Source organism: Dendropsophus ebraccatus, chromosome 1, assembly GCF_027789765.1.
Source record: "Dendropsophus ebraccatus isolate aDenEbr1 chromosome 1, aDenEbr1.pat, whole genome shotgun sequence".
NCBI lineage: Eukaryota > Metazoa > Chordata > Amphibia > Anura > Hylidae > Dendropsophus > Dendropsophus ebraccatus.
The window spans coordinates 182358744-182492932 of NC_091454.1; the positions used below are offsets into that span (position 1 = coordinate 182358744).

Consider the following 134189-nt stretch of genomic DNA (forward strand, 5'->3'; position numbering starts at 1 on the left):
TTGTTTGTTCCGCATATAGGTAGCGTTAAACAACGCCCATTTATGTGGAATGGACATTGTTTATACAGTGTGTGAACATAGCCTAGGGCTATGATCACACACTGTACTTTTTAGGAACAGAAGACCCATTGTTTTCAACTAAAACAATGGCCGTTCTTTTAATAATGAGTCAATGGAGTCAATTTCACACAATGTATTGAACAACAGCCGATGTTTGGCTACGACGGTCGAAATAATGTTCATGTCATTCATTTCCAGCTGTTGACTTCTAAGCAATTTTCCTTTTAAAACATCAGTCTTTGTTTCTACTTACTTTGTTTAAAGCCACCAATAAGTGAGGCTGCCTTTTTCTGGGCAACAAGTAAATTTTTAGATAAGTGGCAATAAAAAGCAGGGATAGAACTCTCCTTATGGATATCCTACATTGCCCATCTAAATAAATAAAATGTATTATACAGGATCAGCTTATAGGACATGGGGACCAGCTTTTGTCCCAAAATGATAAAGAAACTAAGGAAAGCCAGGATTTATGTTCCCTCGATATCCACCTGGGTGTTATGCAGGTGCAGCATCATGCCTAGCTGTATTTAATTTGTATGACTGATTTATATACTGGTGTGTGAGTACACAGAATCTCTCAGTAGTCTGGGTTGTGGTGGATAATTTGTTGTCTTTGTTATACTAGTATAATTCCAATACAGACTGAGCCCTATCTCCACTATTGGCATGTAGTACCTTTAATCCATTGCTGAGATGTTTATGAACAGGAAATATATTGTATTAATTGAATAGACCTGTCCACACTGGTATATGTTGGTTTTACTGTATAGTTAAAGGGAATCTGTCACTAGGTTTATGCTGCCTTAAATGAGGGTAGAATAAACTAGTGATATAAATTCTGAACAGATCGGTGTATTACATCATTCTGTTCAGCCGTTCTCCTAATATGCAGAAGAAAAGGATTCTTGCTACAACCCTCCCCCTGCCCTCCAGCTGCTGATTGACAGGTGACTGCCTATACACAACATAGGTAGATAACTGCCAATCAGCAGCGGGTGGGCGGAGTTTTCTGCTTCTCATGAATATCCAGGACTACTGGGCTCATGCACATAATGGAGAGGACTACTTATTGTCCATGTTATTCGGGAGGATATCTCTGAACCAGCTGCACCAAACAATGTAAGTGATACATCATTCTATTCAGCTTCTCTGTCACTAGTTTATGCTACCCTTAGATAGGACACCATAAACCTAGAGTCAGAGTCTCTTTAATATTTTATATATTTTGTATGTTAATAGGATTGCTATGTTGTGCAAAGTTTTAATGTATATCTAATAGGAGGTAAATGGTTAAATGTGTTCTGAAATGATATATTTTTTTGACAGTAGACAGTGTCGGTAATCTGGATCAGTCCCATTGAATTGGGGATACCTGGAAGAGGTCAATGTTTTTGATTGTTATTGAATTGCACTAAACATAATATTTGATTAATATATATACAGTAGGTTTATTACAACTGAAAATCCTCTTCTCCATATGAGACCACCATGGCAGTCAGCTGTTATTGTCACAGGAAGGAGTAGATGCTTCAATAGACAACTAATAACAACAACTATACTATGTAAAGGTGTTGTAACTATATTATGTAAAGGTTGGTGAGACCAAATCTGCCAGTGTGTGAATCTTTGTCAAGACTGTATCAATAAACAATATGACATCGTTGTAGAACTAAAACTAGTTTTTATTTCCATTTACATGTAGCCACGGGTCAAGGTCTAAACAGTATACTGTACAAACAGTCCACCCATTGGATATTCTGTACCATGGCCCTAAGATTTCAGAATAAACAGCATAAACCCCCTCCCTGAACACCATAAAAACTGGTACCAATTGCAGTCACAGAATTAAGCACCATATTCACACATATTACAATATTCCCTTTAATTCAAGAAAACCGATCTGCAAAATGAGATTCTGAAACATTGAGGTCTCTTATTGACATTCAGCGAATGAAAAAGTCTTTAAAAGCAATGAAAGTAGAAGTGCAAATGTCACCACCTTTCCAGAGGAGAGAACTGAAGAGCGCCAGCACCAGCGATAAAGGATAGCACCTTGATTCTGTAGTCACATTCCCTAATGCCCCCAGTGTGCCTTGTTTCCATATCAAAGTGGCTCTCTAGGAGTATAGCAGTAGCTGTTATATATTGAGAACTAATCTATACAATGATATAGGTTCAGTATTTTCACCACTGAAATCTAATCACCCGGAGCTAAACTTAGGGTTAGGTGGCGTGGAAGGAGCTTTTGTGTTTGGGGGATCGGGTGAGATTGCTGTCAAATTATTGAAGATGTATATGCACCTTGAGTTTTATTAACATATAACCAGAAAACACTAAAACTTCTTGGGAACCACAATTCATTTTCATATGGCCGATACAGTAATCTATGACCACAGCCAATAGGAATAATTTATCATTATGGGAATCACAATTAAGAAAATATCACATCACAATTCCCCCATGATGGCCTGATGAAGAAGTCCTGGAACATCAAGATTTCTTTTATTTTATGTGTCACTTGTGTGTGGTTCATGTTCATATTTACATTGGACATATGTCCCCCAGATTTTCCCGCCAAATGTATATACATATCCATAGCTGGACCCCAATAAAAGAAAAGGAGATGAATTCCCGAGGCTGATGTAGAAGCCGAGTAACATCTCACTAATAATTTTCTAGCCTTGGATGGTGCAGTCCTGTTTTGGCATTGTCATAAAACAGTAGAATCCCTATTGCACCAAGTCTGCTGTGAATACCGTATCACCGCCCAACACATCTGCAGATAGAAGCACCTTGTGCTGTGAAGCTTGCATATTCAATTAAAAAAAGGAATCTGCCAAATGCAGAGCTCAAATACAGGGTGATCCATGAGGTCCCCTATCAGTTTACTGGGATTCTGTAAATGGAAAAGCACTACACGGAGCCCTCAGTGAATGATAAGATGCTACCAGAATTGTATAAGGGATGTGGCTTGGTACTGCATGATTTTCAGTGTGTAGTGATATACAGTATTAGTACCTAGTGACTGTTTCTAAATGCAACCATTAGATTGGTCACAGATGGTTTTTTGACATTGGTTCTTTCTTTGGATTTTGTTGTTGATACATGGTGAATATTTAACAGTGACTTCTATGGATCGGATAATGAAGGTATAGGAAAGAATGCTGTAAAGTAATATGCTTCGTATTGGGGATGCAACTGATTGGCTCCAAATGATTATTCTGCAGCAGGACAGTAACCCCAAATATACAGCCAATGTCTTTAAGAACTATCTCCAGAACAAGCAACCACTGGTACCGTTAGTCCCTAATGGTTGTGTCTTTTAAAATGTTCCCGATGCCTCGGTTAGGATAAAAAAATAATCTCTTAATCTGCAGCAGCCGAGTCAATGAAACGTGGCTTAGGGCACAAAAGCTCAAGGCCATGCCTCATTGACTCCGCTGCTGCAGATAAAAAGATTTTATCTTCCCTAACCAAGGCACTGAGCGCATTTTGAAAGACACAACCGGGAAGGACTTACTGTCATGAAACAGGCAATACCAGCGGTTTGGGGGTGGGTAAGTGGTTCACACTGTGGATTTGTTTTTAAATGGCTACTTTTAACGTACAGAAAAACATGGCCAATCACTTTTTTGTGTACACTAAATAGAAGTCAACGGAGAGACGGATCCAAATGAAGGCACGAAATTCCATCCATTTTTGCATCAATTGGGTCCACACTGCAATTATGCAGTCCATTTAAACTTATCTGTTTTATGGAGGAAAAAACTGATGCAAAATGGATGCAATTGTGTGCATCTGTTTGGATCCATTTTTCCATTGACTTAAATTATAAAAAGAACTTCACACATAAATTCTGCCGTGTGAACAACAGAGCACCTATTCCTCAGTGGGAACATACCCCTATGTTTGAAAACATTCTTACTTTACAGCACCTTTTTACACATGTGCCTAAAACGTTTGCGCAGTACAGTACAGTGTTTACAGTAGAGAATAGAAAACTTAACTATGTAAATGGATTTCCAGTTTGGAGTCAGAATATAGTAAGTTGGAAACTTGACATCTTGTACCAAACTTTATAATAATGGCCACTTGTTAGACACCCAAAGTTGCCAAAGTAGCTAAAATCGGAAACCCAGCTATGATATAGAGTTACTACAATAAGGGAAATAGCTTTTCATTGTCTAACTAACCACCCAGCAAGGGGCTTCAGTCATATATGGAACATTGTGGCAAAGCCGTACATGACATCCATGTGATTGTCAACACATTTATCTGCAGCTCAAGATAACCTTTACCTACACAAGTTATAAACACTAACTAATTCATATGAAGCTAGATTTGACCTCCTCAATGAATGCATAGAGCCTTCTACAGTATATACACAGTGACATTTGGGGTAGACTTTTTATTTGCCATAAGAAGTTTTTCCATACATAACAGATCACTGCATTTATTGGTGTCATAGGTTGAGAAGGACTAAACAAGTACAATTCCTATAGCCACGCTAAAAGAAAAAATAGGACTGGTATGACTTTCAGGTCATACAGGGTTGACTACCTAGTGTCGTATTACTTTTATCCTCAGGTTTTCTTAGCTCCTGGCTCTAATATATACTGGACTTCTCCACTGGGAAAGCACTTAAAAGGCACAGAGAGGATTAAAATATCTTTACTCTCAAGCATATAATATTTCCAAGTGAATACACATTTTATGCACTGGTTACACTGCCACCCACCAGTACAAATTACTGTCCTTTTACCAACAATACCTCTCATTATTGGGTGACAGTGGTAAAGTTTTTCCCAGCAGGGAGAAAAGTCACCAAGGTAAGATGACCATCTTCCACCATATTCCATGGCCTGTCTTAAAGGGGTATTCTGAATTAAAATTACTTATCCACAATCCACAGGATAAGTGTTTGACCCCAGGGGTTCCAACCTTTAAAGGGGTTGGCCACTTTATAGTAAAATTGCTCAGTGTACAGTATTAGTAAGTGTACTCACTGTATATACTGACAGCAGCTCCCTGTGCACCTCATAGAGCAAAAATCAGACTCCCTTCCTCCAGGCTGTGTTGCTGTGTGCTGATTCTGTCCATAAGATGGCTGACATGGAGAAGCATGTGACTATGCCCCGCCTCCAGTGTCCTCCATAGGCATATAAAGGCTCAGTGTTGGAGACTTTGGGGAGGGGCATGGTCACATGCTCCGCCATGTTGGCCATCTTATGGAAAGACTCACCACAGAGCAGGACACCACAGCCTGGAGGAGGGGAATCTGATTTTAGCTCTATGAGGTACACAGGGAGCTGCTGTCAGTATATACAGTGAGTACAGTTACTAATACTGTACACTGAACTATTTTACTATAAATCAGCCAACCCCTTTAATGACCTTTTAATGGCCCATTCATATCAAGTATTTGGGATATATCAGGATACCGGTTAAGGTATGCAAAGGTGTACCTGCAGCAGGCCAATTGAATTTTAACAGAACAAATATAAAATGCTAGTTACCCCAATGTATTTTTTTAGCAGGACCCAAATGCCTGGTAGATTATACTTTTTAGTCCTAGATAAAAAAAAAAAAAAGTTTACGTTAAAGAAACAGACTTAATGTAATAATTGGTAGACTACATTTGGTCTGTTAATAGGCAATAGGCTCTCAGCAGTATATGTTAGCATCCTGTTATGTTGGTATCCAGCTGTGGAATAGGTGGTGTGAATTGGGCCTTGATATTGAGTTATTGGCTCTTCTTCCTGGAGTTAGATTGTAAAAATGTTACAACTATATGGGGACATCAATATATATATACTTTATTATGTGGCCTATAAATGCTTTACCATCTAAACAATGCCTTGAAATGATCAAAATCGTAATGATACTGTATCTACAGCACATTTTGCATTTAAAACCAAAAAAATCTTGGGTGCATTCTTGTTTCTAATCTATCTTCCCAATAAAATGCCTTGATCAGCCCATGCTAGATGCTACATGTTCCATAATAAACAGCCCCAATATCATCTTTTTAAAATGTTCACATTTTTGTACTGCCACCTTGTGACTTACTGTAAACCGTGTCTGTGGTTCTGCAAGCTGACATGTATGTAGCTTAAACAAAAGGTTGGATGGATCAAGAATAAGAAATGACAATTCAGTGTTAGACCTGGGCCCACCAGAGGAAATGATTCCGGGGATCCCACCCTCCATCTATACAGACTATGTACATGCCCACTGAATGGTAATCTATGTTGTTACATTACACATGCAAGACATAAAGTCAATAGGAACTAACAGCTTATTTATAAATCAAGTAGATCCTATATCAAATAGACCATAGTAGCAAGTGAATGGCTCCAATTTTTTGGCCAGTTGCAAGACCTTTAAGGTGATACCGTACTATCATTTAAAAAAAAATTCTGACATGTCATGATGTGTCAGGGTCTGGGTGCTGAGACTCAAAAAGGGAGAAGTGCTCAGCTAGGGGCTTCTCTCCCTATCTCTCTCCTTGGTCCTATAGACTTTCAAATAAACTATTCCATTTCACGTAAGCAATTGGCGTCTTAACACCAAAATCTTGGCATCAAAAATTTCGACATGTCTCTATGATGTGTTAAAGTTTTTTTTATAGTAACATCTTAAGGCTTTGTTGTCCTAGGAGTCTATTTTCGTGTCAGATGTTAGGCCCACCAGTGGATTGTCTAGGCCAGTTGGACATAGTTACACATTGACTTCATCTGTTTTCTCTATGATGCTGTCAGTTCAGGTCATTAGAACTGTGGTCAGGCTTGGGATTGCAGTGGCCATTTTATGTATACTATTAGTCTAGTATATGCCATACAATTCTGTGTACCATATTTGTTGTGCCAGTTGAATTACGTGTTGATCTTGCTTGCTATATACAAACACGTGTGTTAGAATTGGCTGTGTAAGCCTATATTCTTTTTAGGCCCTAAACGCTGCAAGGGCATGCGGTATATGTCTTCTCCAATGAGTACCAACCCTGCGAGGAACATACTTTCAAAGACCAAGACAGCTCATTGGGTCACTAATAGTAGATTACACTTGACTCTCTTTATAGGAAACATTTTAAAAGTTTGGAGGTTCTTTTCTATCTTAACACAGACATCTACTTATTCTATATATATACAGTATATAAACACTTTCTACGACTTACTGGGAACAGTAGAAAGAGAACCGACTGGAATAGTAAAAGGCTCACACACCTGCAGTCATGTCACACAAACATTAAACTGCAGCCAAGCATTCTGGGTAGTTACATGCACATTGCAGACTGAGAATATCCCATGCAGATATTTGCAAAAAATAGGAATTCCTAACCATATTGATGATAGCACAGTCAAAGCAAGCTAACAATAACCCCTCGATGCCCACACGTAAGCATTGCCACATGAGTAACCACTTTGTCACCAAATCAATCAGTTCCTTTTAACCCGTTTTGCTACCTAATGAGATGCAGCACCGTAAGTTACAAAAAAAAAAAAATCTTCAGAGTAAAACATACATAGTCATGGGATCTTCAGCCTTGTCCCCTGTCATAGTCAAATAGACAGATCTGAAAGAGAATGCTCTTTTTTGTCTTTGCACTGAAAAACCTAACCTGTCACAATGTTTTCTGCCCAGAACGGCGTGCAGTCGATCCTGCCGCAGGAAGTAGGGGTAACTATGGAAACAAACACGCTGGGTCAGTTCTGTGCACCAGGCCTATTGGATCAGAATGGGGCTTGTGCATAAAACGGACCCAACATGGTCGTATCTATAGTTACTTAAACTTCTGGCTGCAGTAGAAACTGCATCCCGATTTAAATGGGTTTTCCGATGAGGAGCCCTATTTCAAATGTCAATAAATAAAGTTTCTGGTCTTTCATGATTTCCTTCTACCTCTGACACATACAAACTGAGTGCTCTGTTGTCTTTACAACCCTAACTTCTTGTCCAGTGTAAATCCTATAATTGACTTATAGTTCCTGCTGGACACTCTATCCAGGGATTCAGCCAAGTTTATCTTCTTCCCATTATATGGGAGTAGATATAGTTAAGAAAGTGTATTGATGAGAAAACTGAATTGGCTGAATTCCCAGCTAGAGTGTACAACAGGAGCAGGAAGTTCAATACAGGATGTGCACTAAACAGGAAGTTGGGCAATGACTATAGCAAAAGCAGATAAAGTGCATCAGGTGTAGGGAGAAAGCATGAAAGTAATAAAATACCCCTTTTACCAATATATGTTCATTTATTAGACAGCTGAAAATAGGTTTGATCTTTGGAAATCCCCTTTAAGATGAGATATCAATTATTATAGATAAGTCTTCCAAATGGTCATCCAATAGTTGGTTGATGCCTCTAACAATGTAAAAGGCACTTTATTTTAAATAGATTATTTGGGGGAGGAACAGACTTAATAGTGGATTAACTAAAACATGTCCTCTTCACATCCTGGGGCCTAATAGTTTTAATGGACTTTAATGGAGACACTCTGATTGACCATACATCATTGTTCTTCCTGCTTCATCTAAAGAAAAATATACATTTTGTCACTTTGCCCCTTCTGAAGAAGCCACCACTCTCATCTCAGCAGTTAAGTGCACCATCAAGTCATTTTCTCTGCTTGATGTTCAGAATTGTTGTCTGCACTTATCTGAGATGTGTCTAGAATTTTCTTAGGCTTTCTTCAGACACACTTTTTGCAACACATATTTTGGGTTGAAAATATGCCACAATAACTGCAATTTTTTTCTGTCTTCCATTATGACGATTTTGTGTTTTTGCTCCCGAAATTTGATTTGGTAAATTATATTTCAATATTGACTGCCAGCTAACATCTAGACATATTGTTTTTGGGTGGTTTTGTGCGGTGGACACTGTCACCTAGGCGGGGCTTTACAGCAATTGGGCCCCCTGTCCCCACTGTCCACCGAGGAAATGAACCAATTTTAGAGCAGAAAGAAGACACCGACAAGTGTTATACAGGTGTCAAATGTATATTTTAATATATAAAATGTGCAGCATCTAAGCTGTGGGTGGTGTGGAGAATCGGAGTGTGGAATAAGAGGGGTGACAATATCACTTTAATAAAATTGTATAAAGCTATATAACTTTACAAAAAAATATTTTTTACATACATATCCATCTCTGTTTAGCGGCAGCAGTAAGGGGCTACTCCCCCTCCGGAACCCCCCACCACCCCCCCACCCCCCCCACCCCCCCCCCCCCCGCTGCCACCAACGCTTGTGTCAGCTCTAAGCACTGTGCTTTACAGAACAGGGTTCTGTTTTTCCTGTTTCTGTTTCGGACATCTACCAACCCCTTATACTCTTTATAAGAATATACAGGACACAGAAAAACCACAGGTACTGTCCGTCTGCTGAGCTGAAGTCCTTCCTGTTGTGTGTTCCAAAATGCGCCCAGTACCTTGGTTTTTCCTGAAAAAACAATCTTAATTAATCCACAGCAGTCAGTAGTTGAGTCAATAACACATGGCCTAGAGCATCTATGCCCTAGGTCTTTTCTGCCTCTTTTTCCCTCTTTTCCACCCTCCTCATCGTCTGTAAAGTCCCCAGCAAGTAGTTCTCCTTGTCATCATCTGCTCACGCATGCGCTGTAGTGTCCGGGGGCGTTACAGATGACGAGAAGGGCGGAGAAGAAGAAAGAAGAGGCGTATTAGGCCTGGGGTACAAATGCCCTAGGCCACCCCTCATTGACTCAGCTGCTGTGGATTAAAGATCGTTTCATTGCCAAACCAAGGCATCAGGCACATTTTGGAACGCACGACCGGGGAGGACCTCAGCTCAGCAGACAGACGATACCTGCGGTTTGGGGGTGGTGGGTATCTGAACACAGAATCGCTTTAAGGTCATGCAAACGATGGTGGCAGCAGAGGGCCCTTACTGCTGCCACTAAAGAGAAGCGGATATGTATGTAAAAAAATATAATTTTATTTTTAACTAAAGTTATATTATAATTTTTTTAAAAAAATCACTTAGTCTCTGGAGTATGCCTTAACTCCATTTATTAAGTCTGCATCCACCATTAAACTAATTGAGATCTCATACTGCAGATTCATGATTTTCCTTTCAGCAATATCCCCCCTTTATCTCAGTGCCAAAGACAAAGAAGAGCAAGCAATATTCCAAGACAGTTACATGCAGGATGATTTTCTTCCGGAAAGCCTCACACACGCTTACAGAACAAAACCAGAAAAGCCCACATTTCAAATTCTACAAAGGCAAAAAAAAAAGTATTAAAAAATGAGGTAGAAGTTTGTGTACAAAGTTTGGAAGTGCATCACGCTGGACTAGATAATAAAATACAGGGAAATTTACCTCAGAACAACATCAGGTACAAGGAGCCAAATAAGGAGGAACGTTTGCGGCTTGTTACTTTACCGTTGGGGTTGGTAATAAATATGGAATTGCCTGACATTTTAGAACATGTGGTTATTATATTCTTAGGTTCATAGAAAAAACAATATATATTCTTATATATGTGCTGTATATTATGCATGCTAGAATAATGCACCATGTTATAAAAAAAAATACAAAGTTGAAGGGTTGAAATTTTTTTTAATAGTATGTTTAAGCTAAATACGTTGGTATTTTACTCTACTTCACATAACAGGGCAATACGCAAATGTAGCAGTGGGTCTAATTATTTGATACTTAAAGGGATTTTTTTTTCTGATTTCATATATTGATGTCCTATCCTCAGTATTAGGTTCCCACACCCAGCATCCCACTGATCCGATGTTTTGTAGGGGCTGCCATGCCCAGATCTACACTATGAACAGGCCTTGAAGCAGATGGTTCAGTTTATAGCATGGTCGCCGTACCAGGTTACTGCAGTTCAATTACTATTGAAGTGAATGGAGCTGAGCTGCAGTATCCCAGCACGGCTACTACACAATGAATGACATTGGGGCTGAATGATGAGGTTGTAAGGTGTCAGTGCTCCACCAGTCAGATATTGATGGCCTTTCCCAAGGATAACCCATCAATCACTAAGTCCTGAAAAATCCCTTTAAAATATGCCATTGGGTACCCATGCTGGGAATGCTTGGGTATTCTTTGGAGTTCCTACACTTAATTTAGCCTGAATATAACTAAATGTCAATGTAAAAGCTATGTCTAATGTAAGCAGATTAGAGGGTTTCTATAGTTTTTTTTTTATGATTTGGTGTTGTTTACCCATGTCCATATAGGCTGCGTTATGGATGTGATAGCTGAAAGTATTACTGTCATTAAAAAAAAAAATTTATATATATATATATATATATATATATATATATATATATATATATATATACATATATATATATATATATATATATATATATATATATATATATAAAGTCTATGGAGGGTATGATGGTATTATATCCACATAGCAGGCTACAGTGTATAACAGCCCCTCTTGTGGCCAAAGATCAGCTTTTATTGACCAAATTGTAGGACAATGTATACAACCTAGAACATGTCTAGTCCTCCTTCAGTACACAATATTCTGTCCCCACAGATATATTATCTACTTTAATGTGCTTTTCTGAGTGAAACGCCACTTTTTGGAAACATCTAGCTATGCTAGATGCTAGTCCTACAGGACTCTCCATCCACATGCTGTTTACCACATATTCCTCCTTAGATGGCTCCAGTCATTAGACTTCTGCAATATTGTCACTAGAATGCATATATTACATTACACCCCTAAATTGTAATTCATAGGGAGCGTGTGTCTGCAGCACTTGCATTAGCGCCTTAAATATCACAGATCGTATTTGAAAACATTCATCCCGGTTGAGGTAGGTGTGGAGATTGACCTCTGTAAAGACTCCTCAATACAGGTTGTATCGACTTGTCAGCAGATAAAACAAATACTTAATGAAAAATATAAAATTCCGACCAGGCTACAGGAGCAGCAGGCTTCCCCGGGATAGCCCGGAGCGCCTAAACAATCATCTGGCATAAAAATAATAATAATAATAACAGCAGGTTAGAAAATGCAGTGGGTAGTGATGTCAATGGAGTAAATTTCCCTCTAAAATGTATCAGTCCTGCATCCAAAGGGCTTAAAAGCAGGCAAATTCCATGTGTTGTGAGTGAAAAAAAGATGGCTGCCCACAGTCTCTGGAGAGTAACAGTCTATAAGTGCCAAAGTTCTCACATAATAATAAAAAAGTACAAAACTCTATCAAAAGGGTACAGGAGAATCACAGGGTTTGGAAAATGGAGACCTGAGATGTATAGAAAGCTCCGAACAAACACAGCTGAAGGGAGCAGCAAGGATTCTGGTTCAGTTCAGTTATAAAGGAAGTTGGAGGCTCAGTCATTGGCTGCGGGTGGATGGTTTATTGCCTGAGATCCGGGGGGGTCTTCTTCCGCAAAACTGATTTCATCAGGAATGATGGCAGACACAAGAGTAACATCCAAAGAATGTGAAGGGGCCGACTGATACGGAGAAAAGAGAAACATAGGTTGATTTAATTCTTATATCAACATGAAACTAACCGTTGTAGCATATCAATAGATAGGACCTAGCTTAACGTGTATCAAAAGATTTACTAAATGAAGATCTCCATCGGATAGGCATTGCCACGTACACTGTAATGGTGCCGTCCATTCCTCATATTGCTACTAGGTTCTCGAGATCTTCTCGGGTTTGTATATATCCAAATGTCTAGTTTGGTACATTAGAAGCGGGCCCAGTGCCCCCAGTGCACTGACATCCACTACCCTGGGTGACGTATCACCTTCAGAAGGAAGTCTATTCTTGGCCTGGCGCATCACCAAGGAGATATTAGGGCACTAGGCCCACCTCCATTGCACCAAACTAGAATGACAGTCCAGTCTTAGGCCATGTTCACACAACATAAGTTTTGTATTAATCACGGTTGTTATTTGCAACAACGGCCGTGATTAATACAAAATTTGCGTGCACTGCATTCAGAGGAAATCCCAGCCGGAGTATATAGTATAGTATACATACTATATCCATACACATAGTATACACTCCGGCCGGGATGCCTTGAGGCCACACAGAAAACTGACATGTCAGTTTTGTGCGGTCACTATTCATTGAATAGCAGCCACACAAGCCTGACAGGTCACACAATGGAGAGTGTTGATTGGATTTTTCACCCATTTTCAGTCTAAGTTCTATTTATGAATTAGTATTCGACAGGCAAGTATTTTTTAGATTTAAAAAAAAAAATCTGCATAATCTGGGATTTGCACCCAATTTATCAGTGTCATCTCGGCCAATCAGTGGCTGCAGTGATGTCCCAGCTGCAGCAGACTGGACATTGCTGCAGCAGTTGATAGGCTGAGATGAAAATACACAACTGTCATCTCAGCCAATCAGCGGCTGAAGCAGTGTCCTGGCTCAGCCACTGATTGCAAGAAGATGAGGAGAAGACCGGCGGGGACGGGGGCGCAAGGTAACCATCCCCCGGATGCTCAGTTTTCTGGACAGTTTCAACACTCCCCCCAAGCACTGCACCAATAATGCCATGCATCCTCTCTTAACCAGACCCTAAGCAGCATCTGGCAAGATGCTGCATACTGTAAGGTGAAGAACTTAAGGCAAAATGACAGGTGTTCTGCCTTTTTTGTTTGTTTGTTTTTTCCTTTTGTTTTTCAGATAGCAGTATCCAGAGGATTGCGTTGGATTCAATGGATTACCTTGACGACCAGCATTGTTTTTTTTTTTATATAACAGGCTTATTAGTGGAAGCTGTCTGTTAGATGGCATCCATTACTAAGTCGGGGCTTAGTGTTAGCCCATGTAAAATGGCTAATACTAACCCCCCCATTATTACCTAAGTTCCCATTGCACCAGGGGTACTGGGAAGAGACAGGTACCAGTAGTCCTGGAGCGTCAAAACTGGTGCTCCTGGAAGGCTGGTATTACTAGGCTGGGGAGGGCCAAAATAAATAGCCCTTCCCACCCTGGTACTACTAGGCTGCTGCTGTTTTTTTTTTTTTTTAAATAAATTATTTATTACATATTTTTCCAGGATTTCAAGGCAGTGTGAAGTCAGCCTAATTGTATATATGTTGCACTCCCAGTACGTTTTGTGCAGGTTTTTATATATGAGGTATATACATAATATATACATACTTACCGGCTTGTTTGAGGTGTTTCCTATAGCACCAAACTATATTTCTGGCCTGACTATATATACGTGTCTCACCTCTGATCGATGATGTGGTGAGTGAGGAAATAGATGCTCCATTTCATTGAGGTCGCCGACCTTTCCCTTCAGTTCTGAAACATTATTGTCCATCAGTGTAGCACCATTTTGAGCACTTCGGTGGGAAATTCTGCCATTAACGCCACCAGCAACTTGTGGAGCTGTTATCTGGTCCTGAGATGCCTTGCACTTCATTAGCCTAAGAGGAGTCAGGGGGAAATATCTGTATTTACTAGATTTCGAAGATGTAAAAAACTTCACTATACCACACAAGTATATAACCGATGAAAGTCACAGGCCCAAACTTTCTGTCATGGGTTCTGTCAATTTGATGTTGTTATTGGGAAATTGAGCGTGTTAAAATCCTCATGTGCTCATATGCTATTCTCCTTAAAGTGTCACTGTTTTTATAACTTTCAAAACCTAAATCAACAGGTGATGTGATATAACGCATGTCTGCAATTTCTATTCATTATTTTTTTTTTAGTTCTCATACTTTACAACAGGGGTGGGGAACCTTTTCCATGTCGAGGGCCTGTCGGGCATTAATAAAATCATTTGAGGGCCGCATACTGTGTGCGGCAGTTAGTAGCGTGGGTTGGCAGCACCCAGGGCAAGGCAAAGTATTGTTCCCCTAGTGCCCCTGCTATTGTAGTTAACCCCCAGTGATGCCCCTTGTAGTCTAGTTAACCCCCAAGTCATGTGCCTGGTAGCCTAGTTAACCCCCCCCCCCAGTGATGCCTCTGGTAGGCCTAGTTAACCCCATCAGTCATGTCCCTGGTAGCCTAGTTAACCCCCATCAGTCATGTCCCAGGTGGCCTAGTTAACCCCCATCAGGCATGTCCCTGGTGGCCTAGTTAACCCCCATCAGGCATGTCCCTGGTGGCCTAGTTAACCCCCATCAGGCATGTCCCTGGTGGCCTATTTAACCCTCCATCAGGCATATCCCTGGTGGCCTAGTTAACCCCCATCAGGCATGTCCCTGGTGGCCTACTTAACCCCCATCAGGCATGTCCCTGGTGGCCTAGTTAACCCCCATCAGGCATGTCCCTGGTGGCCTAGTTAACCCCCATCAGGCATGTCCCTGGTGGCCTAGTTAACCCCCATCAGGCATATCCCTGGTGGCCTAGTTAACCTCCATCAGGCATGTCCCTGGTGGCCTAGTTAACCCCCATCAGGCATGTCCCTGGTGGCCTAGTTAACCCCCATCAGGCATGTCCCTGGTGGCCTAGTTAACCCCCATAAGGCATGTCCCGGGTGGCCTAGTTAACCCCAATCAGGCATGTCCCTGGTGGCCTAGTTAACCCCCATCAGGCATGTCCCTGGTGGCCTAGTTAACCCCCAAATAAAAAAAAATAAACATCCCACTCACCTTACCTCCGCTCCCACGCTGCCCATGTCCTCTTCTGTCCCAGGTCCTCTGTGCCGGTCTTCTCCTGCAGGCGGCGCGCGATGAAATGACGTCATCGCGCGCGGCCCGCAGGAGACTGAAGACACGCGCCGCTCTGCTGGGGAAGAAGCCGGCATAGACAGCATCCTGTGTCCGGCAGCTGTCACAGACACCGGAGGATGCTGTGTATGCCGGCTCCTTCCTCCTCCGGATGCGGCCCGCGGGCCGGAGGTTCCCCACCCCTGCTTTACAACAAAGCTATACTTACTTGTATCTAGGTCCAGTCTTTTGAAGGCAGCTTTTTAGTTTTTAGCAGGTTGAAAAAAAAGAGACTAAACACAGGAAGTCCCAGCCAGTACAGAGAGTCACGGCTCATGTGACTGTCAATCACATGACTGCCTTCTCTGTGAGCACTCAGATGGCCTGGAAAATATGGGACTTCCTTTGTTTAGACTACACAGGAAGTGCCGTGTTTTCCATGCTAACTAAAAAATAATGAATATAAATGGCAAACTTGTTTTATATCACATCTACAGGTGATTTAGGTTTTGAAAGTTATAATGAGAGTGGCACTTTGAAATTTATTGGCCACACATCTCCCTGGGAAAACAGTGGATGTGCGGGCGATAAAGATAAAGGAAAACTTGCTAATTTTCAGATACCTATTACACAAGGAGTGCATCAATACTGCCTGCGCTGCTTGTGACCTGGCATCTTCACCTTTCTTATCCTGGCCATCATGTATCTTCAGGCTGCCACCGCCTCCTCCAGTATGTTTGACAACCGGAAGAGGCGGGTGGCGGCCTGAAGACACAGCTAGAGAGCAGGACGGAAGCTGACCGTGTCACAGACAGATACAGTCAGCCTGGCCCTGGAATATAGACGGTGTAGGCTTCTGGAAACTGGCAGCATAGATAGAAGCATACCTGTGCTATCAGTTTCCCTTTGTAAACGGCCACACGATACAGCCACTCAATTAATTTTTCCGTGTAAAGATACTGCAAAGGAGCGCCACTCTGGCTGATCATTGCTTGTTTGTGTCCTTGCACGGCCCCATATCGGGCTGTATAAAAGGAACCTTAAGGGGTACTCAGGCCTCGGGGCTTTTTTATATGGCCGGGGAGGAGGTGGCTGAGGGCAATGACGTCCACTCACCTCCCTGGTTACAAAAAAAGCCCCCAGGTCGGAGTACCCCTTTACTCTACTGTCTACTTAGAACTCCTACTTCAAATCCTATTAACATATATGTCACAGAACTCTCCTTCTTTTTGATCACATGCTGTTCGTAGGGAAGTCACCTGACAGGCTTACTTTAATTTGCTTTTGCTAATCTAATATTCATTAAGCAAATCCCCAAAAAAGGGGATTTTTTCCCAAAAAGAAAACTTATCACCTATGTACAGGATAGAAGATATGTAACTGATCCTTTGGGTCCAACACCTGGGACCCCGATGATCCCAAGAAGGGGTGCATGTGTCCTTTCCTCTGAATAGAGCTGTGAAAGCATGCACATTGATGCTCTATTCAAAGTCTATAGGAGTGCCAAAGACGGCTAAGTCCATCACTCAGCTATCTGTGGCAGCCCCATAGAGTTTAAACGGAACAATAGCGTGCCCGTTTGACTGTTAATCCACTGCTCAAACACTTTACAGTATGGGAAAACCCTTTAAGACCCTAAGGGAGATTTACTAATGTGTTTGTGCCACAGAAAATGACATGGCTTAAAATATAACAAGATTTGTTATAGAGAAGTATAATCCAAATGATAGCTGGTATTAAAGGAGAGCTTCAGGCATAATATAAAGATTCACAGAGGGCATGGGGTGGGGGAACAGAAAGAAATGATAAAGATTATTATTATAATCAACCCCTTATGCCGCTGCAGCACAGAGTTAGCGCTAACAGACCCCCACTGGCCTCCTGTAGCTCCCACTTCTGCATTGCCACAGCCCGGCTCAGAAATGCCTGCTCAACTAGTCAGTGACTAAGGCAGGACACCTATGCAGTCATTTACTGGCTGAGTGGGTATTTCCTGCTGGGTCGTGACAACAAAGGAAGCTGTGAGACTGGAGCCTGAGATTTAGCTGGTTGTGCTGCGCTGCAGGGGCACTGATACAGGTAAGTATAGATTCTCTATTATGTTCCCCCACCCTCCTGCGCACCGTGGATTTATACTTTTCAACAGAGTTCTCCTTTAAAGTTAGATAAGTCTAAATATGCGCCAAATGTATCACTATCCTTACACTGTGTAAGGGCCGTATTACACGGAACGGTTATCGTTTGAAAATTCGTTAGATCATTCGTATTTAAACGATAATAATTTTGTGTAATAGCTGGCAACAATTAAACAACCAACAAGAAATATTTGATCGTTTGATAGAATCTGGACCTATTTTCATCGTTGAGCATCATTTGGTCGTTCCCTGGTCTATCAGCCAGGAAAGGACGAGCGCAAGAACGACCATAAGTAATGATTATCGTCCTATGAAATAGGATGAACGATTTAAGATAGTTCGTCATAGCAGATCGTTTATCGTTAATTGCCGAAAAATCATCCAGTTTAATACCACCCTAAGTATCAAGCAGTATTAGTAAATCTGCCCCATTATATGTTACATTGTCCCACTTTCTCTCGTTTTCCGTTTTCCCTTTTCTTATCATATTGTAAACATTAGTTTTGGTCTTACCTTCCTCGATATCCAAACATGAGGAACAGGACACAGAAAATGATGCAGGTCACGCCAATGTGTATTCCAATGATGATTCCAGTCGTTGATGACTTTGTTCTTTGTTCGTCACCTACACAATTGCAGGATGGATTTAGCACTGTGTACAGAAATAAGGGATTATATAGAAAGCCTTACAAAGCCTATGGGAACGTATCTTTCTCTTTGGATATCTGTGGATACTAGAACTGGGCATGAAATAGTGGAGTGTAAATTTAGGCTATGTTCACACTACGGATGAGACCGGCTGTTTCGTGTCTCAGCCCGGATCATCACAGCCGGTACTTAAGTACCGGCTGGATGATCTTTTCTCTGTGGAGCTCTGATGCGGGCGCATCAGCTCGTGCCCGCATCAGAGCTTCCCATAGCACAGAGTGAAGCAAGCGGCCGGAGCCGCTCGCTTCACTGTGTAAACTGACAGGTCCTTCTGCAGACGGAATTCATTGAATTCCGTCCGCAAATAATGGACCTGTCAGTTGTTTGCGGCGCCGCATGGGAACCGGGTGGAGCGTATACGATGTGTGTACGCTCCTGCCGGGATCCCATAGCAAACAATGCTATGTTCCACCCCGCAAATCTACGGCTGTAGTTCTGCAGCGAGAACTACAGCCATAGATTTACGTAGTGTGAACATAGCCTTAAGGCGTATGATAAATATTATGGATCTACACTGACTATACCGGTGGGTCCCCCATCCTGGTCTGATACGCAAGTGTGTCTTGTATCAGAATGTGGGATTCTACTTATTTGCTAGGAGAAATTTCTAACATTACATGGCAGTAAACTCAAGTTCAAAAAATTCAATTGACTTAGAAAAAGTAAGAAGGCTGAGTATCACCATTGACTTTGAGAGCAGAGATTCTAATGGTCTTTACAAGAGGGGAATTTATCTACACAAGCTCCTATCTAGTTTATTAAGAGGCGTTAACAAAGTATATATTAAAAAGTGTGTAATTACCACTGTTGGTCAAACAACTAAGGGCCATATTACGTGGCTTGACATTTCCAATCAGCAATCTACCTCTTCGCGCTCCCCGATGTCCCCCCGGCTTTTTACGACTCACCGCAGCCGACACTGAGGCTTCTACATTCATCTGTGCAGTAAAATGCTGCTGAGCCAATCACTGGCCGATACAGGACAGTGATGCGGCCAATGATTGGCTGAGCAGCCCGTCACTTCAGACACAGCATCAGAAGCTTCAGCAGTGGCTGCGGTAAGCGAGGAACAGGCAGGAACCATGGTAAGTAATAAGTTTATTATTTTCTATATACTTTTATCAGCTGCAGACTACACACCTCCTATTACACAGAGCAATGCGCGGTTGGTGGCCGATGATTTTTAAACTATCTGTAATACAACGATGAGCCGATGATCCACTTGTTGGCTGATGGTTGTCTTTATTACACAGGGTGATATGTGCCATGTTCTGCCTGACTGGGCAGATAATGGCCGTGTATAACATGACCCTGAGATTCTTTTTTTTTCGAGCATGTATACCCGAGGATTCACAGATACCTGGTGGAGACTCTTAATAAATTAGGAGCGGACTACTGCACTGCAAACTAGCTAATTTTGGTAAATCTGCCCTTGTTTTCTTGAAAATATAGATTAATATCAGGTCATTGGGATAAAGAAGGGGGTCTAGTTCTAATAATAGAAAAAATTATATATCCAGCACATCATTAAAATGTATCTCCTCTTTGTTAAAGGGGTTATCCAGCGTTACAAAAACATGGCCAGTTTCCTACAGAGACAGCCCCACTTTCGTCACCAGATTGGGCAGGGTTTTGCTGCTCAGTTGCATTAAAGTGAATGGAGCTTAATTGCAAACCGCACCTGAACTGGAGACAAGAGTCATGTTGTCTCTGAAAGAAAGTGGCCATGTTTTTGTAGCACTGGATAACCCCTTTAAATCCAATATGTTAAATACACATTCTCAACTCTGTGCCTGTAGAATTCAGACGTGTTTCGAGAGAGAAGCTCCTGATCACATCAGCAATCAGCTTTCTGTTCGAAACGTCTGTAGCTACAGGTACCAAGGTGATGCTATGCTTTTAACATGCTAAATTAAATAAATTAGAGATTTTAATGACATGCTGGATATACCCTCTTTTTTCAGACTATTCTTACACCACCAGATATCCATGAATCCGGAAAAAAGAATAATGTGGCTGTTTTGGCTCACGGTCTAGCTCCACTTAGAACTGGATAAATATCTCATGAACTGCATCCTCTCATCCTTTACAAGGCAATTGACCCTACTCCCCATAGGTAAAGAGAAAGAAGCCTTTCACCTAATATGAGGTGGTAAAGTGTCAAAAACCAACGCTAGGAGAGCATCTTCAAAGGGACTCTTTCCACTGTGTAGGTCACTGAATAGAAGAGTAGTTTTTGATATGTTATTTATGCACCTACTGTAATATGTTGACGCTACATACCAGCACGGGCAGACGCTTCTTTCAGTGACACAAACCGAACTGTAGAATTTCCATCTCCATGCTGATTGAAGGCCAGCAACTTCACCTCGTATACTACTAAGGGATCTAGATATAAAAATGTTACATTAGAATCCATACAATACACTGACACTAGGGATGGTCCGAACCTGCCGAGGTTCGGGTTTGTACGAACCCGGACTCTCTGCAATGATTCCAGCTGTCTTAAACCTCCGTGGAGAGGGTGGATAAAGCGGGAGGACCGCCTGGAAAACTGGGATACAGCCTATGGCTGTGGCTGTATCCCGGTTTTCCAGGCGGTCCTCCCGCTGTATCCACCCTCTCCATGGAGGTTTAAGACAGCAGGAATCATTACCGAGAGTCCGGGTTCGTACGAACCCGAACCTCGGCAGGTTCGGACCATCTCTAACTGTCACCCATGTTCATCTATCTTGTTCAAATCATCACCATTGTGTCTATTCTTATACTAAAGTTTCACACCAAGCACACAACCCCCATTGAGCCCCCCCTTTATTTAAGACTTAATAAATGTCTTGAAACATGTGCCCCAAAATTTACTAAGGGGCGCACAGGCGTAGGACCTGTTTTTGCCCCATGCAGGTGCAGAAATCTACACCTGTGCCAGAGCAGGTGTAGATTTCTGCCATGGTTTACGCCTGTTTGCAGACATATTCAAAAATAGTGCGGAGACAACATCACATTTCTCAACATCAGCGAACTAGACAGACCTTCTACCGAGTAAGAACAACCAAGTCAAGGGGGGTCTACAGTCAAGGAAACCCCCCTCCAACAAGCCACAGTCAAAAATGACAGGACTTGGGAAATACCCAAGCAAAGCATCCATCCACAGACAACTGTTCCGGTGTATTTGCCCCTCATCAGTGTGGAGTAAGTTTCTGACTATTGGGAGCAAATCCTAGTAAATGCATTTAAGGGAATGATGGTTGACCTCAGGGAGTTTGCAGACATAAACCATAATAAATCAGGCACGGAGTGATTCCACTTTTCATTCCTCACAGATTCTTTGAAAAATGAAAGGTGGAAGCTGATTGGTTGCTAGGGACAACTAAAGGTGTGTTTACACAGGCAGATTTATCTGACAGATTTTTAAAGTCAAAGCCAGGCACAGACCATAAACAGGGAATGGGTCATAAAGGAAAGACTAAAATTTCTCCTCTTTTCAAATCCATTCCTGGCTTTGGCTTCCAAAATCTGTCAGATAAATCTCTCTGTGTAAATGCACCATAAGACAATTCTACTTTACACCAGTTTGATAAATCTCCCTCAAAGACTTTTATTTCTAATATATTTTCATTTTACAGAATTTGAGAAATGTTTTGTTTTTGAGGCCTCATTTATTTTCTACATATATTACGCTTGTCCTAGGGGAACAGTCCATGGTGATGAATGGCAGCTGTTAAATCACTGCCATATTAAATTTCGCAGTCATTTTGCCGCAGTGGCATTTACAAGATGGTGTTATTGCTGTAAATGTCACTCTAATTTTGACGGTGTTAATGGAGAGGAGGTGCGGGTTCCATGTTTGATTACCATTATTATGTGTCAGTGTATAATTCTATCACCCATCACTATAATTATAGGACACAATGGTGATGCACAAGGTTACTCTCTGTGCTACGTGTCACATAATAATATATAATATACTACCAGTCCAGGACCAATAAAAATATTACCTTGGTATAAGAAGTACATGTGACTGTGTGCTATGTCTTACAGTACTTACCAAGCCGGCAGATGTTGTAAGCTGTAACATTGCTTGGTAGCAGCATAGGCCCAGTATAGCGTGGCAGGGGTACTTTACGGTAATAGAGCTTAAAACCTTCATTTTGGCCAAGTTTGATTGAGGGCTCCCAGGCGGCCTGGATGGCTGTACTGTTTAGGACCTTGATATAGAGAGAAGGGACAGCTGGTACTGGAAAGAGAAGACCACTGGTTAGTAACTTCAGTCAATGTCTATTGTACTGAATGAACTGAATGCAAAAGTAATAATATAAGGTAAGTTATAAAAGTTTTTAAGGTTTTTTTTAAAACTTATGTTAGGATTAGTATTGGAAACCGCCTGATAGAGAGCATACATTACTAAACCAAGGCTTAGAATTAAATGGGTTGACCAGCGAAAATCTTTTTCTTTTAGATCAACTGGTGTCAGAAAGTTATATAGATTTGTGATTTACTTCTATTAAAATATCTCAAGTCTTCCCATACTTATTAGTTACTATATGTCCTGCAGGAAATGTTTTATTTTCAGTCTGACACAGTGCTCTCTGCTGACATCTCTGGCCGAGACAGGAACTGTCCAGAGCAGGAGAGGTTTTCTATAGGAATCCGTAAATAAAACCTCTGCTGCTCAGGACAGTTCCTGTCTTGGCCAGAGATGTCAGCAGAGAGCACTGTGCCAGAAAACATTTCCTGCAGGACATATAGTAGCTGATAATAATGGGAAGACTTGAGATTTTTTAATAGAAGTGAATTACAAATCTATATAACTTTCTGACACCAGTTGATCTAAAAGAAAAAGATTTTGTAGAACAGCTAATACCCAGCATCAGGGGTACTAAAAGAAGCCAGGTACCATCAGGCCCAAACTGACAAAAAAGACACTACTCTTCAGCATATACTGTACATCTGATATCCATGCCTTGGAGACTACTATTAAAGCTGAGAAAAATCTTTCAGTGTCTGACTACATAGTGAGGTATAATACTAAAAATGGTGGACTTTCTCAGACTTCTTCACCTTATCCAGTCCATTATACTTCTCTCTGACCCATAAGTAAAGAAACACATTAAGGGTCTGTTCACACGTACAGACTCGCAGCTGAAATCTCCCTGCGAGTTTTGCAGCAGGATCAGCTACGAGTCAAGGTCCTGGCAGGTCCCAGTACTACATACTCGCAGCGCTCTTTCAGACCGCTGCAAGTATGTAATGCAGCCGCTCCCTTAACCCCTTCTGCTGCTGCCCAGCTACTGCTCCGCTGTCTGTATATACATTACCTCTCTCCAGCACGGGTCCCTCTGTCCTGCTCTCCCGCCCGGCCAATCAGTGTGTTGTCCAGACGCAGCCACTGATTGGCTGGGCGGGAGAGCAGGACAGAAGGACCCGTGCTGGAGAGAGGTAATGTATATACAGACAGCAGAGCGGGAGCAGAAGGGGTTAAGGGGGCGGCTGCATTACATACTCGCAGCGGTCTTTCAGACCGCAGCAAGTATGTAGTACTGGGACCTGCCAGGAACTTGACTTGTAGCTGATCCCGCTGCAAATCTCGCAGTGAGATTTCAGCTGCGAGTCTGTACGTGTAAACAGACCCTTAAGGGGTATTCCAGCCAATATATCAACAGGTGTCAGAAAGTTATACGGATTTGTAAATGACTTCTATTTAAAAAATCTCTGCGGGAAGTGGTGTTTTCTTTGCAGTCTGACACAGTGCTCTCTGCTGCCACCTTTGTCCATGTCAGGAACTGTCCAGAGCAGAAAAAGGTTTTCTATGGGGATTTGCCATAAGTAGCATCAGAGAGCACTGTGTCAGACTGAGAAGAAAACACCACTTCCCACAGGACATCCAGCAGCTGATAAGTACTGAAATACTTCAGATTTCAAAATAGAAGTTAATTACAAATCTTTATAACTTTCTGACACCAGTTAATTTGAAAGAATTTTTTTTTGCTGGAGTACCCCTTTAACGCCATATATTACTAATTTATATGGAATAACAATTGTTCAAGCATTGGGATTTGTAAATTAAAACAATGTAAACTTAATAAAGCATATGTTTCTTAAACATAAAGGAATATTGCAATGTTATACTTGCAGCTTGTGATGAGTGAACTTGTCGAACGTTCAGTTTTGTCCAAATCCAAGCGCGGAGGCTGAAGAAGTTGGATGCAGCCCTAGGAAGTCTTAGAAAACATGGATACGGCCATAGGCTGTATCCATGTTTTCGTGGCAGCCCTGGGGCTGCATCCAACTTCTCCAGCCACCGGGAGTCGCATGCTAAGGTATGGACAAATCTGATAGATTTGGCAAATAAATCCTAAACATCTGATAGATGTGCACCCCACCGCTGGTCACCACCTGCAGCTTAGTGGAGGTGTTGAAGAATTCTGATGTTGATCCAAAATTATGGATAGCCGAGGGAAAGTTGGGAGAGCTAAGGGTTGTAACATGTTTCTTTGTGTTTGCAAAATAAGTGGTGCAAACTGCTACTATGTGGTCATCTAACCCAACTGGTTGTGCACCAGTGCTGGCCCTGAACAGGACTGTAAACCACTGGTAATGATACTAAATCAGTGAGATGTTTAACCAATGCCGCCTCATTCACACCCACATCCCCTACCTTCTCCCAGAGTGCTTTGCACCACACTGGCAGATGCTTTGCTTGCTCCTCTAGAAGTATATGCTTTTATGTAAAAGACATAGCTGGTTGATGGTTCTAGATCTGTCACCGTTTGTTGAAATGTATCCTTGCTGACAGCTTCTTGGTACTCCATTTGGACAGGGTCTAAGTGTAAAGCAGAAATATTCCAATCATTCATATAGCACATTCCACTGTACAAAAAATTTAGGAAACACAAATAGAAAGGTCTAATATATTATTACCTATGAGTAGGTATAGATTGTAAAAAAATCCATTATGTAAAGGCCTTCTTTTTGTACTAAGTTTACTAAGACTAAGTGTACTAATACACAGGCCGATGGGGGCCCGATGAATACTGTAGATCTTGTATATCTTGTAGATCGGCGCTCATTTACTGGGCCTATTACACGGCCTTATAATCGCTTAGCAAGGGCTGCACAGACATCATTACCGATGTCCTTGCAGCCCTTGCTAAAACAGTATACATTACCTATCCACGCTCCAATGGTGGTCTTGGTCAGTGGTTGGTTGACCAGCCTGTCAGCTCAGACAGGCCGCTCTGAAGGTGCAGCAGGCGGAACCTGGGAAGAAGCAGACCACAGAAGGAGTCGTGGACGTGGATAGGTAATGTTTACTGTTTGCAGAATGGTCAGCCACTGGCCGCGCATCACTATTACACATAGCGATGTGCGGTCGGAGGCCTGATGATTTTAGGTTTGGGCCTAAAGCATCGATTAGCCGATGATCGTTTCATCGGCTAATCGTTGTCTCTATTACACTGAGCTATAGTCGGACAAATCAGGCCGATTCGGCTGATTATCGTTCATTGTAATAGGGCCCTAACACTATGATGCAAAGTTTTCTGCAACTTTATTACATGTCCTGATCCAACACTATTCACTAACATTATATGTAACACTGCAGTGTAAGGCTATGTTCCCACTACAGGAGCGGGCCGGTATTTAACAGAAGAAAGTGGCCATTTATTGATATTGACAGCTGCAAATAATGTTCATGATCTTTATTAGCGGTCGTTATTATCAATGGACAGCCATCTTTTCCAGCTAAAATCCTAGTCATAGGAAGTCATAGTGTACCTTTTTTTAATATATGCCACCACAGATTGTAATGGCAGACTGTGCTATTCATTAGAATAAAAGGAATACTGGCCTCCTAATAAAAATGTTATTAATCACCCCCTACTCCAATTTCAAATAAAATATATATTATAGATAGAGAAAGAGAGTAAAACATTATATATATATATATATATATATATATATATATATATATTGGATATCCCTGTAATTGTACTGACCCTGAGAAAAAAGTGGGATATTTCTCAAGACCTCAAACTCGTACACCGGGCTTAACTAAGGCCCTCTGCACCTTGCCACACCCCATCAGGCGAACAGGGCATATGTTACTAAAAAGTCGCACAAAAACTACTACTTTTTAATGGTGTACCCTAGGGATGGTAAGCCTCTCCTAAAATGTTTTATTGCATAATGAATGAGGTGAAAACTAACTTCGCAAATTATGCAGAATTTTTTTTTTTTTTCGGTTTCTCAATACTGTTCTCAATTCTCCATGTTATGGAAAAATCAAGGTTGTTAATACAAAGCCCAGATGGCCATATGGATCTGTACATGAGAAAATAAATACTATATCTCCTAGAAGGAGGAGGAGGAGGAGGAAAAAAAAACTTAGCTACAAAATTAAACATTTTTATGGTCACTAGGGGGTTAAGGCTGAATTGATACATTCCCATCAGAAACCCAGTCATTAATAATACAAAACACTATTATTCCCTGTAATGTGGGTGTCTTTATGTTCTCTGTACACATAGAAATTATGATGAATATCAGGATACACTTGGTGTATATAGTGTCCCGAAGAGAAAAAGCACTGGTGTTGTCTTTGTATTGTTCATATTTGAATGGGACATGAGAAAAAAAGAAGCATAAAAGGCAATGGAATTCATTATAGTAATAGCCAACCAAAGTCCTGATGGTGCTGACAGTTCAGTAGAATACAAAACAATACAACTGAGTGTTCCACCAAATTACAGCTGCGGTACAGTTATAGAATTTGGGGCCATCTGTAAATAATGTGTTAAATTCGTCCTCAATTTTATGGAATGTGTTTAATGCAAATTACCCTAATGGTTTTGGTGATTACTCCAATTACATGTAAATCAGAGGCATAAATATGTATTAGAGAGGGATGAGGGATCTGCTCGTCTGATCTGGCTGGAGTGGCAGGTTAAGCTCTGGGCCACTGACAACTTACTGTACGCTGTAAGGCGACTAACTGCAGATTTCATGTACTAAATCCTAATCTGGGAATGTGCTTGATTTTTCTAGGACCTTCCTTACTGTAGCTTTTTGCTTTGCAATTACGTTTTGTGTAAGTGAAAAAAAAAACTATATTTTAAGTTAAAGTGGAAACATATTACATAGAGAAAACATTCAAAGAGTGTGTATTATACAGGGCTGTGACGGGTACCTTCGGTTTTGCGGATGTGGACCACGTATCCAATAATCTCTTGTGTGTTCTCTAGTGGCTCTTTCCATGATACCAGGATGGAGGTCGATGATGCAGTGGTGGCAGTGATGTCTTGGGGTGCACCTGGAAGTCCTTCTGCCCATATTACAGATAGACGAGCGCTAGCCTGGCTGGAACCCGCACTGTTTTGTGCTATGCATTGGTAAATTGCCTCATCCTCCTGACTGATGCCAGAAATGGTCAGAGAACTAAGAAAAGAAGAGGAGATTTGGTGAAGCCAAGACAGGGAATAATGAATAAATAATTATTTAAAATGTGACATGGCGGAGAAGGCATCTATGGGCAAGGGCAGGGTCATGGATACATATGGGTAATGGCACGGTTATGGATGCATATGGGTAAGGGCATGGTCATGGATGGATATGGGTAATTGCACGGTCATGGATGCATATGGGTAAGGGCACGGTCATGGAAACACATGGGTAAGGACATGGTCATGGATGCATATGGGTAATGGCACGGTCATGGATTCATATAGGTAAGGGCACAGTCATGGATGCATATGGGTAAGGGCACGGTCATGGATGCATATGGGGAAGGGCATGGTTATGGATACATATAGGTAAGGGCACGGTCATGGATACATATGGGTAAAGGCTCGGTCATGTATACATATGGGTAAGGGCATGGTTATGGATACATATGGGTAAGGGCATGGCCAAGGGTGCATTAGGGTAAGGCCACAAAGACAGAAATGATGGCCTTTCTGTGCCATCCTTTTTGCTGCTACTATAATACGCTGTACATTTGCAACAAATATATGAACATAAGCAAAAGATACTCATAAAGCTAAAGGTCTAATGCGCCACCTACTGTATATTAGAGTTATTTGGTTTACAAAAATGATGGCTTAGGGTGATCTTATAAAATATATGAATGTTGTAGGATTATAGATTGGACTTGATGAACCTGTGTCTTCTTTTAACCTTAACAACAGCTCTGCACAACCTCCGAGTTGATTGCCGCTGTAACATGGCACCCATGATGGAATATCGAAGCATTTTTCACTGGATGCCAATGCCATGTTACAAAGGTATACTTCCTTAAAAGTAGTGCCTCTGTGACAGAATTCTCACATAGTAGAGGGCCTTCTGTATACATGGTATGAATTAAATGGGGACTCCCTATAACCCACATATTCAGCTCATACCATGTGCATATCTAACTCTGTATGTGGCCTACCAAGGTTCGTTCTGAACAGTTATGGCCTGTAACCATACCCTTACAGTTCACAAAAAAAAACCACTTTTGTTTATTTAAGTTAATCGTTTTGAAGACAATGAATAGAATAGTGATGTCCATAGGAATACATTACATTGTTATTCAGCACTTGTAAACATTGATGTAATGCTTTAAATAATATGTTATCCAGAGTAACAACACATTAGACCAGGGATGGGGAACCTTTGGCTCTCCAGCTGTTTCAAAAATACAATTCCCATCATATCAGGACAGCCAAAGCTTTAGCTGCCCAGGCATGATGGGAGTTGTAGTTTTGCAACAGCTTGAGAGCCGAAGGTTCCCTACCCCTGCATTAGACACACACAGATCATCAAGTTGCATTAAGAATGTATTCACATGAGAAACCCGGAATACATCGGCAGAAAGATATACCACCATATACCGTCAAGAGCCTGTTGACTTTACTGGACTAAAATGCAATCTTCTGCCGATCATATACTAATTTTTCTAGGACACATAAGTACAGTAGATAACACTGTAAAATTATATGTTCGGAACAGACTGCAGTCACTATTAAAGCCAATGGGCCCAGCACAGGTACAGGGCAACATACCTTTCTGCCAATATGTTGACACCATACACCAGCAACATACTGCAGTTCTCTAATGTGACCATAGACTATAGTAGTAGCTGCCTAAGAATAGACACAGCCAATACTGAGACGTACAGTATAGTAAAACGGATTACAAATGACAGCCGCTGATCATGTTGTCAATTAATAATGTCATTTTATACAGCACATTAAGGTCCTTTGTGCACCCAGACACTGCATCTGCTTGTTCTCCTCTTTGTATCAGCATTACAATGATCTGTCTGGATTTATCCTATGTATTAGGTAATGGTTTTGCTTGATTAAATTGTAAAAGTATGGTAGCCTTTCATTAATCTTGGTTAACCTTTTCCGTGTGTGATAGGAAAAGCTCCAGACCTCTCACTTCTTGGGTCACTAAGCAGAAACACAATGGAAACATGACATCTCTTTTCTGTTTTTTCTTTACCGCGCTTGTCCTTAGTAAACTTTACTTGGGGCGGCATTTGTTTTAACCGACTCAGCGCCAACAGTTTGTTCATCATCGGCAATAGACTTTTGAAATTATTCAGTCAAGGGGTTAAGTATCTAAAAGTTGAAGTCAGGGACCCTTCAGGCTGGAGGCCCCTTTCTATTGAAATGAAAGACTTTAATTACCATGGTGAGGGTGGGGGGATCAATACCGCTCAGTGCCCTGGTTACTTGTTGCCATAGCGATGTCTCTTGGATACTCATGCGCCCCCCCTACCCTTTCCATCGTCCAGGATTACAACCACCTCCCAGGCTGGGTATGACCCCTTGAAACTGGAGCAGCTTACAGCGTCAAGAAGCAAGATGACGAACCTAAGTGGGGTCACAGTGTTCAAAGATAGTAATTCCCTGCGGATCATAAGATTATGAATATCCTATAATAGTAATTCTGGATCACTATTATGACTGTATCAGCTATCATGATACAACTGTTTAGAAACTATGAATTTTTCAGTGTTCAGTCACTGTGCACACGTACCTTAGTAAATCCGGTAGTGGGTGCAGAATCTAAACCTGCTCCCCCTGCCCACACCTCATTCCCACCCATCTGGCAAGTGGGGCTTACACCTGCCGTACGCCACAGAAAGGCAAAAATCTGCTCGTTCTTTGAGGGGTACACATTGAAAAATGTGTCCTTCAATCCATGAACATATGCTGACACAAAACTTATTCCTTATTCTCACGTCACCTATAATGCAGACCGTACTACAGATAGAAGGACCTATACATGGATAGATATTGATTCGTCGTAGAATTGCCTAACCGTACTAGGACCTGCCCGTTTTTTTGCGGATCTATAACGCCTTTAGAATGGTCCATAATTATGGGCCGCATTACAGACATGTAAAGGAGGTCTAAGACTGTAATGTAGTCATTCGGTAGCTGCAGCTACTATAATATTATATAACTCTGCCTGGTGGGCTAAGCAACTAAATGGAAAAAAGTACTGTAATAATTCCACATATACTTAGGTTCACTTATGACTGTAAGTAGGGGTGTAATATAAGACCTGTACACTTCCATGCAGTAGCAGACATATCACTTGTGGAGCTGGTTCAGCTGCACAGGGGCCCAGGCCAACAGAGGCGCCCCCCAGGCACAGATTCTGAGCCTAGCAGGCCCGTCCACTGCCCTGGGCCCCGCCGCATATGTGATATTTATCATCCTGCCACTCACAGACCACCAGTGGCGAGATGCCAGCAGCCGCGGCCTGCCCCGCGCATTGCCTACCCTACATACCGCACCCCTCTATTGGATACGTGAGCCACAGCCGACCGCAGTGGCATCGTGCTCCTGGACGTGCACACCAGTGACGGCACCTGGAGGCATTGAGCATCCTGATGACCTGGAGGACCACAGGCTGGGACAGGTGGGGTATTGTGTGTGGGGATGGGGGGCAGCCAGGATGGGTAGTGTGTGTAGGGATGGGAGGCAGCCAGGATGGGTAATGTGTGTGGGGATGGGGGGCAGCTATGATGGGTAGTCTGTGAAGATGGGGGGGGGCAGGTGGGGTATTGTGTAGGAGGGTGGGGGGCTGTCAGGATGGGTAGTGTGTGCGGATGGGGGTCAGCCAGGATTGGGTATTGTGTGAGGATGAGGGGCAGCGAAGATGCATAGTGTGTTTGTGGGGCAGCCAGGATGGGTAGTGTGTGTGGGTATGGGGGGCAGCCAGGATGCGTAGTTTGTGGGGATGGGGGGCCGCCAGGATGGGTATTGTGTGGCATGGGGGCAGCCAGGATGGGTAGTGTGTGGGATGGGGGGGGCCGCCAGGATGGGTATTGTGTGGGAATGGGGGGCCGCCAGGATGGGTAGTGTGTGGGGATGGGGGGCAGCCAGGAATGTGGTGGCATAGTTTATTTATGGGGGGGCCCAGGCAAATTTTTTTGCACAGGGGCCCTATGCAGTCTGTGTCCACCCCTGCTTCCATGGATCCCTCCAAATGATTCTTTTTTTCATAACAAAGCCACAAAGGTTTTCAGATTGTGTCATTGAATACATGGAATATTATAGAGCTATTCCCTTCTAGAAGCATTGCCTCAGGGGGAGAATAAGTCTGATATGGCACCATATGGTGGCACACAGAGTGCCTCACACATGGCTTTGCTCTGTGCATGTGACCTTTCTCCCAAATTAACAAAAACTATATGTGATATTCAAATGAGACACCTTAGGATTCCCCTTACACGCACAATATTTGTCTGGTGTTTTTCAGGCCACAATGTTTTTTTCATACGTTCGGGGGGGCATTTTTTTCTAGTGTTTGTGACTGGTTTAGGCACTTTTGTGTGCTGAACTTTTTTTCCTCTGCCATCACATGACCTAGTTGCTGTCAAAATGGCAGAAAAAAAGGCCATACACACAGCAATGGCGTTTTTGAGACAACCAGAACAATCCCATTGAAGTCTATAGGAGAAAAACTGCAGTTTGCCAAAAAAAAAGCCACACCCTCAGCATGCTGCGTTTTGGGAAAACTGCCACAGAGTCTCAAAAACGCCAGAGACGAGAGAAAAACGCCACCCCAAAAAAAGCCATGCGTGTAAGGCAGATCATAAACTTCGACTGACTTACAGCTAACATCTGGCTGCTGGTGTTTTTGCAAAAATAAAAAAAATGCCATGGCGTTAATGGGCGTTTTTCCAAGATTTTAAGGCATTGTGAAGCCAGGGTTAGGGCTTCCTTTTATGCTGCAATACCAGATGCAACTAAGAAAAAGTAGAAAAAGTAGAGTATAGCTCTGTTTCTGTAGAAAATTCTACATCCCTTTATAAACTGTCCTGACAGTCCTCTTATACATTACAGTGTACTTACCATACTTCTCTTTGTTAGTTCCACCTATAAATATTACAATATTACAATAACTCTAAAATCAATATTAGTATAATATTATTGGGATAGTTGGCTTGTTTGAAAGGATTAGTGATAAGCCAATAAACAGACATACAAACGTTCGTTGGCTGATTCAATAATTTGTGTGGCCAATATCAGCCGCATTATCACTCTGTTTAAAGAGTTCATGTACGGCTAATAGGGATAAGTGTTCCTCTTGAAGTAACAGCAAACATGCACCGATCACTGAGCCCTTACTAACTTTAGTTAGCTAGCCAGTGTAAAAAAGACCTTAAAGAGATACTCCCTCGAAAAAAAATTGCCGATGTCAGAAAGATATATAGATTTGTCATTTATTTCTATTTAAAATTTTAAGTCTTCCAGTACTTATCAGCTGATGTATGTCGTGCCGAAAGTGGTGTATTCTTTCTAGTTTGTCACAGTGCTCTCTGCTGTCACCCCTGTCCATGTCAGGAACGGTCCAGAGCAGTAGCAAATCCTCATAGAAATCCTTTCCTGCTCTGGACAGTTCCTGTCATGGACAGAGGTGGCAGCAGAGAGCACTGTATCAGACTGGATAGAATACACCACTTCCTGCAGCACATACAGAAGCTGGAAGACATTAGATTCCTAAATAGAAGTAAATTACAAATCTATATATCTTTCTGACACCAGTTGTTTGAAAAAAAAATCGCCAGAATTCCCAATTAAGACTGAGACCTAGCCCAATGCCTGTTGACTCACCTACTTGAAGGGGATGCCTTCCTTAGTCTTCTTACCTGTTATTGTTTTTCAGCTTGATATGCCCTCTGGGCTCCAACTCCCGCCCATTCTTCAACCATGTGATCTGCGGTGGTGGCTCCCCTTGGGCCAAGCATGTGAAAATCGCTGTAGTGCCAACAGGACGGGAAATGGACTGTGGATGTTGGACAAACTCGGCAGGAGCTGCAGAGGACAATACAGAATAAGGATTGTTTATAAGAATAATAGTGTGTTCAAGTGGTGAGACACAATAAAAAACAATTACCATTCAATAGTTCATGAAAAAAAAAGTTTTGTTCAAAGCTAAACTGAATTGTTGTATTTCTTGTGTCCAGTATGTGCATCCATCGCCATAATTTTTCAGTTTACATAAACTTATCATGTACCAAACTAGTCCAGAGCTGCAATCATAATTCTACTGGTTGGTACTGGAAAAGCTACTTCAACACACACCAGCTTACCCGAGCATCTACGATACAGTGTAAGGCTATGTTCACACTACGTAAAAGTACGGCCGATGGCAACAACGGGCGTACTTTCTACAGGTGAACAATACCTATTGTTCTATAGGATCCCGGCCGGAGCGTACACACATCGAATGCACTCCGACCGGGATCCTGCACGGGGCCGCAAATAACTGACATGTCAGTTTTCTGTGGCTGCAGTTCAATGAATTGCCGCCGTAGGAAACCCTGTCAGTTCACACAGTGAAGCGAGCGGCCCCAGCCATTATTTTTCAGTTTACATAAACTTATCATGTACCAAACTAGTCCAGAGCTGCAATCATAATTCTACTGGTTGGTACTGGAAAAGCTACTTCAACACACACCAGCTTACCCGAGCATCTACGATACAGTGTAAGGCTATGTTCACACTACGTAAAAGTACGGCCGATGGCAACAACGGGCGTACTTTCTACAGGTGAACAATACCTATTGTTCTATAGGATCCCGGCCGGAGCGTACACACATCGAATGCACTCCGACCGGGATCCTGCACGGGGCCGCAAATAACTGACATGTCAGTTTTCTGTGGCTGCAGTTCAATGAATTGCCGCCGTAGGAAACCCTGTCAGTTCACACAGTGAAGCGAGCGGCCCCAGCCGCTCGCTTCACTGTGTGCTATGGGAGGTTCTGATGCGGGCACATGCTGATGCGCCCGCATCAGAACCCTGCGGCTGAAAGATCATCCGGACGGTACTTAAAGAGGTTGTCCAACATTTTTTTCTTATTGGAAATGTGAATAATTTGTAATCTGTCCCTTTCTCTTAGTGGTTTTCTTTCATTTTTTTTCTCCTCTGTGTCCCGGGGCCGCCGCCTCTGTTGCTGCTTTTTGGATTTGTGTTTGTTTACATAAAGAACTTCCAGGTCACAGGGGTCAGCAGTGACATCACAGCTCTGCAAGCCTGTAGCTCCACCCCCTCCTCTCTGAATCTAGCTCCACCCACCCAACCCATAGGCCCCGTTCCCACAGAGCAAAAGTAGCGGAATTCCACAATGGAATTGTCCGCCGCGGAATGCCGTTAGCCTCCCGCTCATAATGGGGGTCTATGGGAGGCGCGCGCTCCTGCTCTGTACGCGCTGAAGAGTGAACATGTTCATTCTTCAGCGCGTACAGAGCAGGAGCGCGCGCCTCCCATAGACTCCCATTATGAGCGGGAGGTTAACGGCATTCCGCGGCGGACAATTCCGTTGCGGAATTCCGCTACTTTTGCTCAGTGGGAATGGGGCCATAGGCAGGTAATGTCTGTATTACTACAAGTGTCCTGAGCATGGTGGCTCAGTGTCTGCCAATTACTTATGTTATCAAATCAACTAGTTTTTTCACAGTTTTATCTGTTGTAGGACTACAAACCCCAGCACACATGTACATGATAGGAGTTGTAGTCCTGGATTACATATACACTACAGTAGCCATCCTACTGGTGGGCAGGGTCTCAATGAGGCAGGATTATGTTACCTCAGCATAGATAGATAGATAGATAGATAGATAGATAGATAGATAGATAGATAGATAGATAGAATGGTGACTGCCATGAGGTGAAGTCTCCTCTCTCCTCTCCATATGACACACAGCAGCAGCGCTGCCCTAACACTGTACATCATTACACTACAATAGTAACAATATAGGGGAAGATTTAGCAAAGTCTGTGCAGAGGAACAGTTACCCATAGCGACCAATCAGATCGCTTCTTTCATTTTTAAAAAGACCTTGGAAAATGAAACCTGGAATCTGACTGGTTGTTATGGGCAACTGCTTCCCTGTTCCTCTGCACAAGTTTTGATAAATCACCCCCTCATACTTCCTTTATTTACTGTTTATAGCTCCAACCTATGCTGCAGTGCTGTACAGACATTGTAGTCTGACATGCTGTCCTTACTGTTGCAGTTTCTTCTGGGCTCATATTTTAGTTACATGTTAGGGGTGTGGCTAAAGAAATATTTGCATAACCCCGCCCACCTGATGACTCACTGTTCCCTCACTGGCAGGAACAGGAAACAGAAAGGGAACAGAATTTCACAGGAAGTAATGAAAACACAGGCAGAGTGGTCATGTGACTGAGCCTGAGAACACAGTAAGCGCTCTAAATAAAAAATAGAAGTGTATGTAGAATATGCAACACTCACAGAGGTCAATGCAATGCTAGTTTATTGAAATATCCCGGACAACCCCTTTAAGTACCAGCCGGGATGATCCGTGCCTAAGGCTATTTTCACACGTCGTATCGGACCGGCAGTTCCGGCTGGTCTCTGCCAAGATCATCCTGGCAGGTACTGCAGTACCGGCCGGATGATCTTTATGGCCGCAGTGTTCTGATGCAGGCGCATCAGCGCGCGCCCGCATCAGAACTCCCCATAACGCACAATGAAGCAAGCGGCCGGAGCCACTCGCTTCATTGTGTGAACTGACAGGGTTCACTGAATTGCGGCCGCAGCAAACTGACATGTCAGTTCTTTGTGGCCCGGCATGGGATCCCGGCCGGAGCGTATACGATTTGTATACGCTCCGGCCGGGAGTCCCATAGAACAAGAGGCAATGTTCCACACTGCATTAAGTACGGCTTTTACGTAGTGTGACCATAGCCTAACAGTTAGACTGTCTTACAGGTGTGAGTCATTTTTAGCATTTCTCTATATACAATCTGTAAAATAGTGTGAACAAACACTTAAATAAATAATCCTGTCAAGTGTCAACTATCATGTTTAAATAAATCTTTGGCAAAAAAAAAAAAAAGTTGAACTGTGTGTATTTACATTTATAGGGGTTTTAGAAAATCTCCAGGTAAGCTGTCTGCAAGTTAAAGTAACAAATCATTTACTCACCTTTCAATCTATTGCTGCTTCTACATCGGTTCCATCTCCTCTGCCAGTCTTCATTTACTGTACTGCAGTGATGACATGTTTTCACAGCCGTACTGATAGCTGCGGTCACACTTCAGTACAGTACATAATCACTTCAGCACTGTAAACAAGCACCATAAGAAGACTACAGAACTGCCGGTACAGGGGATGGCGGTGACTTTAGATAGATGATTATAAAATTGTATAACCTGGAGTTACTGATTTCTCAGATCAGAAAGGCTTAGCTTAAAGTGAATGCCAACAATCTAACAACATGTTTTGAACCACATTACAAATTTTTATAACTTCCATTATAGCTTCCATTACCTTTCTTAAACCATCCCCTATCTTTTCTTCAACAAAAAAAAAGGTTAAACTCATAGGGCGACATGTATCATCCGGCGTACGGATGATTTTCGGCGGAAAGTGCCTATTTGCGTATTTTTTATTCGCAAATGGCCGATTTGCGAATAAAATATTCGCAAATCGGCACTTTCCGCCGAGTACGCCAGGGGGCGGGGAGGGGGTGTGAAGGGGGCGGAACGGAGGGCGCGGACTCAGAGTCCGCGCGATTCACCATCCGTTCTGCCAAAAGATAAGCCAAAAACCTACTTCAGTCCTCAGCTGGCGTAGGTTTTCGGCGGTGCGCACCAGAGCGCATGGGATTTATGTAGAGGCAGTCCGCCTCTACATAAATTCCCGTAGCGCCGGAGATGCGGGGACATTTATAAGTCCGGCGTAAAAAATGTGTTCAATGTATAAAATAGTGTTCAATGTATAAATAGTCATTCCTAGTGACTAAAGTAACTAGAATTTTATTATTTAAAGGGAATCTCTCAGCTGTATATCATACTTAGAGATGCTGACATAGGCAGATAGCTGATAGGAATAGTAAGTGACTGCAAAGCTTTAAAATCATGTTTTCCTGCTAAGCTGAAGTGTCATAGAGGCTGTGAAGAGCTGCAGAAGGCACGCCTCCTCCCTTCACCATTTACAACTGCTCTGTATGATTGATATACAAGCCTTACACACAGAGCCTTAAGCCCCTATTACACGGGGCGATCAGTGGGAGCAAGCGAGCTCCCCGGATGATCTTTAGGTCATCCGGGGAGCCCATAGGATATAGCGGTGGTCTGCTGCCGCTGCTTCTGTTGCGTGGAGAGATGGCAGCAGAACATTGCTGTCATGCTTGTTAGTCTTTAAACACGTTGAAAGACGTTGAAAGACAACGATCAGCTGACATTGTGCATGTCGGCTAATCGTTGCCTATTATTCCAAGAAGCGATTATCGTCCATATACGGCCGATAATTGCTTTGTGTAATAGGGCTTTTATACATCAATCATACAGGAAATCAAGGAGTGGGGGAGGGAGGAGGTGTACATGCTGCAGCTCAGCCCGGCCTCTATGACTCTTGAACCTAGAAGTTAAACAGGATTATACAACTGCAAACAACCATCCGCTAAGAAGTATCATTTGCTTTATCCCCCTATCAGTTATTTACCCAGGTCTGCAGCACTGAGTGTAATATAGAGCTGACGGATTCCCTACAAATCTATGACTAGTCTGGGAAAATACAGTACCCCATCCATTGTAAAGACGTGTTATGAAATTGTACAAAATATTCAAGTATAGACTTTCTATTTAACACCACTTTACACATGGTAACCGAATGAACTTTAACAGTTTGTATGAATAATTTCACAGTATAAGTATGAAAACAATCATTGATAAATGTGAGAAAATATTCATTACAAGTGAAAATTAATCTCCGGATAGAAACAATAATAATTTGTGTAATGTGAATAAATGGTAACAAGGAGATTAGTGTCGTATTGTCCTGTATTAATAGTCATATATGTCAATAATAACATGTTGTACTGTGGGAAACTAGGGGCTTAGCTGTGGGGAAGGGGACTAGTGGAGCGAGTACCCAACAAGCCAATCTGCCATGGCCACAGCATTTACATAGAAGGCTAGAGCAGTCAACTGAATCTTTGCCCCAAGTATATGAAAATCTATCTATACTCCCATCTTTATGTAGTCTGCAGTATGTATATGAGCTTTTAGGGTGCAAATGCGATGGAATTGGTCTTTATCTATTCCAAGTGCCTCATTGAACCTTATCTCCATTTGCTATACGGTTGAATACAGTCCATTGTTCCCTGTGAGCAGCTGTTTCTCCACACTGAGAGTGTTCTTCATTTAGATTGTTAAAAAGAAGTTCAGGAAAAAAAATGACTATCCCATGATTTCTATTTCACATCTCATATCTCCAGCTCTGGGAACCTGCGGGAACATTTACATACATGCGTGTGAGCAGCTCTATACCCCTTTAATTTTAATGGTGATAGCCCCCATAACAATAGCGTGGAAGCATAAACTAGCGCGGAGAGGAAGATTGATAGCACACAGGGTGTGCTGCAGAGCAATGCAGGGCTTTGTCAGTACAAGAGCAAACAATAAAAGGAGTAGGCACAAGATAGAATGAAACATAAAGAAGTTTGTGGTTACGCTGCCTTACCCTACCCATTATGGCAGAGACAATACTAGCGCACTCAGCATATCAACATGCTCCACTCTTTACGGGAAAATTTGAAATGGGAATTTTTATTTGCTAAATGCAGGCATCACAGAAAGATGCTGAGTAGGGAAGTGGGAGGATACCGGGACTGAATGCACAGATTACTCCCTTTGTCCATGCCCTGTTCCTTTCTTTCTACGAGGAATAGCGCTGCTGGGAAAATTCTGAGACTTCCATAGAAGGACTTAATAGGGTCAATATATTAACACAGTCACTGCTGATGCAATCCCGTCTGGACTTCAATCTGTTGCGTACATTACTTAGCAGCATTACTAATTTAATGGAAGGGGAAAAGAGCAGTGAAACATACAAATGCAATCACTCTACCATGATCGACCTCCCCCTACCAAGACAAAGACAATGCAGAATTAGGGTCTTTATCTTACTTGGGTCATTTAAGAATCTTTAAAACATTTCGTTTTAAAAATAAAAACACAAATACATGTTTGAATGTGTAACCCAGAGGAATACATAGCGATATTGTCTTTTTTAATTACATGCACATAAATGGAGGATCAAATAGGTATAGCTAAACGATGGGGTTCTGGTAAAAAAAAAAATAGAATACAGACAAAATTTTGCAATCTCAGAGATCTCTGATCTTTATGTAAGTGACTGTACAAAAATTTTTTGTCCCTGTTACGCATTTTTCCTATGGGTGTGTTGGTCCTCCTCCATGCATTCCTATATTGGTGACCACATACTGTATACAGAACATGAAATACAAAACAGGGTAAATTTCTTAACTGCTTTGTTCTAGTTTTCTGGCAACACTTGACCACTTACAACAGTTGTTGAAGTTATATGCCAAGTTTATTGAAGGGGTATTCCAAGACTTTTTAGTTGTATTTTTTTCTATATTCACGGTGGGTGCTGAGCTGCAGTAGGGTCAATACCCAATGTACAGAACATTGGATATTGGTGGTCCCAGGTTTCAGCACTCTACCTACCAATCATATATTGATGCCCTATTTTCAGGATGGACCATCATTAAAAAATCTTGAAAAACCATGTTAAGAAACAGGATAACAAATCTGTCCCAATGTCTGAGGTCATTCTATCATTGTATCTAGTAGACAGTATTTCCATACTGGTGCACATTAGATTGTGATAGTGCTGCTTTTTTCTCATAGCTAGCTCAGGCCTCAGCTAAGACCTGGAAGATTATAGGTAAAGTATAGAGGAGGACTTGCAAAATCAGCACATTCAGGGAAATTCGACTTTGTACTCCATAAAGCTAACCAAAATATTGTTTTTCTTTTGGCCATGAATAAATTTGCCTGGTTTCTGTCCAAACTATTACCTGCACTTCAACCTACACCTAAAAAATGGTAGTTGCCCAAATTCAATACAGGTTACACCCAGGTGAGCTTAGATTAGCCCATAGCAAAGTATAATGCTCCACATATAATACAAATTTGGTAAGAGATTTGGTCTTATTATTGTAATAAAATAATTATGATCAGCTTGCCCCTCTTTTATCCCACCTACGCCATCTTATGGCTTTGGCTCTTGGATGGGAATGCTAGTTGATAGAACTTTATGCAAGCCAGCAATACATATTGAGTTGTTTAGCACCTTTAACCAGGGATATGGTTAGAGGATTGCCAGTGGTGCAGCAACATCCAGGTCCCAGTGTGTGAGGAGGACCATAGACCCCTATTTAAACCCCTAAACCTTTTTACAGATTTTGCATTAGGGTCCAAGAACTTCATATTATATCTTTGCCCTTGATAGATCTTCTTTGAAATCCAAGCCTATATGCATATTAACTTGTGACTGGGTTACCAACTGTAAAAGACATGTCAGTTGTCCAATCATATGAAGGTTTAGATTAGTACAGGTACCTGCTTACTTACCCTGTACAACAAGCCTTCCCTGTGCAGTCCGGCGCACCCTGGTTCCTGGTTTGTTGGCAGCACATACATAAATTCCAGAGTGATGCACAGTTAAGTCTGATATCATCAAATTCCCAGTCCCTAAAACTTGAATTCCTTCCACACCAATAGGACGGCCATCTGAAAGACATCCAAGTACATCAAATGTAACCTTTCTTGCATATAAATGTCCTTGCAGTGGCAATAGGGGGCAGTGTTGTCACCCCAAAACTCTGTTCGTCAGTTCAAGAGACTCCACGGTGTAAAATTGTGGACATTTGGTAGTTCAATCAATAAATCAATCAATAAAATTTCAATACAAGACACCAGCTAGGTGGCACCAATATAGAATCTGTATATCACATAGTATGGTAAGAGGGTGGTATGAGGCCGGTTTCACAATTGCATATTACATAGGCACCTTTAAGACACTAGTTTGGACACAAGTCCCAGCCTGACCACATTTCTGATTACTTGAATTGACTGCTGTCAATTTTGGTATTCAGACCCCCAGTCAGTTCTGGACTTGCCTCTGTAATATGGACTCAAAAAAATTACATATGAAATATGCTCTTGTGAAACTGGCCTAGGAAAGTGAAGCGCCCAGGGAACATGCTGATGTAATTATTACACACTTGCAGACTAAGAAGGACTCTGATGAATTGAAGCAGCAGCCCCATGAGATATCAAGTCTTGATATCAAGATTACACAATTCTTGGCAAACGTCTAGACATTGACTTGTCCAGAGTAAATACATCTTGATTGTGGGAAAAAAAAACCTTCACATGCTTACAAGGGTTTCCCATAATTCTCACACAATATGGCAAATCCTGTGAACATGCAGTAAATGTTTGAGTGGAAAATCTAAAAATTTTATTCTGCCAGGAGGTACACTTCGGGAGGTACCCCTTTAGGACTGGGTAGTAACAGTACTTTCATTTTAGAGGGGGGGGGGGGGTCTGCTCATTGGCATACAGTTAAGTCTTGGATGAAAGGTGGTGCAGAAGCCACAATCAGATCCTGGCAGTTAACCCTATAGATGCTGCAGTCAGTGTGATCGCATCATCTATTGGGAAGAACAGAAGAAGAATTCCCCCTCTGTTCACCGTTGGGAGACCCCCAGTGTCATAGCTGTTGAGGCTGATCAGGCTTAGCCCTAAGTCAGAGTCTGATCAGCTATGCCTATCACAGACACAATACATTGCAAACTTTCTCCATGTACTGAACCCTGGGAGACATCCAGGTGGGTTATGAAGTGGATGAACATATAAGTTGATATTACATGTATACTCATCTCCTCTCACAAGGAATAACAGATCCTATTATTATACTTTACTTACTAAAACCGTAGCTACAATAACCCTTTGACAGCACATTTAAGCTTGTTAGTCATACCTAGCCGACTCCAGGACACAATAGGCCGAGGATTTCCCGTAGCCATACACTCAAGGATTGCTGTCTGGTGGATAGTCTTTGTGAGGTTCTCTGGACCAACTAAAATCATTGGATCCTTATATCCAGTGTAGTGAGGCCCTATAGTAAACAAAAGCACAACGACATATATCACATTGTCTTATATCAATACATCACTAGCACTAGGGATGTACCAGGGCATTACCTGTTACAGTTAACACAGCTTCAGGACTGTATTTAACACCAGCTGTATTGGAAGCCACACAGCGGAATGTGCCTGCATCATCGGCCTGGAGTGCAGTTATCTGTAGGACACCAGTGGGAAGTAAGGTATATCTATATAGAATAAGAAAAGAATACAAGATGTATAATGAAGATCTATGTCTATATGTGGATACAGGCTTTGCCTACAATAATTTTTATAAATGCCCAATAGATGCCCAATGAAATAAATAAAGATTTTAGGCAGATTTTGCATTATCATTACTAAGAACAATCCATGTATTAATCATTGGACAATTAGAAAACCAGACTTTGAATCTCACAATTTGCACAGTTCACTGTAACAGCGACACAAAGTTGTACCAAAGTTGTAGTTACACCTACAGTCTAAAAGTCAACACAGACGAAGTGAGCCCTTCCGTTCTGTTGGTAACTACCAGTATGTACCTGGGGTTGTCTGTATCAATAACTTCACCACTTCGTTCCCATACAATATCTGGCTCTGGTAGACCATGAATCTGGCACTGAAACCTGGCCACACCGCCCTCTTCTAGGGTTGCATCAAGAGGGAAAATGTGAAAGTCTGATATGGCTGTGGAAGAAAGGAAATATGTTTGAACTTCCTTATTTTCTTTTTTAGAGAAAAAAAAACTGCGTGAAAAAGACTTTACATAATTGTGATATCATAATGCTTGGTTTAATTTAAGTTTGTGTTACATTGAGGCAAGAAAAAGAAAATAATGAAAAATAGAATTATCATATAAAACCATTTGAAGTCTAACGATAATAGTAATAATAATTATAAAGAAAGCATACTTACCCATCCCCATGTCCGTAGAGCTGCCTTACTGATAGCTGATAGCTGCCGTCCTCCTGCAGCTCCTGCTTCTGAAACGTCACATACCCAGCTGAATACCCAATAATTACAGCAGCTGTCCAACAGCAGTCAGGGCGGCGTAATGGGGGGTACAGGAATGGGCAAGTATAATTTCTTTATTGTGTTCCTGCACCCTTCTGCCTGCCTGTGATTTTAATGTTTGGTGGGACTTCCTCTTTAAGTTTAGTACCTTTAAAGGGGTACTCCAGCACTAGAACTTTTATAAAATATAATAAACATCATATTCTTACCTTTCCTTGCTCCCCCAGTGTCCTTCTGCAGTGTCTCCAGTTCCCCTGCTGACCGCAGCTGCCACCACCGTACTTGTCTCGGCAGTGAAAGCCCGCTCGGCCAATCACTGGCTGAGATAAGACAGGGCTGCATCCAGTGATTGGCTGAGCAGGCCATCACTGCCAAGACAAGTTTGTCTCCGCAGTTGTGGCGGCAGTGGGTAGTGGAGGATGAGGAGACACCAACGGAGGACAATGGAGGAGTGTGGAAAGATATTTATTATGTTTTATATAATATCAGCACAATATCAATAGTTTGTAAGTGCCGGAGTACCTCTTTTAAATTGATCCTCCAACTGAAGGCAGCTGGTAACTGGCCAGGAGGGAAATCATGTGTACTGAATAAAATCTGTAGGGGAGAGAAATGTGATATCAATTTAAGATTATGCCTGTGAGTGTATTAGAGATGGAAAGGGTGTGTGCCACCAATTTATTGCTAAGAATCTTGGGGAGGATAGTTATTTGGATCACAGATTATTTCCTTACTGTTCTTTTATGAATCCTAGAAAATATTTTTGGATAATTGCACAAATACAAAGAAATAGAATTCATAGAAGTGATCACCCCTAGTTAAGACATATGAACCCTTCTCCAATCAGAACCATGATTCTGTGAAATCAAACTTTGTGCAGCCGAAGGCAAATGTAATCATTTTCATCCTTGGATGGTTTGACTTAAAGTTCTTAAGACATTTCAAAATGAGCGAAAACAGTCCACAAATTCGAAAGAGATATATGAGGGTTTTATTAAACAAAATTATATTGGCAGCGTACATAATAAATTTGAAGGAAAAAGAACCAAAAGGGCCATATGGGCCATGAATACCCATCCTAGCAAAGTACCATGTGCTAGCCATTTTCCAGGCTCCCAGCAGTTCCTATTTGTTATGAAAGTCATGATTATTATTTACACCGCAATATTCCTTCTACTTTTTTTTGCAAAATGTCTTCTCTGGTGTCTTCAGCCTGACGTCCTTTACATCCTGTAACAAACTTCTGTATACAGGGCACTCTAGCCAGGAATTCAGCCAACTATTTTTCCTCCCGCTACACTTTCTTGACTATAACTCCACCCACATAGTGGGAGGGAGAGAGATTGGAGTTCCTAGCTAGAGTGTCTTTTACACAGGAACAGAATGTTTGTGACAGGATGTACACCAGACAGGACATCATAGAAGAAAAGCAGGACATTTAATGTAGAAGAAAAGCAGGAAAGACCACAAAAATGCAATGAAATAATCCTATCTACCAATATATGGTAATTTTTGAGACAGTTGAAAACAGGTTTTTATTATTGGACCAACCCCTTTAAGTGATGTTATGACACAAGCTATTCCGAAGAAGCAGCAGCAGAATATTGGTATTACACTCAATATTCACAACAGAAATCAGGTAATTGTTATATGTGACTTGCCTGGTTGCTCACCAATTAGGGTATGTCCCACAACTTAAAATTAGGGCGAAATGGCGCCTGTAATTTGCCCTTTTACATAGTTTTACATAGTGTGAACATACCCTTACCTTAAAAGGTCTTCTTAATGTGTTAAAATAGCTTGAAAGTATGCGAAATACTGTTGAGGATCATTTCAATATCTCTAGTCCAAAGAAAATATTGCGTTGGCCAGTGTTTCCGATAAACTGTAAATAGAACCTTCCTCGAAAAGTAACTGGTTGCCATGGAAACCACTGTTATTTTTACTCTCCTGTAGAATTCACTCGTCAGACTTCAAAGATTTCCCAAACTTACAATACAGACAAATCTTTTGTTATGTCTGAAAAATCCAGTTTTTCATCTAGATATGAGGAAGAACCAATAGCACAGTGGGGCATCCTGGTCACTCTTTACTGCTCAGTAGTAAAACAGTCAAAGCAACATATCTGTATTACAGATTCCTTCACTTTGTAGTTAATTCTGGATACTACAGTTGTGGAGGTTCTGTATTTGTTAACATTTCCACCATGTAAAGAGAAGCTGCATGTAAGGTGGTATTTGACTAAGTGATTTTCATGTTCTCAGTTCAACAATAAATGATCGCTTTTGGGAACAATCTGAAATCGCTCACCACAATACACGAATCGCTGTTAACAATAGTTATTGTGATTGTTTTCCGAACACTCAGGCCAAATCAACAAAGTATGTTTAATCTGTGAACCACTTATTAGACACAGTGGCGTAGCTACTATAAAGGCAGACCACACCACTGCTATGGGGCTTGTGCACTAAGGGGGCCTGCAGGCGTTAAATGCTGACTGACAGAGCAAAAAGCCATTGGCTTTCTGCCCTGGCAGTCTCTCTTGTGGCTGGAGGCAGCTTTGCACCTCCAGGCTCACGAACCCCCCATACACATACTCACCTGGCCCAGGGCAGTCTCATGTGCGCCAGGGAGCTGGGAGAACAAAGGAATGCTGGCAGAGTAGGTGAGTATGTGAAGGGGGGGGTCCCATTTTTTTGTTATGGGGCCCCGTGACTCCTCGCTACGTCCCTGGATAAACACATATGCGAACTACCAACAATAATTATTTGACAGTTGAAAGACAACAATGAATGACTTATCATTTGTCATTTGATCAATAGGTTTTATTGTGTAATAGGGCCTTTAGGCTATATTCACATACAGTAAAATAATACCAAAATAATTTTAACTGAAAATAGAACAATGGTTAAACTGGTTGCAAAAGCAGCTTGTAAATAATGAGCATGTTCATTATTTTGCTGCCCACAATCAATTACGGCTGTTATCCTATACTGTATGTGCACTGCCAGTCAATTTTTCCATTGACTTCCATGAAGGGCCTTATTACATAAGAAAATACATAAAATTATTATTATTAAATAAACAATTATGGCAGTATTTTGGTTTTATCTATGTTTGAACACAAAAAATCCATCCAAGATTACTTTTTTTTTTTCGATTATGATTTCGGACACTTGTTGGGCACAATGTGACCTCATTTACTTACTTTATCCTGACACATCGCAATCATTGCAGGATGACCAGTCACTTTTTGGTCGCATGATATCTTTCATGGCTAAAATCCCTCTTTTATAGAAATTATTGTACATTACTTATTCTTATACAATGAGTAAAAACAATGTTCTTCTTCAGGATTTGGACAGCACATACAGTATATAAAAAGTCTTTATATAGTTTACATACCACAATTCATATTGAATCCATTGCCTTCCCTAGGACACATGGACAACATCAATGGTGGGGGCAGCAATAACAGCTTATTGCCAGAAGTTTTTGATGCCAAAACCACAGCATTCAGCTGATTGCCAAGCCGACGAATGAGCGGCCAATAATAACCCTGTGTAAAAGACCCTTAAGTTCCAGTAGCAAAGGGAGCAAGAAAATTTGGCTGCCCCCATCTCTCCGAGGACCCTGTAGCAGCCACATGTTCTGCTCAATGATATGTACAGTCTGGAAATGAACAGTCTATATATTTGCAAAGTGTTCACATCCAGCTACATTTACTATCAGCTTGTAATGATCTCTTGTATTTCATCATTCAGTGCAGGTTCATTGCTGTCCTCACACACCCAAGGGTGTTAGTGTCTCTATGTGTGATTCACACCCACCGAGCTCCCCTTAGCATCACCTCCCTACACTGTCACACTGCACCAGATGGGGGGCAATGTGCTAGCCTCTTTAACGTACCTCTGAGGCATATCCTATCGCTCAGGTATTTAACTAAAGTGACAAACTGGTATTCCTCTATGTTACTCCTGGCACCTCTGCTTGCATTTATGAAAAGGTGAAAATACAATAGACAAAATATCCTGCCCAGAATTATTGTTATTCAGTGCAAACTAGTCCCTGAAAGGGTATTTTCAAGTGACACCAGATGTCATTAAAAAAAAGGAAAACATACATTAAGGAGACCCAGACGTGTTATAGAAGAGAAATAAATATTCATAGGAAGCCAATTATCAGTAGACGGGCGCACCACATGTATACTGCGGGAGCGTGAATACATAGGGGGAGCACATTTTACTATTTTATATGTTTCTCTCCAAAATGCCTTCCACTTATTTAGGTTATTTAAAGAGTTTTTCCATGTTTATAATATTGATGGCCTGTGCACAAGATAGGCCATTAATGTCTGATTGGCATGGTGCCAACTCATGGCATCCCCACTGATCAACTATTCAAAGGAGCTACTGAACCAATACACAGAGGATGGCTCCAGAGGCTGTGGTAATGCATCAGTTCCTGCTCAATTCAATAGGAGCTGTGCTGCAGTATCCCATTATTACCACTACACAGTAGATGGGGCAGGAATTCAGGTACTGTTAACTGTGTATACCATAGGTGCTGATTTAGTAGGTTGGCATGCTGGGCTTTGGCATGCCCATCAATCAGACTTACCCTGAAGAAAAAACATCAATGTTATAAACTCAGAAAACCCCTTTAAGTTACTGCTAATGACAGAATTCCTTTTCAGTACACTTTTGGCAATAACAAGAATGGAGTTCCCACAGACTTGGTTTCTCTTTTTATGTTAGGCTGTTAGGGAAGCAGCTGAGCCCGCTAGGTGATATAGGTAGAATTATGAAAATATGCAATTCATTTTCATTAGCTGGAAAAGGTAAGTTGCACCTGAATGGTTTAATGGAAAATATAGACAGGTGATGGTATACAAAATCTTTACCATAGCAGCCTAATGTGATAAAGGGATAGTCTAAGGGATAAAGGGATGGTCCTCAGTATAAAAGGGTGGTCTTTTGGATAAAGGAATTATCTTCTGGATAAATGGATAGTCTTAGGGATAAAGGGGTGGTCTTCTGGATAAAGGGATGGTCTTCTGTATAAAAGGGTGGTCTTTTGGATAAAGGGATGATCTTCTGAATAAAAAGTTGGTTTTCTGGATAAAGGGATAGTCTAAGGGATAAAGGGATGATCTTCTGGATAAAAGGGTGGTCTTAATGATAAAGAGATGGTCTTCTGGATAAAAGGGTGGTCTTTAGGATAAAGGGATGGTCCTCTGGATAAAGGGATAGTCTTCTGGATAAAGGGATGGTCTTCTGGATAAAAGGGTGGTCTTCTGGATAAAGGGATGGTCTTCTGGATAAAGATAAAGGGATGGTCTTCTGGATAAAAGGATAGCCTTCTGGATAAAGGAATGGTCTTCTGGACAAAGGGATGGTCTTCTGGATAAAGATAAAGGGATGGTCTTCTGGATAAAAGGATAGCCTTCTGGATAAAGGAATGGTCTTCTGGACAAAGGGATGGTCTTCTGGATAAATGGGTGGCTTCTCAAAGAAGTGGTGTATTAGAGAAGTGTTGTGCCAACAGGACAAAAAAATATATACTGCCTGTAGTGTTTATTTTTCCTGTTATTTAAACAGATTCTGTGACGGAGCCTCTGACGCAGCGTGCATCTAGCTTTATTGATATATCTGCATTCTGACCTCCGGCTGGACTTCTGACCCCTGCTTCTGCCTGCTGTTTTTGGACATTGAAGTACTCTCCTGGTTTGACCCTGTCTGTATTGATCCTGTCACTGGTTCTCTTTTGCTCCTGACATTGGCTTGGTCCTAACCTTAGGCTTGCTCACTGACTATCCTTAGATTTCTGAGTTTGTCTTTGGCATATCTATTTGGTACTACCCCATTTCGTGTAAGTCTTGCATTTAGCCAGTGTAGGCCGCTGCCACCCAGTCGGGTGCTGCCTGGTAGGGTTTGCCTAGGGCTGCACTGTCCCATACTCTTTACAGCCAAAGGGTATGTTCACATTAGGCTACTTTCTTGCAGACATTTTATGACCTATCAGTACCTCTAAATGAAGTTTGTAAAAACCAGTCTGCATAGTGCTGGAATAACCCTATTTAATCTACAGAAATTTTTGCCACAAATCTGCCCAGTTTGCAGATATCTTTACACAATTATTATTAAACTTTTGAATGAAACTTTTCCATGAAATAGCTAATAATTATAGAAGCTGTGACACAAGACACACTACTTCCTTGCCTGGTTGAAGGGCAGATTTTATCCTGTGCTCAGAGACCAATCTTTGCCCTAGCGACAACCGGACAGTCTAAGATCTCTGCCCAGTTACAGGGCCTTATCTGATAGTTCTGCCAAGCAGATGAGTCTCCAGCACGACTGGGAAGCAGCCTCGGGATTTGACCTACATTTCACTGGAGCAGGATTAATGCAGCTTGTGCAGAAAATCCTGAGGAACCAGTGCCACTCGCAACCTCTGCCCAGTAGATATTAGCAGGGGAGGGGGGTTAACCTCTTTTGTGCCACAACAGATCAGGGCTCCACCAATCAACCTGCTGAACTGATACTGGGCCACATGTATAATGTGTACCCTCCTTCTTATAGGCCCTCTATCAGTACAAATATTACCCCTGACATAATATTCTAATGGCATAGATTTACCCTGGCTTGACAGATTTGCCACTGCTTATAATATAAGACTGGAAGTTTAAAATAAATACAGATTATAGTCTTATATCAATCATAAAAAGGATTTCCACTGAAATATTATTTATGCAGCATGCCTATATAAACCCAGCATTAGAGATATTTAAACAATCGTTCCTAAATGTTATTTTTATGTTCCTGGATCGGGTCATTGACTCGCTTATGAGATGAGCGTAATCTTGCATCTAGTAACTGTTCCCATCCCGTCCATTCTTTGTTGTAGAAAGGAACTGATACTTCTGGGCCCAAACCAACCTCTAAAGTACAAAATGTGACTAATAGTCCATCATTCCCACCCGCTGACAGCTACTGTACCTGGGTCAAGCACTGCTTGAGCAAGAATACACTTTTTCTACAATGTCATCTGTTTAAGGCTATGTTCACATTATGTATAAACAGAGGCTGTTGTTTTCTGTGTGAAATAACAGCTGCTGCTTGATTTGTTCCTGCAGCCGATATAACCATATCCACTGCAGGAACATCATTTTATTTTATTTGGATTGCAGGCAGATTTGGGTGTGCCTGCAATCCAATTAACTATTGACGTCCATGCAATCTATGGCTGTTAGAACGGCCATACATTGTGTGAACTGAGTGGGAACAATGGCCTTTGTTCCTGCTTTAGCGGCCGCAAATAATTGACAAGTCACCAACAGCTGTTGGTCAATACAGTGTGTGAACAATGGCCGTTGTACCCATAGGGGGAGATTTATCAAACATGGTGTAAAGTGAAACTGGCTTAGTTGCCCCTAGCAACCAATCAGATTCCACCTTTCATTTTCCAAAGAGTCTCTGAGGAATGTAAAGTGGAATCTGATTGGTTGCTAGGGGCAACTGACCCCGTTTTACTTTACACTATGTTTGATAAATCTCCCCCATAGAGTTCAATGCAGTGCATTATTTTAAGGCAAGAACGGTTGTTGTTTTAATCTCCAACAACGGCCGTTCTTGTATTAAGAAATACACTGTGTGAACATAGCCTAATGGTGGAGTCACACCTGGATCCGTCAATATTAAATGAATGGATAAGCACAAACTGATGTAAACTGATTGCAAAATTATAAATTTTTTAAAGGTCTGTTTGCATTTTGCCTATGAATATCCGTATATGTTTCTTCCTGATTTCTCACTTCTTCTGCGCATGCTCAGTGGAAAAAAACTGACGATGATGGATAACGTGCAAACAGGCATGAACAGAAAATACCTTCCATTTAGATCTGTCATTGTTGGCTATAATGTAAAAAAAATAACTGATTTGCACTTTCCGTGTCTTCTGTTCTTGTTTTGTTTTTTTGGATGGACAAAAAATTTGTTATTTAATTTGATTAAATTAATGGGAAGTTTGAAGTTGAAACGGAATTGTTGTGAAGGGTAAGGCTGGATTCACGTTGTGTTTTTGCAGTCCATTTAACATACCCGTTTTATGGATAAAATAAATAGCAATATTAAATAGCAAGAGCAATATATAAAGGTACTCGGGGCATATTAGAAGTCACCATCTTTCTTAATTGTACCCACATCCTGACAGTTGGGTATAACTGATATCTAAGGCAAAATCACAGGAGGCGCTGTTATTGGAATACACCACAACTAGTGAAGGCACCTAGATTTTATAGGTATGTAGTAGGCCATTGGGGTTTGTACTTTAATGGGGCACCATAGCGGAATTCTTATAGCTGTACTATGGGAACAGAATTGGAGCTGTGCAGTGTTTCATTGGATACCGGATACAAATGAGTAGGTAGCATTAAGGCTGGGTTCACACTATGTATATTTGAGGCTGTATTTGGTCCTCATGTCAGGTCCTCATAGCAACCAAAACCAGGAGTGGATTGAAAACACAGAAAGGATCTGTTCACACAATGTTGAAATTGAGTGGATGGCCGCCATATAACAGTAAATAACGGCCATTATTTCAATACCACAGCCGTTGTTTTAAAATAACAGCAAATATTTGCCATTAAATGATGGCCATCCACTCAATTACAACATTATGTGAACAGATCCTTTCTGTGTTTTCAATCCACTCCTGGTTTTGGTTGCTATACAGCCTCACAAATACAGCCTCAAATATACATAGTGTGAACCCAGCTAAAGCTGCATCTAAGTATAAGATAAATACCTATCATGCCTGTACAAGTAGAATTAAAGGATTCCTAACAACTTCTCACTTTGTTAATCCTTAGAAAAAAATATGATTTTTCCCGAAAGAGCGGAGATATTATGTAAAAATGCGCAGCTTGAAATTTCCTTCAGAGAATTGTTAGATACAATATTGTAATAAGCTAATCATATTTTACATGAAAGTTTTTTCCGAAGAAAAGCATTAAAAGAAGGCATCTTAAAGACTTCAGATGTCTGCCGTCCCAGCTGCACGGGGAGCTGTGACAGGGTTAATGCCAATACTGACTGGCACAATCCCAGCTGAAGCTGCCTCCCTTCTATGAAAAAGTAGGCCAGATTCCCACATGACCGCCGCCGCCGCTTTCCAGCAACTCCTGCTCGTTTAGGGAGAAAGAGCTGAAAATAGCTCCTGTGGGAACTGTGACAGGAGAGACTAGCCAGGGGGGTGTTCCATTATGCCACCCAAATCAGTAATTCTCCAAGTATGCAAACAGTGTTATATCTAACTGAACAAGCCTTTAATTAGAGACTAATTTGGACAAATCTCTCTCCAAAATGTGTGGGGTCAGCCGGCTTGTTATGTAACATTGTTAAAAAGACAAATATGCACCACAATGCTGACCAGTGCAGACTTTGTCATTAGAGACAGTGGCAGAATAAGACAATCGGGCACTGGCTGGTACCTGAGAATACCCATTACCTCTTCGCTATCCTCTACCACCTTGTTACTGCATTCATGAGACAATGTCAAATGACTTGAAAACAACCCAATATCAGCTCATTTAACCAGCGAATAAATTCCAATATCCCTTTTTACAGTGGTCACCTAGCAAAAGACTCAACATTTTTTAGGGGGTTATCCAAGGGGTAAGAAAAACATGGCCAAGACAACTCTTATCTCCACTTATGTGTGGTTTGCAATTCAGTTGTGAAACCCCAACCAAACTGGAGACAAAAACTGAGCTGTCTCTGGAAGAAAGTGGACATGTTTTTCTAATGATGGATAACCCCTTTAATGCAGGCAGATTTATATGGTCTCATGGCAGGCATAGTCATGGCTCAGCTGAAAATAATGACCATGGCACCTAAATAGTTTACAGAGGTAAAGACTCCTCCTGTAAGCTCTTCAGTGCCACTGCAGAGAACTGCTGCGTTCCCATATTAAATGGGGGGCTGGGGGACTAACAAAAGTTCCCAGGTCCGACATGCCTTGCCAAAGACAAGACTGAGAGACATAATACACTAGATGTGTACAGACAATGAGACAATGATATGGTCACCTCACCTTCTGGGAGGACCTGTAAAAACAACACATAATTGGTCTTAACAATCCAAATGCAAGTAACTTATTAAAATAATTATTAGGAAACAACAGATAATGGAGAAAAAAAGTTTAATCCCTGGAGGTGACAAGCCTTCTTTACCATGAAAACAGTGGACCAGTCACCTCATAGTAAAAACAGTGGAGGGCTTCATAACAGACTTAAGCCTCTGTTACACGGGGCAATTCAGAGGAATAAATGTGCGCCGACCTATCAGCTATTACATGTGTCGACAGGAAGCGCGTAAGAATGTGGGGGCCACGGGGAGCCGCCTAGGTAGGTGCTAGATTGGGCAGCTTATAGAAGATAGCGGCATGTTGAATGACGACGATCAGCCGACAATGTTCATGTCGACTCATCGTTGTCTTCTATTACACAAATCCATTATTGGCCATAACGGTTGGTATCGGCCGAATACGGCCGATAATCACTTTGTGTAATGTAGAAATATATAATCACATCCCCTTTATCCACCTATACATCATCCCTGTCTCCATTTTCTCCCTTTACTTGGTTGAACTTGCTACTATGTTAACAGAAGAATAAAAAAAGTTCTGACTTCTGACATGATAGAAAAAAATGAAAACAATTGCTTGATCATTAAAGCCCATGGTCATGAAGGGGTTATTATTCTCAGGCTCCTCCACTTCTTGTTCTCCTGGGAGAGAAATAGATGGGGTGGACAGGGACCATTTAAATAAAATGCCTGCTGGATGAGTCTACATTTCCATAATATAGATTGCAGATTTTGTGAAAAATGAGACTTCACACTCCTGTGAACACAATGATGGGGGTTTTCACGTATTGCGCTCTAGAATGGACCTGTCACTGATGTAAATAGGACACCGTTTAGCTGTAAATTGGAAACATTACTTGCTGTTTTTTAATTAGGTTTGGGTGAGGAATCAATGACATTTACAGTGGCAATTACCCAGTGATTACCCTCCCGAATATCCTAAAGGTGGAAGGGGTGTGAATAATAAGACAAAAAACTAAGCACTCTTATTTTCCTCCCCATTGAGCATTTCTGAATATCTAAGAGGTGCTTACTGCAACCTGCAAAATTTGGTCAATACTAAAAAACAATGTACAGCCATAATGCTTATTGTGAGCTATTATACCGCTCTGTTGGTGCCTCCAAAGATCAGACTTTATATAGTCTTTGAACACTGTCCATAAGAAGGAAGATGCGGCACTTGCCAAATAACTTGATTGCAAACTTTATTCCATTAAAATCATGGGATGCGGATGAACGAGACCTATTTGTAGAGAGGTGGTATGCTTTGTACATAAAGGGAAATCTCTACATTTGTTGGCATTTTGGTGTTAACACGAACTGACAAACACAACGTATCCTGAGGAAAATAGCCCCGCTCTTGCTCTATTTCCTCTGTGCCTTGTAAAAGAGAAGCTTGACCCTTGGGCTTGCTTATTACTTACCTCTGTGATGGTTGTGGATAAAATTAGCCCTATGTATGTTATCATGGCCCGCAGAAAAGGAGGTAGGACTTGGGTCAGGTTGAGTACGTAACTGCCTGGGGCGCTATTGGGGGCGAAGTTAATGAATTCTAAACACCTTTTTATTCTTTTACATCCATTTCAGTGTTTTTTTCCAAGCAGCTTATACTACTATAATGGGGTATGATGAGAAAAATGAGAAAAATGAAGTGTTACACGTTTGAATACCAAGCTGCCTCTGCAATGAGACTTCTATGTGTTGACGGGATGAGGTGAAGGGAAATAGGCAGTATATATTGTAAATAAGAAGGATGGGTACTAGTGCATTGCTGATGTGGGGCACATTCTAGAACCCCTGGCATTGGCACCAGGCTAGTTTGTTCTACATCTGGTTGGGGCTGCATCATTCTACAGGTTCCAGAGCAGGAATGAGCACCCTTCAAATGAAATATCGTTTTTGGTCAAGCTGATGCAAAGATTTTTCATCCTAGTACTTTATCCTAGTAATTTATCAAACATATCATAGATAGCAAGATATGGTCATTTACTAGATAATAAGGGGGGCATTTATCAAGGTCTTCACATAGCGTGCACACCTTGATTTACACCCACACACAGACATAGATTGTGCCTCTACATAAATCCAGTGTGCCTGTGCTCTGATGAGGGACTAGTTAAAGGGGTATTCCGGGTCGGAGAGCTTTTTGAGCTATGGTCGGGGAGGAGGTAGATGAAGGCAACGATGTCCACTTACCTCCCTGGTCCCAGCTCCGGGTCCTGAATCATGCTGCCTAAGTCTGTGATGCCTGGCTCCTTCCTGGTCTGTGACGCGGCTTAAGATATGACGTTTCTATCCCACTCAGCCATTCAGCGGCAGAGGTGAGATCCCAGTACAGCCACTGAATGGCTGAGCGGGCTGAAAATGTCCCGTTTCAAGCCACGTCACTGACCAAAAAAGCGGCCAGGGACCGTAGACCAGAGCAGCACGATGCAGGACCCAGTGCTGGAACTAGGGAAGTAAGTGGACGCCATTGCCTTCATCCACCCCCTCCTCAGCCATAGCTTAAAAAGCCCTCCCGCATATTAGTAGGTTAGATGCTTCTAACCTGCTGGTAGTTTCCCTTTAAACAGTAGGTAATTTTCTGATGGCCTATTCCCCTTAACTGGTTTACATACTGTATTACCTATATTGTGCTATCAGGATTGTGGAGGAGTCAGAGTCCCTTTAAGTAAGAACAGGAACTTTGTGAAATGTTCTCATGTTCATTATAGTCACAACAAACAAAAAATGTTCCAACGACACAGTGATGTTGTACATGACCTCCAGACATGTATTAAGATAATACTGGGACATTATTCGATAGCATCTTCTTATCCTTAGTACATTTCAATCTAACTATGTACAAATAGGCAGCTGGACTAAACTGCTATTTAACTCTTTACAGTCATCTATAGTGATTTTTTTCAGGTTCCAAGGTAGAAATCCATACAAAATGTGAGCATTTTAACATGGAACTACACACTGCACTTTCCAACTTTCTAGACTCTTATGAAGTCGGTGGATACATATTTTGCCACAGGTGATCGTTGTCACAAGTGTTAATATATGTAAGTGTGGGTATATAAAAAGGTAATAAAAGCTATAGTAAATACATTCATAATGAAGTTTAGTCGCGAGCAGACGCATTTGTATAGCTGCATTGTATTAGGAACGGAGGAGGAGGTCCTGCATACTATAACCCCCAGCACCCCTCCCCCCTCACAATCTGGCAGCTTTAGCACTGTGGCAAGGATATAAATCTTATATAACATTTATATTGTTCCTTTACTGGCCTCAGTATGCTCACAGGAGCCAGTAAAGCAGCTCATAACCTTCTATAAAAGAATCCAGCTATGATATGGAGGCTGAAAATGAGCCAGTAAAATATTTAAAAACCTTGTAAAACAGTTTGTTTTTACAGCCAGTAAGAGCAGAGAATGAAGGGAACTGGCTCCCAGTTACTTAATGTTACTAAGTTCTCTGGTTCTATCCCATACAACGTATAGGAACTTATAACTGTGGCCAAAGACGAGCTAAAGTGTCAAAGCAAAGGAAACAGTTCCGGATTATACAGAGATTTAACATTTTTTAGATCCTCATGATCAAATATCTGTAGTGTAAAACTTAAAAAAAAAAAAAATCCCGGCATACAATGGGATGTCTATCTTTCTATTTTATATTATTTGTGATGATAGGCGCAAAAGATAAGTTGTTTTTTTTCTCTGTTTTAAATATTATTTGCGAGAACCGAAAAGCAGGCTTTTTGATGGGAATGCACTACATATTTTACTGCCCATTGATTCTCAATACAAGTTCACAGGCAACCACCTGCTCTTCCAGATATTACAGCTAAATGGTTCAGAAAGGAACATATTATTAAAGGGGTTGTCTGGTTTAGAAAATCCATATTCAAATCCCCTCTAAGGGCGTTTTGAGTTCATAGAGAGTAGCTTCACATGTGGGTCCTCCATCTATTAGAGGCCCACCCTCTGGAGGGCTAAGCACGTCCATGCATTAGATGGGCAGTCCATTGATTGAAATGGGCACTATGTAAAGCTTCCTTTCCCCTGTGGTGGCACCGAGATGAACACTTGCTGCCAAGTTCCCCCACAGATTACAGTTAATTACAAGGAATCCCATCAGCTGCACGTCCTGTGATCAGCTTATTTCCAGGGGGGTCTTCTATCACAAAGCAGAGAACCCTTTTCAATAGTCTGGTAGAGTATAATGTACGCATTGTGGTGGTAAATAACCAAGAACAGTGGAAAATGTATAAATCTCCTCGCTCCGTGCCAGCCATGTTACATGAAAAAACTGGGACTGTCTGTAAATAAATGAATAATAACATACCTAGAATATGGAATTATAATGCAGATAAGCCTATGCTTCAATGTGAAAGGTTTTGGATGAATTGTTTAAGAGGACATTGTCGACTTATCTAAATTTCTACATTCATAGTATAATATATAAAATATAATAAAATAACCAATAAAAGACACAAAGGGGGAGATTTATTAAACATTGTGTAAAGTGAAACTGGCTTAGTTGCCCCTAGCAACCAATCAGATTCCACCTTTCATTTTCCAAAGAGTCTGTGAGGAATGAAAAGTGGAATCTGATAAATCTCCCCCAAAGTAACTAACCTAATAATACACAGAAATTCATTGTGTACATTGAGTAAACATGTATTTATGACTCCAGGACTCCCTAGGGCTGCATCCAACTTCTTCAGCCATCGGTAATCAAATGCAGAACAATCGGACTTGAGCATGCTCGTCTCTAGTGCTTTTCTTTAATGAGTCAAGCGCCTGTTAACCCACACTTCTAATATCATCACCTTTTGCCAATTGGAAGACTTTTTCTTCCTCCATTGTGGATGTTTACTCATTGTGCACAATAAAATACATGAATACAACTGTTTGTGCATTACTGGTTAGATGATATTTGTCAGTAATTGTAACTATAGTTCACTTTGACGGTGCTGTTAAAGGTGTATTCTCATGTTAATGGTGCGTTCACACCTACAGGATCTGCAGCTGATTTTCTGCAGCAGATTTCATTTAAATAACTGAACACAGCATCAAATCTGCTGCAGATCCTGTAGCTGTGAACGCACCCTAAAGGGGAAATATCAGCAGCAAATCTAACTTGCTGATAGCCCCCTATTGCGCAGAACGCAGGAGGAGACTGGGAACGTGGCAGGTAATGTAAACTATTTGTTGAATCGTAAGCTGCGCTATTACATGTAGTGATGCACGGTCGGCGGCCTATAATTTTAGTTCAAGGTCTAAAGAAACGATCAGCCGAGGACTGGTTCATCCGTTGATCATTCTCTCTATTACACTGAGCGATATTCGGCCAAATCATGACGATTCGGCTGATTATCACTCCGTGTAATAAGGCCCCAAGGCTATGTTCACACTATGCATGAACAACGACTGTTGTTTGGCACTCAAAATCAATGGCCAATCGAAAATTGCATTGATTTCAATGCACTACGGCTGAAAATAATTGACATGTCTGACTTGTATGAAAAACAGCCGCTGTTTGCATTTATTTCAATGCAACACATTTTTACAACAAGAACAGCCGTTGTTTTAATCGCAAACAACGGCCGCTCTTGTCATAAAAAAATATGTTTTGTGAACATCAAAATAATAAGCAAGTCAATTATTTCTGCCTGTTGTCCATAGACTTCAATGCTATTTTCATTTAAAATAACGGCCGTGTGAACATAGCCTTAAAGTTAAAAATGGAACTGGCAATGGGTACTGGATACATTTATTTAGAAAGCCTCTAAATTCAGAACCCATGGTGCCGCTCTCTATCTGTAACAAACACATACAATACTTACATAGACACCATGTAATACATCTTTTTTTTCTATTACTTCTACAACTAGTGCAGTGTTAATATGCTATGGTCCATGTACATGAGAATCCCATTATATCTCTAAAACAACTATAATGTACTTGGCAACAAAGACCTGGATGCTGCCGGTATGACTCTAATAATTGGTTGCATGGTTTGATAATCCTATTATAAAATGAGTGACTATAGGCCGCAGGTCTGTGACACTCGGCTATACCTTGGAGTATTCCGGCTGTCATTTCATTGGAGTAAATGTAACTTAATAAAGTTATAGCGTTCCTGCCATGTGCTGCCGCTCCCTGATCAATTAGCACCTTACCTGTCAAGTCCTAATGGACAGGGTGGACCATGTGTTGTTTAGCTAGTGAAGGGTTAACCAGCAATGCTTTCATTCCTAGTCTTGCTTGTAGAGTTGTTTTTTCTCCTCTGCATTTCATTAGCAGAGCTTCTCCCCAGGGGCAATGAGAGGGGCCAGCCATCCTGCCAGCTTAATACAAGGTCACTGATTCCTCTCACCTCTCTGACCCTTGAACTTAACTGTGATGTTTAGAGATGGGGAAAATGGAACCAGGAGGGGGTAGGGAGACTATAAAGGGGGGGGGGGGACTAAGAGCAGGTTTACTTTGGTTTATAATGCAACCACTTTAATAATTAAGAATATTATTCCCATAAATACAATAACATGAAGAATATATAGTAACGGCATTTGTAATTTTACTTTGCGAGCAATATGATACTTTTACATGGCAGAATAATTACAGTGCATTAGATATAACACGTTACATAAAGAACACACTTGGGATGTTGATGGTCTGTCTACAAAGATGTGCTTAAGTCTATAAATGCTCTGTATGTGGTGGAAGGATCAGCCATAATATTAAAATATAATGTAATAAAACCTAGTATTGTATAGGCCTGTGTCATGCCACCAAAATAGCTCAGGCCCCTTGGGGCAAGGCTTCTCAAGATGAGTCCAACATTAGTGGGGGGGGGGGGGTTCTTGTTCTACAGTAGGTCTTCTGTTAAATCTAACCAGGAGGGATGCATCATATGCATTCTATATATAGGGACATTCTTTCCATCATTACAGGGACATTACAGAATCTGCCATAGAGACTATGACAGACATATGAATATAACCTGTTAGCCTATGACCTACACCTCTCACCCTACCTTTTTATATCCTTTCATTCCCATCAGCAGGACTTTTTCCATGCTGAACTCATTATGTTGAACTTACTGCACTAGACCAGTAGACATTCAAGGGCAACTATCAGCAGGTTTGACGAATATAACCTGCTAATATGTCCCTATTGTCTGTTAAGAGCACTGGGGCACCGTTAGGAGCACTGCCTGCCACCATAGTGCCGATCCACCCCCGTTTGGCCAACCCCTTTCTAATGATAATCAATGGACTTGGCTGGTAGAGGGTGGGCCGGATGCAATATAGGGGCGGGCAGTGCTCCTATCAGTCCTAACAGACCATGGAGCAAACAACTAACTGCCCCATAACGGTGCCAAGGATGAAGGTAAGAGACATACCTCCATCCTCGTCGTCTCCTGCACAATAGGGGACTATCAGCAGGTTAGTGCTACAGAATGGAGTTCAGTGTTCCCGGCATCATTATTCATTATGATGCCGAGAGCTCCAAAACTTTTTAAATCATCAAGCCACTGTACTGACATGTGATGGCAGTACAGTAGAGCGAAGATTTAAACAGTTTTGGAGCTCACGGCATCATAATTAACGATGATGCCGGGAACTCTGAACTCCAATTTGTAGCACATCATCCGTATTTATGGACAGTGCACAGAACTTGTGAATGCCCCCTTACCATCCTTCTACATTATTCCTCACCCCTTACCCCTTCATTCGGCACTGTCCCCCACACTTCATATCTGTGCCTACACATCTCACATAGAAAGGACAGTAATGTTATTCATGAATTATTTCTTGTATACTAAGCAATGTTTTTTTAGTTCATCCCGTCCCGTCCACTCAAGCTTAAGCACCAAAACCCAACATAAAATGTTTCTCTTTTTGCAATTTACCCCTAGTATAAATCTGTGTTCCTGTCTTATTTATTATCCCGGGGCTCTCCGCTGAGACTTTTACCACAGGTTCAGTTTGTCTTAAGAAGGAATAAAACACAGGGGTATGATTTATTTAGTGGGAATGGAAAGCCTATAATTTCTGTTTCTGATTAAGAGGTCGACTGAGCTGCTCCATGTGACTGGATCAGCCCGAGATAAAAGACATTTGTCAGGTACTAAAAGGAAACCTGCATTAAAGAATCAGGCTCAGGCAGTGGAGCAGGCCATAACTCACACATCACCCTGGGCAACAGGGACCGAGTTAAAAGCGAGGGCTCAGGAACCAGGGCCGGAACGGATGTGACCTATGAACAGAGACCCCAAATGTACAACTCCAGGAACAGAGCAGATGAATAGCCTGCTGGTTATTGTTAGGTTTCCTGGTGTAGACTCTGAAGACCACTATATATTTATCATTTGTATACTCATTCGTTTTCTAAATGACTTTAAGTCATGAAATATATATCTGCTTATACTTCCTGGAGAATCTCCGATCCAGGAGTTCTTTAAAGGGGTTTTCTTGGTAAAACAGACAGATTTACCACTGATCGGCAAACTCTGTTCATAATGTGGATCCTGAACAGCTGATAGCAGCCAGTGTCCACCAGTCCGCCGTGTCCAGAAAAACCCTTTAAGCCATAGCACCCACTTTTTTTCAAAAAGTCCCCATGCAGGAGGTCTCCCCATTTCCAACAAACTTTCCCACATTGTCCATATGTATCCAACTTTCCCACATTGTCAATAGGTATTTAACCTTCCCACATTGTCCATAGGTATCCAACTTCTCCAGCTGCCCGGAGTCAAATGCTGAGCACTTGGGTTAGGAGAATGTTGCTGAACCTGAGTGGTCCGCTCAACACTATTCAGAGGAGATTTTGAGCCATAAAATATAATCGTTCCACATGACATGTAGTTTGCAGTATTTACTGTTAGTAAAGCCCTGATGTAAGATTTCTTGCTTAGGGTGCCTTCACACCTACCGGTAGAAATGAGTGAACCTGCTGAGGTTCGGGTTCGTATGAACCTGAACTCTCGGTGTCTGATTCCCGCTGTCTTTCTGCTCAGTGGAGGGGGTGGATACAGCAGGAGGACCGCCTGGAAAACTGGGATACAGCCATAGCCATAGGCTGTATCCCAGTTTTCCAGGCAGTCCTCCGGCTGTATCCACCCTCTTCACGGAGGCTGCAGACAGCGGGAATCTGACGCTGAGAGTTCAGGTTCATACGAACCCGAACCTCAGCAGGTTCCCTCATCCCTAACTACCGGATCTGCAGCGGATCTCAAGCTGCGAGTTTGCAGCGAGATCCGCTGCGGATCCAGTCCCATTCATTTATATAGAGAACATCCTTGCTGCAGGATTGAAATAGCAGGATAGAAATGAATGGGAATGGATCCGTAGCAGATCTCGCTGCGAATGTGCAGCGTGAAATCCGCTGTGGATTCGGTAGGTGTGAAGGAACCCTAAAGAGTTTTTTTTGTCTCTCTCTCTCTCTGCAGTGCATGTGTTTTCACAGATATTCTCCATCTCTCTTATTTCAATAGACTTGTATTGCTTGTTTTCTGATCTGAGCTGCTGCAAGTGGTGACCACTAAACACAAGTTGTTGCTAAGCTGATTTTTTAGTAGATTTTTAAGTGGATAACAGTTTAGTGATGGGGAAGGTGCTTGATAACAGAAGGATGCATTTTTTCTGATAAGATATATTCCAAAGTTTCTTATGTTCACTTGTACTATTTATCTATGCAATGTTTGTGGAAATGACAGTGCCTGTTTATCTGTTGTCTCTTCAGAATTGAACTGGAAGAGGCCATTTTAGCAATATTGTATTAAATTAGTTATCCAGCAAAATTCTTTTTCTTTTAAATCAACTGGTTTCAGAAAGTTATATATTGTGATTTACTTCTATCTAACCCTTAGAGGACCGGGCCAATTAAAATTTTTGCATTTTCGTTTTTTCCTCCTTGTGTTTAAAAGGCCATAGCACTTGCATTTTTTCACCTAGAAACCCACATGAGCCCTTATTTTTTGCGCCACTAATTGTACTTTGCAATGACAGGCTGAATTTTTGCATAAAGTACACTGCGAAACCAGAAAAAAATTCAAAGTGTGGTGAAATTGAAAAAAAAAAAGCATTTCTTTTATTTGGGGTGTTTGTGTTTTTACGCCACTCGCCCTGGCGTAAAACTGACTTGTTATATATGTTCCTCAAGTCGTTATAATTAAAACAATATATAACATGTATAACTTTTATTGTATCTGATGGTCTGTAAAAAATTCAAACCATTGTTAACAAATATACGTTCCTTAAAATTGCTCCATTCCCAGGCTTATAGCGCTTTTATCCTTTGGTCTATGGGGCTCTGTCAGGTGTAATTTTTTGCGCCATGGTGTGTTCTTTCTATCAGTACCTTGATTGCGCATATGTGACTTTTTGATCGCTTTTTATTACAATTTTTCTAGATTTGATGCGACCAAAAATGCGCAATTTTGCACTTTGGGATTTTTTTTGCGCTTACGCCATTTACCGTGCGAGATCAGGAGTGTGATTAATTAAAAGTTCGGGCGATTACGGACGCGGCGATACCAAACATGTTTATTTATTTATTTTTATTTATAACATGGGAAAAGTGTAGTATATACAGCGGCGATACCAAACATGTTTATTTATTTATTTTTATTTATAACATGGGAAAAGTATAGTTATACAGCAAAGATCAATGAGATCGGCACTCGTTTTATTTCAGCTGCCGAGCCGGGGACGGCGCCATCTTGGAGCAGTCCCCGGCCGGCATTAGGTACAGAGATCGCTCCTCCGGGACAACGTCCCGAAGGAACGATCTCCCCACTATACCACCACCAATCATCTGCAGATGGTAATCGGAGGCAGCTGTCATTTTTGACAGCTGCCTCCGATTACCTGATTAGCGGGCACGGCGATCACACCGTGCCCGCTAATAGCCGCGATCCCGGGCTACATGCGCACCCGGGATCGGGGCAGTTCAGAGCGCGGCCCCGCTCTGAACGCGGGGAGGCGGCCCTGGACGTACGGTTATGTCCAGGGTCGCCTAAGGGTTAAAGCGACTCTGTACCCACAATCTGACCCCCCCAAACCACTTGTGCCTTCAGATAGCTGCTTTTAATCCAATATCTGTTCTGGGGTCCGCTCGGCAGGTGATGCAGTTATTATCCTAAAAAACAACTTTTAAACTTGCAGCCCTTGCCTTTTAAACTTGCAGCTTTTAAACTTGCAGCCCGGGAGTATCTGTGCCCTAACTTTGCACCACCCCTCCGTCCCTCCTCCCCACCCTCCTCATCATTAGGAATGCCACTGGCAGATTGCCTCCTATTCCCCACCTGTGTCAGCCCGGCACATGGGCTGGATTGTTAAGCAATGCAATGTTCAGCATGGAGAAAATGTTCCAGTTGCATTCCTAATGCTGAAGAGGGTGGGGAGGAGGGATGGAGGGGTGGTGCAAAGTTAGGGCACAGATACTCCCATTTGGCAAGGGCTGCAAGTTTAAAAGTTGTTTTTTAGGACAATAACTGCATCACCTGCCGAATGGACCCCAGGACAGATCTTGGATTAAAAACAGCTATCTGAAGGTGCAAGTGGTTTGGGGGGGTCAGATTGTGGGTACAGAGTCACTTTAAAAATTTCAAGCTTTACCATACTTATGAGCTGCTATATGTCCTACAGGAAGTGGTGTATTCTTTCCAGTCTGACACACTGCTCTCTGCTGACATCTCTTTCCCAAACAGGAACTGTCCAGAGCACTAGAAGTTTTCTATGGGGAATTGCTGCTGGTCTGGACAGTTTCTGTCTCAAGCAGAGGTGGCAGCAGAGAGCACTGTGTCAGGCTGGAAAGAATACACCACTTACTGCAGGACATACAGCAGCTGATTAATATAGGAAGACTTGAGATTTTTAAATAGGAGTAAATTACAAATCTATATAACTTTCTGAAACCAGTTGATTTGAAAGAAAAAGATTTTCACTGGACAACCCCTTTAAAATTATAAGAAAGTATTGGTGAATTTAGAGTGTAAAGGGTGTTCAAAGCACTGCATTCCCATGATAATTATTGGAAGTATCATTGTGTCCTCTATCCTGACATGAAAATCTGGCAGCAGGGTTGTGGAATGTGTAAGTCAGCATTCATTCTTTGTACGCCAAGCTGGCACATGGAAGCTAGTCTAGAAACTTTGGTGTTGATCTGTTGCTGTGAATAGAGGATCATCTTCCTTCACATTCCACTGGCACATCCTCTGTGGCATCTGTACAAAGAACTGGCCTAAATTTCCGCCTCTGTGAACTTTCTGCCAGGAACTGAAATAACAGGTCACAATCTTCCCTAATGAGCATTCCCTGATAATGATGGGGTTTGTGGAAGCCTCTTATAATTAGGAGGAAACCATTGAAGATCTTCTTGCCATAAAGTTTATTCACTTTAAAATGGACTGTCCTTGCCTTTTTGGTTCATAAAACATATTGAATTCATGAGAAAAAGGATTCCATGTGATTCGTTGACAACAGTATTCTATGCATAATGCTTAGGCTATGTTCACACACACTATTTGGGACAGTATTTCTTTAACCAAAACCAGGAGGGGATTAAAAACATAGAAACTGTGAAAATCTTTCCATTGAGATTTTTCTTTGTGGAATCCACTCCTGATTTTGGCTACAAATACTGACCAAAATACAGACAAAAATACTATGTGTGAATATAGCCTTAATATGAAGAATTTGGAGATGTATAGTACAGTGTAACAATTAAGGAGCCCTACTATATGAGAAAAAAAATTCTAATTCTATATGAAAGGGATACTCCAGAGGAAAAAAAACAACAACAAATCAATTGGTGACAAAAAGTAAAAGAGATTTGTAAGTTACTTTTATAAAAAAAAAAAAAAAAAAAAAGTACTGCTGTATGTCCTGCAGGAAGTGGTGTATTCTTTCCAGTCGGACAGGGTACTCTTCTCTGCCACCTCTGTCTGTGACAGGAACTGTCCAGAGCAGGAGAGGTTTTCTATTTTAAATATTGCTGGGGGGTCCTCTTGTCATGTCTTCGGGTCTCCTGCTGTGGCCACCACTTCTAAAAGCTCTATTACAACAAGCGATTATTGGTTGTATTTGGCCGATTACCAGCCATTCTGGCCGATAATTGTTTGGTGTAATAGCTCATGTTTAAAGGCAATGATCAGTCGAAATGCACAATGTTGGCTGATGTTTGTCTTTGAACATGTTCAAAAAGAACCACAATGAGAGCAATGGTCTGCTGGTCGTCACTCTGTGCAATAGGAGCAGCAACAGCAGACAGCTTCTATCGGCCACCCGGATGATCTAAGGATCATGGGTAGCCCTCCCCGCAGCCCCCTGCATGATATCTGCATGTAATAGCACCAACAGTGAGCAGGGAACGCTGGTCAGGGATCGCTTGCTCCTTAATATTGGTCCATCTAATAGGGCCCTAAGACAGACTCATCTCGGCAGTGGTAGCCCGCTCAGCCTATCACTGGCCATGGCTCTGTCCTGCTATAGTCAATGATTGGCTAAGTGGGCTGTCACTGCCAAGACAAGTCCCTCTCGGAAGTAGTGGCCATCGCGTTCAGTGGGGCACCCGAAGATGTGACAAGAGGACCCCCCAAGGGACCATGGTAGACAAGAATGGGTGGTTTATTATTTCCTTTATTTAAAAAATATGAATGCCAAGGGGACTCATTTTAAATAATAAAAAAAACACTGCAAACCATCTTGGATCCTGGAACATCTAATTATGACCGATCCCATGGGGAAAAAAAAGGATCATGATGGATTGTGTGATAAAAACTGAATAGAATTATAGTAAAAAAAAAAAAAGGTTATTCAAAAAAACCTGCAATGTGCTGGCTGCCCCTGTTATCCGTCACCTGACTATTACATAGACCAACACAACTCAAGGCCACTTCATTTTATTTATACATATAGCAAACCTATAAAGGGAGAGACGCTCATCTTCAGCACAAGAATACTTAATGGTCGTATTTACCTCCAATCCATTAATGCAGTGGAAAACCTGGTTAAGACTTTCCTGCCTAAAGCATCTCCCATCCCCCAGTTCACCCTTATGCCTCTAAGATTAATGGGCCCCCTTCTTTTCCTGAGCAGAGCCCCTTGTCCCTTTGAAGCAGGATTGTGCTCATAACTATGCCAGGACTTGTTCATTTTCAGTCTGAGCTTGTGACAACACATTATATTTCATGACAGAAACGATACTTTGTGGCAAACTTAGTTTGGTGCAATGGAATGGAAACCATTAATGTGATTGTGAGAAGTATAGTTAACCCTTTACCAACATCCCCAACTGTGCAAGAAGCTAAAGTAACTATTAGGCTATGTTCACACAACGTAAGTAAATTATTAATCACGGCCGTGACTAATCCTTTACCTACATTGTGCTGCAGGCTAAGAGAATCCTGGCCAGAGTGTATACACATAGTATACACTCCGTCAGGAATCCCTAGCGATGTCACAAAGAAACAACATGTCAGTTTTCTGCAGCTACAGAGAACCTGTCAGTGCACACAATAGAGCGTGCAGCTCCGGCCGCATGCTCCATTGTGTGCAGTGGAGATTTTGGCATGCGGGCGCGCATGGATGTGCCCTCATCCAAATTCAACTGCAGTCTGGCTGTTCTGTCACAGAACAACCAGTGTCTTACGCCATGTGAACTTTCAGACAAAATAATGGAACCAGCAACTCATCTTCAATAGACCATTGACTGGAGTCCATTGGGTTTTCAGCATGGCGTTCAGCAAAAACAAACAAACAAACAAAAAAAACTGTATTTTCACATACTGTTGCTGTGGTGAATGTAGTCACTCTAAAACTATTATTTTTGGCACTTTGAAGTGACTAGCTCTGGTAAGGTATACCATGTTGTAGTATATGTCAGCATCCCTTTCTCCTGGCTTGCCTACATCTACCACAAAATTAGTGTGAACTAATTGTCGTTTTCTTTGTCGTCCGTAGCAATTAGGGATGAGCAAACTTGCTGAAAGCCAGGCTGTATCCATGTTTCTCAGGCAGTCCTTGGGCCTTTTCCAGGCAGTGGGATTCAAATGCTGACATTCAAGTTAATGCCAACCTGAACTTTTGGCAAGTTCGCCCATCTCTAATACCAATCAATCGCCAGTAAACTCCATATTCTTGGAAATCATGCCAAATGTAGCAAAACATGTGGTGTAAAGTGATACACTTCTCTTACTGGACTTACACTAATCCATCATGGCCATACTTGTATGCCAATAATTGGTTAATATGAGGAATCAATTATAAATTTAATTGGGAAACTCTGGCAAAAAAAATTTTGGGGTCAAATCAACTGGTACAATAAAGTTATACAGATTTGTAAATTACTTCAATTTAAATAAAAACCTCAAGTCATCCAGTACTTATCAGCTGCTATATGTTCTGCAGGAAGTGGTATTCTCTTTTCAGTCAGCAGACAGTCAGTTCTTTCAGTCAGCAGACACAATGTCCACTGCTGCCACCTTTGTCCATGACAGTTGAAAGTAGTAGAGCTTGTCTATGGGGATTTTCTTCTGATCTGGACAGTTCCTGTCATGGACAGAGGAGGCAGCAGTGTAAGACTAGAAAGAATACACCACTTCCTGCAGGACATACACCAGCTGACAAGTATGGGAAGACTTGAGATTTTTAAATAAAAGTAATTTACAAATCTATATAACTTTTTTTTTTTATTCTTTTTTCACCGGAGTACCCCTTTAACAAAGTGTTTGTAAACATGTAACATATTTTCCATGTCACGTCTTCCATATTGCATGTCATATTTCGCAATGGAATCCTGAAACATTTCACTCTATAAATCTCCTTTCTTTTGACCCTATAGGCTGAGAGCACACCATTATATATTGTGTATGTACCATTGTTACATACAGAGCCTGAATGACTAGTACCAATGTTCTGGAATTTGTGTAGTCAGCACTCCGACTTGTGTGCCAAGCTGGCACAGGAAAACCGGTCGGAAGCTTTGGTGTTGATCTCCCGCCGCGAACAGAGGATCTTCTTCTGCCACATACCACTGGCGCAACAGACAGTGGCACCCATACAAAGGACTGGACTGAATTTCCACCTCTGTGAACTTTCCTTCAGAAGCAGAAATAACTGAGAGGCCACCTTAAAATCCTTCCTAATGAGCAGCCTCAGATAATGGCGGGATGTTTTTAGCTGGGTGCCAGCGTGATGCTTGGGTCCCTTTGCCTGTAATTACATTCCTTTGTTGTGGAAGCCTAATAATGCCTTGCATGGTGACCCATAAAATCATGCATCCTCTTTGTCTCGCACTAATCCTTTTAGATTTCATCCTGCATATAAATGGTGCCATTATTTGATGTCAGCAGCTCATGCTCAAGCCCCTGACAGGTTAAATCTGCTCGATGTGCCCCAACCCATGGATGCAAATAAGCAGTAGGAAAGAGGAACCGTGTCCCCAGTTCATCTCCAGCCAATTTACTCAGCATGTGATTGTAGAACCACTGACTCATTCATGGTAATCTATAAAATGTCATAGAAAAGCTTCTGTAACACAGAGATTGGACAATAATCCAGAAATGGTGACCACTTCTCAATTGTGTAGTAAGATACAGCCATTGGAAATGATGACATTTGCACCAAATTCATAAAAAGTGTATAGGTGTCATAAAAAATTTGGCTTAAAAGGGGTATTGCAGCCCAAAAAAAACCCTTTTTAAATCGACTGGTGTCAGAAAGTTATATAGTTTTGTAATTTACTTCTATTTAAAAATCTCAAGTCCTCCATTACCTATCAGCTCCTGTATGCCTTGCAGGAAGTGGTGACAAAGTGCTCTCTGCTGCCACCTCTGTCCATTGCAGAAACTGTCCAGAGCAGGGAAGGTTTTCTATTGGATTTGCTACTGCTCTGGATAGATAGCTCCTGACATGGGCAGAGGTGGCGGCAGAGAGCACAGTGTCAGACTGGAAAGAATACACCACTTCCTGCAGGACTTACAGCAGCTGATAAGTACTGGAAGACTTGAGATTTTTAAATAGAAGTAAATTACACATCTATATAACTTTCTGAAATCAGTTAAAAAAAATGGATTTCACCGGAGTACCCTTTATCACTTCTCTTCACCTCTGAAGACCGATACAGATGGTTTCCCAATGGGTCCAGACAACAGCGCCCACAGTGGTGACCAAGGAGTTCAGCAGTGGCAGAGGGGGATTAGTGGATTCAACAGAATGCTCCTAAAAGGGAAACTATCAGCGGGTTAGAATCATTTAACCTGCTGATATGTCCCTATAGGGCACAGGGCACTGAGGATGAAGGTAAGTTTCTTGTGCACTTTATAGCCTGATTGGGGGCATTAGACTACCACCCTCTGTCCTGGACAGCCTCCCCTTCTAATGAATATTGGGGCAGCGCTCTGCAGAGCACCGGATGCTCTGTCACTCTGTCGTTCATCTCTGCAGAGCACCGGATGCTCTGTCACTCCGACGCTCATCTCTGCAGAGCACCGAATGCTTCGTCACTCGAACGCTCATCTCTGCAGAGCACCGGATGATTTTTTATAAATAGCGCAGCCGGAGGAGGTTCACCCCCCTTTATTCTTAGCACTCTGTGCGCTATAAGGACATTTCATGAGTAGGGTAAGCTCCAGTAATAGTAGCCTTTTTTTGTGGATAACATGTTTTAGGTCCTATCCAGTAGTGACAAACGGACCGCTTCAATCACAGAACATGTCTGGTTTGTATCATCCGTTAGCAGGGGATTAGGGAAGGTGAGTATCACATTTTCCCCCACTTTTATGCCAGTCTGTGCCATTACTCTAATAGTTTTTAAAGCCAAACAACACATTTAACCCCATTGATGTAAATGTAGCAGAGCCACAATATCGTGTACAAGTGAGACAAGCAGACTGCTTTCTTTCTTATCTTGTATACCCCCTTTTAATATTACAATATAAAATACATCCAATGTACTATATAGTGATTTAGGTTTAAGATCATTGATATTCCTCTTTTCTTTTTTGCAGAATTTCAAACCATTTACAAAACAAAGGTTTTTCCACCTCCGCATTGTGGTGATCTCCAGGGGAGGGGAGGGTGGGAGGACAGTCTTCTGTTTTACTAATATAAATGACAGATTTCTGCCCTTGACATTTCTTTTCCCACCAGCAAGGCACATTAATAGTGTCATCCTGACCTCCCCTAGTTAGTAAGTCAGCCTTCCTTTATGTCTGCCTAATGGAAAGTAACTACTGGGGCACTGGGTTACAAATGATGATAACTAACACATCCCATGTTGTATCCTGGGAGTAAACAGGGGGGACAGATAGACAGCTTGTTCTCCTACATTTTCAATTTGTTTTGTTACATCTCTATGTAAAAGACTATACATTTATAATATATTCAAATCCAGTGTCCTATTACACGGGACCATTATTGTATGAATTATCGTTATATGGTACAAATTGAAAAAAAATAATCGTTTCGGGTAAATGCAAACAACGATCAAACGACTAACGAGAAATCGTTCATCGTTTGTTTGGTGCTGACACCAAAATCATCGTTAATGCTTGCTGTAATTCCACATTCATCCACTAATCATTCACTAATCGTTCAGCGTAATGGTACGTTTACACAGAGCGATAATTCGTTCAATCGAATAATTAACGATTTCGTAACAATGTGTTTTTTTTATAATCATCAGCGTTTAGATGGAACGATACATCGCTTGAAAAAATATGTTATTATTTGAAGATCGCTTAAGCCTTTCTCACACATAGGGCGAATCGGTGAAAGACTGTTTACACGAAGCGATCTGCAAATCTTTAGTAAACGACCAACGACGATTTGAGAACACCTTGAAGGATCAAAATAAACAATTTCTCGCTCGTTGCTTGATTGTTTGCTGTGTTTACACGAGCCAATTATCGCTCAAATGTGATCGTTATTTCGAAAATTCGAACGATAATAGTTTCGTGTAAACGCAGCATAATACCACATCGTTCCTTCATTTGCTAGGATCACATGAAGTAACCAATCGTAGTAACTAACGACAATTGTTCTGTGTAATATGGTGAACGATATCAGATTAACGATAAACTATCTCGTTTGTTAATCTAAAAAAAAAGTCTAATAGAACCTTAACTCTAACATTATGCCAATATATACATCAGGGCTGTATCTTTGCAGCCGCAGAAGGCCCACTACAAGGGATTATCCCAAACCATAGCCACTTTCCTCCACTCTTGTCCTCAGTTCAGATGTGGGTTTTGCAGGTCTATTGAAGTAAAGGGAGCTGAATTGTAATACAACCCACAACCTGAGAGCAGGGGTGGTGCTGTTTTTTGTGGCTAACCCCTTTAAAAGTAGCTACCAAATACTTTCTAAGAGACTGAGCTAATGAGTGTTAAAGTGATTAATTATTCACATTTGTTTTTGTTTTTTTATGCACAAACTTGGCATAAAATCTACAAAGGTCAAAGAGGTTTACTAAAACTATTCAATAATTCTTAGACAATGCAGATTTAGATAAACAGTCCTCAAATCTGCCATATATATCTGGCTCATTGATAGATCTGAAGGATATCTGAGGGCTGTGCAGTCTATCTTTAGACTATTAGTTCACTTACTAGTAATCAATTTCGGCAAGTAGGCCACACCCCTTTGTTCAAGCCACACCCCTCTTAAAGTTTTAACGTCCACTTACCATTTGGGCCTAAATGTTTTTAGTAGCTGAATTCTCCCCAAACAGAAAATGTGAGATGCCTCAACCCTTATTGTGATCTGGGAACCCAAATAATATCATTAAGGTATCTGATAAATCTGATAAATTTATTGATACATTTATTGATAAATTTATTGCATTTAGAATCTTCTTTAACGTTTGTATATTTTTCTTTAGTGGTAAATACTGTAGGATTAACTAACATCCTCAAAACCTTTAAATCAACAAAAGGATCATATATATATATATATATATATATATATATATATATATATATATATGTGTGTGTGTGTGTGTGTGTGTGTGTGTGTGTGTGTGTGTGTGTGTGTAAATATATATATATATATATTCTCTCATAACTGGCCAAACAATATGGATATTCTCTGTCATTCTTTAGCTCAAGTATTTGGAGCATAAAGTCATTTCTTACTCCAGATGGCTCACTTACGTCAATGTTTCCTAGCATTCACTTGTCTCCTGGTGAAATCTTTGTTTTAAAAAAAAGTCCCCTAGTAACTTCAGTATTTCAACAGGGGCTGTTCAGACATTGGGGCAGTACCATTGGCCCATGGTCAGCCACAAATCTTAACTGGGGTCCAGACCACCGTAAGGGTATATTCACACAGACACAAGATAAGAAGTACTTCCATGTGGCTATCACTGAGATGCAGGCAGAGTGGGGGTGGAATTGGCCTTAAACTTCCCACTAACTTCAAGCGAAGCCTTATCACTGAACTGTGCTGAAAGAAGCAGTGTCGGACTGTGGTATCTGGGGCCCACCAGAGGAAATGATCTTGGGGGCCCGCCAATGAAGAACCAGTGAGAAACGACATGTTAGTCAATGTTAGTGCAGGTTCTAAAGCTGGGGGCCCACCGGAGAATTCTCCAGTCCCCTGGTGGGCCAATCTGACACTGCAAAGAAGAGACATGGTGACTTATTTTCTTCACCTTTTTCTGTCCTCATTGAAGACAATAAGAGTGATTTAGTAAGTGAGACATGTTTTTGGACATTGAAAAAAACAACCCATATGTTTTGACCACCACTGCTGTTTGGTTCTCCAAAATAGTACTATACATGACTGGCTTAGATACAACTGTTGCTGTATATGATGTTACTGTTTGCTAATATGCTATAATCGCTTACCTGCTGCCTGCACTCTTGCCTTGCGACTCACCACAGTCCCAAAACGATTTTGGGCCACACAGTCGTATTCACCCTGGTCAGATGACCCATCTTCCTTATGGACACGGAAGAAAGGAATATAAAGGGAGCCATTGGGAAGTGGAAATACATTTGCCTCATTCCACAGGGGAGCACCATTCTTCCTCCATGTAATAGTCAGTGGCTGGACACCATCTGCCGAGCACAGCAGAGTCAGGGGCTGTCCTGGTACTGCCACCTCATCACTGGGCTCTTCTGTAAATGCCAACTCCACAGACTGGCCTAGACCTGGGGTGAACAAAACACAACAGATATTAGCCAGGATTCTGTGTTTAACAAAGGTTTGTGGTAAGTCTGTATAGTTATTTTAACAAGTTTTAAAGGCAATGTCACACTGGGCATTTTCAGTTTTTTGTTAGTTTTTTTAATGTTACATGGGAGTAAATTAGATTTTTTTTTTCAGCTTCAGAATTCAGCTGTGTTGTAAAGTGAAGGACTCATACTTCCCACCATTGCTGGATCATCTCTTGCCTTTGGCTTAAAAAAAAAATTGTGGTTACATTATATATATATATATATATATATATATATATATATATATATATATTTATATCAGGCCAATAACACCATTTTTAATACAGAAACCTCACTAATATTCATGACCAAAACCATTCATTGTCGCCATCCAAAATTTCTACAGATTACTGTAGGACACGTTGCTTCTTTTCTGCATGGTTACATGCTGAAGCACCCATTGAAGGTGATATAAGCTTCAGGGCAGCAGTAAATGTCACATAGATGTATACTTGTAGATGATTGCAATCTAGAACATTGCAAATTGTTGTGACCAGCAGGTTTAGCTCAAAGGGGGAATCCCAACATTCAAAGTTATCCCCTATCCACAGAATCAGGGGAATGGAAAAAAAATCCCCAAAATGAATGGAGCACTAAGCTTGGCAATGTACAGAAGCCCCACAAAGAATAGACAGAGCACTGGTGGAACATTCGGTGTGCTCCATTCATTGTTCTTATGATCAGTCAGACCCTCGCTGAGCTATAAATACCCCTTTAATTGAGGGGGTTCCCTGTTCAGGATCCTCACCTGTTGGTCAGAGTGGAAAGTAGTTACAAAGAGCATCCCTCTCTATGGAGGACATATCCTGTTGGGCACAATACAGGCTGTGTGGACACTGACGGCACATTGACAACACATTTTCCTGTGGATAACAGCTGATTGCTGGGGGTCTCAGCAGGAATAGACATGTGATCTTGCTTACTGTCAAGGGACACTTGTTACAAGTAGGGCTTGTCCTTTAAGGTCCAATCTGTACAGTTGCCTCCATCTGCCACATACTTTGGGTTGACAACAATGTATGGACTTTACAGTCTCCAATCTGTTAGCATAGTGTTTCAGGCTGTCCTGTGGGAGTTTGGGTTACTTGCTTTGTTCTGCTCTCAGCAATTAGACTGTGTACCATTGGGATCTGTCATATAAGACATGTGGAGCAGGGTAAGCTGGATTCTTTTCCTTTAAGATTTAGGAGTTTACACTAGCTATATAGTTCCTGTGCGATATACAAGGATTCTCGTGAAGAATCAATTCACTGTGACCAATATTGGTTCTTTGCTAATTTTCAGCACCCCCTTCCCCCCCCCCCATCAAAGTAAGTGTTGATTTTCTGTAACAAATTTTTCATTTTCCTCATTTGCTTTCAGCCTGTCTTATCTAAAAACAACAGATGTATCTAATGCCACCCACACTACTCCAGTGCTGTACAGACACTACATACAGACTTGGTCCTGCTGTGAATTGATCTTATTGAGTCCAGGAAACACCATACAGATATAGGGGGCATTTATTAAGACCGCCTATAGGCCCCCGTCCCCAATTTCCCCACCAGATAGAGGTGCAGGCCTCTTAGGGGGTCTTTTCCCCCCAAAAAAGTATGAAAAAAACAGATACATTTGTGTGCATCCGTTTTGATTCCTTTTTCCATTGACTTCCATTATTAAAAATACGGATCAAAATAGATCTTTTTTTTTTTTTAACGGACACAAAAATGACTAAGCTTTTGTGTCCGTTAAAAAAAACCACATGCGTTATGATCCATTTTTTATAATGGAAGTCAATGGAAAAACTGATCAAAATGTATGCACACAAATGTATTTTCCATTCCTTTTTCATCCATTTTTTTGCAAAAAAGGATGAAAAAAAGTATTGCAAAAACATAGTGTAAACCCAGCCTAAATCATGGGAAATCAAGCAAGAGAGGAGGTCATGCCTTCCCCCATCTTGACATGATCACCACCCGCCCATTAGATGAGCCGATCATGCACCACAGAAAAGCCGCAGGAAAATCTTTGCCTTTTCCGTGGAGTATGCCAGAGACGCATTAAATAAATGTGCCCCAAACTCTTACTGTAAACCATGCAATTTCTTGACATCAATTTCTGCACCAACTAGTTCTCTATGATAGTTTCATAGGAATCTGTCCATGGGGTACTACAGTATTTTATACTAGACCTAGTGGCGACTTTATTACAGATACTTTGCTTTTCACAATGGAGCTTCCCTTTACGGAAACCCTATAGAATATTTTCATTGCATTAGTTTAAAGTGAGTTCACATTAGAAAATTGCAGTTTGAGTGGCTTGGAAAGAAGCATGGCCACCAGAATAAAAAAATAAAATAAAATAAAAAAACAATCGTTTTGGGTTTTCTTGTGCAATGATGAGAGTATACTGACTATAGTGTGATTGAGGGAAAAAATAATAATTGGGACACTTTTGGACATAAACAATTGGTTGACAAAAGGGGTCAGATGAGGATGTCAAGATCTGATGAAGAATCAAGTGCAAGGGCTATTACTGTAAAAAGGAGACAGAAAGGCAAGACTCCATTGGATGTAAGAGTTGGATTACTCACAAGTAAAAAGGCATTTCCGGGTCAGATAAATCTAGATCTCTGTTATACCATGCCGATGGGTAGGATAGAATGTGGAAAAAGTAACCTAAATTATTGAAGCCGTGAACAGGTCAGGTTGAAAATGTGGCATAATGGTGTGTTACATGTTTTCTTAAAAAAAGACATCAGATACCTGTGAATGGATATTTGGAGAGTAGCGTTATCTAAAGGCCCTATTCCACAGAATGATTATCGTCCGTATTCGGCTGATAATCCTGTGGAATTGACAGCAATGATCAGCCGACATCGTTCATGTCGGCTGATTGTTGCAGTCGTTTGTTTTTCAACATGTTGAAAAACAAAGGACTTATACAGCAACGATCTGCTGCCAACACTCCGTGGAATAGGAGCGTAAGCGTTATGTCTGACCAAGTTCATCCCTACATTTCAGCTCTTACAGCAGAAGGACACTTCCAGAAGAACAATTTGTGGTGCACAACCCAGACAGTGTTATGGCCCTTGGGCCAGTGAGTGGTGGCAATTTACTGGGAGTTGAAGTGCTTACGATGACTCAATATATTATCACAATGGCAGGAATGGGTCCTTTGGCCCTTGTAAACTTTCTTGATTGACACAGCAGTAAAGATGGGAGGGGCACTGATGGTGGTTGTGGTAGTCTCTGTCCCATGAGGCACAGCCTGGGCAGCATGTTTGGTGGATGTTAATGGCCCCTGTTAAGTTAATTGTGCAGTAACACAGCCAGTTACTGGTTAAGAAACTGAACAGTTCTTTACCAAAGTAAACCTGTCAAGAAGAAGTGTCTCTTGTACAAAGTAATGTGATAGTACATGTGAGGAGGTATCCCTTTCTAGCCATGGTGCATATGTGGGGTATGTAAGGAAGATTATCCAGTCTTCAGCCGTCCTGAAATTCTTTACTAGAAGGATGTTTATTGATTGGCTTCCAGTGAGGGTTAGACATTTAAATATTAAGTATTCACATAACTTGAGCTGCAGAGTCGTCTGCAGGATAAAAGTCTTCACAAAAACATGATGTGATAGCCACAATGCTCTGGCCCAGGACTGAAGCCTGTGCAGAAACTAAAAAGCAATGAGGCACTTGAACACCTTATCCCCAATGTCAGTTTCCAGAGGGGAAATTCTCTTGCTAGGTAGGATCCACCCATACACCCCAGCATGTTCTAAAGTATATTTAAGAATGTTTTGAAATGGACCTTGGACCTCTTTCCGGTGACTCCATAGAGAATGAATGGAGCTGTGGGTCACGTACCAACCTGCAGTTCCATTAAAAAAAAAAGGAGACGGGTGCCGATCTAGAGATCCCCGAGGGGCACGTTGGACCCCCATGATCTCATACTCGGGGAGTAAATCAGAAAACCCATTTAACCCAATAAAGCATCTCATCCCAAGCATCTCTGGGATAAGGTAGGATGGGCTTTATAGAGAGAGAGAAACTGAGCGAAATATATTCCACAATGAATTGTTGAAGTTCTGAAGGCCAAAGGAGGTCCAATGCACTCCTAAATTTTTGTCGCTAATAAAGTGAACATTTGCAAGGGTGAGATTTATCAAACATAGTGTAAAGTGAAACTGGCTCAGTTGCTCTAGCAACCAATCAGATTCCACCTTTCATTTTCCAAAGAAATTATGAGGAATAAAAGGTGGAATCTGATTGGTTGCTAGGGGCAACAGCCAGTTTCACTTTACACCATGTTTGATAAATCTAACCCATGGTGTATATTTTATTTGAATTTCCTTCATTTGACTTTTGTATGTAATTTGCAAGTAATATAAACTATTACAAATCTATGCTGCAGCAACATGTGATAACGCACCTATAGCTTGCTATGAGCCCATATTATACATTTATATATATATATTTATTACCACAAATTCCATGAAAATGGTGGCAACTGCAATTAAATGTGTATTATGAAGATGCTTCCACTATAGGACTTGTTTCTAGGAGAGAATATGGGGCTTTATGGATTCATTTTATTGCAGCACGCAGAGTTTATCTGTGTGGTCCCATATGAAGACAGTACAGCATGCTGCATCCATCATTAGAGAAGTAAACCAATGTTTGCAAAAAGTCTAAAAACTACATGAACACACTTAGAGAATTTTCTAGTTGGCCACAAACCTGCGGTATCAAGGGTTTTCTTTAACCCTTTCATGACCAAAGGTCAGTGATGCCCAGATGTCCAGGTCTTGTTGAACTAGTGCCTTCTAAGAGCCATAGCACTTTGTTTTTTTTTTCACCTACAAGGCTGGTAGGGGCGTTGTTTTTTGGGCCATGATTTATAGTTTTTGTTGGTATCATATTGGTGTAAAAGAAAATTCTTGATCGTTTTTTATAAAAAAAATTCAGATTCATCATTTTTTAAAAATCATCAATGCTAGTGTTTTTATTTATCTCATTTCGTTTACGTCGTTCACCAAACGACAACATTATTGTAATATTTTGATATACCAGACAAAGCTGCACGCTATGATTTTAAATATGTTTATATATATTTTTTTTTCATATTTTTATTTGTATAATGGGAAAGACAGTGAATTAATAGGGGAGGGGCTTTTAATATTTTAGGTCCCCCTGGGGGGCTTATATATTTAATCATAACATTGCGTAGAACTTATGCAACCTTTTAAAATTGATGGGCTATCCTCAGGACAGGGTTGCCAATATTTGATTGGTGATGGTGAGGGTTAACTCCCAGCACCCCCATTGATCAGCTGTTAAAAGGGCCTGCAGCTTCTTCAATGTTTTAATCAACTTCAAGCTAAATTATATCTGAAAACACTTTACTTCAAGCGTCAGGTCATGTGAAAGCAAAAAATAGAATTTTATTTTTAAAGGTTTAAAAGCCTAGATAATTGTGATCATGACAGTCCACACAGCTGTACTTTACACAGAGTGACCAGTGAAGAGGAAAAGTGGGCAGCTCATAAGGACCCTTTAAAGCCTAAAGTACTCTTAGGTGCTGTTGAAGCACCAGAGAGGTGCTCCTCCTTCTTTTCCATTGCCACTAATTTACCTGTCAGGGCTTAAAGAGAATCTATCACCTACGTTTTACTGATTAGATCCAGATACTGGAACATGGTCTTTTTTTCTAATCTGTTTCTATTTTCTGATTGTAATTTTTTTTTATTTGTTGTACATTATTATGAGGGCTGCCATTTTCCCTAAGCTGTTTTCAACAGCATTTATGGCAAGCCTCATGAAAATAGACATAGTGATAATCTCTAGGCCCTATTCTTTGTATGGGACACACTGCGGGCTGATTTCACAGGAGATAAGTTGAGAACAGCAGCTATTGCATGTACCTCTGTTATCCGTGTACTGGTGTCACCTCTCACTATGCCGTCACTGCGCCAACACTTTTGCACTAGACCCAGTGGGACAGTACATGTAAATGTAAATATGGGACATTGACTTTAATGGACGTTGTCTAAAGCTTAATTTTCCCTGTGGTGGAGCTGCAGAGATATTAAACATTTACTGCCAGATTTCCATAACCTTAACAGTCAGTAGAGGTCCCAACAGGGGAACTTTGTAATGAGCTTATTGTCAAGGGACTCCTCTAACAAGTGAGGACTGTCCAAAACAGAGAACCCTGTTAAGGCATGGAATCCTTAATAGAATATAACAGATGTTCATAACTCAATGAGCTGGATACATCTCTGTTTGTAAACAGCTATATGACGAGGCACAGTATACATAGTATACATAAGATAAATGGTTGCTAGAAAGATAAAAATAAAGAAGACAAGTTACAACCAATAAGTCATCTGATGATACTCAACGTGGCCTACTTAGAAGACAGTATCATGTCTCATTGGTTTCAGAAAACACTTATCGCAATGCAAGTGTGAGAATGTATAAGGCCGGAGACCCAAAGAGCTTCCTGTCATCATCACAGCGCTATATTCGTCAGCAGGAGGATTCCCAGTAGCTCACACAGTTGCAAGTTATTGAGTTACACAGATAATTCATGGATGGAATTCCAAGATTTTTCTCACCAACGTTCTGATTTTTTCCAGCTGCAGCTCGTAGACACTCCACCTGTTTTAATAAATTAGTGACTTTCATCCTTTCTGCGGTTTCTTTGTTTTTAATATTAACCCTCTAGTGATGCACAAAAATATGCACCAAAAAGTTATAGGCCATTGACTGAGCAACCACCATGTCATGTCACGTCACCACTTATTGAATGATAGACTTGAAAATAAACTGAAGATCTTGATGGCTTTAAAAAATATGAAAACTGTGATTGAGTCACTGCAAAAAGGATACTGATCTCATTTTTAACTTGAAAGGGTTTTATATGGGAAAAAAACATTGGAGGTTCCTTACCGTAGACCATCAATGTATGGTCTAGGGAAATCCAGGCCCCTAAGACCCCAAAGACCTTAACAATGAACTAGTCTGCTGGTCATGGGTATCTTGAATGATGGACCACTGATAACACATTGGTGGTCAATCTTAAAGATGGTTTATCATCAATGTTTATTCCCAAAACATGTAGGAAGGATGTATATCTCGATATTAGATATCACCGAAGGGAAGAGATGAATGGTGAAAAAGAGTTCTTCAAATACAAAATAATAGAAGGTCCCAAGGGTGTTTATTTCAAATAAATGCCCCTGCCCAGTATGAGTGGTGTTGTAGGAGAGCTGACCAAGGTTTTTTGTCGTCTTGTCAGTGTTGTAGATGGGGGAGTGGGTGCCTCTACTTGGTCGTGCACTCCACCCATCCCACCCTAAGGATTATTTTGGCCAGTATTAGTTAGATCCTGCATGCCCAGAGTATAGACTTATTATTATCCAAAGAGAGGCCATAGGGTATGTTCAATCCCTAGGGCATATGAATGTCATGGAGCAGAGAGCCCCAGAGTAGAGATGAGTGAGTCAGCTCTTCTCTACCGCAGAGTATTATAAGCATTGAAGGCAATGGGGATACATATCTAAATTATTTGATTGGAGACCATGTAATATTACATTTATAGTATAGCCACAACCATGAATTAGAACAGCAGCTTATGCCAGGGTCTCAGAAGTGTCTTCATTATAAGAAGTGTGTGTCATAGTGGCATTCTGCAATCAAGGTTTACATTAAAAGGTATTCCTGTGTCATGAACTGATGGCATGTCCCCAGAATATGCTATCACTTTCTGCTCAGTGGGGATATGACCTCTGGAAACTCCACTGATGTCAGAATGTAGGGAACACACTACTGTAATACAGTATTTACTGCAGTTTCCTGCCCAGCTGGGTGGCCGGGGACCGCTATGCAGGAAGCTCCAATATGGGAACTGGTGTAGTAATATGTCATTTATTTGTCAGATGGAAATACTTTTCATAAAAAGAATAGACATTGGCACTTATTTAAGTAATTTTTGTGTGTAATATCCCAACAGACAATAAAACCATAATCATCCAACAGAACTGTTATTTAAAAACCCTAATCATTTGAGAAAAATGGGACTTTAATATTAGTCTAGCCTCGTCAATATTTCAGTGCTCCCACCTCATTGTTTAAATAGGCATTGGTGGTTATTTTTCAGCAGAATGCAAGGATGGAAGTGTCAGTGTTAAATATTGCTTATGTTTTTCGGTTATTAGGTGGATTTCACAAAAGCATAACGATGTAGCATAGCCACCCCTGGGGTATGACTCTTTTATAGCAGTCATGGCATTTCAATAGATTATTCATTAGTATTTTAGAGCTAACTGGGACCTGGCCATGTCTATTTCTGACCATACATGTAATGTTACTGTACATATGCTGGTGGAGCTCTATTACACCGTAAATGGGTTAAGAAGCCTCCGGAGTTTGGAATCCGGCAGCAGCTGCCTCCAGACCGGCATTTGTTTAATTGGCCAAATATCATCCTGTTAATTTAACTAACAAGGGATAGATGAGTGTCCAGTCCTCTGTATGCTGCTGGGATGGAGACCCTAACTACTGTGAGGACTCCTACAGGGTAATATCCTAGGGAGGCTTTATGGGTATTAATGAATATGCTTAAATACAATACCATTTAGTGCTCTAACATTTATCAAGATTCGTACAACTTGTACACCAGTCTTAAATAAAGCCCGCCCCCAATAACCCAGCTGCGTGCCTCTTAGTAAAGCCGGGACCTGCTCCTGTCGCAGAACGTATTCCATCAGGTTTCCTCAGGTACATTGCTTTAAAGAGAAACAGATTGCTCCCTGAAAAACATGAATATGCAAAAGAAGAGCCCTTGGAGCCTCATTGAAGAGTCTCAAAACTCAGGACTAGCCAGATATCCCTCCGGGATGGACCCAGTCAAGGGGTGGCTGCTGTAAGGAAACCACCAAAACCGCCATATTAAGTGACCCTATAAGTCAATGTAATGACAAGTGAAAAACCAAGGCTAAGTAACTTCCACATACAGCTGTTTCGTGGTGTTGCCCCTCATCAGTATGGAGCAGGATTCCAGCTAGGTGGGAGCAATGCCTAGTAGAGCCATAAGAGAAACAGGTTGCTGATCTCAGGGAGACCAGCCAAACAACAACACTGCTGACTGCTAGTAAAAGCGCTCAGTGCAGTGAAATCCTAGGTGCATTTCCCCCTGGGAAACATGAATATGCAAAAGAAAAGCCTGTGAAGCCTTATTGAAGAGTCTCAAAACACAGGACTAGCCAGATATCCCTCCGGGAAGGACACAGCCAAGGGGCAGCTCCTGTAAGGAAACCACCATATTAAGTGGCCCTATAAGTCAATGCAATGACAAGGGAAAAACCAAGGCCAGGTAACCATCCACATACAGCTGTTTCGGGGTGTTGCCCCTCATTAGTGTGAAGCAGGATTCTGGCTAGGTGGGAGCAATGCCTGGTAGAGCCATAGAAGAAACATCACTGATCTCAGGGAGACCAGCCAAACGACAACACCGCCGGCTGCTAGTGAAAGCTCTCAATGCAGTGAAATCCTAGGTGCATTGCCTGTGTTTTGAGACTCTTCAATGAGGCTTTATGGGCTCTTCTTTTGCATATTCATGTTTCCCAGGGGGCACCTAGGCTTTCACTGCTCTGAGCGCTTTCATTAGCAGCTGGCAGTGTTATCGTTTGGCTGGTCTCTCTGTTTCTCTTATGGCTCTACTAGGCATTGCTCCCACCTGCTAGGTTCCTGCTCCACACTGATGAGGGGCAACACCCCGAAACAGCTGTCTGTTGATGGTTCCCTGGCCTTGGTTTTTCCCTTGTCATTACATTGACTTATATGGCCACTTAATATGGTTGTTTTGGTTGTTTCCTTACAGGAGCCACCCCTTGGCCGGGTCCTTCCCGGAGGGATATCTGGCTAGTCATGTGTTTTGAGACTCCTCAATGAAGCTTTACGGGCTCTTCTTTTGCATATTGATTTATAGAGGTTGTCTTGTGAAAATCATTTTTTTTTTTTTCAAATCAACTGGTGTCAGAAAGTTATATAGATTTGTAATTTACTTCTAATAAAAAACCTCATGTCTTCCCATACTTCTCAGCTGCAGGACATCATGATTTGTTTTCAGTCTGGCACAGTGCTCTCTGCTGACATCTCTGGCCGAGACAGGAACTGTCCAGAGTAGGAGAGGCTTTCTATGGGAATCATAGAAAACCTCTCCTGCTCTGCACAGTTCCTGTCTCAGCCAGAGATGTCAGCAGAGAGCACTGTGTCAGACTGGAAATAAAACAACATTTTCTTCAGGACATACAGCAGCTAATAAGTATGAGAAGACTGGAGATCTTTTAATAGAAGTAAATTACAAATCTATCTAACTTTCTGACACCAGTTGATTTGAAAGAAAAAGATTTTTGCTGGATTACCCCTTAAAGTGTTTTAAATAAATTGAACAATGCCTAACAGATTCACATCACAGAGGGGAGTGCCAATCGTCACACTGGGGGTACCACACTGGGAGCGGGCAGGCCTGCCTCCAGTGCTTCATGCCCCACTGATGCCTGGGAATAGACCAGCGCAGTGCGTGGGAACTGGACCGCATTTCAAAACAAGGACCGCAGCACTGGCTTCCCTGTGCTGGCGTCATTCTATTCACTTTAACAATTTAATTTGAAATTCTTTTAATTTGAAAGAAAAACATTTACATCTGTCTAAAACTAGTCATACACATAAAGGCCAGTTTAAAATGTACAGGATCCACTGCGATCCTGTGTCCTGTCATTTTCTATGGCTTTACATACTTGCAGTGGATGTTTTATTCTGCAGCGAGTATGTTAAGCCCCTTTCCACTTAACCCAGCAGCTGCCAGGCTAATACATTACCTGGCCTTGCTCCTGCTTCCTGCTTTTGCTCAGTCAATCAGTGCGCTGATCCACTGCAGCCACCGATTGGCTGAGCGGGATGTCAGGAAGCCGGGAGCCTAAGAAGCAAGCAGGAGGGTGAGTATGTAAAGCCATAGAAAATGACAGGACACGGGCATAAAATCCGTCACAATACCAAAAAGTAGCTTCCCCCAAAAGAATTGGAATATGGAAATGCAATACAGATAGTTGAATGGTTGGCTGGCCCGCCAAAATCATCAGGTTCGGCCTACGATTAGGCTACACCTTAGACTATATTGTTCAGTGGGTTTTCCATATCTAAATCACATATTTTCTTCGGCAGTATGGAACCTTTATGGTGGACATTAGACATTTACATTAGAGCTCTGAAAACTGTTACTGTCTAACAGTAAAAAAAAATTGCTACCTGGAAGGTTTAATGTGTAACAGAAGCTGCTTTGTCAGAGGAAAACTATGTAAATAAATACATATACATGTATAAAGTCCCCACAGGTCTTTTGTGACCTATGGACTTATTTTCTGTATGGAAAATAGCAAAAGTAATGTCAAAGCAAACAAGAAGAAAAGTTAAAAAACAGAAAATAACATAGCCTTAGCCCATATAGCAATAAGGGGTTACACTGGGCAACCAATAAGATGTATACTTATTAAAGGGGTATTCCAAGATACAATAGGGGCAGGTACGACATTGCCAGAGGAGTCAGAACAACCACCGACCTGCCCCAGCGATCTCCACATCGGCCCACAGCTCCTTTGTTATGAATACAGCCATGGGTACGGCACGCGACCCATGGCTTTATTCATTTCTATGGAGCTATTGGAAAGAGCCAAGTGCTGTAGTCGTCTCTCTCCGGCACCTGCATAGTGAATGAATGGAGCCGCCGGAGAAAGCCAAGTACAGCACTCAGCTCTTTCCAACGGTTCCATAGGAATGAATAGAGCCATGGGTCACGTGTCAAACCTGGGACTTCTTGAAAACAAAAAAGCCGCGGGCCAATATGAAGATCGCCGGAGGGTACGGAGGTCGGACCCACGCAATCTCTTTTTTTTCCCCTATCCTGTGGATGGGGGACAAGTTATTTTATATTGAAATGAATATAAAATAATAACCACTACCACTGAAATACATGTGTACAGATATCTGGGGGGAAAAAAAACTCTAAACATTGTACTGATGTCAGAAGTTTCCAGTCTTCATAATCTTTCCGTTGCCTCCAGCAATTTGCACATCATCCAGTTTTAGCCGCTGTGCATCAGCAGAAACTACAGCTTTCTACTGCTTTCTTGTCTCCACTACCCGCTCCAGTGAATGCAGAGAGAGAGACAAAAGCAAGCTACACGCAGCCATATCTCACATATTTTAAATGGCTATTGAGAAGAGAAGTACCAATTATAATGAGAATAAAATAAAATCAATTATGAAGAAAGATGAATGGATTTGACAATGGGACCTTTAAGACCATGCAGAATGGAAATCAATGCTTAAACCACAGCTCCGGCGGATACATGAAAATCCGGGTTTTTACTGTAGTTAACCATGTCGACTAAAGTTAGCTAGGCTTTCCTTATCCTGGAGCAAATGACAGTCTTCTCTGGGGCTTAGCTGTTGGGCATTTGGCAGTATGGCTCGAGTTTTGTACAAATGTTAGGGGCCCCATGCTCTTTCTACTATATCCTTAGTACATACCTCAGAAGGAAATTAAAAGAAAACTTGCATTGGAATCCAAGTGCAATTTTTCACTTTGTGTAGGCCATAATAGGATAATATCATTAGGCACAATACACTGCAATACTTAAAGGTCTGAACAGAATAGGCCATCAATGTCTGATTGGTTGGGTGCTGACAGCAGGGAACCCCCACCCATCAGCTGATTGGGATAGCCTCTGCAGGGACACCTATGCACAGCTAGTGGTGCTGAATATCCCCACTGTCTACTGTTTAGTGGTGGTGCAGGTTGCTGCTACTCAGCTCCAAGTTGAATGGGAGCTGAATTGCAGTAACTGATGCCACCAGTGCACAGTAGACAGTGGGGTCTGTCCAGTACCATTAGCTGGGTATAGGTGCTAATGCTGCTGCTCTGCCCAACAGCTGGTTGGCAGTGACCAATAAGGCATTGTTGATCTTTCCCCCCTCCAATAAATAAATAATAATAAAAACAAACCTTTACAGCACCACCAATAGACAAATATTCCTTTCTGAATATGGCAACACAAAGCTATTTTTTACGTTTTATATTTTGTAAAAGTAGTAAAACTATACAAATCAGTGACCCCCATATTATTATTAGCATGCAATTTTTACCACACAGTAAAAGGCATAAAAATAAAAACCCAAAGAACATCCTAAAAATTGTGTCATTTTTTTTTATTATTAAAACCAACAATTTTAATATCAAGTATCTTAATCCATTCTATGGTAAGTAAACTCTCAATAAAAAAAAACATGAGTCTCTGAAAAACTGGCTACAGCACCAAATGGTGGAAGCTACAGTCATAATATGAGCCTATAATATGCTAGGGTAACATTAGCCATAGTAATATATAGGATGAGGGGTCTTACTCCTAATATATGATCATGTAACTACAAGAGGAGGAGGTACCATAATGGGTTTGGTTCTCATTCCACCTATCCATCCCTAGGGGAAGAGAAAAATTCTGACTGATTCCCTTCTCTGTTACTTGCTAACTTTTCAGTGACTGGTAACAGAGGCCCTGCACAGGTTGAAGGGGTAGGATCCTATTTCCATAGTACTCGGTAATAGTTTACTGATAAAACTTGCAGGAATGGAGGTGTAGGCTCCCATAAATGTCACTTCTTGGCACCTAACTAATATGCATTTGTATATACTTGGCCATTATAGGATGACAGACTGTTCTTTATATATAAAAGACAGAGGGACACAAAGCCTGCTACTAGCAAGAGAAAAGCCTGAGCAGGAAATTAGAGAGAGGAAGTAAGTCCCTGGTGACATTGTCTGCTATAAGAGAAGGGGTCATTATACCAGGGGGCCCACTGGGGAAAATCCTCTCAATACTCCCAATAGCTCTTTGATCTCGCCCAAGCATTATATGAGTTAATGCACATAGGAGGATCACTGTCCCGTGTTCCCACTTATTTGGAGTTCTTGCAGGTGCTTGTTTACTTTTTATGTATAGATGGTTGCAACATTAAAATGAAATTTAACACCTAGTATTTGGTGGGCAGGGACATTTTGAAACAGCTATTACTAGGCTTTTCTTCACCCAGTTTGCTCTATTACCCCAAGGCACAGTTCATCAATGGCCTCCCCATCTGTGAGACCCAGCTACTGGCCACATACATTGGTGCTTAAAAGTTAAGCAAATCAAAGTCAAATCAAACATATGAGTCAAAAATATTATATTTGGTCATATAATTACTGAGGAAAGTGATGCAATATTAAATATCTGTGAGTAGCCAAAGTATAGGCTGCATTCCTACATAATGACAAACCATTTCCCTATGCATTCATTCATGGTTGTGTAAGGTGGCATTGAATGGCCATTAATGATCGCATAAAGTGTGTGCTTTTACCCACATTCATTCACCTGCACTTAGGAATGAGGCCTTAGGGCCCTATTACCTAGAGTGATAATCTGTCCAATAAGGCCGATTCGGCAGATTATCACTCTGTGTAATAAAGACAATGATCAGCCGAAGAGCTGACCATTGGCTGATCAGTGTTAACATGTTAAACATGTTAATCATCGTCTGCCAACCGCAGATCTTCACAACACGTTTTGGGGATGTATATCATTGTGCAAAAGATGACCTCGAAATGATTGTTGATGCTCATTGCCAGTGCTGTAGCTACTATGAAGGCAGACCACGTAGCTGCTATGGGGCCCATGCGGCCCCCCAGCCCCCCCCCCCCCCGGGAAAGCGTGGCCTGCCTCCATGGTATGGGCAACCCCCCTGTCACCCCTGGAACTGTGCGTCCCTTCTGAGCAGCTCTCACGGACCACCCCACCCCCTGGGACGATGCTCAGAGTTGCTCACATGACACGGCAGCACCCCTCCAGAACCCACCCCAGGACAGTGCTCAGAGCATCCTGTGAGAGGCACTCTTAGCATTGACCTGGGGAAGGGTGTTCTGTGATCAGTGTCCCCTTGCTGCGAGAGCTGCTCTGAAGAACTGTGCCGCCCAGGGGGTACACCCCTGCTAATTGGTCTTGAAAAGCTTACAAACTCATCTTTAGGGTATAAACCCACACACCGTATATGCAGCGTTTTTACTGCTGCGATACGCAGCAAACTCGCAGCAAACTCGCAGCAGATTAGATCTAAATAACTGAACACTGCATCAAATCTGTACCAACAAATCTGCTGCGTATTTGTTGCATATCTGCTGTGTATACGGTGTGTGGGTTTATACCCTTAGGCTATGTTCACACAACACAAGAGACCGGCCATTCTGTGACCATCACGGAAAGGCCGGTCTCTGAAAAGATCATCGCGGCCGGTACTGCAGTACCGGCTGGATGATCTTTAGGGCCGCAGAGTTCTGATGCGGGTGCATCTGTGCGCATCCGTGCGCGCCCGCATTAGAACTCCCCACTGCACACTATGGCAGCCAGAGCCGCCCGCTCCACAATGTGCACTGACAGGGTTTTCTGCGGCCGATATTCACTGAATAGCGGCTGCAGAAAACTGACATGTCAGTTTTCCACGGCGCCCCGAGAGATCCCGGCCGGAGCATATGCTATGTGTATACGCTCTGGCCGGGATCCCATAGAAAACAAGGCAAGGTATACTTTTGTACAAAGTACTGCTGTTGTTGCCTTAAAGTGTATGGACTCCTCCAGTCCACAAATCATGTACAAGTAGAAATTCAAGACCTCCCCAGGAGTGGCCGGCTAACCAAAGAGCAAAGCATTTAATGGGCCACCAAGTTCACCTCGAAGCAACTAAAGGCCTTTATCACATTAGCTAAATAATATTGCTGCCTGTCTGCAGTTTGGTAATCAGCTGGACAAGCCAGAAGGTTGTTGGAGTATTGTTTTGTGGACAGATGAGACCGAATAACAGCTTTTTTGGTTAAAATGAGAAGCATTACGTTTAGAGATGAGCGAACCTTGAGCATGCTCGAGTCCATCTGAACCCGAACTTTCGGCATTTGATTAGCGGTGGCTGCTGAAGTTGGATAAAGCCCTAAGGCTATGTGGAAATCATGGATATAGATATTGGCTGTATCCATGTTTTCCAGACAACCTTAGAGCTTTATCCAAGTTCTGCAGCCCCCGCTAATCAAATGCCGATCGTTCGAGTTCGGATCGACTCGAATCCGAACCCGGTTCTCTCATCTCTAATTATGTTTGAATAAGGGAAAGTATTGCACTCCTGCATAAATACCTCATCCCATCTATGAAACACAGTAGTATAAAAGTTTGGACTGGATTTGCTGCATCTGGGCCAGGACGGTTTGCCAATCATTCATAGAAAAATAAATTCAGAATTTTTATACCAGTAAATTCTAATTGGAAATTCCAGGACTTCTGAACATGAGCTGACTCTAAGACAATGTGGGTCATGCAGCAAGACAACAACCTTAAGACACAAGTTGTTCTACCATTAATGGCTAAAGAAGAATAAACATAAAGTTTTGGAATAGGTAAGTGGTAACTTTATTCCAATAGAAATGTTGTGGAGAGACATGACCCAAGCAGTTAATGTAAGAAAACCCACCAACATAACAATCCAATATCACGTGCAGGACTGATCAACAGTTACTGGAACAGTGGGTCACACCAGATACAAAATACATACTTTGCCAGATATGTCATATTAGATATTATTTTATACGTGTTTGGTTCATTTTACTTTCGGGACTCAAAAGGGTAAACATTTAATGTACAGTAGTTTTAGGTCAAATCTATGTAGAACTAAAGAAAATTCTGAAGCGTTCACAAACTTTCAAGCATCACTGTACACTTTTTGGAAAGGAGATACTGTCTCTTTAATGGACTGCTCAATTTAAAGGGGGACTATCAGCAAGTTGGATGAAACTAACCTGATGATAGCCCCTTATAACGCTGGAAACGCTGAGGAGGAAGGTTTGTGTCTTACCCTCCTCCTCAATGCTGTTAGTCGGGGGAAACTCCACTCTGGAGCACTGCCGCGTCATCTGGCCTGCCCCTTCTAATGATAATCAATGGAAATAGCGTGCTGGATGATGCAGCAATGCTCCTAAGAGTGCTCCAGAGCGGAGTTTACCTTGACTTACAGCACGGGACCAGCACCGAGGAGGAAGGTAAGACACATACCTTCCTCCTCAGTGTTCCTGGCGCTATAGGGGACTATCAGCAGGTTAGATTCATCTAACTTGCTGATAGTTCCCCTTTAATTTTAAACAAAGAAAACACAGTATGCAATTCTTGAACAAAGATATCCAGGAGGAAGAATAACTTGGCTTGGCTTGTTTATGACCCTCTTGCTCCACCAGTATAGTCGCTCTGCTGAACTATAGGTTGCCTCAGGACAACCAATCACTCCCTGCCTTACGTAAGTTCTTAATATGCGCAACATGCCCAGCATCTCAGACTTTTTTCATGGCGGCTGTAATCTGGTCTCATAAACAGCACCACCCAAACACTCAGGGGAATATTTACCATTTATGCATTTTTTGGGGGGGGGCGCTTATGCACTTTCCACCTGCGCAGAATGTCACAGACCTTGCTCAAAATTTATCTATAGGCACCCAGGCCTTGATGAATCTGTGCATTTTTTTGTGTGCTTGCCCAATTTTTGAGCATTTTTTTGGCTTAAAAATTGGCAAAAGAAGCCACATTCATTTGGAGATGTTATCCAATAACTAGTAATACTAGCAGGATTTCACATCTCTGCCACCAGACTTAAAGCGAATGTACCAGCAGGCTCTATGACGCGGCTCTATAAGGCCAGCACAACTAACTTCAGTGCTTGAGGCCAGTCTGTGACCGGGAATAGACTGGCGCTATGTGCAGGAACCGAGCGGCGGTTCAAAAAAGGACCACAGCTTTGGCATCCCTGTGCCGGCACTGGTCTATTGATGTATAAATGTTAAAGCGACACACCTGCTGGTGCATTCGCTTTAAGCAATTAAAGGGCCAAAAATGTACACCATACAAGGGGGTGGCAAGTAGGGCAACAATAAACTTAAAGAGCAATACACACAGAAGCAAATGTGAAGGTTGTCCTCCCTCCCCTACATACTAGAGCTACAGCTTATCGTCACAGTATTCTTATATATTCCCTTTATTTCCATTGTAGAAAAACAGAAACCCATTAACTGTATTCCACAGGATAAAGCAATGAATAAAGTAATTTGACTCTTCATAATAAAAACCCATTGCTCAGTAGTTCCCCGCTGCAATATGAGTTCACTGTGGCATTATAGATTATATTTCTTAATTTAGAACCACTGCATGAAGATACTTGAATGGTAAATCCAGTGAAATGATTTTCTGATGTTTTATGAATAGATGCAAGATAGGTTACAAGGATGGAGCCTCTGATCTTGGACTACCGCTGTTTTTCAGAATAAAGCAGTTCGATCAAACAGTGATAGAATCATTTAAAAGGGTCAAAATGGCTTAAAAAAAAAAAGGCTAACCTTCCTGATCGCCCACTGCTGCCATTCTAATAATGCCCAGGTACTCACCACATCCTGGAAGTTCTTACGACACACATTAAGAGTGGTATTACACTGGAACGATTTATAGGCGATTAACAATCAACAATAAACAATCTCAAACTACACAGGACGATAATTGTTACTTATGGTCGTTCTTGCACCCGTCCTTTCCTATCTGATAGACCAGGGAAGGAATGAATTACGTGGTATTACACCGAACATTGTTTGAACGATTTTTGAACAATCAATGATGAAAATAGGTCCAGACTCTATCAAACGATCAGATGATTCTCGTTGGTTGTTTAATCGTTGCCTGCTATTACATGAAACGATTATTGTTTAAATCCGAACGATCAAACGATTTTTTGAACGATAATTGTCCCGCGTAATATGGTCCTAAGGCTATGTTCCCACACTGTATTTTTGCTCAGTATTTTGGTCAGTATTTTACAACGAGAACCAGAAGTGGATTAAAAACACAGAAAGGCTAAGTACACACAAGGAACTGTCGTGTGTGGACATCAGGATATCAGGAAATCGCACATCATGCAGGACTTTAATATCGGTTGTGTCTAGATTAGGTGACACAACTATATATATATATATAAATATATATATATATATAGGCCCAGTGAGTTATCCATAGTCCTTCACCATTATTTGCCTCCATCTGCATCAACTTCATCCTTCCTCCTTCCCTCACCCATAGTATAATACAGATTGGTTAGAGTTCAATAACAAGTCTACTGTGTAACAGGAACCGAGTTCTCTCCATTCTGTATCTCTCTCTATATATTTAGGGCATAAAAGCATTCTGTAGGGAAATGTATAGGACAAAGTAGTCATACCCATTGCTAACTGGTGCAGAAAATCAAGCATTATGCAATTTCCATAGAGAAACCCTGGCACTGGGATAGTTCATACTGGCAACTCAGTCATATCACATGCTGCATTATTCTAACAAATCACTTTATTCAATGTCTAGAGCGGCCCGGGTTAAGTGTTGTTATTGTGCAAATGTAGAAAGGAAACAACAAATGTAAAATAGAGCAACAAAAATTATCTGTCCTTGTCGACACCCATCACTACTAAATGCTAAATTCTGCTTCTGTATTTTAAGATTAATGGACTGAATTAGGCCTTATTAGTGAGGACAAATTACTATGCAGGAGCCTAAGATCAAGTGCAGTTCCAAATGTTCACTAGAGTGATGTGAAGCTACTGTAAGTAACACTCTAGAGTAATGGAAACACCTTCTATAGGATGATAGGTTGCGAGCCACCATATTTGAGTCTTGATGGGTGCTCTATACATGCCATGGAAAAAAAAACATTTATCCACCTCCTATGTAGCCTATGTACCAAGATGTGTGCACATTTCCAGCCTGCAAAGGTCAGAATAGGCAGCCCGCCACTGTGTACCATGAAATTCCTGCTCTTCTATTGTCCACCCCATTCTCCTTGTACTATAATACTATTATGTGCACTATACCACGATTATCCCTGGGTGCTTCACCTAGCTTCCCAGGACCAGATCCATCTTTTTCCAGCACCCGGGGAGAAGTGGCAGAGACTTCAAAGACTTCAACAGGAACGAAGAGCTTCATTCCGTTCATACTGTAGATTCGCTCAACTCTATTTTTGACCAATCAGATTTCGCCTGACAGTAGAGGCATTTTGGTTGGCAATGCGGGGGGAGGTTTATCAGTTTATTCTTAGGGACTGTATTATGCTAACACTTGAATTGAAGGATGTGGTCGACGGTCAAATTAAAGGAGAATTTTTAAGTATTGTATTGTCCCCCAAAAGTTATACATATCACTTATATACAGTTATTACTGTAAAGTTCTTTTTCCCTGCACTTACTACTGCATCAAGGCTTCACTTCCGGGATAACATGGTGATGTCACGACCCGGCAGGGGGACACTGAGGGACACAGGGCACTGGAGGGACACTAAGAATCCCTTCGCCCTCTTCCTCTCCTGCAGCCACAGCCCGCACAGCTCTGGCAGTCGGGTCGTGACATCACCATGTAATCCCGGAAGTGACATCACCATGTAATCCAGGAAGTGAAGCCTTGATGCAGTAGTAAGTGCAGGGAGAAAAAAACTCTATAAACATTTCCCGTAATAAGTGTATATTGGTGATTTGTATAACTTTTGGGGGACAATACTTTATCAAAAACTTTTGCTAGACTTCTCCTTTAAGATGTAGTTGAAGTAGCAGGATTGATATAAAAACATTTTCTCCTGGGAGCTCTGGGAAGAAGGATAATCAAAACAGCTGTCAAGCACCATTTTTTGAAAGGTAGTTTTCCCTTCGAGTCAGTGTTTGACTCAAATAAGAAGCCTTAGAACATTATCGGGGATTCAAGCCAAGCCTGTACTGTTCTGATGAGGAGCAATAACCACTTAACAGCTGTGTACAGATGGTATATCTCGCCTCTAAGTAGTTGTCTGGCTTGGGTTAAATCCCCAGTCATGTTCCAAGGCTTCTTATGAGAGTCACACACCAGCTTGAGGGGAAACCTAGCTGCAAAAGGTAGCATCAGAGAGCTGCTCTGCATATCCTTCTTCTAATTATCAACAATGTTGACTGGCTGAGCGGGCCTGCCACATCAGGAACCGGGTACAAGAGCGATGGAATGCGGGCGGCAGCACTGGAGCCAAATTCATAAGTGGATGTAGTTGTTTTCACCCACCACCTCCCAGGCATTGCTAAAAAAAAAATGTCCTGGCTGGACAACCCCTTTAAAAGCGCACTTGGGTTGTGAACTGTTAGTTCCTTTTGGACTATACAGTCCTGTAGATGCTCCACTCTCCTATGTAAAGATCTTGCAAGCTCTGCATTATCATCTTCCATCTATAAAACGCTACTTGGGCTTTGCAACAATATCTAGAACATGTCTATTCCAATTTTTGACAACAGGCGGCTGATGACATCATTATTACCATGTGCAGGCCAAACCAAGCAGCATTATCCTGGGCATCAATCACACCAGTAACCTTCTGGACCTGAGCTGTCAGGTGACTTAAGTCTATTTTACGGTAAGACAGGAGATTGGTTGTCCTGTGCAATGATGTCCGCCCAGGTCATTAGGGTCCATTAATCTGTAAGTCTTTCAAGTGAAGAAGGAAAGCAACATTAAGAGTGGAGGGTCTTAAAGGAATAAGGATGTCTCAACAGCATTAATAATGGAAATTTTAAAGAGCGCAGAGGATCCTATGTTGCCATCATGTTGCTCTTTTTACTGGTCCTAGGTATTTTATATTACTACCAACCTCCACGTTCTTATACCCCATTACGCCCAACTCCCTGCTATTTCAATGATAGAAATCAGTAGCAAACAGAATACTAAATGAGAAATAATATATCACATTAGCCTAATAAATCGTGCTGCCAGTCTGACTCTCCATATAGATCAGGGATCATTCTGGGGAATTGGATTGCTCTTCATTAACACCTATTTAATAAGAAATCCTTGCCTATTTCTATGAATTTACACATGCAAATTTACTATACATTGTGTATGTTAAATGGCTTCACAGTATTCACACTTGCTAATGTGAACTGCGTTAGACTCGTCTGCTGAGGACATCTGCTGAGGGTGACAGACTATTATTTATAAGCGGCTCCTCTGACACATGGAAGACTTCCATAAGGGGCTATGGCTGCTTACCCGCCAAAAAACTGTGTAAATAAACATTTGCAACCTCCTTACACCCCTTGTAGCAGCAGACACCCATTGATTTACATTTCCATTTTTTATAGCGTGAACACTAACCATGCTTTGTTACTGAACGCTATGTATGTTAGGACCTCTTTCAGGGTTCAGTAGACATCATAACCTTTGCATATTACCCTACTGAGCAAGAAACTGAAGAAGATGCTATCTGAATTATGTATCTAGTAGCAGCGATTGTTCATAGATAGGGTCTGGAGTTGACAGCAAGCTGTATTTCTAAGGTAAAGTTGCCTGTGGCCTGGATGTGTGATCAGATTAAAGTAATAGTCTTAGGCAAGCAATAAACTCATTGTTAAATGACCAGTTTAACTTTCATACAAAGTTAATGCTTATTTAATGAGAGGTGGGAATGTGGGATATAGATAAGCTGTACTTAGAATGACTTTCGTCACTTTGGTGGAATGAGCTCACATTCCCGGCTAATGTCCGGAGTGTAGATGTCTTCAAATTCAATTTTAAGGCCAACGTTTTCTGCTGTCACTCTCTTGTATTGTCCCAAAAGCCACCACACGCCCCATTGTATCCTGAGAATTCTCATTCTATCTACAAATCGAAAGCCAACACATTCCCACACTCTACCCAAATACCCTAAGGCTGGGACTATATGGGTGACTTCATCACTGAGAAATTGCCTGTGGCCTCAATGACCCAAAACTAGGGTGGGTCACCAGATAATCCATCATCATCATCCATCTTGCATTTTCCTCCCTCTTTAGAGGCCTAATAGAATTCGCAGCTCTCGATATCTTGTATGGTTTTGTAAAAGTCTGCGGATGCATTACTTGGTTGTACAATTGAATGACAATAAGTTATAAGTAAAAAGTATTCTAAAAATGACAGCATATACAGCTCTTCTCGCCATAGTGTCTGAATCCTAACAGGTCTGGCTAGAATCTATTGTGTTTGTTCTTTTATTTGGATCAGAACTGATCATGCAAAATTGCCTCAGCAAATGTAAGCTCCCTTATGGACTCAATTCACATTCAAAAACAGTCAAAACATTATCTTCCATTGATCTATCCGTCAAACAAAATCATATTAAAATGGACCAAATACTGATGGGTGAGAACAGAGGCTGAATGCTCCCAGATCTACAGTATCTGCCTCTGTGCTTGGTTGGTTGTGCAAACTAGAATGATCTGCATCTGCAGCAGAAGTCACAGGGAGCAGTCTTTGTCTACACAAATACTGCAGTTATTTATATGGTTACCACATTGTGTATGCAGCCCACACTTTTCGGTCTGAGCCCCCAGGTTCACTTTGACCATGATGCCAGACTATGTCACTTTGGTGAATAGTTGGCAGTCTTAGCGACAAGTTGTCCCCCAGGACATGTGATCAGGATTTTGTCACTCATCTTTTATATTGTTTTTAGCAGAGATACATTTGTAAGCATCATGATGGTGTAAGAACATCACCAGTGGCTTAGGAGACACATGTGGCTATATGACTAGAAACCTGGCAGTAAATCAAAAGGAAATCTATATCTGTAAAAAATTTGGACTCTACCCTAACCTTTTTGCTCTGCACATATACGTCCAGTGATCTGGAATAACCCCAGGTGGAAACACTGGATGCAACAAGTTGGATCTGTTTGACAGCACCGACATATACAACTCAAAGTCAAAACTTGGAATACAAGACAAAGTGACTTGTCAGCCCTAAATATCAAACTATAAAATGGGGTTAGTCTTAGGATGCAGGAACACGCCTTATGCAGTCCTGAGGGCCTAGAATGTTAGTTTGTAGCTGGAGTGCTCATTTTAACAACCCCAGTACCCCTCCGACGTAACCCTTACCTGCTTCTTCTGGTAGATAATAGTCCCCGAACTCATCGGATCTCTCCAATACATTTCAACCTTGTTGTCGCTCATCAGGGATAAGCGTCATTCAGTTTTGAGTAAAAAGCAGCATTGGTGGCTGTGGCTGGATCTGTTCCATCTGGTGACCCATAAGCCTGAATTGGGCATTAGGCCTAACTATCACACATAGTTGTCCTCCAACGTAGTAGCACCGCATGTCATATTTTTTTGATTCAGCACAACCACGCCAAATGACAACTACTGTATGCCAGATTACCAGAGCGGTGTAAATCAGGCCTTAAGAAATCATCTTATTTTTTGACTTAAAGGGGTAATCACTGGGACTTTTTCTTAATAAACTGGCTTTGTTATCAAACCCAAGTCTGGATTGGGGTGGCAATCAGTGGCTAATACGGGACAATGCTGTGGCCACTGATTGGCTAAAGGAGCCGTGCTGCTGTGGCCGCTAGTCAAGTGCTATTCATTGAAACTGGTGTCCATGAGAAGAGCAGTGGTAGGGAAGCAAGAGAGATAAGTACATGTTTTTAACTCGAACCTTTACTGTGATAAGATTTACACAAAAAAAATTACTCCTTTGAAAGGGTTGCCAAGGACTAGAAACACATTACTGCTCTCTTCCAAAACAGTGCCACCCTTATCCACAGATTGTGTCTGGTATTGCAGCTCAGCCCTATTCACTTTCATTGTACAAGGCTGCAATACAAGACATAACCTGTAGAGATTGTTTTTTTAAAGAAAGCAGACATGGGTTTCTAATTTAGTAAAATCACTTTAAATTGAGGGGTCCACCTGTAAATATTATATCAGACAACAGTACAATCAGTAATTCCCTTATTTGATATTATTGGGGGAAAAAAAAGGGGGGACACTGCAAAATTAAGGCAAATGCAGTCTGCATTCTGTGAATGAAGTAGAGAGGCAGGTCGTCCCTATGTTGTGGACCACACCTGCAAGAAAAAAGGCAGGAATATAGCCCCCTTACTTTATTATCAGAGGCACTTCCCACCTATCAAGGAAAAAACTGCAGTGATAACCTTAGAGGAGAAAACTGCTCATATTTCAAATGATATAAGTAAATATATAATTCAACATGAACTACGTATATAATGATTTATCAAGTAATTCATGTTAATAGGTAAAATACTTGTTTTTCATAAACTCCATCCTGGATATATTCATATATATATATATATATATATATATATATATATATATATATATATATATATATCCCCCAAGTGCTATGCACTACATTATGAAGTGAATACAGTACTCCCCTGCTGCAGGTGTGTCAACAGTAGAGTAACGCTTTTGTGCTGTGGTAATACCCTGCATGTCCACTAAGGGCAGTAGACAGGGTGGATCTGACATTTGTTCATAAATCCAATACACTTCTGCTGGATTTAACCCTTTATAAAGAAAGATACCCAGATGCCTAATGCAACGCAACAGTGACTCCAAAGTTGCCAAAACTCTATCTGTCAAATCATGTTATTTTATTAGAAATCCCTAATTTTACATTTTATATATGCGACATTTAGTAGTTTTCAGATGTTCAACTTGTTTTGAATAAGATGTCATATTGTTGTCTCCATCCCTTTCAGCATCTACTGGTTGCACTTATTTGATAGCACGTATTGCTCCATCTTTCCTATGGGGTTTTGTCACTGATGTCATGTTCCTGAATGAACGTCTTAGGCTTGTGCTTACGAGGAATAATTGATACTCAATTGTCTCTAGTAATAATCATATTCATTAGACTATTTTAATAGAGTGTATTTGCCGAGTAGAAGTGAATGAATAAATCCGTGATAATCCTAATTATATGGGATTATAATATAACACAAAAGAAGCTCCGCGTTTCTTAGCGGAATGGATTAAACACGCCTGGCATGGTCCAGAGCTGCCTATATGTAGTATGTATATGTGGCCACATGTCATCGTCAGGCGAGGGGCTGACATGCACTGCACCCAGATCCATATCTCTACAAAGAGGAACCGTGCACATTTACAAGCAGAAAGATCAATGGGAACGGACCCCAGGGGGCTCATTATCCGCAGCCAATGATACAAACAAGATGATATTATTCTTGGTGTTTTCGTGACATACACTTGTTAACATGGTGGCACGGTGCGGGTTAATACATTGTTGTCATTATTTTGGGGGGGGTTACCATGAAGCATGCCATGCAGCCCGCTGCGCGTCCCTTTTCCCATTATTTATTGCCATTTGGCACAATTCCCTGCTGCTGGGAGACTTGTTGACACAGCCATGTGCTCTAGTACTAGACAGTGTTACACACCCGGATGGTAGACAATGCTCGGCCCATCCACTAGCACTACAAAGAGATGTTATGATGAGGTTGTCATGGCAACAGGACACCAAGGATCTCAAAGTCTTTTTTTAAGGGAGGGGGTCTTTCACTGCAAGATGCTGCAGAGCAATGTGGCATTGAGAGGTCCACGGCTACTCTGTATGGGGACTGGTACAGTACAATGCCTAGGATAGATTTGGGTGTGTGAGATGGAACTCATGTGGATGAACAAGACAATGCTACCACAGTAACAGACTAGGGGTAGTCTGGGCAGCTTCGGGGAGTTTACCCCATAAAACTTTATCAATGCAAACGATACAAAGAAACCTAATAATAAAGAATACATCATCTTTCCATGCAATAAAAAATAACGCTGAGTGTGGCGAGGTCCCACGTGCATCTGGGCTATATATACCATGCAGGTTTATTGTAAGCTCTTGGGTTCAGGTGCTCAGTAATGCTCAGCTGCAGCACTGGCCACCATGTGACTTTTAGGTACACTCAAGACTGGAAGGTGCTAGTGTAGTAAGCAATGCATTTACTTACCGCAGATGGTTATAATCAGTGATAGTGACAATCCAAAGCACCACGAGCAGCCTATACAAGCCATAGTATCACTTTGTAGGGTCCCAAAAATATCTGCCAAAATGCAGCAAGAAAAAGCAGTCTGGAGAGTGCAGCTGCACAAAGCAATCCGGCCAGACAGCAAGTCTCAGTTACTCCTCACTGGGACAATTGGGGCATGTTTGCACCATTTTGCACATGCATTAAAAAAATTGTCAGCATCCCCTTTGCTCCTACAGACCATCCGCATGAGTGTGTGAGTGTGTGTGTGCACTGAACCAGCAGCTCCCAGGCCCCCCCCCCCCTTACCTCCTCCCTCTCACTACAGTTCTCTTGAGGCCCTTTCTGGGGAACAAAAGAGCCAGCTAGTGTTTTCTGGCAGTGGACTTTTTAAGCAAGTGATCCCCATGCTTTTGAACTAGGGGCGTGTGGATTTTAGGGGAGGTATCAAAGATCCCCCCCTTTTCTCCCCGAATCTTGTCATGTCACCTCTGTTATTTCTCTCCTCTCTAAAGGAGTGTGCCAGGAAATTCAGAGATGCCAGGCTGCATTGGTGCGCCGCGCTTGGTCATAATGAATGCTTTATAGATAATAGTTTCTAGATATAATATATTTATTGAAAGAAAAGAAAAATCCAGAACAAGCGTCAATTGTACGCTCTGCCTATAAGACAAAGAAATAGTACCTTTAGCGTGATGGATGGATGTGCTCTGACAGGAGCAGGGCAGAGGATGGGATGGCTCTTACATAAATGCTTCAATACACTGGCAAGGAAAGTGGAAGACACATGCAAATGAAAAGACAAGCACTAACCATAAAAGACAGCAGGGCTGGGGTTGCATTGTAAGCGAAGAGCCTGAAAGTTCAATAAGAGAGGAACATAAAATATACAAAGATCACATTAATGCGACAAAGTGTCAAAGAAAAAACAACAAAATAACAGGAGAAAGAAAACTGAGAAAAATAGAAGCATTTGTCAATGAAATGGAAACATTGTTGTATATATACGGTCATAGGCTATGTTCACACATAGTATTTCTTTGTATTTTTTGTACCAAAATCAAGAGTGGAACAGATCAGGCAAAATTATAATAGAAAGATTTGCACAGTTTGTGTGGTTTTATCCCACTCCTGGTTTTGGTTAAAAAAAAGACTGAAAGTAATACTATGTGTGAACATAGCCATAAGGTGAATATTTCAAACTCAAAGGATTAAAATTCATGACAGTTTACACTACATGATGGGGGTTGTAACACTGCAGGGTTCTTCCAGATACTATAGTATGTGACATGTTCAGTATACCTCCTCAGAGGCAAAACGCCCTCCGTATTGTAAGGTTGGGATGCAACAGCAACATGTTAAATATATAAAAAAAAAAAAAAAAACACAAAAATTCGCTAGTAGATAACAGATGCAAGTGGACATCGGTATTGATTTGCAGAGCAGGCAAGGCATACAGTAGATCATTCTTCAGTACCAGTTCCCATCAGTGCTGCAGCTATAAGGCTGGATTTTTTTTTTGCATTCTGTACTTGTTACAAAATTTGTGTTTTGGAACCCAAATCGAAATTCCTTAAAAAAGTATGATACAATGTAAGCCAATGCGAATTAAACCAAACAGTGGATGTATAAAACCATGGATTCAAGGCATGATGCCTCAAATCCACAGCACACTCCAACTGTTAGAGAATTTCTTGTTGAATTCTCCATAGAAATTAAAGGGGTTATCCAGTGCTACAAAAACATGGCCACTTTCTTCCAGAGACAGCCCCGCTCTTGTCTCCAGCTTAGGTGGGGTGTTTCTGCTCAGTTCCATTGAAGTAAATGGAGCTTAATTGCAAACCACACCTGAACTGGAGACAAGAGTTGTGTTGTCTCTGAAAGAAAGTGGCCATGTTTTTGTAGCACTGGATAACCCCTTTAATGTTAAAATCTGCTTGTGTTAGAAATCTGCAACCACAAAACATAGTTGTAGATTTCTGCACAAGTCAAAAAGACAGGAATGGCCCCCCCTTCTCTGCTTGCCATGCTTTGCGGGGATTGAGTTCAATGACCGGCACAGTGATGTTTTTTGGTTAGGGACTCATGTGTATCAGAAACCTGCACGTTGGTACATGAGGCAACAGGGCCGTTTCTAGAGGCGGGCGGGCCGGGCGACCACACGGGGCACCGACAGCTAGGGGGTGCTGGTGGCTCCACTGAGCTGCGGGCACCCCCAGCACAGGGGGGCTTATTACTATGGGGGAGTACAGGGGGGCTTATTACTATGGGGGAGTACAGGGGGGTTATTACTATGGGTGGGGGAGCACAGGGGGGGCTTATTACTATGGGTGGGGAAGCACAGGGGGGCTTATTACTATGAGGGAAGAGCACAGGGGGCTTATTACTATGGGGGAAGAGTACAGGGGGGCTTATTACTATGGGTGGGGGAGCACAGGGGAGCTTATTACTATGGGTGGGGGAGCACAGGGGGGCTTATTACTATGGGGGAAGAGCACAGGGGGGGATTATTACAATGGGACAAGAGCACGGGGGGGGATTACTATGGGGACTGCACAGGTGGGTTTATTACTATATGTGAACAAACCATGGGGGGATTATTACTATGGGGGAGCACAGGGAGGATTAATACTATGGGGGGGGGCACAGGGGGATTATTACTATATGGAGGCACAGCAGGGGATCCTACATACAGGGGGCAACTCACATACCTACTGACTTTACTGCACAAGACACAAAAGAAGTGGAAGTTGTAAAAGTGCGGAACCTAAGATGTTTGTCTGGCAGATTCACAAGAGATGAATTGTTGCTGCAAGAAATCATTATGGTGGACTGGGCCAGATGGAGAGGAAAAGGAAAGTGCTGCCCCAGATCAAAGAAGACATCGCCTGTGAGTCACTGAACTGCTTTTTTTTTTTTTTTTTTGGGGGGGGGGGGGGGTGCGCTTTTAGCAGGATTCGCCCTGTAGTCAAAATTACCTAGAAACGGCCCTGTGAGGCAATATGGTTTGATCAAATTATATACTAACTTCTGATGTTGGTTTTTAAATGTAGCTGAACAAGCTTTCATGTCAAACATGGGTGTGATGTGCAACCATTCCTGTCTTTCTGACTTGTACATAGTTGTAGATTTCATTGCACATTTGGTGGTGGTGGTGGTGGGGGGGGGGTGATTGATTGTGGTGGTGGTAGGAGGCTGCATCCAACTTCTTCAGCCACCAGTAATCAAATGCCAAGAGTTCAAGTTCAGATGAACCTGAACATGCTCAAAGTTTGCTCATCTCTATTTAAGAAGCAGCTTCCAAAAATGAGGAACATAATTGACTAGGATATGATGCAAGGTACCCCCCCCCCCCCACACACACACACACACACACACACACACCATATGGCAAGAAGCAACTCTGATGAATATCACTTTTATCATATGTTTGAAGCTTTACAAGGAGCAATAGGAAATACAGGGTGCTTCAAAAGTATGGAGACATCCATAAGGCAGATGAGTCCAAGATATTGGCATTCAAAATAGGTGCTGTGTTGGTGTCATGGTCAAACGGGTTTCCACCTTCCCCCACTAAAATTGCATCATCGTCTTCCGATAAGTGGCCAAGACAGTATAGATGTGTGGAAATCAGTGGTGATCTGCAATTTCATGGAACAAAATGGCTGACTTATATCAGGGAAGATAGAGAGGAGGGTAATCTACTGTAATAATCCCTCTCGTGGTATTTCATACTTAGTATGAACCAAGCTTTGCTAAGGTGGACAGAAGAGCCTGATGGTTATTTCCCCTTTCCCATGACCCTTGGGCTACCTTTCAATCCCCTCTTACCTTTTTACACTAACAACGCAGTCCAGCGGGCTCATAAACTGATGTTCAGCACCTAATAGCAAATAGGATAGGGCTAACTCAATTCAGGCCCCCTCTTTCCATGGCCCTATAGTAGCCAGACTATAGACTTTGCCTCTATGGTATTTACTCCCTTGCTTAAGAGGAATGAGTTAAGAAAGATCATTGTAAAAAAAAAAAAATAATTTAATGGAAATTGGTGTCCCAAAACTGATCCTGATGTTATAAGACTACTTTTAGTGTAACAGCATTGGATAAGGACAGTATATAGAAATGTAAATGCTATATGATAAATGCTGGAGGCAAATGACCAGGAATCAGATGATAAGTGTCCTGAATATCAGTAGAGAAAGGACTTGATGGAACATAAAGGTTATGTCCATGTGTTGGTGAACCAGCAGCGAAACATATAGATTTTACTCAGTATTCACTATGACTTTCAGTTCACCACTGCTATATACCTTAAAGGGTGAAATTCATGGTGAAAAACCCCAACAGAAATAAATGTCATCCTATAGCAGCACCACAACACATGGGTTAAGCACTTAAGAATCCATCCTATAAAGCCGATCACCGAACCCAGAAAGGAGGTGCATAAGGCACAGCGACTAAGAGCATAACGGGAGCTTTATGTTCATATCAGACTATACCCACATCTGCATGATGTCGGCTCTCCCTGTGCTTATATGGGTTTCCTCCAGGTGCTGTGGTTTCCTCCCATATTCTAAGGAACATATTTAGGTGACTATTAGTGCTTGGGACGGGGAAGAATGTAAGCGATTAGAATCTAGAAATTACCACAGAATATGTTGATATGTCTGATAACAATCATAACGGACAATACATGGCATGAAATTGTAGTTACAGATGACAATTCTACCAAGGTCAGGAATAGGACGGGGTTCTTTGTGCCCAAGGCAGTGGCTTTGAATGCGTCCCTATCCACTCTCAGTCTCTGAAATTCACTATGACAGTTGTCAGATGGACACATATTCACCTGGTAGCTATGTTTCATTCTACTGAACATTCATGTTGTAAAGAAATTTAAAACATATCTGTACTTTCGAACTATTTTTAAAAACGTGCACGGTTTTGTTAGATGAACCATTCAGAGGGGTGACAAGGTGATTTTAGTGTTATCACTGTTCTTATTGAGTCCCTGGGAGCCCCCTCCATGGTGGACAACTAGTTTTTATTTTCTCAGTTTCAGGGGGCAGGACCAGGGCTTAGCTGTTTGCCAGCAGCACTCACACATGCACTTCCTTCCCCTTACTTGTCTGGCCTTACAGCACTTACTCCTCCTTGCTATGCCTTGACATAGTGCTTGCACAGGCAGACACTGTGCTGGGGTATTATTTACACAGTCTACTAGTACAGGCAGTGGTGAAGCTACCATAGAGGCAGGGAAGGCAGTTGCTATGGGGCCCATGGAGGGAGGGGGCCTTGGATGCACAGAGAAGAGCCTCCTGTGTCCTTTTGCTTAACCCCTTATGTACTGCAGTGTGTAAGTGACCCAGTGTTCCCTTACATCTCTGAGCTCCTGCAGAGGTCAGGGGTTATCAGTACAGGAGTAGTGAAGAAGAGAGCTAATTGTCTTCTGTATTAACCCTTTTTTGTGTTGCAGCATGTAAGAGAACACTGGGTCACTTACACACTGCAGTACATAAGGGGTTAAGCAAAAGGTAGTCCTCCCCTGCACCTATGTATATAACAATGTGGCTCCTAATAGGCTGTTATAGTTAAATACAGTGGATGGACAGAACAAGCAGACATTGGTTTTATCCTCTGCCAGTCACTGTTGTGGCTTCACGCAGGATTCTGCCTCTGGCCACAGGAGAATTTTTTTGGAGGGCACATCACCGAGTATGTTTATATATATATATATATATATATATATATATATATATATATATACTCGGTGTGATATATATATATATTTATATATAATAGTGTGTAGTGAGGGGAGCCCCATACAGTTTTTTGCTATGGGGCCCCACGAGTCCTAGCTACGCCTCTGAGTACAGGTGTCTTGTGTATGTCGGTGGGAAGTAAATAATGTATTTTTTATTTTTAACAGAGCCCTAGGTAACTGCCTGCTCCACCAACCCCTTTCAATTTCGGCGACCATCTGATCATAATTTTTGTCAATCTTATGCAACACTTGTACCTAATGATGACTGACAAGTGATCACATAGGGCGAATTTATTAATGTTATGCCAGATTTCTGGCAAAAAATTATTTTGATAATTTTGATGTATGCCTTGCTTGCACAAAAATGTTTTCTTATTTTGCTGCTTAAAGCACTTTCTAAAAATGCTAGCAGGACTTATCACGAGGATGTGGTTTCCTGCTGTCCTGCAAATTTATTATCATTTATACCAGAAATCTACAGCAATTTACATTTTACTGTGTAGCTCATGGACAGATCTTACTTCAGTGCACCTTGCATTAATTAGGTCCCTTCTTAAAGGGGTTCCTCAGCCTCTTAAAAGTGATGGCCTACCCTTAGGATATGTAATCAATAATAAATCTGTGGGGGGACCGACTCCCAAAATCCCAGCTGATCAGGCTGTGATACCAGTGTTTGTTCTGCAGCTTTATTCCATTCAAGTGAACGGGACATTTCTGTATTACCTTGCACTGTAACTACTAATAAGAAGGTGCACAAGCCAAAAAGACAGAAATGGCTGCACATCGCACCCCTGGCTGACACGAAAGCTTATTCAGCTACATTTAAAACCAACATCAGAAGTTAGTATATAATTTGGCCAAACCATATTGCCTCATGTACCACGTGCAGGTCTTCTGATACACTAATAAGAAGGTAATACAGGTACAAATGTTAATAAACATTGAAGATGCTGCAGTGTTTTCACAAGCACTGCAGACTCCCGATCATCAGCGAGGGGTCCCAGAGCCTGCCAATCCAATATTGATCCTGAGGATAGGTCATACATTTTCTAAGTGCAGATAGCCCCTTTAATGGACTCCCTCTATAGTGTCTACAGTTACTGGCTGATTATATATCTGGAAAACAATCCTAAAGTTACCTGTGGGGGAAAAAAAAAACTTTTTATATGTCTTAAGGAGTGTTTAGAGTGTTCAGAGGAGAAGCACATGGCCAGGCCTATCTCTCTCTGCTCTGTGTGTATGGGAGCATAACAGTACCGCTGACTTGCATAATGAGCCTGTCAAGTGTGCACGTCCCTTAATTGTTCTAGAGAACGGTTGGGCTCTGAGCCGACTGGTCAAAACTTTAGATATGTGTTATGAACTTACAGTACCTTCCATCTTTGGTATGAAGCCTACACGAGCGTTGAACCATTTCCTTGGCGAACCACTCTGGCATTTAGGCCAGACATCATAGTGGAAGGTGGGAAATGTCAGCCAATCAGTGAGCAGGGACACCAACCAATCATGCTGTGCACTGGAACTGCCTTGGAACTCTATTTAAACTTACCGATGAAACTTATGGTCTCGTATGTCCGTAATTGGAGTCTTCTGGCCATCCGTAACATTTCTCTTCTGAGCTTCTCCTTTGATCACTTGGACTTCTTACCTTTGGCTACTTTCTTCTGACCTTTGTTCATGGATTGTGATTTGGAACATACCTGGACTGCTGTTGTGACCCGCCTTGACCTCTGGCATAGTACTTGGACTCTGATTCTGTTCTGAAGCTGTCCTCCGGTTCTCATTCCTGGCCTAACTCTGGTTTGTGTATTCAGTTTGTGATTTAGACTTTGACAAGACAGTCTGGTTCTGACCAGTGATGAGTGAACATCCCAATGTTCGGACAAAAAACTAAAGGTGCAACAGCAACCCACAGGTGTAAGGACTTACCGTATATACTCCTCCCAGCGTACACACGGTAAACACCTACTCTGTAGATATTAAAAATTAAAATATAAAAATTTTTTTTTAGAAAAGTGAGGATCTTAGCAAACTATTTGATCAAACAGAGTGTACCATGTCGCCACGTTAAGGCGTCCTCAAGACATGGTCCCTACTCTAGCATTTTCACACTAGCAATGGCCTACAACTGGGCAGATAGGAACCAAATGATCTCTTAATGTGGCGACATGGTACACTCTGTTTGATCAAATAGTTTGCTAAGATCCTCACTTTTCTAAAAAAAAAAAAAAAAAATTATATTTTAATTTTTAATATCTACAAAGTATGTGTTTACCGTGTGTACGCTGGGAGGAGTATATACGGTAAGCCCTTACACCTGTGGGTTGCTGTTGCACCTTTTGTTTTTTGTCTGTACCTAAGCCACAAGCAGCGTGCAACCTGCAGTGTGAACAGAGTCATAGATGTGCTGTCAAAATTTCCTTTTTTTCCATCCCAATGTTCGGTTTGGATCCCGAACCTAAACAAAAAAAACATTCACGAACAAATAACAGACGTACAGTAGAAGGGTGCGCTTCGGTCTACGCACATGAGTACAGATTATCAGGTGCAAAGCGTAAATTACGCAGTTGTGTACCTTCGCAATTTCGAAAATGTTCGAAAATGATCATTATAACCATTTTGATCATCGAACAAATTGTTTGTGATCAGCGTCATGTTAGCGTCATGTTCGTACCACATACGAACATTTACGAACATGTTCGCTGTCGACTATCCATTACATTTGATGCTATTCCCGTTATGCCTTTAGAACTCCAAATTAAACTCCCCGATCATTTTTCTGAGGAAAAGAAGCACTTTACGTAGAGCTGTAATCTTTATTTTTGTCTCAGACCTCATTTCTTGGAGGGTCAGAGGCTAAGAATACTTTTTTGCTGCTGCAACAAGACCATTAGAAACTTTTTTGCTTACCCCAGAGTTGGCGACAGTGAGAGGTTTGTGCCATTCAGACTTTTGTCACAACTAGGCTCACTCTATCAGGCATGTAGACTGGCAGAATAATATTGTGCAGGTTGAATAACATAGCTCTACGTTACCAATTTAAACTTTACCTGACTGAATAGAATACTTACAGCTTAAGCCCCTATTACACGGGGTGACATAGAGGAGCAAACAAGTGCTGTCAAAGCTCACTTGGTCCTCATTCCTATACTGCAATGATAGTGGCGGCAGCAAGCGGGTAAGTAGGGGGGGGTAGAGCTGCGAGGGGGCTGCCAGGTGATTGCTACATCGTCCAGGCAGCCCATAGAGGATAGTAGCAGCGGACATCTCCTGTTTCACTGATTCCTTGAAACCCATCACTTGCCATCTGCAAGCCATTGGTCACCCGTAAGAAATCAATACATGTGGTGCCACCATGTCCCCACAGGAATGGAAGAATTTTTAGGTGTAAAAGACTTTGTTTTTATTATGGCAGTACAGAACATTTACTCAGGAATTGCCCAAAGAAACCTCTGTAGCAAATTAGAAAAAAAACTAAAGTTCCACAACTTTAAAAAAAAAGATATGTTCTGCAGATTTGTATGATCACATCAATCACAGCATTTTATATAGTTTTTGCTATGCTTATTAAAAAATTTAAAAAATATTACATGTAAAAAAAAAAAATCTGGGGAGGTAGTGAACACAATTGTTGTGTCCACTACTTCTTTAGATTTGGCATTAAAAATCAAAGCCAATAAAGATCTGCCTCCTAAGGGTGCTCCTAAAGACAGTTTAGACTAAACCCAGGAATTACTGGTATGACAAGACTAATTTCTAGAAGTTATTGGTGGCCAACTATGGCAAGAGATATTGCTGCATATGTTTATGATCAGGAATGTGATAATTTAATAGTTTGTGGTAATACACACGCGCCAATACCAAATATGTTTATTTTTATTTTATTTATATTTTTATTCATAAAATGGGAAAAACTTTTATTAGAGGAGCGTTTGTTTTATTTAATTTTTTTTTTTTTTTACACATATATTAATTTGAAGTACCCCTAGGAGAGATCAGTGCAGTATACATATACAGCACTGATGCATGAGATCAATGCTGTATTGCTCTGGGCTGCTGCTATGGATTACCAGGCCAGGATCAGCATCAAGATGAATGGATCGTCCCTCTGCTATCGCATTGAGGGGGGTTGATCCGTCTACTAGGGATGAGTCTTTAGAAGGCATTTGAATGCAGCTGTCAGTTATGTCAGCTGCATTTAACTGTCCTAATTAGTGGGGGGGTTGTGATCAGCCAGGAGCATGGTGGCTCAGAACGGGGTCATGGCGCAGCCCCCTCTGAACCCCCCCCCAAGCGGCGTCATGACATACTAGATACGTCGTAGGTTGCTAAGGGGTTAACGATATCTGACATACGCCGGCCTCCTGCAGCTCCTCCAGCTATAAAGTCACATACTCGGCCGATGGATCACCCACTCACTCAATCAGTGACTGGGACGGGACACTACTGCAGTCACTGACTGGCTGAGCAGGCAATCCATCAGCTGCTCCATGACATTGCAGCTGGAGGAGCCAGGGCTCAGACATACACGAACCCTTGCAAAAATGACTTCTGCCAGCTGTGAGAGAGACCCGAGAGCAGCGCTACAAAAGGGTGTAAAATTTAGACTGGTGCAAACTGCCCACAGCAACCAATCACTGCTCAGCTTCCAGCTCTGGTGAAAGAAAAGAGGAGCTGTGATTGGTTGCTGTGGGCAGTTTGCACCAGTCTAAATTTTACACCCTTTGATAAATCTCCCCCTATGTGTACATACATATTACTGACAAATATGCACAATATATACACACATCATACACAGATAAAAAAAAACACATTACCTATATGCATACATAGTAAACACACACTATATATACATACACATTTCATATACAGATATAAACAAATGCACATTATATATATGAATAGATAATACACACACACAGTATACACACATACTCACGTACATACTTCATGTTCACAGATTTACCAGATGTATATATATATATATATATATATATCTGCTTTACAGCTGGTGCACTGATAACCCCTGACCTCTGCACATTTTCCTTTCCTACTTAATTGCCAGCTGGAGAACAGAGGTCAGATGTTATCAGTGCAGTGAAGCAGAGATCTCTGTCTTCTGCTTGTTAACCCTTTCTTTGTTTTTTTCAGCATGTAGGTAAACATTGGGTCACTTACACACTGCAGTACATAAGGGGTTAAGCAGAAGGACACACACTCTTACCTTCTCCACCGGGCCCCCCTCCTGCATGGGCCCCATAGCAACTGCCTACCCTGCCTCTATGGTAGCTATGCCACCGGGTACAGCTCACATACTGTCAGATCAGCTGCTCCAAGGCCACACTGTGCAGGCTGCAGCCCATCTCCCTCCCCCTGTGTCCCAACTGCCAGCAGCACATAGAGCAGATGGAGGCAGCCTGAAAGGAGGAGGGTGGGGAAAGGTCCCAGGGAGGAGGGGCTGCACTGATTCTGCACACTACATGCTGCTGTCTGTCACCCCCAGTCACTCCCTGCCTCTATATAATGGGATAAAACCCCAGGTTACTATATAGAGGCAGTGAGTAACTGGGTGACAGACGTGTGCAGCAGTCCTAGGGGATTATGTCATTATGGAGCTGCTAAACAGGGAGGCCTACCAAGGGGTAGGGCCCACCTAGGGATTGCCCTGCTCCTTTGGGAGCCAGTCCAAGCCTGGTGCAGAGAGTATAATAGAAATACACTATGGTCATATTGGGGGTTGTAGTGTTGTAGGTATAGAGTATTATAGAATTAGTATTTTGCTCTTGTCCAGTGGTCGGGCCATGTTGGGAGTTGCAGTGTTTTATGCAGAGAGAATAATAGAAATAGATTATGGTCATGTTGGGGGTTGTGGTATTCTATGTATGCAGCATAATAATATATTATGGTCACATTGAGGGTAGTAGTGTTTTATGTTTTTACTGAATTCGTCCAGGTTCACACTCTGTATGACACCGGCCATTCTGTAACCCGACCATATCACAGAACAGTTGGTGTCAGTAAAGTTCATGCCGTACCGGCCAGATGAACTTAATTTCTGTTGAATTCTGGTGTGCCCGCATCCCAATTCTCCATAGCACACAATGGAAAGTGTGGCCGCTATTTAATAAATAGCAGTGGAAAAAACTGACATGATATGGAATACCAGCTGGAGTCTATACACTCTGGCTGGGATTCCCTCTGACTTCAATGCAATGTATCTTTTCTATTAATAACAGCCATTGTTGCAAATTGTATCAATGGCCGTGATTAATAGAAAAGATACCTTGTGTCACAGAATGGCCGGTGTCAGTGAAGTCATTCTGGGCGATATTGCTGTATTGCCGGATTAACTTAATTTGTGCTGAATTGGGATGCGGGCGCATCCATGTGCGCCCACATCCCAATTCACCATAGCACACAATGCAGAGTGTTACTGGAGCTGCACTTTCCATCGTGTATTCTGTGGATTTTGCACGGGGGCAGCTACCTAGGCCACACCTGGATGTATAGGTGTGGGGGCGCAATACTTTGCCTTGCCCCTGATGCTGCCCACACACACGAGCCACTGGGTTGTGTATATACAGTATGATGTATATTTATGGTGGTGTCCATGTTGCTTTAATATGCTACCTTTTGACAAGCCTTGCAGATAGGTATAAACCTTGCTAGTGTCCCTTTAATCCAGGGATACGCACATACATGCAGGAGTTCTGCTATCCACTGCTCCATCCTAGTTGGCTCATTGTGCAAGTAATAGATCTGTGTAGCAGGCAGATATCCAGCTTTATGACTCTGTAATATGTGACGGATCCCCAACTCCCAAACGTAAGAAGTTCTACCAAAAAAACACAAAATAAAGACACAACACATTGTAATCAGGTGTCAAAGGGTCCCAATTTTATTTAAAATTACATGACACTGAAAATGGCAGACCACCGACTCACGAAGAGTCACCCTCCAGCACTCAGGCGAGGAAAAACCCCCTGTGGGGGAAACCTCGAGGGAGCCATGGCTGGAGAGTTGCCCCTCCCCTGGGCTTAGAGGGTAATACCATACTATAAATATAATAAACTGGATGTGAAAGAAATCTGGCTGAAATATCTGTCACCTTATTGATGGCTAGGCGGATGTATCTCTTCTACCTCACAGATCCAGGTCTACTTCTCAAGAAGGTGGAGACTCGATGAAGAAGTAGTCTAAAGCAGACCACCCCTTTTTTCCCTGCTAGAACCTCCAAATTACTTCAAGGGTAGGGGGCAGTAAAGTGGTCAAGCTCAAGGTCCTCTGGTGCATCCAAGATGGCACTGATCAGGGCGCGGTGCATTGCTATATGTAACCGTCTTTATGACATAAGCGCTTGTCATCACAGTGCACGGTTGCCATGGTTACTGCAAGTAAACACATCTGAAGCATTAACCCATTAATGACTGGCAATGCACTTTACTGCAGAAGTCACTAAACACACTTGTGACCAAGCAAACAGCTTATGGTTAGGTCACACTAAGAACACTAAAAAATATGGTTTGATTTGGCCCATAGCAACCAATCACAGTCCAGCTTTCGTTTCTCAAATTACTCTGGCAAAATAAAAGCTGAACTGTGATTGGTGGCCATGGGCAACGTAGGCAGTCTAACTTCCCCATAGCAACCAATCAAAGCTCAGCTTTAATTTTATAGGAGCTTGTTAAGATATGAAAGGTGAGCTGTGATTGGCTGCGATGGGCAAATCAGACTGTGTTTTGTCTCTGGCAGAATGATAAAGCTGCTCTATTGCTGTAAAGCTTATGATGATGATGATGACTGAAAACACATGATATCAAGCTTCCCCATAATGCTTTGCAGTCAGTCCTTCCTCCATACCTCCCGACTTTTTGGAGGGAAACTTGTGGTTCACATACAGTTCTATACACTACAATGCCCAGCATTTCCTGTCACTCAGTTTAGAATCCACTGGTATACGGCTATACACGGGGGATTTGTTAACATGAAGGAAACCGCTGACAATTGTATGTGGAAAGGGCTGCCAAAGAGTATTATACATCAAGCTGCTGAAATCAATAGGAAAGGAGGGGATCCCTACCTGGAAGACAAGCAGTATGGGTGCCATGTAAAACTACATTTCCCAGGCTTTCATAGGAAATCAGTGATCACCCGATTAGTTGATCACTGGATAACTGAAGTGACTGCACAAAAGGGGTTGTCAAGTTGTTTAAAAAGTAAAATAATCCACAGTATTAAAGGGATACTCCACAAAAAAAAATTCATAAAAAAAACTGGTGCCAGAAATTTGTAATTTACTTCTATTAAATCTCCAGTCTTCCACTACTTATGAGCTGCTGTATGTCCTGCAGGAAGTGGTGTATTCTTTCCAGTCTGACACAGTAATCTCTGCTGCCATCTATGTCCATGTCAGGAACTGTCCAAAGTAAGTTCCTGACATGGACAGAGGTGACCGCATAGAGCAATGTGTCAGACTGGAAAGAATACACCACTTTCTGCAGGACATTCAGCAGCTGATAAGTACTGGAAGGCTTGAGGGTTTTTAGTAGAAGTAAATGACAAATCTATATAACTTTCTGACACCAGTTGATTTGAAAGATTTTTTTTTTTAGCTTGTTATCCCCTATCCTATGGATTTTAGGGGGAGCATCGGCCGTCAGACCGGGGTACCTTGGACCCACCTGGGAATTTGATTCTTGGGCCCACCCTACTTACACCAGATATAACAAGCACCAAACCTTTCACATTACTATAGTGACCTTGCACAGTGCTGTGTATGTGACCAGCGATGCCAGCTCACTGCTAGTAACTCTATGCAAACAGCATAATGTGCCACTTAGGTTTCTTGAAAGGAGAGGTCCCATGAAACTAACAAATCTCAGGGAGGTAGGGGGTGCAGGAACATAAAAAAGAAAATATAGTTACCCGTCCCTGTGGCCCCAAAGATCTCCCTAAATGATATCCAATAGCCACCGACCTCCTGCAGTTCCATCAGCTGCAACATCACATACTTGGCTGATGGATCACCTGCTCAGCCAATCACTGCGAGTCTGTATTCACAGGGACCTGCCAGGACCTTACGCTGTAGCAGATCTCGCTGCATAACTCAGGGCTAAATTTCTGCTGTGATACATCCTGTGTGAAGGCACCCTAAAGAGGTTGTCCAGAATAATTTGATAGTTGTGGATCCTTCCAAAAATAAGAAGTAAAGTCTGGCACTCACCCAAGTAGCAAAAATACAAAACTATCTTTATTCACCAAATGGATAACATGGCGTGGATGAACACAGATCAGGAAACAGCTGTTTCGCGTTAAACACGCTTTTTCACAGCCCTGACATCATCACGTATTACGGTCATTCTTATACAGCTTTACGTTTAAGTAATTAGCATATTTAAAATCACATACAAAACAAAAGTAAATGGTGACATATAAAATACAATCAATGACAATAACATCTAGTGCATCTTTGTACAGTGTATAGAAAGAGAGCTATTCTTGCTTTACCAGCAGGTTCCACGAATGCCGAATCTATCATTCAGACCTAGCGGTCTGATGGCTTCCGTTTTTAGTATAAGTTCAGTCTCCTCTTGGAGCAATCGTAACTGCCGATTGCCTCCAGCTGGTAAATGTTTTACCTGTTTTAGACCCATGAAACATAAATCAGAGGTATTACCACTATGCACAGTGTGAACATGAGCAATCAACTTAGGGCAACCTTTGCCTGTTTTAAAGGACCTCATATGTTCAGAAAATCGTACGTACATCGGGCGTATGGTTTTCCCCAAATAATAAAAACCGCACGTACAAATAATCGCATATACTACGTATTTCGATCTACACGTAATAAAATCCCTCACTTCCCATTTTACTGGACCTAATTGGACTGTTCTCACGTCACTCAAAAATTTGCATTATTTGCAGTGTTGACATTTATAATTACCTGGGTCATGACCACATAACCACATATCCTTACGTTCTTTTTCCCCTGTATCTACAAACCTACCCTTTACAATCTCATCCCGTAGGTTCTTACACCAACGGAACGATACAAGTTCAGTCAGATCTTGCAAATCAGTATCGTTCTCTAACAAGCGCCAATGTTTGAGTATGGTCTTTTTTACTATTATTTGGGGAAAACAATACGCCCGATGTACATACGATTCTCTGAACCTATGAGGTCCTTTAAAACAGGTAAAGGTTGCCCTAAGTTGATTGCTCATGTTCACACTGTGCATAGTGGTAATACCTCTGATTTATGTTTCATGGGTCTAAAACAGGTAAAACATTTACCAGCTGGAGGCGATCGGCAGTTACGATTGCTCCAAGAGGAGACTGAATTTATACTAAAAACGGAAGCCATTGGACCGCTAGGTCTGATTGATAGATCCGGCATTCATGGAACCTGCTGGTAAAGCAAGAATACACTGTACAAAGGTGCACTAGATGTTATTGTCATTGATTGTATTTTATATGTCACAATTTACTTTTGTTTTGTATGTGATTTTTAATATGCTAATTACTTAAACGTAAAGCTGTATAAGAATGACCATAATACGTGATGATGTCAGGGCACCCGTTTGGTGAATAAAGATAATTTTGTATTTTTGCTACTTGGGTGAGTGCCAGACTTTACTTCTTATTTTTGGAAAGATTATTGGAAGGACTGTATACCTTTATCTGTGCACCACCTGTAGCACACTCCAGGATATTGGCCACAATGCACATTGGATGACGGTGTCTACCAGCGATTGTGAGTAGTGCCGAGAACCTTACTTGCGGTGAATAGTTGTGGATCCTGCCTGGGGCCATGCCTGGAGACATGACAGTGATGTACACTTACCTGTCCTGCTCTCCTGCAGCTGCCACATCTCAGGCCGTCCGTTTTCCACCTCTGTCAATGTTTTAGAAACATCAAGTGACGTCCTGCTCCCGCCGGAAATGGTTCTCCTTTACTGTCTATGCTGACCAGCCATTTCTGGAGGGAGCAGGACATCACCAGATGTTTCTAAAACACTGACAGTAACACAGAATGGGCGGCCCGGCAGGATCCGCTATTAACCTCTTTAAGTCTAAAGATCCTATTACGAAACATTATTGTGCCAAATATTGTTCGCATTCAAGCGATAATCTTTCTTTTCTCTGTTTACTATGATGAATGATTTCAGGCAGTACTTGAAGTGTTATATTTTATGTCCACAGTCTGATTGGGTTTCATAGGTAGGTCTTGCAGAATTTGCTTTGAACGACCATGACAATCTGCCTACTGAGGTATCACTGTTGTGTATCTATGGTTTTCAACCTGACTTTGCTTTCTGGGTAAGGATCTGATATTCCTGAGGTGGATGTTATCTCAAGTCATCTGTACACAGTTTTGCACATGTTCAGAAAATACGGACAAGGAGAGAAAGGAGCTGTTGCACCTCACACCTATGGCTGACACTAATGCCTCTCGGCTACATTAGAAAACCAACACCAGGATGTTGGCATATAATTTGATCAAACCCTATTGCCTCATGTACCACGTGCATGTCCCCTGGTTTATATGAGTCCCTGCACTAACTCACCAATGTGTCAGTCAGTGACCACCAACACCGCAAAGCAAGCCCAAACAGGGAGGGAGGCCATAGAACGGCCCTGCAACCGCAATGTCAGAGGACCAATCCCCAAGGGCCCCCCCCAAGACCCAGCATGTTCAGAAGAACCTGAGGAAATCCCAAAACATCCAAGGGGTGCTAATAAAAGATGCACTTGGGCTTCAGGCTTCTCTGTCAGGGAAAAGGTGTGGTTGTCCATAAAAAACCTGTGTTTAACATGTAACTACCACTCTACCATTATCACACAGCACAGTGCACACTAGTCATTTCTCTAATGTAAATCTATTTTTAATTCAGCGCTTCAATAGGCTTCCAAGCACTCGTTCTCCCCGCTGCATCTAACTATACCTTATCAAACAAAGCTGCATCTCTATATCCCTGTCTCATAAGATATCGTTAGATATGGTGGAAAGAACAGGCGCTCGTAAACGGAATTCAAAGTAGATTTACATTATAGAAATGACTGTCATGCACTGTTCTGAATGATAGTCATATAAAAATTTTTTTTTTTTTTTAAAACAACGCTAGAGGTACACTTTAAGGCCATGTTCACACACTGTCTTTTTTAGTAAAATAACAGCCACCATTTTAATTTAATAAACATCACCTGGACTTCTGACCCTTGACTTCCATCTTCTGACCTCTGTTCTCGGAGTGTGATTTGGACCATACATCACCTTTTGTTGTGACCCAGCTTGACCTCTAGTTCTGACTGCCCTCCTTTGGTTCTAAACCCTAGCCTGATTCTGGTTTGTGTATTATGATTGTGATTGGACTTTTAAGAGACCGTTTGGTACTGACTGTCAATTTTATGCTTGCAGTGTCGGCTCTATTGCCCAAGTGGGGTCCGCCATTCAGAGCAGATCATTAAAGCAGGTAGGAGGACATTAGGCTGGGTTCAGGACTGGGCTCACTGTTCCCCTACAGATGTGTCTTTATGAAATATAAAAGTTTTTGTATTGACATTGCCCATAAAACCATCAGTTTTGAATTAACTTAAAGGGGTTATCTAGCATTGGAAAAAAAAACATGGGCACTTTCTTCCAGAGACAGCACTGCTCTTGTCTCCAGTTCAGGTGTGGTTTGTAATTAAGCTTCACTTCAATGGAACTGAGTTGCAAAACCTGCACCCAAACTTGAGTGGGTCTGTCTCTGGAAGAAAGGGGCCATGTTTTTCTAATGCTGAATAACCCCAAGGAGAAGGTTCTAGCAAAATTATTAATAAATTGGATGTCAACCACAAGAAAAAATAAACTTACCAAACAATTTATATAGATTGAAACCACTTTTCTAAGAAATAAGAAGTATGACATCCTAATAGCACTTCTCTGGCTACGGCAGTCAAGTACTGTTCTTTCCATACATGAAAGGTTCATTGAGTTCTATCTCTGTAAAATAAGCATCTTCCATGTCTGGGAAGGTTTTCATCCTCTGTCCTATCTCACTTTCCGCTACTAGATAAGCTTCCTATTCATTCACTCACCGAGTTAGATACAAAATTGAAGAGTAATATTAACTCCTTGTTGTCCCATTTGCTTGCCCAGCCACCGCCACTTGGGTTAATGCTTGTTGTGTTAAAGCTTTCCAGGGAAAACTAAAGGAGATCAGTTCCCATAGAAATTAATCGGTGGTAAATAATACAAAGGGCATTAACTCTTTCCTTGACTGGGGTTTGATAGGACGGCAGGGATTAACTGAAAAGAACCAGCAGCCTTTTCTCTCGTACAGTTACAGAGCTATCAAATAACTGATGGATGATGCAAATATCCTTAACCTTTAGTGTGTCGTCCATAATAACAAGCTTCCTCCTTCCATATGTTCACGTGTGCCATAACCCCCCTCTGTTATCTGGCCATACCCTTAATGTAAGGAACAGAGGACCACAGGAGGACCGGGCCTGGGATGCTATGAAATATTCATCAGTCAGATATGGATTGTGGCTTGTAGTTGGGGCATTGCTGCCGCTGTCAGCTTGATGTTCACTTGTGCATAAAGAGATGTAGTCTCTGGATGCAGGCAGACAACCTTCATTTCACTAAAACCACTGTTGCTCCATTTGTTTTAGTTTATTTATGTGACATGTGTTCCTCTTGTCCTATTTTCTACCGGCACAAAATGCACTGAGATTATTAACCCACCGAGCGTGCGACTAGGCAAATAATTTAAAAGCCACATATGTAAGATAGTCTATACCCCGAACATTATTATTATTATTCATGCCAACTTGTGCAACTATCATTTATGTTAAATTATTACATTTACAGTTTGGGTAGTTTGATATGTGTTGAAGGCCACCATGCTGTTGCTGCCTGGCTATGCAAGGTTACCAAGTTGCAGTTTTTGGTTGCATGGCTTCTACAGTTATTTTAACATGTTCTGAGAATTCAGTAGTCAGCCATGCGGCATTGCCATTTGGCACATGTAAAGGTACGCCTTCACTGCTCACATTATGGATCTTCATTTAATGCTATAAGGGCTACTTCACAATGTAGATTCAAATGAATGAAAGCTTGCTCTCTGGCACCACCTATTGGAGGTAGCATCCCTGCACATCAATGCCTTGAAACATGACTGAGGATTGACTCCTTACTCGATCAGTGTGCAATCACTGCTACCGCCGGAAGTTTGGGTAACTATGGATAAGACCAGGCCGCGTCAGTCCCGTACATGAGTCCCCATTCTGATCCAAAGGGCTCATACACAGAACCAACCCACCATGCTCGCATTCATAGTTAGCCAAACTTCCAACAGCAGTACTGTTCGATTGAAGACACACCATGGCAAATACTATAGCCAAACCAGAATCTGTTCCAAAAGGAAGAATTACCCATGTGAGTTCTTGTCCTTCATCAGTACAGACCATATTTGCATTCCCCCCCCCCCCCCCCAGTAGTATTGGAAGGCCTATAAGACTCAGCAAGGAGTAACACTGGCTGCGTTAAAAAAAAAAAACTGATTCAAAAACTCAAATTTCTATGGCATTTTTTGTAATGCGCTTTGTAAGGTGAAAAGCACCACAAACACACATTCCAATTTAAAAGGAACCTGTCACCCTGGCACCCAGGGCAGAGCCTACCCTACCCCTTAGGGCAGTGATCTCATTTGGACAACGCACTCATTGCTGCTCATTTGCATATTGAGCGCACAGAGGTTGGCCGTTTTTTCACTTTATGGTGAAAATGGTGTTTGAACATAGCCTAACAATGCTTTATTAAATCCAGGAAAAACAATATTGGGCCAGGTACACACTATGTATTTTTTTGATTAAACAACGGCCGTTGTTGTAGGTATGCAACAGCCTTTGTATAATCCCAGCGGCCGATCAAAATAGACTGTGCCCACAATGTAAAGTACGGCTCTGGTTGTACTGTACATTGTGTGCTATGGCTAATTTGAGTGCGGACACACCTAAATGTGCCCGCATTCCAATTAAATTAAAGGGATGTTCACCCAGCCAATACTGCAGTATCGGCCAGGTTGAGCATCTCAAGCAGCGGCCATTCTGTGACTCGGCCATGACACAGAATGGCCGCTGTTATGCCATGTGTGAACATGGCCTTCAGGTGTATAGGAGCAACACCACAGAATTCTCAGAATGATATACTGGCTATTGAAAAAAATGCCACCATTCACATTTTAAAGTACCCCTGTCACTGAACAAAACTTTTTCCCTGTCACAATATCACATATCAAAAGTTTTGGTCAGTCAAGGTCTGGGTGTTCAGACCATCTTCACTAGAATGAACTACACAGGCTCTATTATAAGTCTTCGGAGCCTGAGTCCTACAACTGGATGGAGATGGCCGGGAGAGAAGCCCACACACATGCACTTCTCTTATAGTGAGTCTCTGTGGATACAGGCAAAAATATTGCTCATAAAAGTCTTTCTTGTGCTAACCAACACGAATCTTATAGTAAACTATCATTTAGATGGTATAACATACCATAATATGCAAGCTAATGGTTCAGACTTGGAACGCTATTACATATATTTTGGGAATGCCCACTCCTTCTATCCTTTTCGAATGTATATGCTCTCTGTTGTGAAGTTTTTGTACAATACCGCTAGGTCCATTTAGGTCACATGACACAGAACTAGGAGTGAATGCACTGCACAGACATCTGTTCTTCTAAGTGGTCGCGGTCTTAACACTTCCAATCAAAATTTTGATGTCTCTTTGACATAAAGTTTTTTTTTTTAGTGACAGCGCCCATTGAGTGTGCAGCACTTGATCAGAGTAGAGGATTGGCTCAGATAGCCCTGCAGTTCCTGACACAAACACTTGTGGCAGCAGAGAGTCCTTTCTGCTGTCACTCAATGGAAGTAGATGAATAAACAAGAAAGTCTACATTTATTTTAATGAATTTATATTAAAAAGCAATAAAACTTTATTTAAGCAATGTATAAAAAAAAAAAAAAAAAAAAGCTTTCCAGAGGACCCTTTAAGATTTTTATTTTTACTTTGGAAAATCTACAGCATTTCCAACACATATGGCCCTACCCTTATAAAGATAAAAAAAATTTGATCCCATTGAACTACCTTGCTTTGGACCTTATGGAACAACCTCGTTGATCTTTCTGCTCTTAAGAGGTTAGATCTAGAAATGAAAATTCCGCTAATTAGAGAGAATTGATCACTGTTTGAGCAGCTAAAGTGACTTTTCAAAAATATTTGCTCAAAATATCATGGCCAAAATGGCCTACATTCTTCATAAATCGATAAGATGTAAGTGTGCTCTGGGCTGGAGTGAGACTATGCAAAAATATCCAACAATTTTAAATGGTCACATTTTGTACACAGGGTACTACTGCAAAGTCAAAGCTAATTTAACTTAAAGGGGTACTCCGGGCTGGAGGGCTATTTGGCTATGGCCGGGGAGGTGGTGGATGCCCAGGCACTTCTCTGACACAGGCTTGAGATGTGACGTTTCAAGTCCGCTCAGCCAGTCAGTGGCAGGGGCGAGATCCGCCTCTGCCAATGACTGGCTGAGCGGACTTGAAACGTCACATCTCAAGCCTCTACAAAGACCAGGAAAAGTCTGGGCAGTGCGGACCGGAGCGGCGCAATCCGGGACACGGCGCTGGAACCAGGTAGGTAAGGGGACGTCATTGCCCTCATCCACCTCCTCCCTGGCCATAGGCAAAAAAAGCCCCCAGCCTGGAATACCCCTTTACTGCTCAGGAATTTTGATAAAATAACTCAAGTGTTAAAGCAGAAAAGTTGCTAAATGATTGCACAAAAATTGCATACAGCTCTGTAAATACAATAATAAACTCCCCCATTGTCTTTATATGTCTTTACTAGAGATGAGCGAACCGGGTTTGGGTTCGAGTCGATCCGAACCCGAACGTTTGGCATTTGATTAGCTGGGGCTGCTGAACTTGGATAAAGCTCTAAGGTTGTCTGGAAAACATGGATACAGCCAATGACTATATCCATGATTTCCACATAGCCTTAGGGCTTTATCCAACTTCAGCAGCCACCGCTAATCAAATGCCGAAAGTTCGGGTTCGGATTGACTCGAGCATGCTCCAGGTTCGCTCATCTCTAGTCTTTACATGTAAGCAGTAAAGTAAATAAGCAGTTTATGTATGATGATGTATGATGATAATTACATGTGTAAAAAGAAAGACTAGACAGTCTATAAATACACCAGATTAGGACCCTGCAGTGCTTCAGGGTGAGCCTGGAGGCTACGGGCTATATTACATGGCCAGATCTCTAATGTAAACTAGATCTGAGGGATCGGCGCTTGCTTACAGAGCCTATTACACAAGCACAGGTGTCCTTCTCGCTTCTGCCTGCAGCTGCTGCTGGCACTTCAGAGCCAGTGTCTGAAGTGCCAGGCCGCTCAGTCAATCACACTGGCCTTGGCACGGTCTCATCTCTGACAGTAATTGGCTGAGCGGCCTGTCACTTCAGAGATCGGCTCAGAAGTTCCAGCGGCAGCTCCCAGCAGAGGTAAAAAGGACACCAGGGAGTGGGGACACGTATGTATAAAGTTTATTATTTTTTTTACACAGTCATCAGCTGATGATTCTTAAACTGGAATAAAAGAAAATAATCAGCCGTTAAACATCTCATCAGCTGATCATTGTCTTTATTACACAAAGCAATAATCTGCTGAATCGACCTGATTTGGCACATTATCGCTCCATGTAATAGGACTCTAAGTGGCTGCCAAGCTACTATTTACTCAGATGACCTACACCCTGCAGTGGGAATTGCAGCTCAGCTTAAACTAGTGCCATGGCCCGGGGTGCTTAGGTGGTATACAAAAGGTGAGCTCTGGTGGAGGACTTGTCGCGGTGGGTAGGAGTGGCATTACTCTCCCCCCCCCCCAGACACATGGGCACTGGCACTTGTAAGGGTAGCACGTGTGGATGTAGGTGCAGGTGCAGCAGAAAAATTAGCAGAGTCCAGCACTTAACCAGAAGACTTTTACTTAAAGACTTTAGGTACAGGTGCAGAAGACTTTTAGGCTTACTAGGTGCAGATACAGGTAAGCTTGGTGCTTGAGGTAGTGATTAGTACAGAAAAGGTAGAAGAAGTGTGCTTGACTCTGAAGAGGTATAGAAGCTGTCTTAAGGACGTTGCCTACGTAGAAGTGTACTCTGCCTGGATAGTGTAGGGTATGATATAGTGTTTCTGTAGATAATCCTTGTGCCCGCAGTTAGAAGAGAAAATAGTTAGAAGACCAACTTTTGCCAAACCAGCCTAGAGACTGTCAGGTTTGGTAGCATGAGTTCCAGGCTGGGTGACCGGGCAAAGTTTATTCCTCAAGATCACCCAAGGAAGTCAAGCAATTACCAGTAGGATACTTCAGCTTAGGCCCTTTGTCCTACTAAGGGTCAATCCCTTGACTGTAGACTGTCCTGACGGTCAGGAAGGATCCCAGTCTCTCTCTGGAAAACTGTAGCTGTGTCTCAGTCTCACTCCAACTCCACTACTAAAGACAAGGCCTCCCACCAGGAACTAACTAACCTTTTATAGGGGTGACCAGGTCTAACCTTATATTGGTGGGAAAAGAGTTAGAGAAAAGAGAGGGAAGAGGTGTAGTTGGTGGGTTGTGTGAGAGGTACCTGCACCACTGATTGGACAACAGTAAACAGAACTCAGTTAACCCTTAGCACATCAGCTGTGCATACAATAGATAGGGGCGAGTGAGACACCAAGTGGTGATGGTGCGGAAAGGCACCCATCATCCCAGAGTGTGACCCCTGACAGAGTTACCTTTGGACAGGTGACAGGAAACATAGTGGAACATCCGTACTGGGGCAGGACACTAGGAGCCAACTAGTAGTAGCACACCCCTAAGGGTGAACTGTGGACTAGTGTGTTAAGTTAAGTTAAAGGTGTCTGGGACCCCTATTTTCTATCTCTCATCCATAGGGGTGACCCTCCAGTTGGAGGGTCACAGTCTGTGATTTAAAGACTATGGGGGACATTTATCAAAGGGTGTAAAATTTAGACTGGTGCAAACTACCCACAGCAACCAATCACAGCTCAGCTTTAGGCAGTGCTGAAAGGAAAGCTGAGCTGTGATTGGTTGCTGTGGGCAGTTTGCCCCAGTCTAAATTTTACACCCTTTGATAAATCTCCCCCTGTGTCTCCATATTTTTAGATGAACATTTGTTTTAATAGCAAGACAGTCATGTTTCTGCCATACCAGTGTCTGGGTTATTATGTTCACAGCAAACAATGGTAATCCATGTACCATCCAACTGGACACTTACCATGGTGTGTCCTGGGGGAATTACCACTTATAAGATCATATGTGCACTTCACTGTGACAGCCTATGAGGCCTGGGATACTCCTGTGAAGCCCTTGTACCTGTGTAGCTAGGAAGGAGGAGAAGAAACCTAATGGGTGATATCGTCAAAGGCTGATGTGTATATTGAAGATTAAGCCCCCGCCTGGACTCTCATCCTCAATGGCTGGATAATGCGTCTGTCACTAAAGTTCCAGGATACTAGTTAAGTAGAGATGGCCGACACACTACAGTGCCAGCCAGGGATAAGCAGAGGTGGTGCCTGTACCAATGGGGTAGAGTGCAAGAATAAAGGCCCCAATTTCTGCACTGCCAAGAAGACCTCCAAATGGACTCCACATCAAGGTCTTCAGTACAATGCACTTACTGTATAAAAACAAAGTAAAATGAACACAGAATAACCTAAATACAATGACAGGTTTCATGGGATTGCGCCCTGTTCCTTAGGATGAGTCTCCCTTCCCTTGTTTGCACCACTGTAAAAAAATGTAAAAAAAAAAACTGTATCATGAAACCAATAAACCTCAGAACTATAAATATAAACATATAAAAAAATATTAAGGTAAATTAAGGTCTAATGCAGAGCTGGTGTCTAGCCGGGGAGGGGGGATTGCTTGCTGGACCCTCTCCCTGACTAAAGGTTCACCCCCATCTGTTTATCGTTGTTATAATATCATTGAAAACTGCAGCTTGGTGTAGTGAGGTCACTGTAAGGGCTCCATCACACTGGGATTTTGTCTATGCTGCACTTCTACAAAGTGACCTTACAAATCATTTCTGCTGTTCTTACAAAAACTATCCAGCTCGCTGTGTCTTAGGTTACATTAACTATGTGTTTGCATCATATTTGTTGCTTAGATTCTATGTACACATGAAAGATAAAAGTCCAATTCTCCTTTTTACAAAATTTCTCCAACTCTGCATTGATGCATTATTTATTGTCATTTAGACACATAGGAGGACATTTATTAAGTCCGGCGTTTTTTGCCGGACGTAAAAATGTCCCCGCAGCTCTGACACTACGGAGATTTATGTAGAGGCGCACTGCCTCTACATAAATCCCATGTGCACCAGTGTGTGCGCAAGGAAACCTACGCCAGCTCAGAGCTTTTTCGCAACGAAAAATGATAAATGAAGCGGACCGTGAGTCCGCACCCCCTGTTCCGCCCCCTCCACATCCCCTCCCCGCCCCACTGGCAAAGGTGGCGTAAAATGGCCTGATGCAAATATTTTATTCGCAAAACGGTCATTTGCGAATAAATTAATTCGCATCTGGCCATTTTACACCAAAAAATACAACTTTCTTGTTTGATAACTTTCCCCCATTATCTATTTTACAAGCTTAAAGCTTTTTTTGAACCGCAGCCCAGATCCCGCATACGGCGCTGGTCTATTACTGAGTACCGGCCGGGAATGAAGCACTGGAGGCGGGCCTGCGGCTTCTATTGTGACGATCGTCCCTTTCCTCTGTGACGCGGCTCCATTAGAATCAATCTCCGTGTCGGCGCCAGTCTATCCATGTAAAAATCACAAAAGCGATGTGCTGGTGGTACATTCACTTTAAAACTACAGTAGATTGACTTTGGAGCACACAGATGCACCCCCATGAACCACAATGGCTCTTCCACCCTTATGTGTCACAGCTGTCACTATAACCTCTTGTATCACCCCCAATTCAGCATAGATTGTAAGCTTTTTGCAATGGGGCCCACATTCCTTTTGTTTCAATTATTGATTATTTTGTTACCAGTTAATGTCTGATTGTATCTCTATATGTATCCTGTGTGATGTAACTTGCACTGGATGTAACATGAGTAAAGAAAAATAACATAAAAAAAAAAAAGTACCAAAAATTTCAATAGAACTCAACAAAAAAAGGTCAGTTTTTAGGCTAGTGCTCACTCATAAAACGGGGTACCTAAAGTATTCAGCTCTGCCAAAAAGGCACTAGTGTCTTCCTAAGAGCCCAGCACTCTAATACTGGCTCTATAATGTCACAGAAAATAGTAGTGCCCTCTTTGTGCCCTACACAGTACTGGTGGTAGATCCTGTACTCTTGCCTCCTTAATTCCACCCATAGTAATAGTGTGCCATCCACAGGGCCCCTACTAAGTAATCATGCCCCTAAGTGCCCCCAAAAGAAATAGTGCTTCCCAGTTATTTATAACGTCCCTTAGTATATCCACCAATTAGTGCCCCCACTAGTAATAATCCTTCTTATTACTGGAGCCCCCTTAGTGTTCTTTCTCAGTATTGGTGACTTCCCCATTCAATAATAATGATGCCCACCACCTTATTGCCCCCACTTTGTAATAGAGCCCCCTTATTGTACCTGCACTTAATAATAATGCCCCACTGTGGACAGCTGTTTTGGGGTTCCTGCTCTGGCTGGAGGGCCGGGGAGCTGCCTCCACTAGGTGGCGCCGGCGGGTTTTCTGGCAGAGAATTAAAATGATGTCATCCTGTCATTGTGTGAAAACACAATATACAAGGGATAAATCATTCAAATTATAGACTATTTTACTTTAAAGGGCACCAATAAAGATAATAGAAAAAAAAACTTATGACATGTCAGACATTTAGATCGGTGAGGTCCAGAGGTTCTCTGAGCAGAGCTAATGAAACAAACAGGCCCAGCGCCCAGCAAATCACTTTAGTGATCGTGGGCAACCCAGCACTAGGACCCTCACTGATTTAAACGTCTGACTGGTTACTGTGCCATGTCACAAGTGTTTTGTTTTGATTTTTGGTACCCTGTAAATCCCCATATCCCATCAAGTTTATGAGAATAACTACATACCTATGAGATTTGTGTGTTGCTTTAACAATCACACTGCTTATAGGTAGACATGCATTACATTACATACCTTGTTGCTTCCCTTATAGTGACATGGTATTACCAGCTGCCATTCACTTGTTGCTATCTCCCCCTAGTGGTCGGTCTCAGACTCAGACAGTGCTTAGCACCATGTAATGCCAACCATCACTGCAAACAGCACAACTTCCTAGTTAGTAGCTGGTTACAGTAACATTATAGCCGTGGTGTGGCACATTTGCACATGTCGGCTTTTCCTTTAAAAAACCCACAAATATTGCTATTTTTTCAGGTATTCAGGTTTCCCAGACATAAGTGCAGTGCACCACAAAATGAGTTCAAAAACATCTTTTAGAGTATCAAAAAATTCTTGTCACTAAAGAATAATAACTACAGCCAGGCCCGGACTGATAATCTGGCAGGCCGGGCAAATGCCCGCTGGGCTGCTCAGATTATCAATCCGAGGGCCGCCGACCAACCCCCCTCCGCTAGCCCTACCGGCCGCCGCCGTCGCACAGGTCAAGGAATTGGTGCGTCCGCTCTGCATCTGCTGCTGTTAGCTGCTTACATATTCCGTCATCAGCAGCCCGATGCAGACCGGCCCCGGAGTCTCCCAGCTCCAGCCCTGCGGCGCCTGCACCCTCATCTACTGCTCTGTGGCCGGCAGTAACGGATGACGTCACACGTCCGCCGACGTGCAGTAGATGAGAGAGGTGCAGGCGCCGCGGGGCTGGAGCTGGGAGACTCCGGGGCCGGTCTGCATCGGGCTGCTGATGACGGAATATGTAAGCAGCTAACGGCACCGGACCAGAGAGGACCAGGAAGAATCTGCTGGATCCGAGGTGAGTATACTTTTGTTGTTTTTTTTTTACAATGTGGGGGCTGTACAGAAGGCCACATTTACTATGGGGGGGGCTGCATGGGGGGGGATAATATGTTGGGGCTATACTATGTGGGAGCTGACTACACAGGGACCGATACTATGTGGGGGGGCTACACGGGGGGGGGGGGGGTTTAATATGTTGGGGCTATACTATGTGGGGGATGACTACACAGGGACCTATACTATGGTGGGGGGCTACACGGGGGGGATAATATGTTGGGGGCTATTCTATGTGAGGGCTGGCTACACAGGGACCTATACTATGTGGGTGGGGTAATATATTGGGGCTATGCTATGTAAGGGCTGGCTACACAAGGACCTATACTATGTGCAGGGCTACATGGGAAGGGGGTAATATGTTGGGGCTATACTATGTGGGGGCTGGCTACACAGGGACCTATACTACATGGGGGGGGTAATATATTGGGGCTATGCTATGTAAGGGCTGGCTACACAAGGACCTATCTTATGTGGGGGGCTACAAGGGAAGGGGGTAATATGTTGGGGCTATACTATGTGGAGGCTGACTACACAGGGACCTATACTATGTGGGGGCCTACACGGGGGGGGAATAATATGTTGGGGGGGCTATACTATGTGGGGGCTGACTACACAGGGACCTATACTATGTGGGGGCCTACACGGGGGGGGGATAATATGTTGGGGGCTATACTATGTGGGGGCTGACTACACAGGGACCTATACTATGTGGGGCCTATGGGGGGGGGGGGGGGGTAATATCTTGGGGGCTATACTATGTGGGGGCTGGTTACACAGGGACCTATACTATGTGGGGGGCTCCAGGGGGCGGGAATAATAGGTTGCGGTTATACTACGTGGGGGCTGGCTACAAAGGGACCTATACTATGTGGGGGGCTACACCGGGGCGGGAATAATATTTTGGGGCTATGCTATGTGGGGGCTGGCTACACAGGGACCAATACTATGTGGGGGGCTACATGGTGGGGTAATATATTGGGGCTATGCTATGTGGGGGCTGGCTACACAGGGACCTATACTATGTGGGGGGCTACATGGGGAGGGGGTAATATATTCGGGCTATGCTATGTGGGGGCTGGCTACACAGGGACCTATACTATGTGGGGGGCTACATGGGGGGTAATATTTTGGGGCTATGCTATGTGGGGGCTGGCTACACAGGGACCTATACTATGTGCGGGGCTTCATGGGGAGGGGGTAATATATTGGGGTTATGCTATGTGGGGGCTGGCTACACAGGGACCTATACTATGTAGGGGCTACAAAGGTAGGATATACTTTGTGGGCTACACAGGGGAAAGGCCTATACTCTGTGGGACTGCACAGGGCATCTATATTATGTGTGGGGGGCTATATTATTTATGGGCTGCACATGGGGACCTCTGCTATATAAGTTCTGCTCAGTGGGACCTATGGTATATGGGGACTGCTGCTCAGGGGAGCCTACTATAGGGGAGCATTGAAGTTGCCTATATAATGACATAGCACAGAGGGTCTAATACTATATAGGCACACGGAGCTGCTTGACTACTATTTGGAGGCACATATTGGGCCTGACTGCTTATGTGGGAGATCAGAGGGGGCATTGTTACTGTGTAAAGCAATGGGGAATATAAGGTTATGATGAGGTATAAGGTTAGGATGGTGCTGGAGCATGGAGCCTAAAGTGTTTGTCTCGCAGATTCTGGGGAGAAGAGTCATGGCTCAAGAAATCTTCATGATGGGCTGAGCCAGATGGAAAGAAAAGGAAAAAACAGACAACTTTGACTACCAAGAACGTCACTTATGATTCATGTAGGAAGACGCCTCCTGTAAGTCACTAGATGCAACTGCACAATCATGCATAATCACTTTTTGGGTGCATTCACACGTACAGGATCTGCTGCATATTTGATGCTGGGTTCCGTCATTGAGTAACAAAGATATCTGCAGCATGAAATCTGCTGCAGATCCTATATGTGTGAACACACTCTTAAGGCCTGTAGATCCATTGTATAGCTGGATCTTTACCTCTATGTGGTCACGGCTAGAGATGAGTGACCTTACAGTAAGTTTAGGTTCACATTAACCCAAATCCTGCTGAGGTAGAATATTGTATTTTATATACTGGTGCTATAAAGGGAATATTATTAATAGACAGTACAGCAGTATTATCCAGTCACTGTATGGTGATGACGGCAGTGGTCATGGTATTATTTGTCCTGTGTATATTCATTTTATTGGTAATACTTGTGTTCACGTAGTGGATTTTCTTCAGTGACAGCATAGTGGTATTAGTCATGTTGTTGTGATGATCACATGGTGGTCACAGTGTTGAGATATTGTCTGTGACTTGTATACTGTAATAATGGTAGTATCAGTCCCTTTATAAAGGATTGGTCAGTAACAGTATGGCGGTAATATGTATAATGATGATATTCGCTTCCTGTATACTGGTGTTAGTTGGTAACTATGACAGCTATTTAGAGATAGACAGTATTATCATGCATAGAAAATTGTCTTACCAGTGCTAACATTATACAGGAAATGTGTAATATTATTTTACATATCCTAAAAATTTTCCTAGGACCCTACTTACACCTCTGATTGCTGCTGTAGCCTGTTGTTGCATAATAGATAGATAGATAGATAGATAGATAGATAGATAGATAGATAGATATATAGGAGATAGATATAGATAGATAGATAGATAGATAGATAGATAGATAGATAGATAGATAGATAGATAGATAGATAGATAGATAGATAAATCCAAGAATTTGCAGCGCTTCCATATGGTGAAAAAACTTGTGGTATTTTATTTCAAATAATCATCAGCTAGTGCAACATTTCTATCTCATCATAAGACCTTTCTCAAGCATTCTTGAGAAAGGTCTCATGATGAGACAGAAATGTTGCACTAGCTGATGATTTTTTGAAATAAAATACCACAAGTTTTTTCACCATATGGAAGCGCTGCGAATTCTTGGATTTGTTTGAATAGGGGACGTGGTTCCAGTCTCCATTGT

At 42.0% G+C, this 134189-nt stretch overlaps 1 protein-coding gene across 1 annotated transcript; it reads right to left on the reverse strand.

Moving 5' to 3' along the window:
• Positions 1–11453: 11453 nt before the first annotated feature.
• IGDCC3 (immunoglobulin superfamily DCC subclass member 3) lies at positions 11454–109849 on the reverse strand. Its single transcript, XM_069958910.1, has 15 exons — positions 109761–109849; positions 92556–92629; positions 75021–75326; positions 43557–43701; positions 43093–43223; positions 42870–43007; positions 41456–41614; positions 33690–33855; positions 27723–27970; positions 25194–25358; positions 22584–22772; positions 20822–20926; positions 18344–18482; positions 14267–14465; positions 11454–12521 (listed from the first exon to the last, which is right to left on the reverse strand). Exons 1-15 carry the CDS (start codon positions 109847–109849, stop codon positions 12396–12398), a joined length of 2379 nt encoding a protein of 792 aa, XP_069815011.1. The 3' UTR covers positions 11454–12395.
• Positions 109850–134189: the final 24340 nt, after the last annotated feature.

Coding starts and splice junctions, on each gene's coding strand:
- IGDCC3 (XM_069958910.1), bottom strand. CDS start 109,849: ATGCCAGAGGTCAAGGCGGGTCACAACAGCAGTCCAGGTATGTTCCAA. Junction 43,224..43,556: donor ATTGATACAGACAACCCCAG/GTACATACTGGT, acceptor TATTCTATATAG/ATATACCTTACTTCCCACTG. Junction 12,522..14,266: donor CACCACATCATCGATCAGAG/GTGAGACACGTA, acceptor TCTCCGTATCAG/TCGGCCCCTTCACATTCTTT.